Genomic DNA, 123990 nt, shown 5'->3' with positions numbered 1-123990 from the left:
CCCCAGCAACACACACACACACACACACACACACACACACACACTGTGGGAAGCCCTAAAGAGAACAGCGCCTCATCAATCTTTTTCTTTCTCTAACTCTAAGAAAAGTGTTTTAATAAATTCAGTAAATATATAGTTAATATTTTCTATGTGTCCAGCTTTGTATATATGTATGTGTATTGGGGGCTGAGGATGTTCTTTTTTAGATCTTTTTAAAAAAATAAAAGTATAGTTTACATGCCTTTCATGTATAAAATCATCATATTAACAAACTGAAGGTATTAAGTAGGAGAGAACTTTAAATAATTTTTAGATATACTTTCCATAGTTCCTGAGGAGATAAAATCTAGTTGGGGCAAGAAAGTTCCAAGTTAGATCTAGTAAAAAGAAAAGCTGAGTTTCTCAACACCAATCAACAAAGAACTACCTTTAAAGCTTAATAAAAGATTTCAAGGAGCCTGAGAGGTCCAGGATTCAGGTTACCAGGCTTCCCAAGCATGGACTTTAAGGTAATTCTGTTGAGTTTTAAATGTACTGGAAACAAATATGAAAAATTTAGAAGAATCTCTTTAATGCATAGGTGAGAAAACAGTATGTAGTGGGTGACAAAAGGAGCCCAAAGACAGTGACTCTCAAACTCCAGTTGCAACAATCTTCCCTGCAGCACTGGGTAAATTACAGATGTCAGGGCCCTACCCCAGAGTGTCTAGTTTGGTTGGTCTGAGGTGGGGTCTAAGAATCTGTATTTCTAACAGGTTCCAGGAGCTGCTAATGCTGTTGACCTGCCCACCACACTCTGAGATTCACTGCTTGAACAGGTGGAAATGAGTCTAGAGGCCAGGTGTTCTGATTCAGGCTTGGTTGACCACCTAATAAGCTGTGCCATTTTTGTGAGAAATCACTCAAGCTCTTCTCCATCTTGGTTTGCCAATCTGTCAAGTGGAAATAAGAAGTGACTACCTCTGCCACTCCCAGGGTTGGATAGGAATACAATGAAAGCATCCCTGGTTGGGATTTGCTGGTCTAGTTGGATCAGCCAGTGGGATTGTCTATTAAGTGAGGGAGATCCCAGGACCAGACAGATTCTAGCCCAAGTTTTACCCCCAAAGCAAGTTCACAATGCCTGTTAGAGTTTTGTACTCATAGTTATTTTGGTAATTCTATATCATCCATGCAAAGATTATTTATAGCACCCTTTTATACTAATAATGAACCTTCTGGTATGATGTGACAGAGCAAGATTTGAAGTTTTGCCACAGATGTTTCTGACTTTTGATTAGGATCCTTCAAATACTAACTAAGCGTTGGAGTGCATATTCCTCATCAGAGTCCTCCGAGTTCTGTTTAACCAGCTCCAGGGTGTGGATCACAGTTGCACTGTACACAGGGTAATGTCCACCTTGACTTATCGACAAGCAAATTACCATCCGCAACTTTGTTCTTGAGCCCCTCCCTTCTGGTGAATTATACCATCCATCTTATGGCTTGACAGAGTCTCAGGCACCCTATGTCCAGTTTTCATACTTGAGTAAACAGAAGAGATCCTAGAGAGAACAGCGCCTCATACAGGTCACAGAACCACTGTGACCATAGCAGAATCTATTATTTTTGCTTGGCTGCAGAAAAGCCTAATAAAATCAGTGGTTTGGAGGAGTGCTATGAAATATAGGATAATTTACATCAAGCAGTATGTAAAGATTTTTTTTACTTGTTTTTCTTTATTCCAGATACCATTTAATTTCCAGGTAGTCACCTAACCATGGGTTTATGAACATTGCAAAACAACTTTCCTGTGTTAGTTTTAATACATTCATAATATGTGTTCCCCAAATCTCTAAGCAACATGAATCTTCAAAAGATGTATCATATTTATCCTATGGCTATGAGTACTATTTAGCAAGTTACACACAACCCTAGTAGGTGTGGGATGGGAGACAGCAGGGCCAGATGCTGGTGACCTCTGATGAGCACTTACGGGAAAGAAAATGACACAAAAGATTTGACATGGGTAGAGCAGCCCACGAAGGTGAGAGAGAGAGGGAGGGAGAGACATGGCCTCATCTGGGTTGTGGCTTCCCTTAGGGTCTAGACAAATCTAGGACAATTTGACCCATTTGTGGCTCTCCAGCCCCATGGAAATCAGCAGTAACATTTTAAGATTTTTATCTAGTCAAGAGAATAAAAGGAGAGTGTAAAAGAAGGATCACAAGAAGGGTCTGTGGACACAGTGGAAGGCAGGGGAGAGAGATAGCCCCAGGCAAAAATGGCGGACAGCAGACATATCCCTTTATTTTTTAGGAGTAGAATCCCCAAGTTGAGTTGGTCAAATGTCTCCCCAGAGTATAGCATGCATTCTCCTACTTCCTTTGCAAATAGGTGGGGCCATGTGACCAAGTTTGGCCAATGGAATGGAAACAGAAATGCTGCCTATCAACTTCCAGAAACATTTCTTACAAGAGTCTCAGCATATACCACCTCAGTCCCTTCCTCTGTCCTAATGACTGATAGGGGTATGTGATGGCCAGAGTGGGAGCTGTCATCAGGGGCCATGAGGTGACTCTGGGAAAAGCAGATTTTATATATATATATATATATATTTTTTTTTTCTTTGAACTCCTAAGAACTACATGGAGATATGATGTCTTAAAAGATTTAGGCTGCTTAGCTGCAGATATTTGCACTACAGAAGTAAACCTCTATTTTAAGTCACTGTTATTTTAAATCTTTATTACTCACAGAGAATATAATCCTAACTGAGATGATGGTTTCTGCAGTTTACACATGACTCAGACTAAGCCAGTCACAGAGCCCTACATGGCCATATGTACATATACATACAGGGAAGCAAAGAGTCATTCTTCCTTATTCATCTCTGTCTATGGATCCATAGGCCTCTGGGATGTCTTTCCTCATAGATCTGTCTTGGAATGAAATAAAGAGACAAAGGGAGACAAACCCACAAAAGAAAGAGCAGGAACACTAAGCACCCTACTTGAGCCCCTGAATCCAGCTGTACCTGAAGGTACACCCATCTAGCCCAATTTAGCATCTTCCCCAGTTATAGGAGCTAGTAAGTATCCATTTTTGCTTAAACTCATTTTAGATATGGTTTTGTTGCCTGCAACCAAGGAAACCTTAACTAACACCACAGCTACCCACACAATTCGTCATCTGTGAAGACAGGAAAGAATGAAATTAGTGTGAGGATTAAAAGAAATTGTGTAATATGTAAACTCTCCAAAGCTGACAGATGCAGATAGGGGAAGCTAACCAGGCTCACTCTGTTGTTCTGTGACTTATTCTCTCATTCTGTCTTCGTAATGAGCATACTTTAAACTCAAACCTCAGTCAAGTCATTCTTTAGGATGTCAGGCAACTTTGGGATTATTTTCAAGGACTCTTAACCAGGAATTAGGTGCACAAATGTGAACAGTATATGTATTTTGATTCTGAGGAGATAATTTGTCTAAACATAGGGTTTTTTTTGTGTATATATTTTATTTATATATGCACAATTTTTAAATATATACACAGACTGATACAAAGCAATCATAACCAACTTTATTTAGCAAAAAAATATGTGCCAGATATTATTCTATAAGCTTTATAAGAATTTCCTAGCAATCTGTAAAGCTTGTACTGTAATTATCCCCTTTTACATTGTGGAAATTGAGTCACAAGAGAATCACTTTACCAAGGTCTCAAACTAAGAAGAGATGGACCCACTATCGGGAAGCACACAACCTCCAGAGCCCATGTTCTTAACCACCCTAATATATTCACTAAACAGCCTGTCAATCAATGCTGAAGAGCTACATTTCCCCATGCAAGGTGAAGCAAAGAATTCAGATGATTCAAGTTTCAAATCAGCTGCTGATTTAGTTTGCATATCACAAGGAAAATCATGACTTAGTCAAAATAATCAAGAAGGATGTCTTAATTCTCCACTTGATGTGTTTAAATGCAGCTTCAACATCACACTTCATTTCTGGGAAATGATATTTTTCTCCTCTGTGACATCCAATACTCTAGAATACTTGATAGATCTGTGATAAGAATAAAAATAATGTAACTGGTGGTTGGAACCTCAGGGGGAAATCATCTAAATGAAGACTAAAAATTAAAATGACAAATAGAGTCAAAGTGATCATTTGGGGAGTTGACTAGGTGGCTAATTTGAGATCTACTTTTAATAAAGGAACACAGCAGGAATCCTTGGTTGTTTGTCATAGACTAATAAAGAAAGCAGGCAGATTGTAAAGTTTGCCCAAAACACAGCTCACCTGCCTCTCTGAGAAATGACAAGTGAGATTAACCTTAGAAAAGCCTGAACTCCTCCTCCTGTTCTGCCTTCATAGTTCTCCCTGTCTCATTTTGTGGTCTGGAGACTCTTCCCTCTGTGGAAGCTACTTTTCACAGAGTAACAGCATCAGGTTGCATGGAGAAGCCATAGAGTGAGGTGGTAAGACACGCATACTCCATTATAACTTCTAGATTCTGAACATTTCTGTGCTTACCTTTTTTTTTCCACTTGTAATGGGTGGCTGTAGGACTTAAAGGAGATTTCACACATAAAAATATTTAAAAAGCACTGGGTACATAGTAAAAGCTCAATAAATGTTAGTTAACATTTGTTGTTAACCACTGTTATCAATCATTTTTTTTAGAGAAAATTTAAGTTGCCGTGTACCACTTATACCCAGAGGTATTTGCATATTAAGGTTTGATTCTTTTTGAAATTTTGTGTTCTGTTAAAGGAATCCCAAGGCACATGACATTCTCCCACTCTGGGAAGATATCTGCCTCATTACATAAGGTCAGCTAGTGGCCTCTGCTCCAAGGACCAGCCCTCTCAGCAGCTGGCCATATTTATTTCTCTTGGACCTTCTCAGATGGCACTTTGCAAATTAATGCCCAGAGGCTGCACTAGAAACTTACCATCTGGCCTCAGCTGCAGGCTGGGCTGTCATACAACCCTGGACAGCTGCAGATTCAACATGGATTGCCTGTGAAAATCCTTTCCAACCATGGAATTCAATGGACAAATTAGAAAAGGGAATAGAATCATTCAAGTCAATGTTTTTGTGGCTGCATGTCTTTAGGTCCTATGAACCATGGAAGGTACCCACTTTCCTTCCTCAGACTCTTCTGGCAGCCCATTTAGTATGATGGGACCAGGATTAGGTTATTTCTGGGGATGCTTTTAGCTTTGCTGTTGGTTCCATAAATCAGAGAGTGGAGAAGGAGGAAAGAGCACGAGGGAGGTATTCCACCTAGCATTCCTCAGAAATGTATTCCAGCCTGAAAATTCAGTGTGGACAATGAAAGTACATGACTGGAATGTCCCCTATTTGTTTCTGATTTCCTTTTCCTCTGCAAGAATCATAACATAAAAGTGTTAGGAGATGGAGAGTGAGAATTACTCTTTGGATTTCATTACCCAATAAGTCCTGACCATTTATCTTGTTCAGATGATCCAGGTAACTTAATTGTATGTTGCCCACAGCATATAGCATTCCCAGACCGGACTTCTGCCTCTTCAATGTTCTTTCTACCTGAGCACGGACCACAGAGGAGGTGCCTCCACTATTTGTCCACCAGGTGGCGATAAAGCCTCAAGAGAAGCAGGCTGGTTGTTGGGCTGCCCAGTGATAGAGCCAGCTGTCACTCATTAGCCCAGCTGGAGATTCCTGTCAAGACTATTTCAACCAAGATAGCTAGGAGAGAGCTCCTGGGGGCATGGGAAAATGTTCCCAGTTCCAGGAAAACAAACAAACAAACAAACAAAAACAAAAACAAAACAAAACACAGCAAATGGATGCACAGTTTTCCTCAATTAATCAAAATCAAACATCTCTTTCCACAGCCAAGGTCAGGTTGGCAGGATGTAGAACAGAGGATGGTACTAATCAAAATCGGTTTCTAAGAGGGCAGGGCCAAAAGTCATTCTTGGATTTTGTTGCTTAATGCCATCAGTGGGGTGTAACAGCTATCTTCCCAAGACTTGGCCAATCAGTTCCTGTTGCCTTTCAGGCTGAGAATAAGCCCCACCCTTCTTTTTCTGGGTTGTGTTTAGTCTTTAATGGTTACCAGCATACTTTGCTTGGCTCTGCATTAAAAATAAAACCCCTGGGGTGTGAACAGGCTCACATATCACCTACTCATGTTCCATTTGTGCAGAGGGACCTGTCATGGACACTCTTTTCGAAGTTTATAGGTAAAAGGGAAAGAAGGGTGGTCTATAATCTCACTTGAAAGTAGACAGGATGACGGTATCTCAATCATAGGACACAACAACCAAAATCCCCCTGCCCACTCCCAACATCTAGAAACGGTATTTGGAAATTGAGAACAGGTGTCTGGCCCAGGGTGGGCTTCCATCATTGGAACTTCATATTCACTGCAAGTGGGAAGCTTTGGTAACTTGGTTCCTGCCTCGAATGTGCTAGAGGATGCTCATCTATTGAAGACATGAAGGCTGTATTTTCAGCTGCCAAGAAAAACTCCCACCAAGCCATGCATAAATGTTGAAAGAGACATCTGTTTGTTTCCCAGATGATTAGGTTCTGCAAGCTTTACTGCAAAGACCCTGTTTAAATCCTCAATGAGGTGATGGATCATCACATGCTGGCTCTGAGGGTGGATGGTGTGAGAAAAGACATCAGCCCTGCTGTCCAGTTGAGCTCATCCCAAGCCTGGAAAATGGACAAGATCATTTACTATTTGGGGAATGGGATCAAATTCTGGTTGATGTGGGGAAGCCTGAAACAGCAGCAGCAGCAGCTGTACAAAAAAAAAAAAAAAAAAAAAAAAGCAGCCTATTTGTACAAAGAAAGCTTGAGATCTCATTTGATATTTTATTGTTAAAAACACAGAAAGGAAGCAGCCATTTGCTGGCATACCACTAAGACATGATTTTAAAATCCCAATTCATAATTTTAGAAACCTATGACATCTGACTTTAAAGTCAACAACTTTGAAAAGGTAAGATGCTCTTTCTGTTGTGTTTCAGAGAATACATAAGATAGGTATGTCCACCCTAAACTCCTTCTTTATTCTGGACATTCGGAGAATCAGACTTTTAATGGCCTGAACCACTGGCTTTATCTTCAGGATGCAGAGACGCCATTTGACATCATCCTTATATGCCACAAATGAAATGCGTTCCACCTGCGTGGCATCTCTAGAACCACACTTCCCTTTGTCTTCCTATATGATGTGACTTCTGCTCCACTCACCTGAGAGGTACTCCCCACACCTCCCACCTGCCCTTGCTGGCTGCTCTAATTTTTCTCATCTCTTTGTAACTTTTCTTCTGAAAACTGCCAACGGGGCCTCTCTGAAGTTCTCCACACAAAAGGATTAGACTTCCCACAGTGTTTCTTCATTTCTGGCCTTAGCAACCTACATGCCGAAAACTCCATGGAACATCTATTTACCTCTTTCTTGAAATCAACAATAGGAAATGGGAAGGAAGATGGCAGACATGTGACTCACTGGAGAAATTATTTATGCTGGACTGAGAACATTCCCAGGAAGCATGGCTGTAGTTTATATTAATTGTTCATTGGTGAATGCTTGGACTTTACAATCTCTAAAATGTTAGCCCAGATCTCTTTGCAAGAAACTGCCTTAATGGAAGTTCACTTCAGTTATGGTTTAGATGTTAGGTGTCCCCCGAAAGCTCATGTGGGAGACAGTGCAAGAAAGTTTGGAAGTGAGATGATTAGGTTATAAGAATCTGAACCTAAGCAGTGCATGAATCCCCTAATAGGGATTAACTGGGTGGTAACTGTAGGCAGGTGGGGAGTGGCTGGAGGAGGCGGCTCCTGGGGGTTGTGCCTTTGGGGTACATATTTTATTCCTGTTGAGTGGAGTCTCTGTCGCTGCTTTTTGGTGGCCACGTCCCAACCTGCTTTCTTCTGCCACACCATTCTACCATGACATTCTGCTTCTCCTCAAGCCTCAAGGAATAAAGCCTGCTATCTATGAACTAAGACCTCTGAATCTATGAACCCCCAAATAAACTTTTCCTCCTTAAAATTATTTTCAGGTTTTTTGGTTAAAGCAACAACAACAAAAATGATTAAAACAACTTCATTCAAGAAAGTTTTGGCCCTTGAATTTGACTTACACACTGAGAGATATCAGGAATAGGAAATCACAGGGCACTCTATAAGGTGACCACAGGGCTCGGCTCACCTGACACCAATATCAATATTGACAATATCAGCATTTATGTACCTCCTTCTCTGTTGCTACTAGCCTCTTGTCCTTTCTGCTTGGAAACCAAGCAACCTCAAGGCCAAGAAGGCTCTGGCTTTCATCAGATTCACTGATCCATGGGCCGTTTTCTTCTGTGATTTTGAATTCTATGTTTATTTTAGGGTATTCTTGGGAAAGGCTAGGGTTGATCTATGTATATTGTAGTGGTCAGAAAACCAGAAAAAGTTTCTTCAGTACCTCATTCTCACTGCTCTTCTGGAACTTGGATCCAGTGCTGTGGTCAAATGGTGGAGGTGCATGCCAGCCTGTGTGTGAGTGCAAGTGAGTGTGTGTGTGTGTGTGTATACCAGTGCATGTGTGGGCACATGTGTGCAGGGATGGGTGTGTTGGAAACAAAAGAACGTGCCTCTGCTAACGACTGTAGGCAGAGGGCCAGATCTACACCTGAGGGAATTCCATGGAAAGTTCCTGCCATTATGGAGGTTCCCTTCACAAGGTCAAGCACAGTGATTCCTAAGGGATCTCTACCAAAGCCCATGGAAGTTCAGTGTTTCTTGTTCCCTTGTTGTTTTGAACATGACAGCCACAGCCTCCTCCCAGGGCTGTGGTTCCCCTGATGCCACACTTGCCCAGCTAGCATTGTACTCTAGATGGTCTCAACTTTCCTTGACATTAACTTCAGGAACCAAATCAATAGAGGCTGTTCTTTCTTGATACATCTAATTCTAATTCAGTGGGCCCTGCACCTGAAACTTTGCTTCTGTCTTCTCAGTGCTGAGCTCTACACCAAGGCTGATCATTGCCTGGAGAATGTGGCCTGCATTCTAATAACCATTTTAACCTAATAACCATTTCCTTTAGGGAATTTAAATACTATACCATTCAGTTAAGGCAGGGATGTGACAATTCTGGGGCAAACATGGGAAAAGATGTCTATGGCATTTGTAAATATGTAGAAATTGAGTTCATTGACTTTAACCATTATTTAGGACCCTATTCTTCTGTTCTGTGAATAAGAGAGAGGCAGAGGTAGAATTCAAAAATTAAAAGTAATAGGAAGAGATTTTAAAGGGTGAAACTATTAATGTAAAACTCTTTCAAGCCTTATTAAAAATAAAAAGGTGGTGGTGGGGGTTGTTCACTCTCAGGCTCTCTTGGTCCATCTTCCTGACAATAGTGCCCCATTTCTGTTCCCAGTCCTTATGAAGACTTCACTACCCACTGTCCTGAGTAGCCCCATGTTCCTCTTCCACTCCCTTTGGGATCAGAGTTGGATCTGGAATATTTGGGCTAATATATCTACAGTCCACGGTGAACTCTAATATGGATACAGTTTAATAAATATTTGTATTTTGATGAAATTCACACATACAGACAACATACACACAAATAATTCATGAACAATCAAATCCTTGGAAAAAGTTTTGCCATTTGCTCATCAAGGTAAAGTGTCATTAAGAACACAAAATAGCCCTCTGTAAATTTTTTCACTGGAAGCTTTCCAAGTGGTTGTAATAAGTACAAGCTGAACCATAAAAAAACTCTTAATGTATATTGGTCTGGGAACTGAAAGAAATACTACACAAAAAATTATACAGCACACCAAGGGCCATCAAATGCTTAGTAAGAACAATAATAGTAATGTACAATGCCAGAAGAATATTAAAATCTATTCTACAATGCACAGAGAAGAAGTACCTGGTTAAAGCTGTTACAAATAAGACAGTTGGACTCCATTTTCAGTGCAATATGTCACATTTGTCAATGGTTGGTTATAAAAATATAGGGTTTTTTTTTGTTTTTAAAATGTATGCTAAAATGAAACAAAAGACTTTTTTCAATAAACTTAAAACTTTAGTCAGCAGTGGGATCTACTTGGATCTGACGAGGACCTGCAGTCATACTTTCTCTGCATGTTCATTCCTTAGGTTTGACCTTGACACACAAAGGAATCCACCCATGTCTATTTTAGGAGAATCATGTCCCCCTAGGTGCATTGCTTGTAAATATCATTATCCACTTGAAAGCATCCCAATGATGTGATTTCTTATTTTTCCACTGTCTTTTTCCCCACTTCGTAACTAGGAAAATATCAGGAAGATATCAAGCTCATTCCCCTCGTCTTACTTTCAGTGTCCATTTTGAGTCTTTTTTTTTAACCTCTCAGTGTTGAAATATCTGAGTGATTACATTAGATCATTACTATGAAAATCTTAAAATATGGTCCTTAATGTTGTTTTTTTCCCTCCTCCTTCTTTTTTCTTTTTCTTTCTCCTTCCTTCCTCTCTCCCTCCCTCCTTCCTTCCCTTCCTCCCCCCCTCCCTCCCTCCCTCCCTTCCTTCCTTCCTTCCTAGAATTTGATGAAGTATTTCCTTGGTACTAGCTTCCTTCCTATTATTTCAGTCAAAGCTTATCTTTGTAGCCAATAGCAAAAAGTGAAAATGTCTCTACAAAATTCTATTTTACAATATAGACAGAGAAGTTGGGCCTGAGGGATTTGAGTTTCACTTAAATACTATACACACCTGACATCACACAAGGGATGGGGGTGGGGAGCAAAAATAAACATAACCATTACTTTTATCTGTCTTTACAAAAGAAAGGTTCTTTTCTAGTGGAAAAGACTCTTCAGCATCTGCTCCCAGAAGCCTGCAGAGAGAACACTTCACCCATAGCTTTAAAAGGGTCTCTTGCTCAGATCACGTCCACCAGTTCCAAGAGGTCGTGTGGGTTGGATTTTTCTGTTCTTAGTTGAGCAATGAATAAGCACTGGATGAGTTTTCCAGGGAGGAGCTGGTTGTTTCTGGGGTGGAGACATTGTACGTTCCTGGAAAACAGAGTTGTTGCTCAGCCTCACAGATAAGCCTTCATCAACTCTGGGGTGTGACCATCTCCTAACGGACCGAGGGGAGCTCTAATCCAGGAGCTGGTAAGCTCAGCCATGCCTGGAAACCAACCCATGCCTGCCCTCCTCCCCAGCCCAGGAGTGCCAATCAACACACGCAGAAGAGCTGCCGTTCTCAAGCATGCATGGCAGCCGACAAGCACTAACTACTTCACAACACACCAGCAGCCAGATTTCTACAAAGGAGAGGACAGGGAGATCTCAACGTGGGCAGCCTCTCCACATGCCACCACATGCATGGGCCTGGGGACATTTGCATGAGGGAGCCTCCCTGGTCCCCTTGATTATGGTGACTTGGGGAAGCTCTTGGAAGGAACCAGGAGGCTGAGCTAAAGGTGAAGGTTTGTAAAGGGAGGGAAAAGGAAAGAAAGGGGATATTATAAGGGAAGAAAAAGCAAGACCCAGAAGAAACAGAAACCAGGGCCAACAAAAGTGTCGAGAACCAGCATCAGGGAGGGCAGCACTGGAGCAGCGGCACAGCCTCGAGTGGGCAGATGGAGGGCACCGTGCTGAGGAAGAGTGGGGAGTGTGTGTTGGGCAAAGGAAGGGTCAGAGTGTCCACCCTACCATCAGTTTCGTGAACTGCCACTGCTAACAAGGTTTCCGTCTTTGCCTGGGGGGACCTTTGGGGCTGCTGACAACATAAACCAAAGTTACAGTGATTATGCACCCTCCAAATGGGACAAAGTGGAGCTGATGACCCTTGAGAGACTATCCAGTGGCAATGACCAGAATATCAAGGCCTCATTCTCCAAGAACAGAGCCCACACCCAGTGTTTATCTGACTGATTCAGAAACAAAAAATCCATTTCACTGGCCTTACATAGTGCATCACATTCTGACCGGATGGAATAATTTAATAGAGTTTTCATTATTTTCACTTTAATGCCAATGGTTAACACACTCCCTGAAAGCTCCATCATTTCCCAACAGGTCAAATTAGTGCCTTTCAAAATGAAAAGGTCTGTCAGTTTCATGAGTAATTCATCAAATCGAAGCTGAAAACACTAAGTCCTCTGGAGATTCGGCAATGATAGGCATAGTCAAAATATACTTTTACACGAAAAGCTTGGTTTGGGAATCTTGAGACACTTGTGAACTCTGCATTGGTAAGATCTATTCAGTTCAAAAAAGATGGCAGGAATTTTGGTGCTTATTTTCCTGTTGGGGACATTGGCATGGTATTTAATTGACCAGAATAGCTGAGACCATTGCTCCAAGTCTTTAATACTATTTATTTCATACCTGCAAGATGGAAATTTTAACTGTATTTCTAATAGAATAGCTAACTTAGATAGTCCCTCACAGATATGCACAGTTTCATAAGTGTCGATGTATAAGACAAGCATATTCTATAAGGGGAAAAACAAACCCTAGAATGGAATCCTATAGTCAGATTTTGCAAGTATAATCTTTGCTGCACCACAGCACAAGACCAGGACTATCTACTTTGACAAGAGCATCCAATTACAGGTCCCACTTTGTGCCAATGATTTGCTGGACAGCCCTCTGAGCCTAGTCAAGATTTTCTTAATATTATTCTTCATGAGTTATTATTTGTTATTATTATTAAAGAGAGTCGCTCTTTGTACCAACCTCCTCATGACTGGTGAAAACGTAAGCAAGTTGCTACATTTAACTTCTATCTTAGATGAGGTTATTTCAGATAATGTCATGAAGTGTAGGGTGGAATAATAGGGGGTTCCCCATCAGAGCAAATTTTTTTATGGTCAACCAGGGAACACCCAGAAGTCACTACGTACCTGTTTTACCAAAAAGGTTGTTAAATCTTCTTGATATTGGAGAACTCATAGAAAACACAGGTGTAGATGAACCTATGGATGTTGACTACGAGAGAAGAAAAAGACAATCACAAAGCAAATTTATTAGACCAGGACTACTTGACCTCTTGAGGGACTGCTTTGCTGCCCCATAGCCGTTCAATTTCCTGCATTTTTAGTTCCACCTCCTTGGACCACATGGAGACAATGGAATTTTATCATCAGTATTAAAAAAATACAGATGATTTGAATCATATTCTTCCTCCATCCTTCTTTTCCTTCCTTCCTTCACTCCATTCCTTCCTCCCTCTTTTCTTTCTCTCTCTCTCTCTCTCTTTCTTTTTCTGCTGGTGATCAAATCTAGGCCCTCCTGCCTACTAAATATGCACTTTACCACCAGACTATACCCCACCTAAAAAATGTTTTGTTGTTTGGTAGGATTTTCTATCTTCTGATAAGTGCATGTAGTCAAATGTATTCAAGGACAACACTAATATTTCAAAATGAACTATAGAAAATTCTGTCCATTATTATTCCTCAAATTGTTTTCTCTAATGCTTTGAATTCCCCCTAGAAAATTGCTTTGCATTGAAAGTTTGATTTTGATCTTAAGTTTATCTCATCTGTCATTAAACGCTGACTTAAAGATGCGAAGAAGCATCTTTGTGGTAGTGGCATGGCTGTGTTCGATAGGCAGAATGTGGTGAAATGCAAAAGCAACTAGTTATGGAGGCAAAGGGGTTTGCATTTAGCTCCATTGACCAAAATCCCAAGGTAGAGATTCTGAACACTCCACTTCATCCTTACCAGTTGGAGTACGTGAGGATACAGAGTGGAAAGTCTAAAGGGTGAGGGCTTACCTTTGAGTGCTGAGAAGACCACCTTGACAATGAAAACTTGTTCAGCAAAGATTCCTGTACCTGCATTGTTGAAAAGAAGCCCAGTCAGCTCAACATGCCACCAGTACTTTAGACTTCTCTATGAGGTGAAAACTGTCATTGATCCTACCTTCTGATCCCAGAGGCATCCAAAGAGTAAAATGAATAATCCCTGGGGAAAGAATTAAGAGAAGTAAATTTTAATCATATTCTATTGTCCAGTGAAACAAGAAGTCGTATTAACCTAGTGCTAACTGCGGTACTTCTTTCCCCATCTGTGTTTGTAGAATTAATCTAGGACATGACAATGTTAAAAGGGATTTTATTGGTGCACACTAAGGTACCCTTCATGTTGTGATACTGGGAGAATGTTTTCTATTTTCTGTAATTGTGAACTAAATATCCTACTAGTTATGCTATTAAATAAAGCCCTGTGTCTATATTACTCACCTAACCTTCCGGGCTGTGATGATAATCTGGGGCATGAGGAAAGATCATTAGCTTCTTCTAACAGAGGGATACCTTGAAGGTCACTGGATAAGAACCTATGACTCAGAGCCACAGGCGCAGGAGCAGAAGTTAGGTTCCTATGGTCATGTCACAGGCATCTGGGAGCAACCTCTCAACTTCACCTCTTCCCCTCACCAGCTCTTAGGGACCTGCATCCTTTGGGCAGGTATTTCCTTATCTTTAACCCCCCGCACCCCACTTATTGGGAGAAGCAGAATTAATCCCTCCCTTCCCCATGCACCAAAGGGGCTTGTTTATACTTCTGTCGGAGCTCTTCTAACACTGTTACCATTAGGTGCTACAGGAGAGTGGAGATGTCTTTCCATTTTAATATAATCAAGCAGATTGTGTAGCACGCCTAGGGCATTCGTTGCCTCATTCTTCAACAAAATATTTTCAGAGAAATTATGTGATACATAGCACTGATTTCATTCAAATGGCTTTTGAGAGCCTACTGTGGGCCAAGTTCTTTATTAGGAACAAGGAATTTGGTGATGAAAAAGGAAGATGTGCACAGAGCTCACTGATGTTTCCTGAGACTAACTGGAGACATGACTTGGCTTAATTATTTTCACTTAAGAGATAATAGACTGCACCAAAGTAATCTTGGACAAATAGCAACATCCAGTTTATGGAAGTGACTTCCCTCCTGCTTGCATTATCAGGGCATTTGGAAGAGACTGGCACATGCAACCAAGTTATGATGCAGGTGATAAGAGGTACAAGGTTCCATGGGAGCAAAGGAAGGTGTCCTTTTCTATCTCATTGAGTTTTTATATTACTGCTACTTAGGGCTAAGCATTTCTCTGCATTAAAATCCTTCCCCATTCCTACTCCTGTTTATGTTTCTATCATTAGTTTGTCCCACAGGAACAGAAATTTCCTGAGAGCCCTGCACAGCAGAACTTACCTGGAAGGCATTGAGGAGGGTAAATATGATATGGAAGACGGCATTGCTCCCCTGGAACACAGTGGCAAGACCAAAACCCCAAGTGAGCCCTAAGAGTGGCGTGAGGACACCAATGCTCTTGCTGATCTGGAACAGGCTGCTCCTCTCCTGTTTGCTTGGCTTGTCTCCAATGGAAGGCCTCAGGATCTTGGTGATGACCACAACTGTGATGGTCACGTTCACCACCACAATGATCAGTGCTGGGATTACAAAGGCCAGCAGGGCCTTGGTGTCGTCCCAGTTGAGCCAACAGGCATTCTTCCTCGTATAGACTTCCTGAGGCTGGGTAGCCCCCACGGTGATGACTGAGATGACCAGGGGGCAGCCATAGCCTAGAGAAAAGGCAATAGCCTTCTGAACGGACTTGCTGGCATCATGCAGAATGAAAACCAGGCGATAGAAGAGCATGAGGCCTAGTGTCAGCATCCAGAAGAAGACACTGAGGTAGAAGAAGTGGATAAAGAAGGTGGCAGCCACACAGGCCGTCTCGCTCAGTGGGTATTGATGGTCGTGGATGGCAGCGGCCACAATAAACCAGGTGTCAGCAATGAGTAGGGAGGTGGCGATGTTCACTATGCAGGTGTGGCGCATGTAGGAAGTCCGGTTCTTGGTCACCGATTTCCACACCATAGCTTCCACAACCAGACAGGCCGCTAAGCTCAAGATGGAAAAGCCCAGCCCAATGTAAGAGATGATATCTAATAGTATTTTCAGGAGAGAACCAGGGTCTGGGGAGTCAGGGGACATGAGGATGGAGAACGATGTCAGGTGGTCACAGGTACAGGACACACTGTCCCCTTTGACTTCTTTCACCCGGCACCCACTGCTATCCCACCCGCCAGTGGAGTTGGCGAGACTGAAGTTCCAGAAGACACACTGGGGACTCCCTCCTGAGCGATGGTTGCTTTTAAAAGTCATGGAAATCCTGAATGGCTTGGTTAGATTGTGGCTGAGGGTGGTTGTCATCACCAAGCTGTTTGCAAAATTTTTTTTCTGAATATCCTGAGCAAGGATAGCATGGAGTGTTGGGAAAGCCACCGTGACAATAGATGAATCCGGCTGCAAGTGTCCCAGCTGGCACTCATCAATGGCCACGTTGCCCCAGAGGTCAGAGTCTGCAAAAATAAAATTCTGTTGGTAGATATTCGTCTGGCCAGATTTTATCACCATGCTCTTCATCTGTACATTGGGGTGGGAGAGGAACGATGGGGTGTTATCTCCAGATTGTAAGGCTTGGGAAAACCTTTCCACTGAGTACAGTAGCTGGGAGCTCTGGTTGGTCTTCTGCTGCTGTAAAACCTTCCAGGTGCTCAAGACAGACTTACTGAGGATGATGTTCACAGTAGACAGCACATCCTGTAAGGGACACATGTGGAGTCAAACCAAGGAAATTCTTATAAACATGAAAGTTACAAACATGACATCTCCCTGGAAATTGGTTGAGTGGGTACAAATAAGAGAGAAAGAGAAGAGAAAAATGAGACATTGCAGGCAGAGAGGATCAGCGACCTGCCTTCTGATGACAGAGGTGAGGTGGTTAGGAGACTGTGGGACTTTGCCAACCATTTAGATATAGTGACTGTGAAAGCCACCTTCCCACCACTTACAAAGGCCCATTCAGCAGACTGACAGAGGTATTTATTGTTTGGTTTGGTTTTATATTATCTGAAGCCTGTAAAGATATTTTGGTGGGTGGCATGTCCCCAGCAAAAGAAAGTATCTGAGGAACCCCTCAAACCCTAAGCATCAAATGAGCTCTGAGGGTGCCGTCAAAAGCATCTATGTTTTCTGTAAACAATTTGGTTTTTCTCTCATAAACTTGGGCTTGTCATTTTTCATCCATTCTCCCCTAAAAAAAAAAAAAAAAGTAATTTCTCTTCCTCTCTTGCCTCATCTGTCCTCTGGAAGTCTGAGCCCCATAGTGGGGTGAAGAGTGGCCTCCAAAAATACTATAATACCTAAACACTGTGAAGGGCTAAGGATTATTTCCTCTTATTTGGGCAAATAGTCTTTGTAGATGTAATTAAGTGAATATCCATCCCACATTTCCTGAGTGGGCCTGACTCCAATGCCAAGAGACAGAAAGGAAGTAGACTAATGGAGAAGGGGGGAAGGCACATGAAGCAGACTGAGACACATGTGAGCCAAAAAAAAAAAACCAAACAACAGAAGCTGGAGGAGGCAAGGGAGGTTCTATTCCAGACCCATGGAGGGAGCCTGGCCTTGGGGACATTTTGATCTCAGACTTCTAGCTTCCAGAACTGTGACAGAATACATTTTTGTCATTGTAAGCTACTCAGTTTGTGGTAATTTATTACAGTAGCCCCAGAAAATTTATATAACTTGGACCTTGTTACCTAGTTTCTTGGAAGTTGGCCTTTTGTTGGTTTGGCCATTAAGAGGCATTGGCAGGTGATGGGCAGATGGGGGAAGAGAGAAGGAGAAATTTTTTATTCCCCCATTTACCCTCCAACACCGCTGCTACTCAGCACATCTTTGGTAATAGCTATGGCCTTCCAGGATTGTAGGTCCTGCTAAGAGGTCTCTCCTCTCTACTTTCTCTTCTTTCCCTGGGAGTATAAATGTTTTATAAATGTTGCTGGTCTCTGAATGCCTCACCACCTATTGACTGATTGGTTGATTGACGGATAAGTTGATTGAATTTACTTTGGCTTATTGCTGTGTTTCTTCATTAAAGTCTCTTCATTTGAACTCTTGTGAGTGAACTCTCTTTTCTCCCCATATTTGGATTGTTTCAAAGTTCATGGTTAATGCTAGACCTCTGAATCCTTCCTTGTACATATTCTGAAAACCTTTAACTCCTAATTTTCCTGGAAAGCAGATAAGAATTCATACTATATGAGTAAAGAAACCAGAAGAGAGATTCATAAGTAAATCTTCTTAAGGCCTCCAAATGAATACCAGAAACACTCTGTGATTCTTAAAAGCCATGGCTGGCAGAGCATGTCATGCAACTCTAATATTCAAGTCATTTCTCTGGAAGAGACAGAGAAGAAGCTGCACTGGGGAGAAATTTCATTTCCTAAACAGAGTCCTGAGGGGTAAGAAGGTTAAAATTCCAAAGATCTGCAAGATAGACAATCTTACCTTCATCATCTCTGGATTCACTTGGGTTGGAACTGTTGAAAGCAAATCAAGGATGTTAATAATGGCTCCCAGGCTCCCTGGTGATGAGCTGATTTCCTGTTCCTCCTTGCCTGTGCTAGTAGAAAGATCCTTTAGGTAGGCAGGGAGCTTTTCATCCTGAGAGGGGCTCTTGATCAAAGCCTAGTAAAACAAAAGCCAAAACCAATAATAAACCTGTTAATGAGATCCCACTGATCATTCATGGCAAAATCTCCCAAAGCTGTAGTTTTTTATTTTTGTTTTTCTCCACACCCAGAAGTGTAAGTATGTCCCATAAGATATCCTTATTTTAGTACTTCTTATTTATTTCATCTCTGACAACAATAATTTAATCTTCTTTATCTTACTTATTTAACTTAAATACTTATTTTAGGGATGCTTTACTTCTTAAACTCTCTGTGTGTACTCTTTAGAATGGACTAAGACTTTATACCTCACACACAGAAAGGGAAAAATTAAAACATGTGTCAAGCTAAAAACTAGTGAGGAACAAAAGAGAGACTTGATTGCTAGAAAACTAATAGGGAATAAAATTATCACTTGGATATCTTCATAGACGAGCATTTGCCAGCTTTTATTTTTCTCTGCATCACCTGCTCTGCTGACCATTAAGGTGACTGCCCATTCCTGTTTTCTTGGAGCAGTTCTGTTTCTATCTGTTCTCCCAGTGGAAGGATTCTCAGATTATGTCACATATCTGTAATGATCACAATTCAGATTTTTAACTCAAGCTCCTACTTATGTTTTCTAAGAAGACTTTGATGAGTGTGCCTTCCTATGAATACATATTTTTTATTTCACCTGCCTTACACCTGTGACATCTCTTCTCCTATCTTGTGTTTCAATTCTAATACCTCTTCAATTAAATTATAATATCTTTAACAGCATGGGCCATATGTTATATTTCTATTCTATTCTTCTATTATTCCATAATTCCTAACGTAGCACAAGTTGTATATCTTGACATATAATTTATATGCTTAATGAATAAATTAGGTGGAGCATGATAGATCAGTATGGCCCTTTTCCGTTGAAAATATACAGAGAATTTGAACTAGGATAATTGAGTTCAAATTATAAGTTCTATCTTTCTTGATTACAATAAATTATATCTCTCAGGCTTTATCCATCAAGGCCCAACACAAATGCTACATTTTTCAAGCAGAACTCCCTGATTTATTTTGCTGAAAATTACCTTGTATATAATTACTCAAATGCATTATACTCTTTATCAAATGGGAGGCCAAGTTCTAACTTGACCTCTCTATCTTGATAGCACCTATAATAACACTTTGAACATAGTAGGTATTTTAATCATTTTGGTATAAGAGGTAAGAAGGATGATAATTTAATAAGACACAAATCAGTATTCTCCCTCTTTCTCCATTCTTCTTTCTCCAGAAGATTTGAACTTGTTGTTCAAAAGATGTCACCATTCACTATAATCCACTAGTTATAGCTCAGGTATTTATTTGCTGTACTTCGTGGAGTTTTTAGGAGTCTCTAACTTACAACAGACTAGAGATGGGAGCAACATTTATTTATTTATTTTTTTTTTTTGAGAAGATGAAGAGAATTTCCTCTAGTTACATAGCAGTAGTCTTTGTTCATGTTAAGAGAGGTGGATTGGTCCTTTCAGCAGTATAAGAACCTCTAAGGATTGAGGAAAGCTCAGACCAGCAAAAGCATAAATCCCGACTACATTTTATTAAATCTTATTTTTTACATTACTCCTTTTTTCTGAAAAGACTATAGCTATTAGATTTCCAAATTATTCAAATGAAATAAAATAGAGTATAATACCAGCACCTCTTGCAGATATTGGGCACAAGGTCCTGAGAAGTCACCGTTAAGTTTATCTGGCTGGTTCTAGTGCAGCACACACAATTTTTGCCTTCGTATTTGAATTTAAACATTTCAAAGCATCTCTAGGGTTACATCTTCTTTGAGAGTAGACAAATGAAAGTAGCTTTTGGAGCAACACAAAAACATCCCAAGGCCATTTTCCTGAGAGCTGAGAAATCTGATGAGCCAGACAGATGTCCCTAGCAAGAGCTCAGAGTCAAGGGTTTGAAGCTCACCTTGGCCAACTGGAGCAGGCTATTTATTGGGGCAGAGATGCAGTCTTTTCTCTTCACCTTCCACCTCGAGCCTGCACAGATGTAAGTGATGGTCCCTCCAATGGTACGGTCAGGGCTGCTGGGAACGTTGGAGAACTGGCATAGCTTCTGGATGACCTTTCCTGGATGCCCGACACCTATTGTGGGATCCCGGCATGTGATATTCTTCTCTGCATTGGAAACACAGGAATAAAAGGAACAATTGAAAGAAGAAGAGAAAAACAGTGGAAATAGGGTCCAGCTGATAGAATTGTGATGTTTGAAGTCACATCTCTCTTTACTTACAGTGACTTTTTCAGAGTTTACTCAGTTTCTTAATTTTGTTCTTGATTGTCCAAAGCCCCTCTCTGCTTCCCATACAAATCTGTCTTTTGTAACCTAAGATTGCATTTCCTAACAGAATTGATTATCTCTATGCCTCACCCACACCTCCCATTCCCAGCCAGCTTCTCTTTGCTGTTGGGAAAATCTAAACCATGGAAAATGGGCTCTTCTCCCAATGAGAGGTGCCCCCTTTACCAGGAATCTTAAGGATGTAATGCCTTAATATAGGGATTATCAATGTTGGCATGTTAGAATCACTTGGAAGCTTTGGATATTGCTGGTGTTCAGGCTCAAGTCCACCAGAATTTCTAGGCAGAAAGTCCAGTTTCAGCAGTGCTTTATGCTTCCCTGGTCAGTGGCAGCCAAGGTTGAGAAGCACCACTGTAGTTCAAAAATGTAATTAACAGCTGGGTGCAATGGTGCATGCCTATAATCCCAGTGGTTTGGGAGGCTGAGGCAGGAGGATTGAGAGTTCAAAGAAAGCCTCAGCAAAAGCAAGGTACTAAGCAACTCAGTGAGATCTTGTCTCTAAAGAAAATACAAAATAGGGCTGAGGATGTGGCTCAGTGGTTGAGTGCCCTTGAGTTCAATCCTCAGCAGTGCGGCACCCCCCCCCCCCCCCCCCGCCCCCGCTAAAATGTAATTAACAGTAGGAATTCCAGGCATCCATGACCTGAATATTCTAAGCAATGGGTTTAATAAGCATTTGTTCCTTCTGGTTTCCCTTAAAGGTGACTCTATTTCAACTCCGCTCATGAGGAGAAAATAATGAGAAAATTACATTTGTTGCAGAATTTCTTAATTTCTAAGGGATCTTGACTCTGATGAGTAGAATCCTCCCTTGTCCACAGTTTTTGTTTAGTTAATGAATATTGAAATCTCACCCATTGTATAAAATCTTGAAATAAATAAGTAATTATCTATTCCAGGAAAAAAAAAAAAAGAAGTGGAAATCAATTTGGTATGAAGAAAGAGAACAAAGATAAGTAGATAAAACACGTTGGTTGTGATGGGGAGACAATGAAAAGGACTGTGCTTTGAGGGTCAGTTGACAGTGACTCAGAGGAACATGAAATGCTAATTTGCTTCCCTATATGGTTGTCCAGGGCCCAGTGACCAATAATACAACTGAGAACGATCACAAATCATTCTGTCAACTCAAACAAACTTAGTGATAGAACCTTGTGTCCTTTGTACATCAGGGGTCCTGCTACTGGGAAGAATTATGAGGCAGGGGGATAGATAGAGGAGCTGCCCAGGATTATCACAGATCTCCTTGCCTCTCTGTTGACTGAGGGTGAACTTTCAGCATGGGCTATTATAGAAATGCCTCCACAGATCATCACTTTGTATCTCAAAGATATTTTGCAGAGGCATATTGACAGTGCTGACAATGGATGGGAAAGGCAGTTGCCTGTTCTTTACATTAATTCTTCCCATGTGGCTGTGTCACACTCCCTTTGATGAAAGCTCAAAGGAATCTCAAGCGCACACAGATTCTGCCCACTCTTATCTGACCGGTGAACTACCTGGTGGCCTCCCATGCTCAGCTGAAGAGTGATTTCATCTGAGAGGCTTTCCTGATCACTTTCTCCCCACCTGCCAGCAGCAGAGTTAAACCAGGTGACCCTTCTGACCACTCACAATAGGCTTAGATTTGCACATACCCAATGTATGTGACATTTTTTTAACTGTATCTGTCTAGCTTTCCCCTAGGCCTGAGGCCAGAAAACATGACTTATTTCTCTTCAAATATACCATGGTTAGCCCACAGCTTGCCACAAGAAAAGTGTTTGACATATATTTACTGAATGTATGAATGAGGAAGCGAATGAATAAATGAGTCCCTGCTCTTGACTCTAACATTTTAAAGTAATGTGAAAGGCACTTACCAGGAACCAGAGAGAGCTTCATGGATGGGCTCTGGACTGAATTATTAGCAGCATTGGTAAAGTGACAAAACACATCAACATTTCTTGAACACGAGGAAACTGAGCTTGTGTTGAAACTGTATTTGTAGCACACTTGTTTCCCATTAACTTCTTTTGCTAGAGAGAGGAATGATTGAGAGCATGAAGTCACAACATGAGCATCCAAAACATACATATTATCAAGGTGATTCAATGTGAAGAAACCTGTCAAATATTTCTCCAGAGTGTGTAACATTCATTTTTAATGCATTTTTACATATTTCCATAAAGATGATCTCTGTTTCCCAGAAGTAAGCCTGCATTTGCATATGTGCCAACCAGAAGTTTGCTTCTGCCATTCATAAATCCAAATCTGTGCCCATATGTTTTTGATGGTCACAATCATGCTTTTTCAGCATCCCTCTAATCTTTCTACTACCTACCATCATGCTCTGTGCATTTTTCCTATTCTGTATTTACGATGTAGTGTTTTAATCAGCTCTTTGTGGATCTTTCTTTTCCATAACTCATATATTTTATAGAGAAGACCCTTGGTCTTATTTATCTTTGGATCTCCCAGTACTTAGCTCTCTCTCTCTCACACACACACACACACATACACATATATACACACACATATGCATATTGATCACAGAGTGCTGAAAACATTTGAAGGTTTCAATATGCAGGTTTGTGCTAAATGTTTCTACATACAGTATTTTTATGATAATCCAATCTTTTTGGAGGCTGGCATTTCAAAATTCTTATTTTTTTCTCCAATCTATGTAACTTATTTTATATATTTAATGTTATATGCATTCCCTTTTATGGCACAGGCCTTTCTAGATATCAAAATATGTGCCTAAATTATTTAGTCTCCTTTTGTTTGTTTGTTATGGTACCTTACAAAGTGCAAATTCCCAAGAATAGTTATGAAAGAATGAGTTTATAAAACCTTCAGGAAGGTATCTGTATTTTGAGATTTGAGGTTGTAAGCTCATGTTTAGTTGAACTTAATCTCTGGAAATCCTGAGGAATTTGAACTGAGGATATATTCTACCAGGGAGGAATTACATTATTGTTGTTTTTAATTGCCTTATGGTTTAGGGTGCAAATCAATGGACCACGTTAAGTTAATTATGCTTCATCTTAGTGATCCTGAACCACAAACATTAGAAATTCAAAGTCCAACGTTGGGTGAGGACAAAACTCTTATAATTCTCAGGGGAAACTTGTTGCCCACCCAGAAATTAGGCCCAACTCTTAACTCAGGCAGATGAATTTTGGTTTTCTGGCCTATTCTATTACTAAGCATATTCCCATTTGACATTGTGCTGGTGGGTTGGGGAGCCTCAGTTACTGCTTAGGGAGCATGGTATGTTTTTTATGCCCTTGGAAGCCTTTAATCCAAGGGTCTAGGTTTCTAATTCTGGCAAATGCCAGCAGTTAAGCTCTAGCATGAAATAAAAACATCATTTCTATTTTCTTTTCTTCCATGTTTTAAGTTCTTGGTTATTTCTTTTACTTTCTGGCATGCTCAATTGTGTATTTAAAAGGATTGCTGTGTCACTTTTATAGCAAGTTATTTGACAGCATATCAGGAAGCATTATCAGAATATTTAGTCTGCCACCTAGGAGGAGTTTAAATCCAATGAAGGTTATCTTAACACTGTCTTCAACAGTTCCCACCAAAAAGAATGTACTCCACCCTCGCAACTCCAAAGATTTTGCTGCAAACTGGTAAGTCACCAGGCACATTGTCAAACAGAAAGTAATGTCTTTGGAATTCTACTCTGTTACACTGTATTTCTGAAGGTTTCTTGATCCCTGCTTAAGAGTAGAATTTTGACTCCACATATATGATATAATATGTCCTATCAGTTCAGCACTCTGCATCTTACCTGCTGGAAAGGACAAGGAATCAATCTGGAATGTGACTTTGTAGTCAATATCCTCCTCAATGCAGCACTTGAAGGAATGGGAGTCTCCACATAAGAAACTAGCTTCCAAAGGATCAATCATGATGTTGGCCTCTAGAGGCAGCGGGTGAACAGTGACATCTTTGGTTGCAACACTGTATGAGTTCTTGTATCTAAATATGCAGTGATAGGTTCCTGAGTGGAAAGAAGCAAAAATGAGATGGAGTGAAATAATCACTCCTAAAGGCATTTGCTAGAAAGGTGAAGGAGAGTTTAAGCTTTTCCTCTCGAACCTAGGTAAGGCCACACCATACCTTCCTGGATACTGAAGGACAAAATTCTTGACCAACCCTTCTCCTATATTCCCCATATATTTGAAAGATTAACCAATGACCCCCTAAATATGCATTTAGTTTCAAATAAAATTAAGCAGCTTATTCAAGGTTAGGGATGATGAAGTTTCAAACCAAATTCCCAATTTCTGTTCCAAGGTTCTTACATCAACCCAGAAAATAAATAGGGATTTTGGTGTGTTCAAGTATGAAGTTTGTTTGTTTGTTTGTTTGTTTAAATGTTGTTGATCCAATGGAGCATGATGTTATTTGATGACCCCTTCCCCATCTCTAAGTGGGCAGGACCCTCAGGTTCCAGAGCACCACAGCATCAGAAGAAAAATCACTTGAGCAAGCTGCCCTGGAGAAAATATAGCAAGATTTTAAGGTACCTACAGGTAAATTATACTCTTCCATTTTTCTTATATTCTTTCTCTTAGCCCCAGCTCTGGAGAAGCCAGGAGTTAGCAGGCACCAGAGAAAAAAGAAGAAGCAAGAGAGAAAAGAAACACTTTCAATTCCTGTTGGGAGGAAGGGGGGACTTAAGACTGAAATAAAAGTAAAGTATTGTAGATTCAGACCAAAACAGATTCTTCAGTACCCAGGGATGGAACTGCTTAATAGTTTAATGTGATGGGAAAAGCTACAGTTATCGCCCAGCAGTAGGAAAGAGCAACTGGACACAGCAGATTTGAAGTCAGCATGGGAGAAAGATACTACCATTTCCTGACCATGTGTTAGCAAGTCCAGAGCCCCAAATAAATAGCTATTTTGGCAGCATCATCTAGGCCTTACATAAAAAAAAATATAAAGGTATGGGACTCACAGAATCTGGACTGATTAATCCTATAGTTAACAAAAGGCTTCAGAATGAGTGGTTGAGAGTTGCTCACTGGAGCCAGATTAGCATCCTGGCTCTGCCTACCAGATGAATATACTTGGATAATTTATTTAATCTCTCTGGGCCTTGGTTACCTTATCTGTCAAATGGGGATAATAATAATACTGTCTCTAAGGTTCATTGTTTTAAATAAATTAATACATTAATTCATCACATAAAGCCTATCACACAGTAAGGGCTCAATAAATGTTTCCTCTTTCTGTGATAGTTCTGTCTACCAAATTCATTTTGCTCTCCAAGATTTGTGTTTCCTCCTAACATGAACAATGTGTAGAGGTAAATAAAAGTGCTTCTTTCTTCAGAACCAGATACATAAAACTTTTACCTAGTTTTTTTTTTTGTTTTTTTTTTTTTTTTTTTTTTTGGTACTAGGGATTGAACTCAGGGACCCTTATCCACTGATAAACATTCCCAGCCCTTTTTATTTTTTATTTTGAGACAGGGTCTCACTAAGTTGCTTAGACCTTGATAAGTTGCTGAGGCTGGCCTCAAACTTTCAATCCTCCTACCTTAGCCTACCAAGCCACTGGGATTACAGGTGTGCACACCCAGACCTGGCTACCTCTATTTTTTTATAATACAGTTGGGGAAAATACTCCCAAAAGTCTTGAAAAGCATTTTTAAAAACAATCCTCTAACAGAATAGCAGACTCTAGAATCAGACACTACTTTCAACCATGGAACCTTCTTCAACTGAAGTTGTGTTGGCTGAAGCATGTTTATTCTCTTCTCTGGGCCTCACTTTCTACAGTGTGGATGATGGAGTGATGACATCATCCCCCAGGGGACTGTCCCTATTTTAATGTGATGTGGGCATGTCCTAGGGCAGAGCCTGGGTGGACACTATCATGGAGTGTTCCCTGGGGACCAGATGGCACCACCCATCCACTGGCCTTTCACTCACCGTTCCACTCCCTGGTCGAGGTCTTCACCGTCAGCACTGACTCTGCTCCATTAAGATACCTCCTCGTGGTATAAAACCTTTCATATATTTTGATTCCAGCGGAAGTGTTCCAATATACCTCATCGTAGTTACTCACATCGCTGGTGCATTTTATGGAAAAGCTTTGTCCCTCAGAAACAGAAATTAGGTCCGGGGTTATGGTCAGGTTGGCTGAAAGAATACAAATAGAAAAGACAAAAAAAAAAAAAAACCAAACGACAAGTCCAGTGTTTAGTCTTTCTGGTGACATCAAGACACAAGCAAAATTCAAGACAGAGACAGCAATCAGGGACCCTCCTGACTCTATTGGGGTCAGCGCGAATCTGTACCTTGCTGTTCCTGGGCTTTACTTGTTTCTAGGCTGTTCCCGGTGGTGCTCTGAACTGTACTCACTTCCATCACATGCCTTAGGAACTCGTGCACTTCCCTTTTGTGGCTGGAATTATCTCCTGATGATCAGCAGGGCAAAAGGTTGCAAACTTAGGGGTGTTGAAGTAACCCAAGCTCCCCTCCAACCTCCTCTGAGACACCTTGAGGGACAAGAAATGGCTGGGTTCTTGTAATGACTTCATTTTCTACTTTTTAAATATACTTTAAAAAGTAAGATCATGTTGAATCTTAACTTCTGTCTTTCTAGAGCTCTCCTTTGTAGACGTGCGAACCCTCAAGGGTGGGCCTTTTGCTTCTAGCATCCAGTTCTGGATCAATACAAAGCCACGGCTTGATAGGCAAAAGTGAATTCTGGAACTACATTTCCAGTGTGGGAATCATAGCACTTATTGCCCAAATAATCACAATTGGACTGTCTCAGGCAAACTGGGATATACGGGCACCTTAACATTAGCTATACATAATTATCTAACTAAAATTAAATACTTATATTAACTTAACTATATATTTACTACTCTATATGAAAAGCTTCAGACTGATTCATGAGAAATTATTCACAGGAAATGTTCATGAGACCACTGCAAACACAAAAGTTATGTGAAAGTCCTACTCTCTCTGCCTCTGCTTCTCTTTCCATTCTCTTAGAGCATCTTATTTATATGATTGCCACTTCAAAATGTTATTGGCTTCAGTCTTCCATAGGGGAACAGCATCATGCCGATGATGCTGACCTCCTTTTCCAAGCAATGTAAAATCTTATTTTTAATCATAATAAAAAGAAATCTGGGCTTTCCATGGCGTTCAAATGCTCAGATACAGCACCAGAGTTGCTTAGGGAAGGCATACTGGGTCCCTGGCATTGTGTTCTCTGGCTTCAGGGACCCAGAGGTGACTTTCTAAGGCTTAGCTGCATCTAAGAGTGGAAAGAAAAGGCATGGAGCCATGAATCTAATTCTTTTGATTCTCAAATGAGATCCAACTGCCACAATACTGATTTTCAGCAAAGGTTAAATACATCCTCATGACTTGCCCCAATTTTACAAATAAGAGTGAAATCACAATGAACAATTTGGAGAAGGATTAGGTTTATCTGCACATATTATTGCCCAGAGCATTTCGTGGGTATTTTGGACAGTTTGCAGTTTTCTGAAGTGTAGGTGGTTATGTACTCCCAGTTTTAACTCAAGAGTTGTGTTGATCACGTGGGCCCACATAAGCTTCATCGCGATCTTTGTACCAGTAGCAGAAAGCATAAATATAGTAACACAGGTATAACGTTCAGCAGTCCTTTCTCTGAGTTTTTCAAAAAGGGTCTGAGGATGTATCTAAATGGTCCATCTTCATAAGACGGATGGAAAAACATTTTTGCAGTTATGGATAAAATTATACTGCTTTATGATATGAGGAGAAATGACACTTGAAAGTGTCATTTTAACAAAACAGAATTGAGATATTAAAAATCACTCATTCCCACTTTAAAATATCGACAGACTAATGGATTATTAAAGCTTTCTGTAGCTTGATTTCTAGAATGGGTGAGAGAGGAGAGGAGATGGGGGAGGGAGCAGAGGAGATGGGGGAGGGAGCTGAGGGAAGAGGGAGAGCCAGGCTGGTGGCTCCAAGGAAGGAAGAATGGGGGTTGGGAGGAAGAGGGGAAAACTCTCAGGGACAGAGTACACTTATTATGAATTCAATAACAATAGGACCAATCTGATGGCGAAACTACTTCCCAGTCCATTTTCTGCCTTCTCAGTACAATGCAGCTACTTCCTTCCCTACAGCCATTTTCCCATCCCTACCCTTCCCAATTTTAAAAAGATGCCACCTCAATTTCAATGGCAGAGAGGGAAACCTCTTCTACCTCCCATTGTTTGATTTACTCCCATCACAATCCCACTGTAGGGAAAACCCTACTTTCTTTTGCCCATGGATATTCCTAGGTGATTGGCAAGTGTAATGGAGTTATGGCTAAAAAAATCTGAGAGAGTTCTTACCCACAGAGGTGAATGTCACGTCTATATTCTTACTGCCTCTGGCTCCATGTACGCCGATGAACTCACAAGTGTAGATGACTGTTGTTCCAGATGACCCACTTGGGCACTGGGTTCCATTAGCCTTGAGGGTGAATCTGCTGCATTTAGAATCTAGGTTTGTTTCTGTGTTTCCTGCAATGACATACACAATTCTTTTGCTGTCATGACTGGTTGACTTTTTAATTTAGTATCAAAGAGTCAAATCAAAGAAAAGGTTACTATTTAAATTAGATGTTCTTTTAGAATGAAGAGGGGAGACAGTTTAATGGTTGGGTCTGCAGACTCTGGATCCAGGTTACCTGGCATCCAACTCCATCACTTACTTGCAGGTGTTGTTGAGAAAGTCACATAATTTGCACTACATCCCAATTTTTTCAGATGCTAAATGGAGGTAAGTAATAGCAGCAGCTACTTCCTGAGACTGTAAGAATGTTCAATGAGACTATTCATACACACACACACACACACACTCACACACTCACACATACACACACACAAACACACTTAGTAAGTGCCTGGCTGGAACCTTTCCCCAACAAAGACCATTAATGGTGGTCACTGGAATGTGAAAAATAAAAAAGAGAAGCAATGTATCTGGGTATGACTTTAACTGAAAGGAAAAAACATATCAGATTAATCAGACTACCATTATTTCTGAAGGAACAAATGATTCTGGGACATCTATTCATCTTCTTTGAAAGCACTTTTATAGCTTGTTCCCTTTTAGCGAAAGCTTTGACATCATGTTTTCTCAGTTACCAGTAGTTTTGTTTTTCACAGTAGCTCCCTTTCCATACCTCCCTTTCCAGTCCCAGAAACATCTTCATACCATCTTCACCCTTCGCCTGGGGATCTAGGACACTCTAAGTCTAGTTTTTCCCACCACAGTCCCTTCCCTCTTTCTCCTCCCACCTTTCATGCTTAAAACATTCTTCCACTACCATCTATCTTTAAAAGATGAAAGAAAAAGAATAAGCTCCTTGATTAGGAGCTTATTTTAGCATGTTTTTTTTTTGTTGTTGTTGTTGTTGTTGTTGTTGTTTTAGCACTGGATACAGCATCAATGATATTTGAAAAACTTTACTTGTTATGCAACCAGAATTTCTCCCTAGTCCCCAAAATGGCTGTTGAAGCCACCCAAGTGATTTCCACCTTCATCCACCTTGTATGAATTACTTTCTAGCTTATAGACACGTCTCCCTACTCTCTCTAAGGCTCACCTCTTCACTTATCCTTTGAACAATCACTTCCCCCAGTTCCTCCTGGACCTTACTGCATCCTTTACTGTTCTTTTCCCTGCATTTTTAACCTTTTCTCTGGTTCCCTCACTTTACCCTTCAGATATACTCAAGGCTTCGTTTCCTAAAATGGTCTTCCTCAATCCAAAAGCTCCTCTACCCACCAGGGCATTTGCTTCCTCACTGTGTTCCATGATACTTCTAACTTTGCCACATATTTTTCTACCTGTGCCACTTCCATTTTTTCAGCAAATCTTTACAACTGGCCTTTTTCACTCTCTTCTTTACCGAGAGTGTTTCTTTAAGGCCAATGTCAACCTCCTCTTTTCAACCTGGACTTTAGCATGTCATGCTGCTGACCACTGTCTCTCCCATAGGTCTCTCCTGCTTCTCCTCTGTCTTCATCCCTCCTTCTGTGCCTCATTTCCAGGTTCTTTGCCTTTCTATTCCCTTCTTCAGTGCAGATATTCCCAAGGATACTGACCTTTCTGCAAGGGTCCTGATAATCATCTTTCCTCATCTTTTCATGATTCTCTCACTGGGCAATCTTATCTACAGCTATGGCTCCTATTTATTTATTTATTTATTTTGGTGGGGGGGGTACCGGAATTGGACTTGGGGGCACTTGACCAAGGAGCCACATCCCTATCTCTATTTTGTATTTTCTTAGAGACAGGGTCTCACTGAGTTGCTAAGTGCCTTGATGTTGCTGAGGCTGGTTTTCAACTCATGATCCTCCTGCCTCAGCCTCCCGAGCCACTGGGATTACAGGCATGTGCTGCTGTGCCCAGCTGTGGCTCCTATTAAATACTATACTCAGATGACTTCTCACTCTCTTCTGAGAGAAATACCCTTGTTGGAAATTCTAGAAGCAACTGCCCAAGTGTTGATTTGACATCTCAGGTACCTCCAATTCAGCATATGCAATTTATTTATTTTTCCCTAGACAAAGCCTGCACGTCTTCCAGTATTTCCTCTTTTTGCCATTGGCAGCTCACCAAATTAAAAATCTTAAAGTCATCTTTAATCACTTGCATTTCCTCACATTGTACTTCTACTCAAATATAAAAAAAAAAATTTAGATTATGCTTTTGAAACATTTTATAGTCAATCCACAGCCACTTGCCCAGGTTCTAGTATTTGTTGTTTGCACTTGACATATTATTGTAGCTGGGCCTCTGTATTTAGTAATTTGTCCCCTGAACCTATAGGTTACATTACATGAATATTTATTTTTATAAAGTTCTCTTCAGATTATCTGACTATCTTCTTTTTACCTTTAAAATCTTACCATTGTGTATAGAAAAAGTAAAATCTGCTTAGTGTGATATATGGCATTTATTCTCAATATAATTTTAATATGCCTCTCCCCTTTTGATCTTGTTCTACATCCCTCTTGTAGAATCTAGGTCACATCCTGGACCTTTGACATTCCCTGCAGGTTCACACCTCTATGCCTGTGTTCATCCTGAAATCATCTTCCCTCCTCCTCTCTACTGATTCTTTTGGGTTTCATATTTTTTTATTGGTGCATTATATTGACCCTCACTCATTCTTAAAGATCCACTCTTTTCATCAAACTAGCACACATGGGAATAAGCTATGCAGGATGGAGTGTATAAAGAAACATACTGAAATAATGGTAATGTTCAGTGGATAGGCTCCATAGGAAACAACTCAGTATATTACATAGATTAAAGGGAGGTATTCTTTAGTTGAGAGATTAAGAATGAAGTCAGAAAGGAGCAAGATTTATTTTAGGCCTTGAAAGACAATTACAGTTTAACAGACAGAAATGGGGCTCATGATCCTGATGTGGATTGGATGTATGTTGTGTGTTTGAATCAGCACTGATTCTAGATTTCCATTAAGCTGCTTCCAGGGCTGGAGCTGGGTTTAGTATAATCAGCTATGTGAGATCCAAGTCTCCACTCCTTTTTAACTAGAGTAGTTCCATTCTGGTCTGCTGTACACACCAGTTATGCTTTCACCTTGGGGGAAATTCTAGTTTTCTGAAGGACATTTGGCAATGTTTAAAGACAGGTATTGTTCTTGTGTCTGTGTGCTACTGACAGTAGTGAGTAGACACCAAGGATGCTATTGAACATCCTACAGGACAGTCCTCACCAAGAATTATCTAGTCCAGAATGTCAATAGTGCCAAGGTTAATAAGTCTTCTGTTGGGCACTAATATAAGATCTTGCTTTAAGAGAGGATTATTTAGTCAAATAAGAAAATGGAGATAAGTAAACACAAAGCAGCAGCACACAGGTCTTAACCAGGGAACAATAGGCAGCTCTCGTAGGGAGAGAGTGAACATAAGGCTCCAAAGAGATGGTAAACTCACAAACAAAGTGGAACCCCTGTATTGTCACCATGCACACAGTGTTCCTTATGATACCCTTGGCTGTGCAAGTCCAGGTCCGCGTGGAAGGTACAGAATGCAGCTAATAGGTTGGTGCTTTGCTTTCTGCAGAAGGGGTGATTTGTAATTCCAAGATTTCTGCTCAGGATTATATAATACCCCAGACCCTCACCTATAAAATGGTGATAATGGTAGCTACCTTGGGATGGGGAGGAGGGGGGAGAAAGAGAAACACACAGAGTTGAATGCATTGAATCTGCCACAGTAACTTTTATGATAATGACAGTGCCCTTAAAGAACATCCCTTCCCTTTTCCTGAGTTCAGTGGGAGAACATCATTGAATTCATTGAATGTTATTCCTCTCAAAGTTAGAAATTCCCCCATTGATCTGAGTGCAATGGCACACATCTGTAATTCCAGAGGCTCAAGAAGCTGAGGCAGAAGATTAACAAGTTTGAAGCCTGCCTCAGCAACTTAATGAGGTCCTAAGCAACTTAGTGAGACCTTGTCTCAAAGTAAAAAGAAAATAAAATTAAAACTAAAAAGGGCTGGGGATGTGGACCAGTGGTTAAGCACCCCTGGCTTCCATCCCTGGTACCAAAAAAAAAGAAAGAAAAGAAAGGAAGGAAGGAAGGGGGAAAAAGAGAAGAAATTCCCCCATGGCTGAGGACTCACTTTCTGCCTTGCCTGTTTCAGAGGGCTTTGAAAATACAACTGATTCTGAGAGGAGGTTAAACCTTCACTTCCAAATACTTTGGGGTGAAATCTTTTGCTACAGTGCTTCCTACTGACATGGGGGAAATGGGTGCTGAAAGAAGCTGTGGCATTTGGAGAAAGAGACCTGCAGAGAGGGGGCAGCAAGAGGCAAGGAAGAAGGACAAGGTGCCAGAGCAGAGGCTAAATCCATCAGAGCACTCACTGTGTAGGTCCCCTGGCGGCCAGCCCTGGGGCAGGAAATTCATTGTTCTGCAGTCTGCTCAGTCCACACTGGGGCATTAGGAATGGACGCAGAGGTGGCCGCCAGAGAGAGGTCCCTGAGTATCTGCAGCGCAGACTTCCTGGTTCCTCTGCTAAGGGCGAGGTTTGTCACCTCTCAGAGTTGAAAGCTTTTCAGTCAGTACCACAGGAATTGTGCAAGGTCTTTCTCCCACCCAGCAGTTCCTTCAGGATGCCTACACCTCCTTTTCCTTAAAAAGCAGGGAAGTGACTAATGGTCCCATGTGTCAGTATTTTCAACAGTTAAGAAAGGCCTTTTCCATTCTCCTGTGGTCTTTAAAGTCAAATACAAATGCTGCAGGTGAAATCAGCTTTGCAAAGTAAATGTGCTCTGGAAAATGTGCCTGTAAATGGATCTTTTTGTTCCATTGTCCAATAGCAAAAGCTTTAGAAAATCCAGGCTCACCACACTAATGATTTTCATGGGTAAAGTCACATTTTAGTTGAAAGTTTCTGGAGAGAAGAGCTAGATGGTGGTTCTATTGGGATTCCAGGTGGGAAAATCTTCCTTCCAAACTAGCAGACCAGCTCACACAGGTGCTGGATGATTTAGTTGGCCAAGACAAACACTGTTTTTTTTTTTTGAAACAAAATCTGTGGTGAGTCCTAATCCTTTTCTTTTCATATTATGACAACCTTGGATAAGTCATTTAATCTGAACCTCAATTTCCTTATTTTTATATTGGTAGTAAAAATGCCAGCTTCAAATTTGTGGTCAAGCTTAAATGTGATTAAAAGCGATCACATATATTTTTTAAATGGGTTAATCATAAGCTGTTATACAAAATGAAGTCACCATTGCTGCTTTTATTTATTATTACCATATTCATCAGTATAAACTGGAGGGTAGGGGCTTCAAGTCCGATCTGAATAAAACAAAAGCAACCATGATTGGAAACTGTCATGAAGTAATTGAAGGACAAACATGTCTACAGAAAAAGATAAAAAGCTGGAAACACCGAGAAAAGATTGAAGTTAAGGATATAACTTAATACCAAGAGGAGAGACAGAAACAGGAAGTCCCAAGTTGTACCTCAAATGAAAAGCCAATGACCTCCTCCTTAGCTCTTTGCTGAAGGTGAAAAAGAAAGCAAGGAGGGACAAGCTTTTTTATGGGCTGGAAATGCCGTGGACCTCAGCCATCAGGATCACTCTCTCTTGGGTCTTCTGTTTCTGAAAATTCATCTGTAACCAAGCATGACACTCGTGTGTCTGCATTTTTGGAGTTTTGTTCTAAATGGCTCAGCTGAAGCTGATACCAAACCTAGTTTCATAGTTTGAAGATCAAAAATGAAAAAGAAGACAGGCATCTGATATTCCCCCCACTTCCTATCCCATCTCTCATCTTTTACATGACCAAGAAGCAAGCAAAGGCCTATTTGCCAAAGAACATCTTATCTAACATTCTTACCTAGAATGCTTATTTTTCCTTCCTGCTTCCATTCTACTGTGCTCCAATTTACGTTACTCTCACTGCAACAGTTCAGAGATACAGGATTGTTGTCGCACATCACCTTCATTTCTTTTTTTGCCAAAATTCGGATGGGTAGCACATCTATTTTTTTTTTAGCCTCATACTCGAAAATATCCAATATCAGTTTGCAAAGATATTCACCTGCACAGAATATACAAAATCATTTATTATTACCCCACATATGTCTTGCCTTAGATGAATGATAGTCTTGTCTCATGCAGCATGGCATTACATCAGGAGGCCTCATTTTCAAAGCACCTGAGACTTGGTTTAAATGCTCCTTAAGAAACATTTGGGAAATGCTGAGGATCAACACAGAGATTTCTGATGCCACAGGTACAGAGTAGAGAGTTGTTCTGATTGTAGCAGTCTCATGGATTTTGCTAGTAAGGAATAAGACTGAAAACAGGAGGGAAAAAATTTGGGAAAGCTTTGGAGACTTAGAAGATAAAAAATTTTGACATCTTATTTAACCCTCTGGTAAAATCAGAATTGGCCAAGATGTGATATACCCCATGTGTCAACAGCCTACCTTTTAATGCAGAGAAATAGAGGTGACTTGTTGATATCTGGATTAAAATGAAGAATTAAGACTTACGCTCCTATGGCTGCTGGGGGCTGGGGAGACAGGATGTTGGGGACAGGCCAAAGGGACAGATTACTGCAGAGGACAGGAAAATCTGGGGCTGGGGGTGATAGATGATGGGGGTTCACTATCTTGATTCTGATGATGGTTTCACAGGTGTACATAGGTCAAAACTTAAAGAACTTTAAATATGTGCAGTTTATTCCACATCAATTCTACCTTAATTAAGCTACTTTAATTTTTTTAGAATTTAATTGAAAACTCAAAGAATAAGAACATACAGCATAGTAAAAAAATAATAACAATACATTAATTAATTTAGAAAATAATTTAAGATCACAGGATAAATTTTCAATTTTGAAGTATTGAGCCTGAATACTTCCTTTTGAAGAGAGCAGAACTTAGCTAACACATTATAGGGTTTGTTCCTTTAAGAGCATTCTGTTCCTTTCCTCAAACAAAACACTGAGGAAGACTCACCCGCGTCACCCTGAGTGATGTTGTGGATGGTGAGGCGTGATACTGAGGTTATGTTGTTGGGCATCGAGGTGTAAATGGAGAATCTGCTGTTGTTCTGGATGTGTCTTTCTCCCCGGTACCAAGACACATTGGAGGACAAAACTTCATTTTCACATTCCAGGGTTACTGTGTCCCCTTCAAAGATGATTTCTGGTATGACAGTGAACTTAGTTTCATCTGGAAATTCAAAGAAAAGGTGTTAGGATCCCAGAGCAGATAAATTTAATGGAATCCAGGTGCCACCCCTGCTGGGGAATCTTAAGAGGTCTCCTGAGCACCAGGGATGCTGCTCAGGGTGGGCCACATGGCTCCTCACTCCACTCCCCAAACTGCCTCCAAGACCCACAGAGCTATAGCCTGCTAGGTACTAGGGGCAGACCTTCTAGTTTGGGGCCTATGTAACATGTGTCATAAGGTCACTCAGGAGTTCCTAATGGTAGTAATGGGAGCCCAAAGCTGTTTTCAATATTTCAAAAATCTGGTAGAAAATAATGCATTTATTTATGAAAAAGTCATCCAAGCTGATAAGCATGGGGTTTCTTTGCTACTGACTGGAATAATATCAACTGCTTCTCACCAATTACTCATATCTTGTGCCCACTGAAAGCTCTAAGTGTATAATGAGCTACAAATGGGAAGATAAATTTGTTATTGATAATAAGTAAAACCTTCCTGGGGACAAAGAAGTTTTTCAAGGTCTGATCCCTATGGACCCTTAAGTATGAGAATTTAGTAGGTAGACAGGTGTGGATTTGGATTCGGGTTTTGTTCCACGTGCAGCTGTGTGGACCTGGGGAACCTGCTTGGCCTCACTCAACCTCAGCTCCGTTTTCTGGAAAATGAGAACAGTGAAAATCACTTTGAGAGGGGACTTGGGAAATCAGCAGCTATTATTACTGTGATGGTAGTAAGTTCCAGGGAATCACTGCATTGTCATTACACAGATAAAAACATCATGTTGGTTATCTTTGTATCCATTTTTGTGTGGATGCCCTTTCCTTATATGACATGACTTACATGTGTTGAGAAAACCAGAGGAGTGGGGCCTGAAGCCCAGGAAAGATCCTCTATAGATAATAAATATGGGAATAAGTCACCATAAAATTAATTTTGGGTAGTATGATGTTCTAGTCAAAATATTAGTATCTTACCACTTCTTTAAGACCACTAGTTACAATAAGATTTCTTTTTTAAAATCTCATTTAACTATTGGGAAGCAAAACCATCTGTGAGTATTTAATGTAGTGCACTAGCTTTGAAGTCATACAAACTTGAGGTATTGGCTATGTGTCCTTGGGTGAGTCATTCACCCTCCATCAACCTCCAGTTCCTCATCTGTAAATGGGAATAATGACATCTATCTCACAGGACATGTGAATATGAAATAGAAGTAACACTCTAGAATTAATAAAAAAAGATGTGGTAAATGTCCCTGTTTTCATTACGATTATGGTTAATAAGTAAAATTCATGGAACTTCCAATATTATATGGTTAAATGGAATTTAATATAAATTTAGCAGGAATAATTAAGAACAAGTGTGCTGTTGTTTAATAAAGTATCACCAGAGGATTAATGTAGGACAAAGTAAATGGATCTATTCTAAAGACGCCATGTACCTTTTGCATCTTGTGAAGATGGATTTAAAACTAAGTTCCTGATACCAACTCATTCATTCAACATTCTTCTTTCTTGCCCTCTTTCTCTCCTACTCATGCCCACATCATCATCATCATCATCAGAAGAAGAAGAAGAAGAAGAATAGGAGGAGGAGGAGGAGGAGGAGGAGGAGGAGGGAGAGGAAAGAGGGAGGTCGAAGAGGGAGGGGGAGGGGAAAGGGGGAGGAGGAGGAGAAAATTTTCATGCAGTAACATGAGTTTTGGGATGTCTGTGTTCTGGATTAACACTACCTACACTGTGGAGAGGAGGAGGGCATCTGAGTTCCCTGTGGAATTGAGTGTGCTACCAGTTCATGTTTATTGCTCTAGGCTCTGCATATCACAGAATCCCACTCTGGTCTTTGAGGGAGGACAGAGATGGATATAGACTCTGTGTAGGGGTGAGAGGATGTTTAGTGCCATTTTCAATGACTCCATTGCTCTTTGGAAGTTCAAGTCATGGATGCAAATACACCACATGAACTGGACTATCAGCAGCATGTGCCCAGATGGACAGTGAGTCCAACAACTAAAACCTGGGCACTTATTCATTTATATGGCTGCCTATCCTCCACATGACTGCAATTTTGGGGAAAGAGAAATCACACCTGCAATTTAACTATGCAAAAATCTGCTACTCTCCTGAGCCCTTGGTATGATGAACGAAAGGAACTCTTCAGGGCAGAGAAAGCACATCTGTTTGTTGGCCAGTTGGTGTTACGGTCAGGGGAGGGTGGTATTGCTGAGACTGCATCTATGTGAGCCAGATTTTCAGGCCACTTATTCTCTTTTCTTTAATTTTCTGATTTTTATTTATGTTTTACTGTCTTATTTAGTCTGAATTTTCATTTTCGCTATTTATATTATATTACATTCTAACATTATACATATTTCTCATACTTTCCTTAGCTAGTTTTATCACTTAGAATATTTTATGTTAAAAAATGACGTAATGTTTGAAAGTATGTGCAGAGAACATAAACATAGGATATAAACTTTCTGTGAAGCTGACCTGACTCCTGACCAAGGGGCCTTTTCCTTTGTTTGTGCCTACACCATCCTGTCAGTATCTGCCCCCATACTAGATTCCGAAGAGCTATTGCCTTTGCTCCAGACTGCAGACCTGAGTTATGCAGAACATCTGCTGGCCGACTCCTATGTTTATCTTGCTCTCCTGGGTTCACTTACTAGCTGCCAACTAACAATAGGTTTTGTGTCCTTCAGACACACCAAAGCCCAACTTTGAACCCCATTTGTAAAGTGGGGAGAACATCTAAAGCAAAACAAAACAAACAAACAAACAAAAAACAATTTACCACCACATGATGTAAAGCAGTGGCTCTCAAACTTCTTGCTACATTAGAAGGCTTCTTTCAGAAGGCTTCTTCTTGAAATAGATGGCCCTGTTGGAAGTTCCCTGCTCCCCTCTCCCCTATATCCCAATGCAGTGACACAAGCCAAGTTGAGAAGTATTGATTAGAGAGGGGGAGATGGCACATAATCCTATGTGCCAGGAACCAGAAAGTCTTTCTCCACAGAATATATCATAATGATTTTCAAGGTTTAAGCATAACCATCAACACCATTACCATCTAGATGGAATCTACAGATGGGAAAATGTAGCAAGGTTTCACTTACTACTAGGCACCCCTTGAAAGGAACTGTAGTCCATTTTGTAGGTCTGATTAAGAGTCTGCATGACTTGCTCGTTGGCTTTCTGAATTAATCCAGGTGGTGGTGTTTTACTCTGGACTTCATATGACACACTCACACTGCCCTTGCTGAATAGAGACACTTAGTTTAGTAAAGCAGCAATTCACCTGGAAGAATCTAGATGTTTGTGATTTATTTGCATGGGAAAACAAATAGCAGGAACCACCTGGGGGCTATTATGCTCAGGAAATCACCAAAAGAAACCTATCTTCAAACTCTGGATGAAAACCCTAGGCAGAGCTTGCATACCCAAAAGTCTGCAAACAGGTAAGACAGGTGAAAAAACTTGCAGGTGGGAATTAATGAACAGAGTCCCACCCCCTGGTCATGGGAGCCAGCCACCAAGCAAAACCTGCTGATGGCTGTCACACAGGGAGTTTGGCCTTACCAGATACATGGAATGTTAATGAAGCCCAAACCCTGGATGTTCCCATACAGATTCCTGATTTTTTAAGATTTGCAACTAAGTCCTCAAAATAGTGTGAAAATCCACTCAAGGCTACAGGGTACCCAACTCCAAGGGGAACAAGCATGCAACTCTGGGGTCCTGACTGGCTGGCAAGAATTTTCTTGCATAAAGGCATTGGTATATAACATTATTTTATTTTTAAATTTCTAAACTCTCTAGACTGAAAATTTATCTCTTTGCAAAATGCTTGCACACATAAAGTGGCCACATCTTTTTCTGTCCTTACTTTTATATAGGTGTATCTGTAAGGGGTGAGTACTCTTCTCAGTGTCTCATTTCCCTTTTAACCCCTATAATCTGGCTTTTGTCTTCATGTCTAACAAACTGTTCTTGCTAAGCATTCCACATGATGCCCACTAATGGTTTTCTTTCCTCCTTCACTGACATGCTGATCTCTGCCATCAAATAGAAATGAACAAATTATAGCACTCTTACGTGAACTCTGTCACAGTCACCGATTTGAAGCCTGGTAAAATTCTGTAACCCTCCTGGAACTGGAAAATAAGGCAAGATGAGTATCATGTTTTAGAGGCTGATGTGAGACACAAAAGATTTCAAATCCAGTAGAAAGCCCATGTTGCTTATCACCCTGGGTAAAATTTTCTTCTTTATATTTTGGCATTAGGGGATCCTTAAGAAAGCATTTCCTGACCACCTATGTCAGTCTGGGTTCTTGGAGAAGTACACACAAGATTAAATGTGAAAAAAAAAAATTGCTCAGACAGATGCCCAGGAAAGAAAATGATGGGGAGTGGGGAAGGCAGGGAGAGCCATTGGGTCCTATGTGGAAGAGATAAGGAAGGTTAAATAAAACCATCCTAGGCTGAGCCAGGGAAGTCCAAATAAGTCCTTCTAAGGAGTCTCCGTATCTGACACAGGTCACTGAGCTCATTCATCATTAAGAAGAAGCAAATGCCATCAAGGGTACCAGAGAGAGCACTTGGGACTCAACCACATCCCCATGCAGCTGAAGGGCCAGGAGGGACATATGGGAGACCACCTCAGTACCTGCTCCTCATTTGATGATATTGCTACACTAGTTGAGCTCATATAGCTTTTGATGATGTTTTTATCCCATGTTGTTCCTCTAAACACCAACCCCACAGGAGATTCTATTTGACCCAAATTAAATTTACAGGCAGCTACCATATACAAAGAAGTTACATGGTAGAAATGTAGGGTACCTGTGTGGATGAGATCCAAAGGTTAACATGTAACCCTCTCTTTGGTACATGAGAAAAGGGCTTCCTTCTATGTAGAATTATGACATGCCAGATATGCAAATCAGAGGTCCAAGAGTTCTTCTGGGTAAGCACTCCATCATGGCACCCAAGGAAAATGACAATATTTATATGGCCCACTGGGTTAAGCAAGAGGCTGCTTCCGGCCCCAAGCAGGGATTTAGCTGCCCTGAGAGTGATAGAAAGTCATTACCTCAGGCCACCTGAATAATCTGCACTACACCAGTTGGGAAGCTGTTTCAAGTGAGTTTAACTCAGAAATAGCATTAAGGTTTTACAGTTGATCTAGTGCAGAGCACTTTAGAAGAGCATCTGGCAGAGCACTTTAGAAGAGCATCTGGCAGTGGATTAGCATTCACGGGATATATCCTTTTTTACATGATTAAATTTAAATTGTCTTTCGTATGAGTGTCTAATGACCTGTAGCATAAAGAAGCTTGAAGCAGTTTGAGCTTGCTCTGAGGTTGGTCTGCTCACCAGATGTTAGGATTCTTATACATGTGGTGTGTGAAGAATAGAAATGAAACAATTGATGTTTCTAGACCAGGGCCTCTGAATAGATTTTAGTGAATCAATGCCACCAAATCTTATCTGAATCAGATCCACCTTGAGAAGAAGTTCTACTTATAGGTTAAGCTGATTTCTTGACCACAATGTCTCCTGAACACTGATTCAAATACTTTTTAATTCGCCATCCAAGATGGATATGAAATACTTCTAATTCATACCATAGATTACTGTCTACTATGAATAAAATGAACTCAGTTCTGCACACACACTTTGTTGGTTTGAGAGTTTCCTGGGGCCAAAACGTACCGCTCTTTCCAGGTCAGTCTTGTAGGACCTATAGAGGGCAGAGGATGTGTTCTTAAGGTCTGCTGGAAATTCCACATTTAGTCTGACCTTCATTCTCAGGGTAACATCTGCTGAACAACACAGAGCAATACTTGAAAATCTCATGTTGATGTTTGAATACAGAGAAACATCTGCCTCAGCTGAAGTTGAATCACTCCAACAATATTCATGAGAAGGTACTTACCTCCCTGGAGCTGGCAGAAAGGTCCCTTTGAAGGAAGTCCCCTAAGGCAACTGCAGCGGTGCCCTGGGAGAGAGCTGCCTTGCTCTTGACAAGTGGGACTGTGGAGGCACCTTTCCTGAGGCCACCCATAGCCTGTCTCGCAGGAGCACCAGATCTCATTTCCAGTAGGCCTGCATACTATCATCAACAGGAAGAGGAGGACAGAGAAGGTAGTCACCACATTTGCATTTATAGACTGCAAGTATCTGTACTGGTAGGAAATCCTAACTTGACTTATTATATTGCTCTTCTGGGAAATTTCATAGGATTGCACAAGTTCCTGAATGCACATATGCCCCACAATGCCATCAGGCATGGCCATCAGAAAGATGGTGATGAAATTATTGAGTGACTGATGACTGTAGAGTCATCTTCTGGTGGATCTTGCCTAATAGCAAATGACCACCATAAATCTATGATGATAAACAGATTCTAGGACATAGTCGGTGGGAGCCAGCCTCCAAGAAGGCCCCTGCCCACCCCTGCCTTTGGGTATTCACACTCTTTTCGAGTGCTCTCTTCTACTGTACAAGGGTGGCCCCATGTGACCAATGGAATATGGTAGAAATGATGGTATGGAGCTTCTGAAATTAGGATATTAAAGACTCCAGCTTTCCTCTGGCTTGTTCCTCTCTGTTTCTCTCTCTCCATTTTCCTGGGGGAAGTTGGCTACCATGGCATGAAGACATGTCATGAAGAGGTCCACGTCGTAAGGAACTGAGATCTTTAGCTGACAGGTAGCAAGGAACTACAGGCTGCCAGCAACCACATAAGTGAACTTGGAAGTGGATTTTCTAGTTCCAGATGACTTCAACTCGAGCTGACAGCTCAATTACAACCTCATGAGAGACTTTGAATCAGAAGCATCCAACTAAGCTGCTCCCAGATTTCTGTCAGAAACTTCAAGATAAATAGTTCTGTTGGTTTACAACGCTAAGGTTTAGGGTAACTTGTTATGCAGCAGCAGATAACAGATACAGAAGACAAATAAATTTGAGCCTTTTACATTCAAGTGTGAACAGGCCAAATGGACTCTGATCTCAGCGGGAACATCAAAAATGCTGTGAAAACAGAGTGCTTTTAAGTCGGTTTGTAAAGCTGGTCCAAAGTCCTCTCATTCGAAGCTGTCCATTCTGCAAAGGATAACCTGGCCAAATCCTATGCAAATGAAAGCTATCAAATAGTCATTTCTGAAATAGGAAGGACAGGCAAGTTCCAATTATTCCTTGAACACGACACAATCCTGTCTCCCAGCAGTAGGTTGGAGTTGGCAGAAGTGTGAGGTACAGAAGAAATTATATGTGGGTGGCAGGCAATGGATGGGGGTAATTTGAAGAGAATCAAAAAGAATCTCTTTGTCAAAATCTCTTGTTGTCCTGAAATTTCACTGCTAAAGTGTTGTTTTTTTTTTTTTTTTTTATTTTGGGGAAGAAAAGAGATGAGGAGAAATATTTGAAAGACTTTAGACACCTGTGTACAATGCAATCATGGCTTGGGGGAATGACAAAGCTGTCATTTCCAAACCAACTACTACTATTCTAGGTGTTGTTTAGTTGCTTTACACACACTGTATAACCTTAAACATCCTCAGTTATTCACTATTAATAAAACTGAATTTTTGGAAAGGATCATAAGGAAAGCCGTTGTATGGGAAGAGGACAATGGTTCTCAGAAATCAGTAGCAAAGCCCACAAGCCTGACCCGAATCACACACTCTCCCCATTCCCTTTGAGGCGAACTCTCCTTGGCTGTTCTCTGCTGGTCCTGAGGTTCATGAGTCTCAGGCTCTTTCTGCTCTGTTGAACCATAGTTGTTTTTTTTTTTTTTGTACTGGGGATTGAACTCAGCAGCATACGACCACTGAGCCACATCCTCAGCCCTATTTTGTATTTTATTTAGAGACAAGATCCCACTGAGTTTCTTAGCACCTCGCTTTTGCTGAAGCTGGCTTTGAACTTGGCAATCCTCCTGTCTCAGCCTCCCAAGTCAGTGGGATTATAGGCATGTGCCACTGTGCCTAGCTGAAGCATGTTTTTGTTTGTTTGTTTTGTTTTGTTTTGGCAGATCTCCTTCACAGTTAGATATCAGAAAGAATTCACTCTTTAATGTGTGCATGACCAGTCTTTCTGGAAGGACAGATTACACCTTCCAAGGGCAATTGCATTTTAAAAGGGAAACTTGTTAATTCAAGTTTCCAAAATTGTTTAAATTATAAAGTCCTTTGAAGTCACATCAGCTCTAATAGAATAAAAGAAATGTGAGACAGTTTGCTCATATGTTTATATTGAGCACATGTGATATGAACTAACCTACTGACCAAGTGTCCATGATCACAAGGTATTCGATTAAAAATCACTTATTTATTGGATATCTACTGGTCTATTTTATTTACAAAATTTGCTTTATAGCACTACAGACACCAAAGGTTTTCATAAAAAGTTGGGAAGAAAAACAAAAGTGTTTAAAAATCTATCCAGTATTTAATTTTTTTCCTATAAATAGAAAAAAATAATTTCAGAGGCAGAGAATCTGTGTTGAGCAAGAACAGAGAGGGGTGTTTCCTATATATGTCCCAAAGAGTTTTATGAGCTATTCTATAGAGAAAGAACTCTATGCATAAATTCATTTGGGAAACAGAATAAACTCACCATTGCTGGAGGACCCACATATTGACATCCAATCCAGAAAACCACTAACTCAAGGAAATTAATTCCATGGTAGAATTTGTTGAAACATGGTATTCAAAGGGGCTTTAAGGGAGCTATGTCAGATTCCATTAGCATATACTTAGAATCAAAAATGAAAAAAGAAAGACCTTTATGGGGATTGACATAAAAATGAGAATTGAAAAATAAGAATTTTATTCTTGTCTTCATTTTAGAATAATAAAACTCAACATCTGTTAGTGCTTTCCAGTTTACAGAGCAGTAACATTTTTAGGACAATGGGCAGCCTCATCTCATGGCCCCTTTGGGACACTAAGTCTCTGGTGATGGTTCCCTGAGACACAAAGGAGATGGCATGACTTTGGAAGTGAGTCAGTAACCAATCCAAGGCCTGAGAGGTTCTGCTTAATTCCTTGCTTCTGATCCAGATATGTGTCTGGCTTCTATTTCCTGACCTATGATTCCAAAAAGAAAGGAATTTGATACTTATTAATATCCTGAAACTGTCCTTGCTATACCCATTGATTGCCCTGGGGCAGAGGGTCCAATAGTTTATCACGAAGGATCTAGTCATATCTTGGAACTTCACGGCAACCATCAGAGAGACTACCAAGCAAACCACTTCAAAGAAGGAAACTCTGGCTGCAGAGTTTACTGATAGGAGTTTATCCTGGGAGGCTGTGAAGTCATAAAATCACACCAGTAGACCTGTTGAGTCATTTCCCTTGCGTACTAAGTATAACATGCCCTAACAATAAGGATCTCAGTTAGCTTTTCTCCTGATACACCCAACCATCCATTCTAAAGCTTTGGGTGTCTTACTCACCAGTTGTCAGCTCTATGCTTAAAATATCAGTAGCTGGGTCAGTGTTGTTTCCTTGAATTGGAAAACTGAGGCTGTTCAAGCGAGCTCTGATAGACTCCACGAAGGATGTGTTTTCAAAACTGATCTCAATATCAACAGTGTACTCTTCCATGGCAGGACCACTTGTGGCAACTGAAATGCAAGCACACAAAGGTTGTGAGGACTTCCCATGGACATGGAGAGAAATCATGACAGATCAGTTAAAGGTATGTATGGATGCTGGGTACATCAGCCCATGAGAATTTCTAATGAACCCACTAAGAGAAAAAGATGAGTTTGTCTACTTTCTACTAACTCTGGATCTTGGTGTCCAAGGTCAAGGAGCATTGTGTGGAGAATGAACCATGACGGGCAAGAATGGAAGCAGGAAGAACCACCAGGGAGACTCTGGCAACAGTTTAGACAATGAAAGTCACCATCCTGACCTGCGGGAATGAGCCAGTGTGTTTCCCGCACCTTTCAGTTGACATACACACATTCTAAGAGCTGAACCATACATGAAGACCTCTGGGAAAGGTCACCTTGCTAACTTCTTTTGCCCTTAGCCTATGCACCCAGAACATCTGCTCTTTGTTCTTCCTTTGTATATCTCCAATGTCCAGAACACAATTGACAAAAATCTGGCAAATTGGAAAATCAAAAGAAAAGAGATTTCTAGTTCTTCATTGCTTCCCAGAATTGTCTCCAGGTAGTTGCCTGCTGGCATTCTAAAGGGATCTGCTCCCCAACACACACCCACTCCAGGCTGGACAGACTATGTATACAATGTATAATCTTAGAATAGTTCTTTGTTGGTTTCCTATATTACATCATGTCTCAGTCATTATTGGTAAGCTTCCCAAGGGCAAGAACTGTTTCCTCCACTTCTCATGACCTTACTCGCCAAAAGGGTCTGGGGCTCACCAGCTAATGGATACATGCCCAATCCTTATGAAGTCTGCTTCTCTGAATCTACTCATAGACTCACCTCTCTGTCACCAAGAAAATCTTTGACCCTGTCTTGGCTATAATATATAACTAAACAGAAGCTATGGGCTCAGCTTGTAGTTTATAAAGAAAGGCCAAAAATTAAGACTGTTTCACACACATGCATTGAGAATATTTTAAAACGAGATGGGGGCAGCAGTAACTACTTGCAAAATTATTACTTTCAAATTTACATCAAATCTGAAAGCATGGTATGTATTTTGCCATAAAATTAAAATTTGATATCTCCTTTCTAAAAGACAACATTTTTTCCCCATAATATTGTAAGATTTATTTTGAATAGTCTCAGGACTATTGATGTGAAACACTATGAGAAAGTTTATTATGGGAAACTCCAGTTGTTAAATGTTTATTGCAGAAAGCTGCATTATTTGTTCTGCCTCATTTATTCCCTTGGAGTTGTAAACTATGTTTATCCTAGGAGGTTGGTTTTACCCATTGACTTTGTTGAGTATTATTTCCTTGGGCATCATTGAAATCTCTGTAATTAACTCAAACTATAGAAAAGGTCTGTGCAGATAGATGTTGTAGGAATGCATTTTATGATATATTTGTATACTTATAAAGATGGATTATACGTTTTAAAACAATACAGGATCTCAGTCTGTTGGGATACTACAGCATTGCCTCCAATTTCCTGTTTTCTTCTGGATGTTCAAATGGTTCTGTAATGAAAGTAAGCTTCCTGGAAGAACCGCTAATCATAATTTGTGAGTTTAACCCTGGTCACATTATGTTGCCCATTGGGGACATCTGCAAAGAGGGCAGCTGCCTGATATTTACAAAGCTTGCCTTGGAGCACATTCTTTTTCCTAAAAAGTAATGCAGTGATGTTTATCCCTCACTAGCTTCAGGATCCTCTTTGCTGAAGCCTGTCCTTCTGTAAGTATAAACAGGATTTCCTGGACAGTGGCTGTTTGGGATGGGTGGGGTCAATAACAATTCCTTATCACACTCTTCATCATCTGTCTACATGGCTGCATCACAGAGTCGGATCTCAGCACATTATCAATTCCTGGGTCCTGTGCAGCCCCCTTGTGCCTGAAGGGAGCTGATACCTACTTATCCTTCACATCACCCAATGATACTGGGCAAATCAAAGGCAATGACAATAACAGTAACAATGACAATAGCAGGTGCCATCTGTTCATCACCCAGAAGTCTCTGGGGCCACAAGGACAGTATGCATACACTTCCATGTTGCAGATTCACAGAGTTGAAGGCACAGGATAATGAGTGGGAGAGCTGGGATTCACAAGCACAATTTTCTGAATCCTAAGTGCGTTTTCTTTCAATCATAACCTACCACAATGAAGAAGATAACAAACCTAATCATTGTGTAAAGTCCAAAGTAGCATAAAAATATAAGGTATCATTGTTAAATATAGCCTTAAAGGAAATTAAGAATTCCTAAAATAAGTTATTAAATAAAATCAAGCTCAAAAACTAAAATTATTCATAATAAATGGATGAACCATGAAAAATTTTATTCATGTTTTTTGACCATAATAAATCTAGAAATCCACAGTCAGGAGAAAAGTATCATGACCCGCTGTTATCAGTGCACATGGATTTGTCAGTAAGTCTTGCCAGGTTAGTTTGTTTGTTCCTTGATTTATTGATTTATATGTAGTTATTCTACTTCTTAGGTGTCCATTTCCTGGCACTGTGCTAGGTGCTGGGAGCACTGTATTAGTCAAAGACACAAAATCCTGACTTCATGAATCTCTCATTCTTATGCTGGGGCCAATGATTAAGTTTGCATTCTTACATCAGGCAGCTCTGTAGGAGAAAAATAAGGAAGAACAAACAGACAGAATGACAGGGATCATGGGGTGGGGAGTTAATTTTTGTAGCATGATCAGAAAAGACCTTCCTAAAGTAGTAAACTTTGAATAGAGACTCGAAGTGAGCAGTGAACCTGAAAGCCATTGGGAGAACATCACTCTCAGAAGGGCAAAGGAGCAGGAAAGTCCTGAGTGGCAACCCTCTAGGCTCATTTGAGGGCTAAAGCAGACATGCTTCCTCTTTGGGTCATTCCTTCTCATCACCTTTAGACCTTAGAACAGCATCAAGGATCCAGAAGGACCACCTGTATTTGTAGGAGGTAGCCCCAATGCTCAGGGGTCAGCATGCCCCATGTGGGAGGGGGTCAGCAGCACACTGTCTCAGTCCCCTCAAACAGGCCCAGAAACTCAGTTGGAAATGCCAGCCCCTGCTTTCCTATGCTCTTTCAACCCAGGAACTTCCAAGCCTGGAAAAGTGATGCTCCTTGTCCTGTTCCAGGCTGCAAAGGACCCAGGAAGAACAAAGAACAGCTCTCCCACTTCTGCCTGTGTATGTTAGATGCCCTTCACCCTCCTCTGCAACTGCTGACAGTTTAGTGTGTGTGTGTGTGTGTGTGTGTGTGTGTGTGTGTTTTCCCTCAGTCTCCTTTGCCCCCTGTGTTGTTTGTCTGACTTTTTCTGGCTCACCAATGCCCTTCAGTGGAAGGCAGCCAATCCCAGGGGTCAGCATCCATAGACATAGGCGTATCACAAGCCCAGGAGGCATAAACCTACCAGGATTTCCCCTCTCCTTTCCCATAAGTCACTGCCAACCTCATACCACTTATCTTAAAGAGACATTTCTGGAAAATTGGCCACAAAGGGCAACAAGCAGTTCTGTGTCTTAATCACAGCTGTTTAAGCAAACAATACTACTTTTGCCTAGCAACGCTGGTGGGAACAGTGGCTTCTCAGAATCAGAGCCTCAGCAGATGCATAAATTAATTTCCTACCTGCCGATGAAGGAAGCTTGCTGACTTCACCCTAGAGAAAGGAGCTTGGTGACCAAAGGGACAATGCTTCTTTATCCTGATAGAAGGTGGTGATTTACTGCAGTTGTCTATATCACACCTTGCCACCGGCAGATACAAAGGATCTATTCTCTTTTGGGTTTTAGAAAGGTTTGTTCACACAAGAAGGAAATGCCAGAATTCCAGTCTATGGTTTACCCAGCAGGTGTGGATGGAGGAGGAGGTTGGCACCGTGTATCATAGAACCCTGGATTGTGAAGTCTGGAGCAGATGATCAAGTCTACCAGCTAACCATGAACCCCAAACATCCAAGTTAGCCCCACATAAAGAGAGACGAGACAGACCTAGTGAGTTGAAACAGGTCTGTGAGGCCTTTTCACTCTACGAAGCTGCCCTAAGGGTCATGAAATGGGACCACACAGGCAAGAACCAGAACCACATGTTGAAAACTGTACTTTGACTTGTACTTTGGAGCTTCAGAGAGCAGAATGGAAGGTCTTCTTTCCTGGGCCACTTGTTTAAATGCTGTGAGCTACACTTTGTTCATCTGTAAATTCAGAGTAACATTTTTCTGAACAGATGTTGTTAAGGAATTGGATTCCTACTAACACACAATAAGGGAGGGGGAAGAATTGAAATTCATTGGATTAGACAGAGGAATGAAGGGGAATGGGATGGGAATTGGAAAGAGTAGAATGAATCAGACAGAACTTTCCTATGTTCATATGTGAATACACGACCAGTGTAACTCCACTTCATGTACAACCACAAGAATGGGAAGTTATAAAACAGTCTTAATATTCAATGTCAAGCTCCAAACCAACACACACACTAGTCAGAGAGCCCAGAGCCTTCCAACTCATTCTACCACCAGAGCACAGAGCACCATGTGTTATCACAGGAAAGATGATAGCCACGGAAACCCAAACCCTGTTCCTCAAACTGGGAAATGCTCAGCATTTCCTGGCCCCACATCAAAAAAGGCCAGCAGACCCACACTGCCAGGTCTACTGAAAAGTCAGGATTTCCGTATGGGCAGCTGGTGACCTGATCTTGTAGGGACCTGGTTCTGACTGAAAGGTGAAGAAGTGTCACCCAGCCAGTACAGGCTCTGGGCATCCTGCCCCCCTCAGGCTGGACTCCACTCACCCTTGTCCTCTGTTTCCCACCAGTCAGTCCTTGGGAAGCCAAAGAAAAACCAATGGGGTCTCTTCAGGGCCAGTCTCTGAGACATGCTTCCCAATGAAGCTCTGAGACCCAGGGTGAAGAACTTTTGCAACTGACATTTGTGCTAGTGCTAAGCAGTAAGAAATGTCCATTTTCAGTCCACTGTGAAGATTCCCCTTTAGACTTAATTTTGAGCTTTTCTGCAGACCTCTACAGTAAGCCTTTCCTTCCAACACAGGCCTCTTCCTGTGGCCTCCTCAGCACACAGGGTCCCAGATTTGTGCTCTCCTGGACAGTCATCTGGACCATTGCTCACCTTTACCCCCAGCCAGTCACGTTGACTCCAGCCCTTTGGTGCCATTTCTCAATTGGTCTTAGGCAGGTGTATCCTCTGTTTCTTTTTTATCTTTCTCCATAGCCAGGGACCCATGTCCAGGCTGCTGAATCTCCTAGTTGGTCTCTCAGGCAATAATTTCTTCATCTAATCCATCCATAATCACTGGAATCGTGTGGCTTTTATCAGTCACTCTCTGTGCCAGCCTCTCAGCCAGCAAGGATGCACTTGCTGATGTAGCTCTTCAGGCTTCCACACATGCTTGTCCCTCTGCCCCCACCAGCCACACTGCTCTCACAGGCTGTTCCACACTTATTCTTATCTCTGGTCTCTGGGTTTGTATGCAGGTTTCTATTCCCAGTAGCACTGGGAAAGAGTTTTCCCGAAATGCTAAGTCCTATGTCATGGCACCCATTTTTCCATATTCAAGTAGTGATCTGGAACTGATCAGGATACCCCTCTGTGCTAGGCCCGGCCTATTGACTTTGTTTTTAATTTAAAAAAATTATTAAAAAGAAGAAAATAAACCCCAGATAATTCTATTAACATTTCCAAAGTAGTATGTACAAAATAACATCATTTAATCCTCTCAACAACTGTATAAAGAGCTGGGCACAGTGGCACATCTGTAATCCCAGCAGCCTGAGAGGCTGGGACAGGAGGATAGAAAGTTCAAAGCCAGCCTCAGCAACTTAGTGAGGCTCTTAGCAACTTAGGGAGACCCTGTTAAAAAAAAAGGCAGGGGGTGAGAGGAGGCTGAGGATGTGGCTCAATGGTTAAGTGCCCTGAGTTTAATCCCTAGTACCAAAATGAAACAAAATGAACAAACAAAAGCAAAAAACCCTGTAAGGTTATGACTGTAATAAATTGTGTGGGTAGGTGTGAGATGCCAATATATAACATATATGTGACATATATATGTGATGTATATATGATATGTATGTGTGTGTGTGTGTGCACGCACGCATGTGTTTCTTAGGAGGTCAGTGAGACTGTGCAACTGACTTAGGTTGAAGTCCATACTATATTGAAAATAAATACAAATTTATTCTACCTTTAAATATGATTTAATCCCAAACTCTAAATATTTGGTCCAGAAGCTCAAAAGAAAATTCTTGACCTATTTTCTTTTTCTTGGAAACTTAATATGCTTGTGACTATCATGAAGCCTTCAGAAGGGGATATATATATATATATATATATATATATATATATATACATACATACATACATACAGGAAAGGGAATGCCACTCAGGATTAGAGCCCAGACCCAGCACCTCACTTTTTTGGCACCCCCAAAAAACAGAGACACCTTCACATGGCATCCTGCTAGAGGAAGCGCTCCTGTTCTTTCCTTTTGTCACTGTCCTGGAAAGCCAGGCTCTTTATTGCTACTTACATTCCTGATTTCAGGGGCCTTGCAATGAGCCTTTCTATGGTCATTTCTTACTTCAGTGATTTTGTAAAAGTACCAAGTCCAATCCATCTTCTGCAGATGATGGGCTGACTCATTAACACTTCCCAAATGACTTGAGAGGCCCAAGAGCTCAGAGGACCATGTATAATAAATGGAAAACATATTTTCAGGGTGATTTATCATTGTCATAATTGTTTTGTAATGAAAGCATGCCTGGAAAAGTTTTGGAATGTCAAATTCTTAGATATGGAGGTAGTTTCTTCCCCACTGGCTACCCCTCCCACTGCCACAGTGGGTCCCATAAACATCAGGCTCAGGAGAACAGGGAAAATTACCTTTTGCAGCTGTGGGGTAAAACTGCTTCTGAGGATGCCAGCAGCCTGAGCCCTGGAAGAACTTGGTAAAAAGACAGAGCTGAAGCTCACCCACAAAAGAGTTTGATTAAGGGGCTGGGGTTGTGGCTCAGTGGTAGAGTGCCCGCCTCACAGGTGCAAGACCCTGGGTTTGATCCTCACTCAGCACAACATAAAAATAAATAAGTGAAATAAAGGTATTGTGTCCAACTATAACTAAAAAATAAATATTTTTAAAAAGAATTTGATTAGTAATAATAATAAAAGTCTTTCAAGCTAGGTGTGGTGGGTCACAGCTGTAATCCTAATAACTCAGGAGATTAAGGCAAGAAGATTTCAAGTTCAAGGCCTGCCTCAGCAATTTAATGAGACTCTGAGCAACTTAGTGAGATCCTGTCTCAAAATAACAAATAAAAATGGACTGGGGATGTGGCTCAGTGAAAGTGCCCCTGGGTTCAGTCCTTTGTATCATTGAAAAAAAAAGTCTTTCAAAACCCCAAATTGCACATCTCTGGCTCTGTACCCATCACAGGGTACAAAAATGCTCAAGGGGGTTGTCAGAGGGGAAGCGGCAATGATATCTGTGTCAAAGCACAGTAAGTTCTAGCTATGACAGGCCACTTCAGGGAAGGAGAGGACCCTCTGGATTATGCTAGTATAACAGAATGAAGACTAAGTGAAGGAAAAGAAAAGTAAAGGATCAGAGAGGAGACAAAGAAAGGGAAGGGGAGGATGGGAGAGGAGAGAAGGGTCAGGGCAGGGAGAAGAGGGAGGGTATCCCAGCAGTGTTAGGACTTTCCAGTGAGCATTTTGAGGGTTTAATAAATTGTGGTCCATTTCTCATTTCCATCCCTGAGCAACAGTTGGGTCTGGCTACTGACACGTGAAGAGCTCTCACAGACACCTGTGTTTTGACCTCAGGGCAAGGCTGCTGCTCTCTTTAGCATTCTTGTGTCTCTTTTGGAACACGAAGCTAAATAAAACATGAAGCTAAATAAATCAAGTTGCAATATGCCTAAAAATGATTCAGTCATAATGGGATAGGTTAAGAAGTTTCATCTCCCAGAGAGGAGGCACCGCCCTTTGGCCTGCAGACATTTACCAATAGAAATTCAGAAAGAGATAGCTAGGGCATACACATGTGAGGTTTTCATTTGTTTGCTCCGAGGGAGGAACTGGGCTCGATGCCAGGCTACAGAGACTGAAGAGGACTCAAGGGAGCACCCAACTACTAGGGATGGCACACAGGAAGTACAATCTTTACAATGGGCTGGGGCAGATGCAGAGATAGGAAATGTTTCAAGGGTGATAAGAATCCAGGGAAAGCATCCCTGACAGTCTGGGGAATGGGTGGATGGAAGGTCTCGCCCAGCAGGAGCTCAGGAAATTTGGGATGTAAGCAGGAGTCCTCCAGCCAAGCAAATGGAGATGACAGGCAGCAACCGTCCATGTGAAAGGGAACAGAAGGTGATCAAATGGAGAAAGCATTTCAGAAGACCCCAGGAGCTATGAACAGATGATTGGCTTTTAGCTCTAAGTCACTCCCAAGCTCATGAAGGCCTTTATGGAGAGAAATGACAGGTTCATTTCTCTGAAAAGTTTATTTGATGGAGATGGGAAGACCGGGGCCCCAGGAATCCAGCCTGTAGATGTGCATTGACACCTCTGCAGGGTCATGTACTTGGGACCAGATGCCAAATGCTATGATTCAAATGTGTCCCCAGAAGTTCATGTGTTGGAAGTATAATCTGTCTATTTAGATGTTAATGTTATTTAAAGGTGGGACCTCTGAGAGACAATTAGGATTAGATGAGGTCATGAGTATGGGGTCCTCTGATAGCATTAGTAGCTTTTTAAGAAGAGCAACAGAGACTCAAGTTAGCACCTTCCTCTGTCTCACCATGTGATGCCCTCTACCGTGTCATGACACACAGGAAGCTACCCACCAGATGCTATGCTCTCAGACTTGCCAGCCTTCAGAATTGTGAGACAAATAAACTCCTATTCTTTATGAATTACCTGGTCTCAGATATTTCTTTATAGCTACAAAAAACAGGCTAAGACACAAAGATCAGTGTTTCTGTCCATGGTTACAGCTCTCCATAATCCAAACTCTCCAAAGGACAGAGTCTTATATTTTCCAGAGTACTTCTTTGCAGTTTAGTGGAAAATTAGAGTGGGAAATAGGAGAAAGACTGGAATCTAGTGGTTAGTTAGGTTGGTTCACAAAGGATTGAACGAGAGAAATTTTTAAAAGATGAGAAGAAGAAGTTGCTGGGTTGGGAGGACAGAAACAGACTTTTGAGTGGTGCTGGGGGACAGTTGAAGAGAGAGCCACAGGGAGGCCCTGGGGATAGGAAGATGAGAGAGGAAAGAGGATCGAAATATGTTGCAATGATCCATTTATTCATTTGATCAAGTAGAAAACGGAGTTCCTTTGTACTTTTGGCAATCAAACTGCACTGTTTGACTCTGATGTTCTTAGAGACTGAATTATGGAGACCATAGTGTTTTTAAAAAGTTATAACACATTTCATTTGATTGGACTTACAAAAGAGACCACCATGCGAGCCAAATGTACATACCTGCTCGTTTTTGCCTTAGTGGTTCTACAGCAGTTAGTTCATGTTCCTGGAGAATCTGAAAGAACATTTTAGAAAGTTGTCAGTTAACAGTAAGAAGTCTTTTCACTTGGTTTCCTGCTCATGTGCCCCTAGGTATTTGAGCTGAGCTTAAAGCTGTGGAGTTTGGGTCAACATCATGCACCCAGGGATGACAGGCAGACAGGCAGCAATGGAATGGTCAAGAAAATCACGAATTCACCTCTGTAGTGTGACCTAGGAATGCACTTCCTATAGACCATTCTCAAGATCCAAAAGCAAAAGAAATCAATCATTATAGGTGAGTTTCTTAGTGTTTCTGCAGTTTGAGTTTTGTCAAGAAAAGTAAGTGATGATGTTCTAAACTTGTATTCTTCCATCTAAGACTTAAAGCATGAATCATTCCACTGACTTATTAGACAGATCTATTTACTCTTTTCAGCATCCCGTCTGGCTGCACCTTGACATTTCTGCTCTATTAGAGCTTAGGAACTATGATTTCCTCCTCTAGTCCTTTTTCTCTTAGATGATTCTATTGGTATTTGTGGTAAAAACTAGGAGAGCCCGCTCTAGACTCAGACTGCCTGCACACAAGGCTGGGCCACTTTACTAGCCATGCGAACTTGGGGAAGTTACTTATCTTCAAAGAACCTCAGCTTTCTTTTCTCTAAAATGGAAATAATAGTGCCAACTTTCACAGGATTGTTATAAGAATGAAGCAAAATATAATTGGCATATTTGTAAGCTCTTAGTACATTTTAGTTATTATCACCTGGTACAGTGGTTACAAGCAAGAACTCTGCAGATGTTCAGTTCAAAGCCTAGCTTTATTATAAAATGGATCTGTGACTTTGGGCATATTCCTTAACATCTCTGTGCCACAGTCCTAACCAAGAGTATGATCTACTTTATAAGGCTGTTGTAAAGATCAAATGATTACTAAATGGAAAGAACTGAGAGTAGCTTTGGTTACATAGTAGGAGACTGGATTTGTCTCAATGAGCCAGTCTTTCTTGGCTCAGTGGGAAATTTCTCTCCTTCTTCTGCAACCTCCTCCTCTCTCCTCTTCCTTTTCCATGAATAGTTCCCCTGGCTTTTCTCCCTGCCCTTATTAAGTTACACTTATTAGATAAGGCCCATTTACAGCTCTGTGGGAGGTTTTGTCTTTCCTCTCCCTTATGCCCTTGGGAGACTCAGGTTGAAGGAAGTATTAAAGTCAGTAGGAAGTGGGGTGGGACCCTGTACCTGGACATTCATAATTGCCCTTGGAGAAATAAATACAGGCTTGATGGATGATGATTGGAATTTGGAAAACCTAGTCTCTGCTCTTTTGCACTGAAGTTATTTTAGAAGTACTTAAGTATGCAGGAACTGAAGGCGCAAAGTCAATGTATAGGCTGGTTCCTGCTGGCTTCCTCTGGAGCCTGCTTTGGCCCTGTGCCCAGGCAGAGGGAAGGTTCTTCCGGGCATTCCTGACTTCATCCTCCCAGGGACCTGGGGGCAGGGAGCAGGTGGCTACCAGGAAGCTTCTCTGTCTGCTACTTGTGGGCTGTGGTTGGGGGACTCACAAGCCCAGGAGAACGTGACTTTCAGAGCTTACATTTGGAAGCTTTCCCAGATCAAATTTTATTGTCCCTGTTTTCCAAGGGGGACTTGCTGCTGTCTGCTGAATGTTACAATCAAGGTCCATTTCAGTTCTCTAATGCAGGGCATTTAAAATCCTGGTGAGAATGAGAATCACTTGCCTCCTCTTCCCCCAGTCTGATTCAATAGGTCCAGGGAAGGTGGAGAAAACTGGCCTTTTAACCAGCATATTCCTAGATGTGAGGCCACTTTTTTGGGAAACACTGCCTTTTGAAGCTTTCTTGAGTCTTTATGGTGATCATCTGCAATTCCAGCACATAGAATGTTTGAAACTTCCTTTGCAAAGTGCTGCTTCTACATCCCTGTCACCTCCCACTTTTGTAGTCAAGTGAGAATTCACAGGTTCTCATGAGAGGAAACTACTCTTTCAGTTAAGCCTGCAGTCATCAGAGCTAATGCAGAAAAGACCCCTGACAGCAGTAAAGCCTCAGGGAGTTGGAGGAGGAGGTGGTGGTGGTGGTGAGTAACCCCACTGTCCCAGATTTGAGAAGGTGCAAAGAGCTGGGCTGCCAGTCATGGGACCTGGATTTGAATACAGAAGGTACTGGAGTCACACCATGAACTGATTCTCACTACTTCAGCTCCCTACTAGCTGGAAAAGTCATTTACTTCTTCTAAGCCTCAGTTTCTCACATTATGAAAAACAATCTGCACAGACGCATGTCATTCATGAGGGAGAACAGGTCCCCCTAGGCTCAGAAGGCTCAGCTGCATATTTACTTCAGACAAGAAAACAGGGCTCCCTGCCACCTCCCCCTGCATGTTCTGTGCAGAGGGACCCAGATGAGGATCTGAGCCACAGAGGCCAGCTCTGTCCATCCGGAGGGGATTTCCTGATGGCTGAGCTGGAAGAGACAAGGTCACCAATTCCAGGAAGCGCCCCACCTTTCAGACATGATGACTTTCCAAATAACTGTGGTGGAGGTGGAGCAGGGTGGCCTGAAGCAGGGTGGGCAGTTAGTCAGGAATGAGAGGTGGCTTTGAACTCATGAAAAAGAAAATCCCCAGGGAACAGGATGGCAAACAAGGAGGTCACCAAGCCCCTGCCCCTGCATTTCAAATCACAGTCCTCCTCCCTGGAGTCCACCACCCGCTCCTCTTCTTTTTGACCTGGAATCCCAAGTTCACATCTTTGCTGCCATGTTGTACAATTATCTCAGTAACAGTCCTATTAGAATGTCCCCTTATAGAAGGATATTAACATAGGGATTTATTTGTAGCAGAATATTAAAAATAACTACCAATTCAGAAGCCCTGGTGCTCTGAGCTAGTCACAGTGCTAAGGCATAAATATCTCAATGTTTAATCCTCACAACAAACCATTTAGGGAGATACTGTTGAGTCTTATTTATGGCAGAGGATTAGCTTCAGAGAGATGAAAAAACTGAATGAAGTCTCAGAAATTAGTGGGAGTCAGAGTTGGGCTTCAACCCAGACCTGCTGCCAATGAAGAACACATACAGGCTTGCTACTTCAAGGGTGGTCACTGGAGCAGGCAACTCTCCAACCCCACTCTGGGCTTACCCTGTTGAAATCTATATCTTAAGAGGTCCCCTGGAAGAATTTGAGTTGGAGAAGCAGCAGGCTAGACTGTTGCACTTGACAAACGCATCCCTCAATTCGAACCCAGCAGCCTTATTCCCAATAAGCAAGAGATGGAACCAGCCCAAGTGCCATGGGTGGATGATGAATGAATAAAACATGGCACAGACTTACAAGGGAATTTTATCCAGTCTTAAAAGAGGAGGGAAATTTTGTCATAGGCTGCAACAGGAACGAATCTTGAGGACATTATGCCAAGTGAAATAAGCCAGGCACAAAAAGAGAAAATATTGCATGATTCTGTTTATATGGTACCTAATGTAGAGAGTAGTCAAATTTCATAAAGACAGAATGTAGAATGGTGGTTGCCAGGGACTGAGGGAGGAAAGGGGGAGGGTTGTTGTTCATTGGGTGGAGTTGCAATTTTGAAAGGTGAAACAATTTATGGAGATTGACTATGCAATGATGTGAATGCATGTAAAACTACCAAGATGTTCATTTAAAACTGGTTAAGATAATAAATGTATTTTATGTGGGCTTTTTTGTTGTTGTTGTTGTTGTTTAAAAAGCTCAGGTGTTGCACTTAAGAAAGTGAAAAGTCAGCTATGGGAACTGGGCAGCAGTTTATTGTAGTATAAATTGATCAGGCTAAAGTGAATCTCTCCAATGGGGCTCCTCAGCCTTTGGGTTATATGAAGACAGTGTATCTTTAGGGCAGATCTAGATGGAAAAGTGGGAGACTTTGGGGGTAGGCAAGCAGTGGAAGTTTCCAGAGAGACAAAGTTCAAATTCCACCAACTACCCTAAGAAGTTAGTTGTATGCCTTGAGCGCCTATGTCACCTGGCAATGAAGGGAGTTTTTTCAGACTGTCACTATAAACGTAGATTTGAAGTAAAGGGAGGAAAAAAGAATCCTGAAACAGAAGAAATCTAACCATGTTGCACAGATCAACATAAGCTCCTACTTTCTCTCCACATACCTTGAATAACCACACTGACCCTGTGAATTCAAAAGTATAAAGTTTCCCTCCTCTATTTCTATGAGCAAGCTGCCACATGACATTGCACAGATTATACATGAGTACTGGAGGCTAAGAGAAGACACCCCATGTATACCCTCAAAGTCATAAGTTTACAAAAAAAGCCAAAAAAAGACCAAGAAAACTAGATTGAACAATAAAAGACCTAAAACAGAAAGAACAATGAGAAAAAGCTCAAACATATTTTGTTTATAAGAGAACCATTAAAGCAGAATAATACACTAAAGGCTAAACAGAAATTAAAGGACAAAAACCAGGCAAACAGAAATAGAGAAGAAGGATTGACAATTGGAATAGAAGACAAAGGATTGCATCAAAAATAGCCACGTAGAACAAAGAGACAGATTTTGCAAAGCTAAAATGTACCACTGAAACTCTAACAATAGTGATAGAATAAAATAGAACTGCAATATCTGAAACAAAAAGAATCAATAGGAAAATATAGTATTCCAAAGTGAGACACAAAAATAGCTAATACTGCTGTGCTGTTTATTATGTAATGGGCTTGAATTTAAGGCCTCTTCAAACTAGTTCAAATCTCATAACTATCATAAGAAGTCAGTACTACTGCCAGCATGATTTTACAGATGAAGAAACTGAATTACAAATCTTCCAAGATTTCTCAACCAGTTTCATACCCTGTCTCTAGAGCAGGGAAAAACCTAAGCAAGGAATAATCAAGAATTCTCATAAGGAGTAAGGGGCACTTGTCACTCCCTTGACTTAAGCTAAACTCTGTGGACCTTCCAAAAGCAAACAACCTGGACAACTGTCGCAAAGTTCTTAGATGATATCCATGGACTCTCGAGCTACAGCAACCTGTGACCATGACATGCATGCAAATCAATGTCTTTTGAAATATGTTCTAGTCGGATGCTCAAGAAGAATCCTTTGAGGACATAAAATCTGTGCTTGGTCCTCCAAATTTGCTTTATTGTCATTTTCATTGTCACTGTGTGGAAGCCTAGAGGTTATGACTGAGTTAAGGTGGCCATCCTGGGAGATCTGTCTTACGTTGCACTTGTGTTCCCTTGATACCACCACCGATTTCAGAATATGGCAAGATGTGGCCCGTAAATACACTAACATCCATTAACATCCAGTTGTCACCTCATTTACAACATTTTCTCAAAATCCCTTCCCAATTTCTTTGAAGAACCATTATCCTGTCTGTGACATTCCCAGGAAATCAGAGAAATGTGACAGGAAAATTATAGCAGACATGGGTTTACTCACCAAAGGATGGACAGCAGACTCTAAGTTCAGTGTCGCTTGGGAAGAATAAATCACAGCAAACATGAAGCACAAAGTGGTTCTCCTCTGGGATTTCATTTCTTCACGTTCAAGTTGTTTTGCCTAAAATGGAAACAGGATGTCTTAGAGAGACCAACTTATTTATTACACAAGGAAAGAAGTAGCAAATCCTGACTTGAAGGTACAAGTGAATGTGAGAGAGTAGTCCCTGCCTTAGAACCTTGGGTGAGGAAAGATGGAGTGGGGCAAGGGAAGGCAGGTGGCCCCTGTTCATGAGCACAGGATGGTAGTGGGTATCCGGGTATGTTTCCTACATACATGGAGAGAAGAAAAGAGATGGGAGGACGATGGGAGAAAAAGAAAGCAAGAAAGAGGGAGGGACTACAGTAAGAAACGCCTTTCCTGTTGTGATCCAGTACACAGAGCACATGCACAAAAGGATTCAGAGAACACTACTCACTTTGCTACAAGTGGTGTACATGGATATTTTCAACTCTATTCCATCCTATTTTGCCCTGTTTTTCTTTTAATTCTGGTAGGAGTCCATTACATTGACTTAATAATTTATATTAATAGGCTATGACTCATTATTATGAAAACTCCTGGACTTAGTCATAAAAATATAAGTTTATAACATGGTAGCATATTAAATATAGAATACATAATATTAATATCACAATATATCTCAGCTGATGTACTTATTTTTGTAAATTGTCTCTTTATAATGCTGGTGGTGAAAAATGCACCATTTTTGGTAACCAGATTAATTATTATTACATTTAAAAATCAGGGTATTGCATGGAATAATACCAACCCTATTACCTCTGGAGACAAAGACAGTCTACTTTTGGCAGAATACTTTTCTCACTGGCCTTTTATACCCACGTGTTTGTTCAAAGAACAGTAGACTCTGAGACAGAGGATGTGGGTTAGGATACAGCATTGCTATAATTCACTGTGTCCTTAAGTAGTAGGTTACTTGTATTAGCAGAGTCCAAGTTTCCTCACCTGTAAAATGGAGGTAATTATACATAGGGATAATATATCCCTAATTCTTTCACAGAATTTTCTGAGGCTCTAATGAAATTAAAAATCATGAAGAGCTCCAGAAATGCAGGCTGCTGTGATCACCACTCTGATGATCAGAGGAATTCAGAGGGTGGACATCAGAAGGGAGTCAATGAAGGGCAACCTTAGGGCAGTCACCAGGAAGGGCAGACCTTGGCGAGGAGTCAGGGAGCACCAGGAAACCTTGGCCAGGATAATACACTAGTGTTGGCCAAGATTTACATGCCAGAGAATTGTATTTCAATCACCAGCTGCTGACTGCCTCCTTTTCCTCTTCCCCCATGAAAAGCAGGGGAGCAAAGGGCTTTGGAAAACTGACCCAATTAGTAGATCTGGCTATCAAATACATTTTTTAAATTCTGCAACTCAGTGGTTTTGGGAAGATGCTCTGCAATTTTGGTTATGGGAAGAGATGTTTAACACCAGGTGTGTCTGCTGTAGGGAAATCAGAGCAATGAGTTACTAAGTTCTCCAATTAGAAATTTTCTCTTCCTTATAAAAGATTAAAAGAGAGTAGGCTCTTGTGGGTATAGGATAGTCTTTAGGAGGCAACTTCATCTTTTCAGGCCCCAACTTAGTACAGGTTACTAGCTGGTTCCATACTAGACACCTAATCAAAGGGATGAGACTGCATAGTCAATGAACCTCCTGAGTACCTGACCCACAGAGAGGCACTCGGGTATCAAAGGGACTAGAGCAGGCTCTGTATCTTTTCTTTCTTTCTTTTCTTCTTCTTCTTCTTTTTTTTTTTTTTTTTTTTTTTGTGTGTGTGTGTGTGTGGTGCTGGGGATTGAACCTAGGGCCTTGAGCATGCAAGGTAAGCACTCTACCAACTGAGCTATATCCCCAGCCCTGGCAATGTATCTTTCTGTCATTTCTTTATTTTGGTGGTACATTCCACTCCCCCTGCTTCTTTTTTTTTTTTTTTTCCGGTTAGAATTAGCAAGATTTATACTGTCCCCAAATGGTCATGTCTGGTCCCTGTGTACAGGCCAATGGCCAATAGTGTTCCATTTTCCCCTTCCTTTGGTATCCCCTGAGACAGTTCTTGATAAAATCAGCATTCTTTTTTCTGTTGACTCATTTGTTGACTTCCCCCCACCCCAAAATCACAATTCCAAAGAAACAGAGATAAAGAAAGGACCCCACCATGGGCAGGGGCTTGTTGTCTGGATCAGTTTCACAGTAGGGTGAGGGGTTCTCCACTTGAATGAAAAGAGAATGACGCCACCACTTTTGTTGGGGGGGCAATAGTCACAATATTTGACACCAGTGTGGCACATGATACAGTTGGAGATTACTTCAGCTTTCAGAGTTGCTGCTACATTTGGAGAGAAACCTGAAGACAAAGCCATAATCTTACACAAACCCTCCAGCTCACAGGTGTTCTCAACTGAGGAAGCCAACAGAGATGTCAATTCAACTAATGGGAAGAAAATCCGTAATCTTCTAGTTAAAAACATGAAGCATCCCTGCCCACATTCAAGGCAATTTGTCCTCAGTAGGGCGCCTTTGATAGTAAGTCCCCTACAAGTTCCTAAAGTATTTGAAGTTCCTAAAGATTTCTGAAGTATAGGGTGACAAAGACTGAGAGAGACAAAGAACGGCAGGGAGAGAAAGAAAATTATCTGGTGTCATTTCCAATCTCTTTCTCTTTTTAAATTAAAATACTAGACACTATTCAAACTCCCTGACTTCTATAAGCTGGCTATATCTAGGAAAGGCTGGGAAATATGATCTAATCCTCAGGTTGGCCCTATGGTGCTGAGCAACTTCCTGGTCTACTCTGACTCTGTTTTCCTGTCTGTAAAGTTTAGAAAGAGGGAGAGCAAAGAAAGCACATGCTGACGTCACATGCCAGGAATAAGTCATGGGGACTCTCAGCCGAGCTGCACTTGGAGGATGAGGGTTGACATTCCTCTTCGCGGTCAGGAATGACATTCTGCATGGTTACGTTTTAGGAAGCGTCACTGTGAACTTGGTCTGTTCTCCCAAACAACACCAGTGTTTGAGAACTCCTCACTAGAACCTTTTGGCATCCCTGACCCATGCCCATGTTATTTGGGGTGAAGAACTGACCGTGAGAGGAAGTGAAAATAAGAGGGCTTGTATGCCTGCAGGATCTGAAGCAAGGAGCACGTTCGCAATGTGGCCTCATCAATGGGGTCTGATGACTCAGAGCCCTCATGAAGTCACCAGGCCTAGAGGTTGCCAGCATGTTAATGGTGGGAATCTTTCTGGAAATGAGTGGCTTGCTAAGCTCCACATGGCTCCTCCTCCCTGATTCCTCTCAGTCATTCCCACCTCCTCGCGCCCACATCCACACCCCTCTATTTCTCAGATGGGAAAACTAAGCCCCCTCTAGGGCTGAGTGTCTCAAAGGCAGACAGGAACGAAGTGGTCTGAACTCCAGAGATCAGCAGTGATTCTGAAATTTCTAATTCATAATATTGTCTGATAATCAGGCAGACTATCTCTGATGGAATTATGAATAGTGTTGGTGGAAATGATGATCACAGACCCCAGTCATTGTTGGGTGTGTACTGTGTTCCAGCATGGTGTGAGGTGCTAAGCTCTTTGCAAGGACTGTCACTCAACCCTCTCCATGATCTTACAGCTCTTCTAAATTATCCCCACTTTTCAGATATGAAAATGGGAGCTTTGTGAGTAGCTCACTAAGGCCACTCTGCAGATATGTGGTAGTGGCAAAATTATAAATTAAACAGCCTAATCTCCTGGAGAAAGGTGCCATTTGAACTAAGAGATCTTCTTGTTTAGTTATCAACAAGAGTAAAAGGAATATTTTTCTGTATATATAAACAACTGACTAGGAACTGGAAATACGAGTTCAAATCTCACTTTGCCTCTAAAAGCTGTGTGACGTGGCATGTCACTTCATCTCTTAGAGTCTGAGTTTTCTTACTGTCAAAGTCAGAAATTTGACTGAATTCAATGATTTCAAAAGTGGGGAACAAGAGCTGGCCTTTGAAGGTCCCATTACTGTTCTAAGAGTCTAAATTCCTTACAGTTATTTCACTCCAATGCAACCTCACCTGGGTTATCTTCAGGGCCTCACTGTAATTATCTCTTACATATATTCAACCCATCTGTGACAACATAGTCCTGGCCTTCCCTGCCACTCATATGTACCCTGGCAATAGATGTCATCTTTTGCCTCTTTGCCCCATCTCTGCATGGATGCAACACTGACTTTCAGGAAACCCTCTTTCCCCAGGTCACTCCCTGTCAATTCCTTGCTGCTTTCAGAATAAAGGCAATCACTCACTTTCTAGGCCTTCCATGACCTGGAGTTTATTTTTAAGAGTCAGCAAACCAATAAGCATCCATCACATTTTTCTTCCAAAGTCTGTTGCTTTTTTCAAAATCTAAAATACTGCAAGAGATTTTTCCTATGTGCATGCAAAAGTGAAAAAACAAAAACCGATCTTGAGAATTAACCATGAAGAAAGAGAAACAATTATCATCAAACTATTGTTTAGTGTGTGGCAAAAGCAAAAAAACAAAAAACACACACAAAAAAAACCAAAAAACAAAACCACACAAAAAACAAAAAAAAACAAAAACAAAGAAAAAAAAAAAAAACTCCTAACATTTATTTGGCACTAATCTCCTTTCTCCTTTCCTTCTTGTCCCCTCGGTTCAGCACAATCACTGTATACACAAACTCTACCCATCCTTCAATGCCCTGGTAAAAGCTACCCTCTAGACAAAAGCTTCCTATCTGTGTCCCCACTTCCCCTAACACCTACACAGACTTAATGTAGGCCTTCACCCTCCTGCTTCTATTATGTTTATTATTGTAAATTTTCCATGAAGAAAACCTGTTTATTCCCTCACTTATCTATTCATTTATAGGTTTGTTCACTGAACAAACATTAGTTAAGTCCTGCTAAGTGCCAGGTGTTCCACTAGGTGCAGGGGAAATAGTAGTAAACAGGGCAATGATCCCTGTGTCCATGGAGCTTGGAGTCTAATGAATAAATGGTCATTATTAAAGAATGAATTACTCAATTTTCTGCCAAGAGAAAGTGCTTCCAAGGAGAAAAATCAAAATACTAATATTTCTTGATAACATATTGTGCACCAGGAACTGATGTGAGCACCGACTGTTTTAACTCATTTAACCTTTACCACTCCAATGAAGTGGTTACATTATGGTGTCTAACTAATAGTATGAAAGAAAATTAACAGAGCCTCTGAGTGGTTAAATAATTTGCCTGAGCTAGAAGTTTAACCTAAAAAGTCGAATTCAAGGACAATGTCACTCAGTCCTCTCCATGATCCTTTTAATCACTGAGCTGAACTGTCTAAAAATGCTTATGAAGAACTGGGGCTGTAGCTCAATGGTTGAGCACTTGCATAGCATGTGCAAGACCCTAGGTTTGATTCTCAGCACTGCAAATCAATAAATAAGTAACCTAAAACAGAGGGATGTGAGCTGGTCTTAGAAGTGTGAAAGGTGTGTTAGAGGAAGCATTTAATTGAGATGAACATGAAGCATGAATTGGAGTTAGCTGAAAACAAAAGGGAGGTTGGCAGGAGGGGAGAAAGAGGCTTCCAGGTGGAAAACAGATCACGGGTAGAGGCCCTGAGGTGTGGGAAAAGCATGACACCTTCAAGGCACTGCAAGTAGTTCGGGGTGGCTGGAACACGGAAAGGAAATAGAAGACCAGTTTGGAGTGAGGGGAGTGGAGGCCAGAGCATGGGAATTGGAACCACAGGCTTGGTCAGATTGATTAGGAAGACAGTCGAGAGAGTAGAGAAGGTGGCCTAGGACCCAGTTCCACATAATTCCAACAACTTTTGTCCAGTTAAAGAAGATGATAACACCAAGATGTTTGGGAATGAAATTAGAGAGGCAGGAGGTAAAGGAGGTGAGTAGAGTCATGAAGCTGGGTGGGTTGAGTGTCAAGAAGGAAGGCGTGCTCAACTGTATCCAGTGATGCTAAGGGGTCCATGAAGGAGGGACTGAGATTGCTTATTGGGTTTGGAGATATGACATGTTCTTATCAAGGGGAAATCTCATTGGGGTTTGGGGTGGAAACCATATTGGGAAGAGTTGTAAAGTCTATGAAGTGGGGACTTGGAGATGGTGAGCCCATGAGAATCAAAAAACTTTGGTTTCAAGTGGCAGAGAGAGCAGAGGTTCTTCCCATGTGTAAGCTGCTTAGCTTTCATCTCACACACAGAGGTTATGTTATATCATAGCTTTTCCTTTAAGAAGGGAACTAAGGGCTGGAGTTGTGGTTCAGAGTTACAGCGCTCGCCTAGCATGCATGAGGCACTGGGTTCGATCCTCAGCACCACATAAAGTAAAAAATAAAGACATTGTGTTCACCTATAACTTATATATATATATATATATATATATATATATATATATATATATATATATATATATAACTAATTAACTAATTGTAATGCATGCTAGGATAATATCAAGGGAAGCGTGCTTTGTACCACCCCTTGGCCTACTGCTGGCTAACTGGACATGCTATTTACCCTTCAAAAGAAACCAAAGACCTAGCTCCTTACCTCCCTTTACCCCCATGTTCTAGTGTACAAACTGCACAGGCAGCTCTTTATTTAAACACGTACTTATCAAAATAGAGACTAGGTTAAGAAATTGAGAATAGATATGCACCTATACCATTCTACTGTTGGAGAATAATTCAAAACAGAGTTGCTGATGGTGGGTGATGGATTTTAGTACCAAATTTCTGGAGGATGGTGTGTTTATCAGATTTTTGTGACTGTGACAAAATATCTGACAAGAACAACTTGGGAAGGAAAGATTTATTTTGACTCCTGGTTTCAGAGGTTTCAGTCCATGGTTGGCTGGCTCCAAGGTAGAAATATCATGGTAGAAGGGCACAACACAAGAAAGCTGTTCAGCTCCTGACAGCCGAAAGCAGAGAAAGAGACAGAGTGAGAGGAAGGTCTAGGGGCAAGATATAGTCCCCAGAAACACACTCCTCAGGATCCACTTCCACCAACAATGCCCCACCTGCCTAATTTCCACCATCTCCAGTAGTCCATTCAGATTATTAATCCATCAAGTGTATTAATTCACTGATGAGGTTAGAGCCCTCACGATTCAATCATTTCCTAAAGGTCCCACCTCTAAACGTTGCTGCATTAGGGAACAAGTCCTCAACACATGAGATAGGAGGGACATTCCAGACCCAAACAGTCATTGCAAACTTGTTCGAGGTTATTACTTTTTGCTCATTTCCACAAGGCAGCTGCAACAAGGATAGGGTGCCATCAATAACCTCCCTCCTGAATTGTACAAATATGGATTAAAAATCCTCAAGTGCCTTCACCAGATCTGTATTTCCAACTGTAGAAATGATAAGGCTTATCTTTGCAGACCTTATTTAATTAGATGATTCATTCTTAGCACATGCAGAACTATAAGCTAAATATTTATTTAACACAAACGTGAAACACAATACCAATTAAAGAACTGTATTGAAGTGGGTTTTTTTTTTTCCTATTTAATTTTCCTTTGCCTTGAAATAAGGTTCTGTGGCAGCATTGTGTCAGAGTGGCTCAGCACTATCAGATTACAGAGGAACATTTGTTTGTACACAATGGGATCAAGTTTTCCAAAACACACTGCACATGTGGGCAGTGTTGATAACCTTTTATCCTTCTTTCCTTGTTGTAAGTCACTAGGGGATTTTAACCTTTAAGCAAAAGATTGCTATCATTAGGAAAACACTAAATTCAACTCTGCTCCTATCTAGTCTATCTTGTTGCCTTAATTTATCACGTGGAGGGGTTTCCCGATGCCAGGCAAAACAATACCAGGCGTGCATTCCAATTGCACATGGTGCACATGGAGGGCAGCCCTGTACTTGGCTGCAGGGATGGATTGACAATCAGAGGGCCTGGGAGTGGGTTCAAGCTTTACCATGCTGTGGTTCTACTGTTGTCTAGATGGGAATTTTAACAACCACAACAATAAAAAGCAATCAGAAGAGTTTCTGGCCACCATGCAGGAGTAGAGACCTGGGGTCTGCTTCTGGGCCAGATGTTAGCAATTCTATTGCTGACCAGTGGAGAGACCTAGGGAGGACCCAAGTGGGACGGGGCTGGGTGGCTGAGACAGAGATTGGGAGAGGGTTACACTTGAGGCACCCTGGGGTCTTAAGCCAGAATTTATTCACATAGTTTAAAATATTTCAACATTTTAATCACTGGAAGGGCCATCTTAGTTTTCTATGGCTCCTTATTATATATCCCTTGGCCACAGCATCTCCTTGAGACATAACATTGCTATCTTTGGCTCTGGCTTTACTTCTCTCAAACTTTCATTTCTCCCTTTAAGGATTTTGTTAGACTTTAATGATAAGGCATGAGCTACTCAACATGGAAAAAAAAAGTGTGACTTTTTTTTCCCTGAAAAATACAATACCCCTACCTTTCCAATTTAATTTGATCAGACTGACTTCAGTCTTCATTATGAAAATAACTTTACAAAGCAAGTTCAGTAAGCTACTTCCCTAGTTCCCTGTCTGCCACCCCTGTCCCCCTGGCTCCTGTTGGGTACTGCTGCCATCCTTGGCCTCCTCCTCTCTGCCACTCCCTCTTCCTTTCCTGTTTCTCCCATTGCTCCAGTTTCTGCTCATCTCCTCCTCTTTCCACAACTCCATCCACCTGATCTTACAACCACCGCACTGTGAACTCTGCTAAATATCTCTCCTTGGTCCTGGCTTTTTTGTCTTGATTGTATTTCTCTTAGGGAGCTTGTCTACTTTCATATTTTTAATTATCAATTTATGTGAGCATTCCCAAAACTTTATTTCCACCCTGGCCTCTTTGCTAAATATTAGGCACCAATCTTCCACTGTGCTACTTTCCTGTGGGTCTAAATTGGACTCATCTAAAGCTGAACTTGTCTTTTCTTTACCACTGTCTCCTGACCCATCTCTCCCGAGACTTGCCAACCACCAGCTTCATTCTCCAGGTTCCCAGCTCTCAGCTCCATGGGGCTTCTTGGACACAATAACCAAGGGCAGGAGTAGGAGCCCCATTCAACCAGTCACCACTGTTGCAGGCACTCTCAGAGCTCTCATTCTTCTCTAGGACCAGCCTATTTGGCTTGGATGTTATCCCCTCACACCTGCATGGATGGCAGCAGAGATTTCCTGAATGGACCCCTCTCTTCTTTTCCCCCTGACACATAGTCCAGCACAACAGCAGCTGGCCAATCTGCCTAGAACACTATTTTCCCCTCAGTGGCCAATATACTCTATTCAAATACTTTAAACATTCTCAAATGCCCTGAGGATGTTCAGACTATTTCCTGAAAAGCCTGAGCCCCACAATCTAATGTAAAGCCAGCTCTGCTTCATTTCTCTATCATTAACCCCAGGATAGAGAACAGACTAACCCACTAGCAAGTTTTTTTTATTGCACCCTCTTTTGCAATATAAATTATAAATACTAACAATAACTATTGTTGGAGGATTGCTACCTCTCAGCTTCTTCCCACGCTGTCCTCAGCAAGTGAAATGCTTTATTCTTTCTTTCTTAGCTTCACCCATCATTTCAAATCTTGCTTTTCCACTTTGTAACAACAGCAAAAATAATTTTATGCCAGATATTAGACAAAACACTCTGCAGGTCCTAGACTCAATCCTTATGATCTTATATTGTGAGAACTATTATTACCCCCATTTTTTCAGATAAGGAAATTGAGGCTTAGGTAAAGTAAGTAATACAGCCCAGGTCACACAGCAAGTAGCTGAGTTTGCTGCCAACATGTGAATGTTTAACTTTTATAGCATGCCGTCTGTTGTCTTCTCCAGAGATAGATAATTCTCTGAACTACACTGTATTTCTCTTCTTAGCTACTTATTGGGCAGCACTGTTGTGGTCTTTGTAGCATGGCACACAAGTTAAGCATATAGACTCTGAGGTCAGACTGCCTGAGATGGAATTCGGACTGCACTGCTTCCCACAGCATTTACCTCAGGCAATTGACTTAACCTTAGTGTGTTCCCTTATTTCTAAAATAGGAATGATAATATTATCTGAGGCACAGGATTACTAGAACCACTAAATTAATAAACAATCATTGCAAAGTGCTTAGCATGGTATCTACCACGTAGTAAGCACTCATCTATATCACCTATCATTAGAATTCTCAGTGCTAGCACCTTGCCTCCCACGAGGCATTTAAGCTAATTATAGGAAAAGATTTTCTGCCTTTGAAATCCCACAGCATTTGCAAGTCTCTCTACTGGACATAGTTTCACTAGGCTGTGATTTTAAAGGTTTCGCTTCTGTGATTCTCTTTTAGGAAATAGGCAAGATTCCAGTTTTTTTTAACCATCATGATCAGAGTCATACGATGTGATTTGAAGTGCTGAGCTGGTAAATAACTCATCAATTCATGGTGTACCGGTAGCCAATACATATACTTAACAATCCTTCTAGGAGCACCCACTCTGTGCAGAAACTCACAGGCACTAGGAAAAACGAGATCCATACATAAGAGCCCCACCCCTGGTGCTGTCTATAACAGAAACAAACATTATGCTGACCAGCATTACTAATTTGAACTATATCAAGAAATGTCAAGAGAAGAAAAGGAAAATATTTTATGATTTTAAAAAAACAGCCCTGATTTATTGGTTATTCACATTTAATTCAATCCAGAAAATGGCAGATCCTGCAAAGAATGATTAGTATTTCTTATTTCCTTCTTCTAGGTATTGGGACACAACACAAAGCGACCTTGAGTAAAATGTATGAGCCCCATAGTCATCTGGCATGAGAAGAGCACATTCTGTTTGCCTGGGACATTTCACTGGATTCTGTAAAGCCCACAAGTAACAGGGAGCCACTGTATCTGTAATGAAGTCAATTCAAACTGTGTGGAGCCAGGAATCTCTTCTTCATTCTCACACACAGCTGTGTCTGTTCCTCAGATAAACAACAGTGGCCAGAATTCTAATACACTTTCCAGAATTGTGAACAGGTAACGCTTCTGCTTCTCAATTTAAGCACTTCATCTCTTATAGCCAGGACTCAACCCCAGCTGCATAATGGAATCAATTTGGGGATTAAAAAACAAAACCAAAAAACAACATGCCAAGACCTATTCCCCCAGAGATTATGGCTCAGTTTCTCTGGGAAAAATGTCTGGACATTGTTTTCTTTTTATGAAGTTCCTGGGATGATACTAACGGACAGCAGGTATTCAAGTCTACAAATATCTAAAGCAGGAAATAGTTTGATGTACCTTCAAGATTCCCAGCAAAACATCTACCCTGTTGCTACAAAACATACAGAATCCAGCCAATCACCTTGATTCTCTATTCCATGTAACTTTTATGCTCATATTACCAACCAAGAGTAGGGGTGAAAAGCCAGTGATCTGAGTATATTTTCATCTCAGTGCCCACAAAGATTTGTTGTGTGAACCTAGGTAAATTAAATTAAGCTCTGCACCTCTAATTTTTGTATCCCATAAAGTAGGAATAAAAATGCATGCTTTACTTGTGGCATAGTGAAAGGAGAGGTATAAAACTATTTTAAGAACTAAAAAGTTGCAAATAGATAAAAGAGATTGAATTTATTTTTACAGGAAATTGATCAGCCTTACCAAGCAGAGTAGGTGTGACCCCATGATAACTTTTGACTGCTGTGAAATGCTCCAAGTACCATGTGATCCAGTGTGTGATATTACTATATTATTGCCATTACTCAGTAAGTGTCATACTCGGTGTGTACAGAATTAGACCACAAGGCCTCAGTGGGGCTAACACTCTTCATTGAAATTATTATTATCAGATTAGCCACTGGTCTAGAGAAAAGACAGGCAGACAGCTTTAACAAGATAGTGTATGATAGGATCTCTAAAACCAGCAGGGCCAAGTGGAGAAATCTTAGGGCAAACAAACTAGCAGCTGATATATTTTGTAGTTTCTCTTGGGTTTCATGTTGGTGCTTGGTACCAACTCTAAAATCTCTGTTCATGACCCATATCATTATTATTTTTTTCTCATTCACTTGTCTCTTAACAATATACAGGGGACTGGGGGATCTAAAAGGCTACCTTCAGTGGGATGTGTAAGTGCTTGCCTGTAATCCCAGCTATTCAGGAGGCTGAGACAGGAGGATTGCAAGTTCAAGGCCAGCCTGGGCAACTTTGTGAGACCTTGTGTCAAAATAAAAATAAAAAGGGCTAGGGATGTAGCTCAGTGGTAAAGCACCCCTGAGTTCAATTCCCAGTGCCACAAAAAATAAAAATAAACAAAATAAAATGCCACCTTTTAAAAGACGGAAAATAATGAAAAATGAACATCTCTTTTCAATACATTTATTATCCATTGGATAAAAAGGGAATCTCTCCTATCTTTGTCCCAGTTTCCCTATGGCTGCCACTTTATCCATCTATCCATGTATCCATCAATCTATATAAATCATTTCCTTTTATTTTATTTTCTCCCCTTTCATTTCCAGAATAAGATTGTCTCTGATGTCTTTTAAGGAAAAGCCCAAACCACTAGTTAGCAAATCTAGAGCTTTGTCATTGAGAAGTTGTTATTAATATCAATAATCACCAAAATAAAAAAAAAAAAAGCAGAAGCAGCAATGGCAAAAATGAGTGAAACTCTCAGTCTTTTCTAAGTGTTTAAAGAGCTACTTGTGTTCCCCCTGGGTCATTTAACCTTACACAGTGTTGTCATGGGTCAGCACAGGAATCTAAGAGAAAATATTGTGTTCCTGTACCCAGCTTGTCGTAAGAGCTGGGAAGAACAGGAAAAAAAAAAAAAAAGCCCTTTAAATTGGTAAAGCAGCAAAGAATTGATGGGATAATCTTGGGGGTATATGCATATTGGGGAACATAGATCTTGAAAAACTACGCAATCTTTTAAAGTAAGAATATATTTATGTATTACTCATGTGATTTGAAAATGAAAAACAAATCAACTGCATTGACCCCTTAAGAAAGGAAAAATGGCTGTTGTGAAGGTACATGGCCTGGCTTTGTGGAACATATAAGAAAGCATAGTTTAAAAAGCAAGGCACACTTTATAGAGTTTTTCCTTCTTTCCAGGATGTTCAAAATAAGTCTGCCCAGATCTTAAGCTCCATCACTCTCACTAACCTTCTTCCCTGCTCTGACCATAAGCTCTCGTCCCATCAGACATGGCTAGGAGTTCTCCCTCACCCTGACCCTGGACTGGGAGCTGAGAGAAGATGCCAGGCTCCTCCTGCTATCTAGATGCAGTCTTCCCCTTCTCAGAACAACCACAATGGCTACCTGGCCATGGAAACGCTCAGGGCAGGACAACAGTACGCTAGTTCATAGACGCTCTGGTTGTGATCGTATTTTCTGGCTCAGGGATGGGAGAATTCATTTTTAAAACAGCAAACAGTCTGTACTAAACAGAAAATTCAACAGGATCCTGGCTGGCTGTCTGACACTCAATCTTCCTAAATATAGTCTTATCGCCTGGACCAATGATGTGCACAGTGCTCTTGACAACACACCTTCCCTTCCCAGCACATGCCACAGCTAAGAAAAAAATAAAAAATCAAGCAAAGAGAATTAAACTTGGAAGATAAGCCTTAAGAGGAATGCAGAAGTGACTCACATCCCTCAGAGGACTTGATACAGTGGGAGACAGACCGCAGTAGGAGAAACACTTGTTACCTGTGCAGGACCGAAGTCCCCAGACTGGCTCCTTCTCTGATCCGACGTTGAAAAGCTTTTCCTATGAAGCCATTTGCCCTGTAGCCTCCTCAGGGACTACTTCACGCCCAGTGGAGAAAGAGCCGAGCAGGACTCATGGCAAACTTTCAGCAGGACCGGCAGCTCCTGTGCCTCAGCTTAAACCTCACTGGGGTCTCCCCCAGCTGGGATCCTCCAAGCCTCACAGAACCATCCCCAAGAGCCTTGCTGCTGTTAAAAACAAAAAGTAATTTCCTGATCCTCTTCCCCCGATGGCGTGTGCAGTTTCCCTCCCGCCCAAGGGAAGTCCTTCAGATTTTCTTATCTGGAAACCTCTCCACCAAGTGGACAGACTTGTTTGGCCAATGCCCCTTATTCTTGCTTTTCTTTCTCCGAACAAGAAAAAAAAAATCAGAAAAACGAAACCAGTGCAAACCAAAACTGGGTTGGAGCTAGTGAATGGTGCTGGATGCTGGGTTTAAAACTTCGAAAGATGACCACCAGCTTAGATTGCGTGGGGAAGATTTATGTTCATCGTGAGCTCCTCGCCTCCAGCAGTGTCAAGAAGTCAGAGAATAAAAGAATCCCCGCAGGTTGGGAGACCCGACCCTGGGTTTGAGGAGGGCTGCACTTCACATATGCCACATCAGGGGAATGTCTAGTTCTCCTAGATGTCCTGGAAAACTGAACATTTATGCATCGGACTACACATGCAGTGACACTTTAATATCATTTCGATAACACTGATATTTAAAGATAAGGAGACATGGAAAAGGTCCATTTGGCAAGGTGCAGTCAGGTTGTTGTTTTTTTCTGAGCTGGAATTAATCCTATCCATCCTCACTTTACAAGTCAGGTCACTGAGGTCCAAGGAGAAATAGTGGTCTACTCAAAGTCAGACTATTGATGGGAAGTGATAGATTATCATCTAATTGTTCTTAAACTTTTTTTGCGGGGGAATGCTATTCAAATGCTGTTGGATATCTAGAGCTCAGCCCACAAAAAGGTTGATGAACGAGGTGTGGCATGGAGTGCAGGAATCTGCATGGGAAATAAGTCCCCCAGGGGAGCCTGATGCAGGCAGTCCCAAGATGGTATTTAGAGAAGCCCTCATAACATAGGACTGGGAGTCAGACTGTAGGGATTCTAACCATACTCCCACCCAGATCTATTTATGTGGCCTTATGCACTTCAGTTGACCTCCTTAGGGTTCAGTTTTACCATGTATGAAAGTGGGATAATAATCATGCCAACTTCATCATAGGCTCTGTGAAGCTCAAGAAAAACTTAAGCGAGGTTAGCTGTTAACTGGAGACGTGGCTCTACTGCCTCCGAGGGCATGTCTGTCACTGCTTCCACCCCTACCCTGCCTCTCTCTGACCTTGTTCTCTTTCAGTTTCCATCTGAAACTAGGGTACGGCATCCATAGACTAGAGACAAAAGTCAAGTATAGGCATCCCTCGGGGATTGGCTTCAGGAGCCCCAGTACACACCAAAGTCCACAGATGCTCAAGTCTCTTATATAAATTGGCGTAGTATTTGCCTTTAACAACTTACACACATCCTCCCGTGTAATTTGAATCATCTAGGTTACTTATAATACCTAATAAACCAAATATGGTGTAAATGCTATGTAAATAGTTGTTCTATTGTGTTGTTTAGAAAATAACGACAAATAGTCTATGCATGCTCTGTACAGATGTAATTTTTTTCTCCTAGATATTTTCAATTCAAGATGGGTGGGTGGAATTCATGGATACTGAACCAACAGCATGTGGAAGGCTGACAATATTTGAATAAAGAACCTTTTGAACCTTCAAAATTTATTTTCCACTTCTAGGTATTGATTCTCAATTGCATTCTACAGATCAAATTGTATATATTTTGCCAGAAAAAACAAGCGGCTGTCAGAGTGAGCCCCTGGCAATGCTTCTTCTAAAATGCTCTGCTTGCACTTCGGTGGCTGGGTGCAGTTGGCTTCCTGACATGGAATGAGGCATTGTCAGAGTGGTTGTCCCTTCCCTGAGGAGCAATTCCTCTCACCCGCAGGTCCCTGCTTGTTGCTAGGAACACTCTGTGCTCCCTGCACACACTTTACAATGAAAACAAACGCAAATTAAAAAAAAAAAAAATAGAAGCACCATATGGTCTCGGCTGCAGCCCAGAATAAACTGCTGATGGAGAGATCTTGTCCTGTCACAACGACAGCTGGAATTGATTGACACAGATGTCCTTCTTTTGGCATAGTCTCCACTAATGGGATTGGTCATATTTGTGCTCAGCTGCAGGTTCCCAGGTTTAGGTGCACTGTCCTCTGTTGGACTGTGTCCTCACGCCTTCTCCACGTACTCATCTTTCAGATATAGATGGTATTTGGCTGTGGAGGGTCAGAGTCTTCTGCCACTTGAGCCAACTGGACACACCTGACAACTTCTTTCTATCACTGATTATGCCTCCAGTGAGGGTCCCAGCCTCGGGCAGAAATCTCACACACATTCCAAGTGGAATCTTGTTTTGGACTCTCCTACTTTCCTCGTCCTTTCCTGGTACAGAAAAACTTAAGATATGGCTCCATAGAGGTGTCAACAGAGGTCAACAGAGACATCAAAAGACCTTCTCTTTATTGACCTTTTTCCTGGGCAATTCTGATTCTGTTCTTCAAGTGCCACCTTCAGTTCTTAGAGATGAGAAGCCAACCATGAAGGAGAAGGTACTTGCTAATGCCGAGGCATGACATGTGCCACCCTCATGATGTCATAGTTATTGATCGACTGAATGTGTCATTCAATGCTCTTTCTCTACTCCCCCCTCTCCTCCAGGATCATGCAAGAGAGCAGAGTGTTTGAGGGTGTGGGCCCTCCTTGTTTTGGCCTGGAAGGGAATCTGCAAAGAAGAAAGCTGCCCTTTTCCTCTTAAAGGGTACACGTTCTTTGGACCATGCACACTAGGTGATCAATCCCCTGCTAACCTCTGCTTCTTTGTTGGGTATCCTGATGTGGATGCTCTGCACTGGCAGATATCAAGAACTACAAGTGGCAGCAAGGGTGATCTGCAAACATCTGGTAGGTCCTGGACTTGAACCTGCAAGGCCTTGTCTTTGTGAGAGCATTTCCGATTCACATTCCATTGTTCTATGCTGTTTTCAAGACCTCAACATTCCCTATGACCCTAAAATACCGCCCCCTTATTATAAGACAATTTCCTCAGAATTTACCAAGGTGATTAGTGAACAACCATATTGACAAAACAATTAGAAAATATTAGCTGGAGAGTCATCCATGCCAGGAGAAAAATCACAATCAAGGAATATTTGAGTAAAGAGGGGCCAGGTGATCATCTGTTCTAAATCCCTAGTGCTGGGTGAACTTGAAAGGTTTAACTAAAGTGACAACTCCCACTAATGTGAGGGCCAGAATAAGAATTTAGATCATCCACTTAGCCATGCAGTCCTCTTAACATTACATCTTAGTTAGTGCCTCCTTCCCTCACACACATTTTCCCATCTCTGATTTCCTGGGAGGAGAAATGGTTCTAAGTAGAATATTGGCACCCAGAAGTCAAGTCCTGTAACACCTCTGCACTGTGAGAATAATCAAACATCTGCCAATGTTTATTCATTAAATAGAGATGACACTTGTTATGCAAGCCAACAACAGAATGCCCTGTTAACATCATCATTGCCACAGTTAAGCAATCTCTCCTCCAACAACTCCCAAGTCCCGCACACTTTCTGAGCCCAGCTTTAATTGTAAGGGGTGATAAAGGCTGACAGCTTCTGACAATGCCAATAAACAAACCTTCCCAATTAACAAGGCAACAAGCAAGCTTTATTCCAGAGGTTTCTTTTCACCACACTCCAAGCCAGGCTAAGATCAAGCCCACATCATGCTATCTGTCTGTTTTATTCAACATAGACAGAATCTCTGGCTAAAATGTTTCCTTTACATTCTCATCTGATTCCAACTAAAAAGATGCTGTAAAACGGGGTGACCACCACAGTAACACATGAGGGATGGAGCCGATCCAGGTTAGATTTGTTTGCAGAACCAAGCCTAACCCAAATGTTGACCATAGATCCCTGTCACTCAAGGATCTAGGTAAAATTGCTCCATCCCAGGTTACGGAAGTTCAGAGTGCTTCACAGAGCACCTGTGAACTCTCAGAAGTGTTTCTATCCTCTTGATATACTCAAACCATAGGACTCCCACTTTGCACATATGGGCATCTGGGATGCCCCAGGTTGGTGCAAATGAGAGGCAGCCTCTTCTTAGAATTCCATGAATTACACACACACACACAGAAAATGTGAACATGAAGATTTAGGGGTAAGGAAGTCAAAGACCTGCTTGAAAGCTGTGACTGGAACAGTGGACATCACTACTGTCTGGTGCTTTTCCACCCCTCCACTGTGCTGTTCAACAGGCCCTGCCTTCTTTGGTGCCAGCTTCTCTAGCCTTACAGATGGATCCCCTTCTTCCCTGCAGTCTATTCTCCCATCTATGGGAACAAACATCATCCATTTCTTACCTTAGGCATGAAAACCTCTACTCTCTTCTAAAGGGTCTCAAGGTCTCAATTGTTTCCTAGGTGCTTGTCAAAAGATAGCTCCCTCGCAAGGAAGACCACTAAGACAAATAAGACAATCACTCCTCCAAATTGGGACAATTCCACAGCTGGAGGCAGGGAGGTTATTCATATCATATAATGTCTAAGAGGGATCAGGGATTTCTGAGTGGAGACAGAAACAATACTAAACTTACACTTGTAGTTTTGTCTTGTTTTTTTTTTTTTTCTTTTTTCTTTTTTCCCCCTTTGCAGTACTGGGGATTAAACACAGAAGTGCTCAACCACTGAGCTACACCCCTAGTTATTTTTTAAATTTTATCTTGAGACAGGGTCTTTATAAGTTAGCCAGACTGGCCTCTGAGTTGTGACGTTCCTGCCTCAGCCTCTTGACTTGCTGGGCAGGCGTGCACCACTATGCCTAGCTGGTAGTCTTTTTTTTATGATTCTTGATTCATGATTTAATTAGAGCAAACAAGGACATTAATATAAATCAACCAAAATTTTCCAGGGCCCATGTTCTTCCATGGAAGAATATTAAGTGATTTTTTTTCCATATTAGAATGCAATTGAAAGCATAGTGAATGATACCATGGTGGTCTGAAAAATATGCCAGGTGACATAAGAAGTATAAGCTGTCAACATTATGGCAAATACCAAACAAACAAACAAAAACCTCCTATATCCAATTGCCCCTAATTCCTGAAATTACACTTTTAAGGAAACAATGGTTTAAATGAAGGAACAGCCTCTCCTCTGACTCATGATTTTGAAAAGTTGATATTGTGCATTTCCATTTCCAGTGAGTTGCATATTAGTGTGAATTAGTTTAAGTTAGAAGTTAAAGATGTTTTAACATGAAAGAGCAGAGGAAGAGGAAAATAATGAGGTTGAGAGGAGAGGGGAGCAATGGAGGATGGATTTCAGAGCATCCTTTTTTTTCTCAAATAAAAAGCACATATTGTTATATCTACAGGGAGAGGCAGATTCCAATACAATAATAATTATGGACTTCAATAATGATTTTCATCAATGGATAGATCATCCAGACAGAAATCAGCAAAGGAACTTTGGAGTTAGATAATACTATAGGCCAATATGCTAAGGGATCAGTTCTATAGTTCATTACTAGGGAAGTTTCTCTGTAGAAACCATGAGGAGGAAGTGAAATGCTCTCTCCTGAGAATGAAGCTGGCTCTTGGTATCACTTGGTTAAAACTGCCATTTGACACTGGTGATCATTCTTTTCCCTTTGCAAGGGTGAGAGGGAGGTAATGCTTTCTGAGTGGTTAAGATGATCACAGCAAGTGTTGGTGAGGATGTAGAGAAATTGGGACTTTCATACATCACTAGATTAGTTCCACAGAGCAGTGGATCAGTGATTTTCAGAAATGTTGGCCACATTTCAGGCTGTCATAGTAGAGTACCACAGACCATGTGACTTAAATGAGACAAATTTATTTTCTTACAATTCCAGAGCCTCAAAGTTCAGGATCCAGGTGATCTCAGGGCTGTTTTCCGGTGAGGCCCATTTCCTGACCTGTAGAGGGCTGTCTTCCTCCTCTGTCCTCCTGCGGCATCTTTTTTGTCATATTTCTCTGGGTCTAGAACTCTCTTTCCCCTCTGTTCTTCATCAGTGTTGATGGTTACCAAAATAAAAAATCTGGGTGGTCTTCTCTACAGTCCTTAGGGGTCCTGGTCACATCCACCCATCAGTAGAGATCTCCTCTCCCCTGTTCCCCACTCAGGGGTTTCTGCTGTCCCATGTGGATGAAACTGAAATGGCAAAAGACAAGAGTGGCCTTTTTCAAATGCTCAGAGCAGTCCTTAAGGGCATCTGAGGCCGGGCACACAGCTCACATATAACCATCATATTGCTGATTTGATGGACTTGCAGTTCTATGATTTAATCAGTTTCATCACTATGAACAAACAGGTGAGCTTCAGGGGGCATTAATGTGCACAGAAAGCTTTGTGTGGATATTAAATCATAGAACTGGGGGTTCTATGATTTAATCAGTTTCATCACTCCTCACAATGACTATCACACACCCCCTTGTCCAGCAGTAGGCTTGCCTCATGCTTCCCTGAGAACAGGGAGTCAGTTACGTGGGGAAAGCTCGTCTTCTTACACAACACATCTTCAGCCTTCCTGCATCTGTGCTGTTCTTTTTGATCTTCACTCCAGATCGGGAGGATGACATGTTCCTTTCCCCCCCCGCCCGATGGCCGGCCATTTCCTCCACTAGTTCAGGTCTCCTTTGCTCTTACTTTCTCAGCACTGAGTGGGTCCCCCTGGCCCTCCCCAGTAACTGAAACATTCCTCTGTTTCCCTTCACAGCAAAACATAACCAAAGAGCTGAATGAGTAGATTCTGCCCCCAGCTGCTCAGCCCTTCTTCTGAGCCCTCAGTGTGAGACTAATCACTCTTCTTTCCCTAGTCCTGGACATTCAAAAGCAAAATCACAGCATGGTTTTGGTTGCTAACATATCCACACAAGGCTTTCTGTGCACATTAATGCCCCTTGAAGCTCATCTGTTTGTTCCTAAGAATTCAGCAAACCCCTACATGTATAGTGAAGTAGTCTACTATCTTGGCCAGAGTAAAAGTAATTTCTGAGGAAGAGCCAGAAATCTCTAGCACATAACATATGCTTAATAAATTTTCCAAGACCTACAATATAAAAGTAACATGAATAGTTCAATACTACCTTCTGGTCAACCAGAGAAGAGCCATCCCTGTGGTCAAAATTGCCATCCCCCAAGTAGCATCCCATCTCCCTACCGAGTCCCTGCTGTTGGGCCCCTGTTTTATGTCCTAGAGTTATGTCCCTGTACTAACACTCTCAGTTCCTTGAGGGATGGAATATTCTTTTTAAAAAGCTCCTTCAAGAATACATAATATATTCAGACACAATGACAACATATGGTTGAGAAAGGAATCGGGACAAAATACTGGCCAATGCCTGTGTCTATGAAGAAGGACCTTGGCTCTGACATTCAGCCCCGAGGACAGACTGAAAAGAGGCTCAGTGGGGAGAAGTACAAGGCAGGGTCAGCAGTGGTGGGGACAGAAAATGAAGCACAAGTGAGAAGGAATCAAAATTTCTGAAGTTCCGCTCCTTGGGAAGAATGAAGAATGTTTCTTTTAAAAACACAGAGATGCAGAATGTTGAAAAATGACAGAAGGTCACAACTGAGCTTTGGGAAACTGAACAGCTAGCAAGGTCTCAAGAGGCCAAGAACAACACTTTTTTATGTTGCCCATAGGGAATTATTTTAAAGAAAATAATTCTTCTATGTGAGGGCACATAATCTCTGACACATTACTAACCTACCTTGCTTTCTTGGGGTATTAGCTATTTCTACCAAGTAGCTAGCTATAAATCCATTGACTCCTCAGTGCCCCAAACCCAAGCAGTGGCTGTTCATTGGTCTGTTCTGCTTCATACCTAAGGGCAAACTCTGGGAGATGAACTGACTTTCTCCTTGGCCTGGTGATAAGATTAGTAAACATGGAGGTGAGTGGTCCTGGGCTCCAGCCCATACATCCTAAGGTTTTCAGATGGGAAATGTATGGTAAAGGTGTTCACAGTGGCTGCTACTGCTCTGCTCTGCACAAACAGAAGCCTTACTTTATGGAAATCACCAGCCTCCCACAGCTCAGTTAACGAGGGGTCTAGGTTCCCAAATTCCAGACCTTTCCTAATTACACTGCCTTCTATGTATCAAAGTCTGCTTCTCATGACTGCTAAGTTATTTTTAGTCCTGAAACACAGCACACAAAACACAGCTACACATCAACAATTACATGTTTATTCCAGGCCCACACCCCTCTGGTTGCCTCATCTGACCTGGAGCATTAAGAGAGGGAAAGCCAGATATATTTTTATTCGCTTCATACACACGCACTTACACATGCACCTACGCCACACGCATTCACACTTCTCCATGTTGCCAACTGGATGGAGTAAAGAAGGCAGGAGCATCACCTCCTCACCTGCATTTGGGGCCCCTCCCAACATCCCAACCTGGCGTCACCAGTTCCAGAGTGTGTCCTGAACCCTTCATGCCAGCATAGGAGGCCTTTGTTCTGCAGGTCGCCTGATCTCTCTTCACTAGCCTTGTCTGTCTTCACTTGGAACAGTCCTTTTAGGATACAGGTGTAAAGATGGTTGTGGAAGGACCTGGCACTGCCAAATTAAGTAGAGAGAGAGCCCAGGGAGAAGGAGCCTCAAGACTCACTAGGCATTTCCCATCTTCTCCAGGGGAAGCTAATCTTGCCTTGCTCCCTTCCCAAGCCCCCCACCTGCTCCTGATTAGCTCCATCTGGAAACATCTCTCCGACCAAGAGGAAGGAAGGCATGCACGATTCTCTTTCAGTACACTGCCAAGCCCCCCGGCCACCTGAAAAAAATAAGTGTGGTGTGTGATGCTGACCTGGGGTCAGAAGGGAAACAAGCTTTGGCTCCACTCGACCCTGAAGGAAGGAAGCAGGAAGCCTTGCTGGGGGACAGGGGTGAAGCAGCCCTCTGGGACAGGCTGTCCTGTTACCTTCTGACCTTCTCCCTAATCAAGAATGTGGGATGAATGGCTCCGGTGCGGGAAGCAGAGCCTCTGACATCAATGTCCACCCCTCTATCAGATTTAAAGAATTTATCTTGTATGAGAAATAATCCTAAGGCTGCTACTAACTGTTTACACCATGCTGAGCACAGCATGCCAGGTCCATATAGATCCCGGGAAGTCTCCCAGGAAGGAGCCACCAATATCGCATTTCAGAAACCAGAGCTGCCGCCTCCTGCCTGTGGTGGGGGTTCACTCCAAGTTCAATGCCCCTGCGAGTCTCATACCTGCAGAATACCCTCCTGGCCTGCTGACCTTCACAATTGCACTGTTGGGCATGTGGCACTCGTGTTCTTGCTCAAATCTATTGTTAGCAAAATCCAGCAGGTCCTACAGTATGACACAAAAATCCAGCAGGTCCTACAGTATGACGCAGAAATCCAGCAGGTCCTACAGGTCCTATAGTATGATATAGAAAACTGTAAAGCCAACTTCCCAGTAACGTGTAATCTAGATGCCAAGTATCTTCTCATTTTTTCCTTCCAGATCTGCCTGCAGTGCTTGTCCCCTCAAAACATCCTTCACATGACAATATGTTGAGCAAGACGACATTTAACTGAGTACGAATATAGGGACAGTAGGGGTTTACATCACACCCTAGGAAACAGCTTAACTCTTTGTTCAGCAGGCCTCTTCTTCCAAGACATGCATGCATTGATTTCATCACCAAATATGTATTGAACATTTATACACCAGATGCTGTTCTAAGATCTGGGGATGAGTAGTAACTCAGTAGCTGTCCCCCAGGAGGGTGCTGGCTGGCCTCAGTTTACCCTCCAGATGCATTTCTGCCCTTCTCAGCCCTGCTCAGTGCCCCAAGAGGCCAACCCTGCATCCTGAAGCACCTTGTTCTCTGGGAGGGCAATGGGAGAGTGGAGAGTGGGAGATCCCAGCAGGAGATTGCAGGGTGAAAGAAAAGGGGAGCCAGGTATCCACACCTCTGCTCTTCAGCCAGACTGCAGTTTGGGCAGTGGCTGTGTTCCTCCTCCCACAGTCTCAGATTTGGGGGGAATCCCCCATCACCCACAGCCACAGACCTGGCCAGATTCCTCTGATACTATCTTCCTCCCCAGGATTTTTGCCTCTTTATGCCTGAGGAGAGGAGATCTCTGGTGGCAGCTCCCCATGCTACTGGCCCTCTGTTGACTAACTACCCACTCTCTTCTGTTAATCTTGAAGAGTGTCTCTTCTTTTCTTCCAGGACCTTGACTGATAGAGTAATATAGACAATAAACAAATTTGTTGCATATCAGATGAACAAAAATGCTATAAAGAAACAAAGCAAGGCCAGGGCAATAGGGTGAGTGTGTTGGTACAGGTGGCATTGAGCTCCCTTTCTTCCATGTTATTGCAAGTCCCCCTTCTGACCCTTAAACACCGCTACCCATCATTGGGTTTTCTACCTGCTATTGGGTTTTCTGCTGGATCCTCAGTTTTTCTTATCTTTGAACAGAGCAGTTCAGGCCACCTAAATGCCTCCCATCTAATGTGCTCCTCAGTGCCCCAAGCAATGTGCCCTCCAGTAGTTACCACTCTAGTTCCAAGACAATATTAAGAGTATCAATAATGAGAAATGTTTTCTATCATGAGTTGTTTATGAATAAACACGATTTGCAGTTTCATTTTGTGTGTTTGGGAAACGTGCATTCTTTAATCCTGGAAACGAGTTCCCAGGCTGGCCCTGCACAGGCTTTGTTGGCAGAATGAGGATGTTCCAGTGCCCTCTAAAGCATTCCTCACTCTTTCCCTTCCCATTTGCTGGCCTCACAACCATCATCTCCAGTCTCCTAAGCATAGAATCACAGCCAAGTGAGAAGTCTCCCTCCCACCTTGCTCTCACTCTTGACAAATGCTGCTGACTTGGCAGGTAGCACATCTATTTCTGTTTTTTCTTGCTCTATCGTCTAGGAAGGCAATGACAATAACAAGCTTAGGGTTGCTTTCTAAAAGGAAACTGAGGTTCTGGTAGTTGAGGCCCCTGCAGGTGAGAAGTCCTCTAAGCAACTGATGACATCTCCAAGCCCCTCTCCTCTTCCCACCCTATGAAGGACCATTGTGGTGGGCAGGGATCAGCATCTTGGACTGGATCTCAGTAAATCTCCTGGGAAGGCTACTTAATAAGCCTTCAGGGAATCTGTTGACAAGAATCTCCAGGCCCCTTCTGTGTCCTTCTCCCCAGATCTCAAGGTGGAGTCCCAGAATCTTCACCATTAACCAGCTCTCCAGTTGACTCCAGTGCAAACAACTGGAGTCTGAAACGCACTTCTCTGGAGATCTGCTCCAATATGTCACAGGGAGCCCTCCCCTCTCTCCAAATTTGCTTTATTTTCCCATTCTTTAAATTTTTACTGATTATATCAGAGCAACAGTCCTGGGGACTTATCCTTCCTTTAATTAGTGACCCTCTTCTACCTGCTGGAGTGAGAATTTGCTTTCACGGGTTGTTGAATGGCCAGCCTCAGGTATCTGGAAACAGAGCAGATCTGGCTGGAGCTAGGTGGAAACCAGGTGGGCTGACAGGTGTGGAGGGGAGCGAGGGTGCTGGCTTGGGAGGATTGTGGGGAGTCATGCAGAAACAGCAAATAAATAGACCACCAAATTGGTGCATCTGAGTTACTTCAACTAAAATTCCAGAGTGAAAATTAAACCAATGAGGGGAAAGAGCAAGGTAATGAAAGCGTATTGTTTCTCGGGCTCAACGAAAGTAGTTTTCCATTTATTTCCTTTTTATACAATCATGGTTAATTCGAATTATTTTTAGCAACTTCCCTTTGAACTCATTGTTTGAAAACTCAAAAGTGACTTTCAGTAAGGGTTGAATTTTGTTTGTGAGGAGTTGGAATAGGGAACACCATCTAATTCCACTGGTAAACATAAAGGTAACAAATTGTGTAGGAAACCTTCAAACTTACATTTAGCCCCTTCCTTCTATATGAAATAGAGGTGGTGAATGGAATTATATCCACCATGGATGAATGAGGATTTCTAGGTGCTTCCGGACACTTGGAATAGTGTTTGCAGGTTAATACTCTTTAGTTCAGGCTGCAGAGCTGATTATGAAATTTCACCGAAACTTTTCTCTTGTAACTTGCTGTTTCTATCAGATCCTGTGGGCTTCACCCTGATTCTTCACTTACTTATGTTAATGATGATTAATTCTGCCACTTATTTTTCACATAACTCTTTTCCTCTGAATGTTGAATGTGAGTGATTTCATTTGTGACCGTGATATTAGAGAAGGTGGTTGTTTTTTTGTTTTTTTGTTTTGGTAAACAAAGAGAAAATAATCACACAGGATCCCTCCTTCCCTACCCATCTGTCCAGTTGAGTTTGGATTTCCCAGCCTCTTCCTGCCTTATCTTTCAAGGAGGAAATAACAGCCCTTAGGATATATTTAGGTCTTCCCCAGCTGACCACACTCAGAGACACAGATCTCCCATTTCCACGTTTGTGGCCCATTCCATAGAGACTCAGATTCAGACTGTTCTAGAATGTAGAGAAACGTGCTCCAAAGCCACAGATCTGAGGCCTCCAAAAGAGCAAATGCTTGGCTCAAGTGTTTGTTCTGGGCAACAAGTGGCTTCCTGCTTAGCAAACTCCAGTTTCAGAGGACTAATTTTTTAAATTCCAAAGAACCCTACAAGTTACCATATTCTGACCTGGGACAAGACCAAATTGAACCAGAATTGTCAGAAATATTTGGGTTGGATTTTCTTAAACCTCAAAAATGTTAGTAAGAGAAGCATTGACAGCAAAGAAGATAAGAGATTTAGTAATTTTTTTTCTGGATATTTCAAATTTTAGTGTGACTGAAGAATTGCCCACATAATTTTGATTCAGTCCCTAGATTTGCCCTCCAAGGTTCTGCTAAGTGTGGACTTTCAACAAGTACCCTTATCACCACCTGGAAATTTGTTAGAAATGAAAATCCCACCCAAGACCTTTCCAAATCCAAAATGTAGGCAGTGTGCTCCAGGAACCAGCATTTTTACCCTCTCTGGGTGGTTCTGATGTTTATGAAAGTTCAATAACCTCTGAGATGCAGCATGATTCTTTTTATCATAGTGGTTCTCACTTTGAAAACAAAATACTGATCGCTAGTCCCCAGGCCTAGCTCTGCTGGATCAAAAGCTCTGTAATCACTTAGAGAAATACTGGCAGGTAGACAAGCTCTTGGCTTAGAGCCGGGGGCCTCATTCCTCTCCCCCAACACACACACACAGACACACACACACACACACACAATTGTCTTCAGCTAAAACCTTTAATAATTACAGTTTCTGTATCCACAACCAGCTTTGCCTCTTCCCACTCCTTTTCTCACCCAGCTTTTTTGAGATAAAACTGACAAATAAAAGTTGTTTACGTTTATGTTGCCCAACGTGATGTTTTGGTATATATGTAGGCCTCCTGAAATGGCCACCACAATCAGGCTAAGTGCTGCTCTTGCCTCATCACACCCTCCCCTCTCCAGACCTCCCAAGGGTCCCACAGTCACTGTGTTCTCTGGGTCCCTGCCTAGAACTGTCTACTCTCTCCATTCATATGTCTTAACTCCCACTGTCCTTCACAGCCCAATTCAAGCTCATTCCCTGAAAGAAGTCTCTTCTGACTCTAGTCCTGTGTACACACCTACGCAGTCCCTCTTCCTGAACTGCCTTCTAAGGATCTATTTATGGGCTCTTCTGCTGTCCTCTGACACCACTATCCTTCCAGGACTTTGTTTGTCTTCTGACATTGGCCCAGTCCCTAGTATAGTGGGAGCACAGAGTAGGCCAATGCTTATTGCAAATGTATCACATGACTAGAGGTGCTAGAAGAGATAAGAGCATGGGGGCATGGTACCACATTTCTGGGGTTAAAGTCCTAGTTGTACCATATATTAGCTGTGAAAGTTTGGGTAAATTACTTATTCTCTCTGTTTCTCAGTTTTCTTGTCTGTAAAATGGACATTAGAGGTGCAGTTATATTAAATGAGGTAATCTGAATCAAGTGCTGAGAGCAGATCCTGGTGAGTATTAGGGCTTCATTGCTACTGACAAAAGAACCAGAAAGTCCTAAGAACCTTTTTAAAAAGCCTCCACATAGGGAATTTTTAAATTCTCTTCTCTCTAAATATGTGTGAGTATGACTGTGTGTGAATGTGTGTGTGTGTGTGTTTCTTTATCTCTCCAAATCAGCTTATTTTCTCTCTAAACTTCCAGAGTTTCTTTCTCCTTCTCCTGATTCAGTTCCCTACAAGTCCCCCACTAAGATTGCACGTTTGTGACCACTATGTGTCACCAGTGTGAATCTGTGTCTGTGTGTATGTGTGTACCTGCATGTGTACATGTTGTGGTGTGGCAGTTCAGTTTTGAGATAAAAACATAACTAGGATATATTAGCAAAATATGGAAATAATTATTAATCAATTCCTTAATTGGAGGTCTGCTTTTTTGAAGGCTAATCCAGTACAATAAATGAAGCTCATACAATACTGAAATTTGTAGTTTATGAAATGATTTACTTGATATGGGTTACGAGTAAAAATAAAAGCATTCAGATTGTAATTTACATTAGACACAAAATTTAAGCATATAAGCAATGGGCAGAATTACCTGATAAAATAAGTAAGGAGAAATTACAGACAACAAATGGGAAAATAGATTAATTTTGTAGAAAATTACTAATTTCTGTTACAAGCAGCCCAGGTTCAATCGCTAGTCACATGTCAGGTTATGTTAGCAATTTGGTTTTACATTTTTATTTTAAAAACTCTCATTCTTTTTACCCATAAATTCATTCATATTCCTGAATGTCCTATTTGCTACCTGGACAAATGTTTTTGAGAACTACTTTGTGTAGAACTCTGTCTTATTACTTTAAGAAATAAATCATCCACAGGTTGGTGCTGGCTGGAAAGTGTGGATTCTGCAGGACTTCTATCCCTCTTGGTGCCAACCCACCTCCCCTCAACATATAGTTTCTAATTTAGTAGGTCCAGGGAGCCTGGGAATTTGCATCTCGGGCAAAACTTGGATAAGTTCATCTACTTCCAGTCTCTAGACCACCCCTGGACAAACCATGCTCTGCATCACCAATATTGCCTTTGTTATTTGCATTCTCTTATATTAATATTCTACAGACATTATTATAAAAACGCCAAATAGAGATATCAAAGAAATTAGGCTTTTCTAAAATTAGCAGGGCACATGCTTGTTTTTTTTTTTCCTCATAGCCAAAAGGAGAGGTAGCATCCCACCCATCACCCAGAGTTGGATGAGTCTCTGCCCTGCCCTCTAACACCCCTCCCTGCCCCTCAGGCTTCTGGGAAGGAGGAAGTTGGATGGACTCTCGACTGCCTCAGTGCTCACACTCATTCTCTGTGGTCACCACAGTTCTCCTTTAGAAAATGCGGCAAATCTGTGCTTTGGAAGAAGATAGGACAAATGTACAAGGTGCAGCTCTTGAAAATCTATGCAACGCCACCATCCATGATGAAGCAGAAGCCTTGACATCATGTTATTTCTGTTACTTCAGGGCACCACACTTAAAGTACATGAATAAATGTACAGTACCATTTACAACACATTCATAGATTCTCCCTGAGCAGATATTGAAATACAGCATGAGTGGGGTGCAGCGGCATATGCCTGTAATCCCAGTGGCTCAGGAGGCTGAGGCAGGAGGATCCTGAGTTCAAAGCCAACCTCAGCAAAGGCGAGGCGCTAAGCAACTGACTGAGACCCTGTCTCTAAATAAAATACAAAACAGGGCTGGGGATGTAGCTCAGCCACATCTGAGTTCAATCCCTGGTACCATCGCCCCCCACCCCCTCCCCCAAAAAAGAAAGAAATACAGCATGAAATCCAAGCTGTTATTCATTTCTTGCTTTTAAACAAGGATTAAAAACTCAGATAAGAAGTGTTCAGAATTGTGATTCTGATGTTCATAAAAGGTAAGACTTCGTTAGTAGTCTAAACAGGAATAATTTAAATATTACATTAAAATTAATTGCTAATGCAACCATCCAGAAACAGTACAAGATGTTATTTTGTTAGGATTAAGTCATTTGTGAAATGACACGTTTGCATTCCTAATGATCAAACATTTAATGAAAACCTAATGTGCCAGGTATAATGCCAGGGACTAGGAATAAAGACATGAATTTGATGGCATTCTGTCCTTGGAAAGAAGCACCTGAGAACTTGCCCTGAGGTTTGAACCAAAAGCACTGGAAGTGATGTGGGGGAAAAGTGCCACAAGACACCTAGAACAGAGGCCAGTTCTGCACAGAGATGGGGAGATGTGTCAAAAAGAAGCCGGTGACATTTAAAGTAGGCTTTGGAGAATAGTTAACCTGACAGAAGGTAAAAAAGAAAATTTTAGGCAGAGGAATGTACTTCAGCAGGGCCACAGTGAGATGGAGAAGAGAAGTTGGCCAGGTCAAGGTCATCAGGAAGTTGAAGGGAAAGCAGAGGGAAAGGAACCTGCATAGAAAACCAAGAAGTCACAGCCAAAGGAGAAGAAGGAAGGCGAGAAAGAAGTCTGTGACATCCCAGGAGACAGTGACAAGACCAGGGGACTCAGTAGTCAATGGTGACAGATGCTGTTGATGATGAACTGGATGGATTTGAGGGCATAATGGTCAGAGAGAATCTTGACATGGGTGGTCACTAAGGTACACCCAGGATCAGGGGCACAGAATGGAGTGAATGGTTGGTGATGAGATGAAGACACAAACATGCATGATTCAAGAATTCTGTGAGGGGAAAGGCAGGTGGAAGAGCAGCTAAAGAGGAACATGGGATGGGAAGAGCAGCTTCTATTATCTTAAGATGTGAAGCACCTGAGCATAATTCTATGTCAACGAAAGGGAATATACTGAAGCCACTGGGAGGGAAGGAGTGGCTGAGGGTGAAGTTCTGGATGTTTAATTTGGGGCAGGAGAGGACGGCCAAGAGATGAGTGTTCAGGCTGAAACTAGCATGGAATTGGTGTGACAAGGCCAAGGGAGTTCCTTCAAGACAGTAAATCCCTCTCCTGAGAGCAAGGTGTGGATGTTTGGGCGTGCATGTGGGCACTATCCTGTGCTGGTACTTGGAGGGTTGGGGACAGTGAAGACACCATGAAAATGTCCCTGGAGATAATCAAAGAGTCCAGGGATGGATAAGGGATCATTTCTCTTTTCTAATCCTTCCTGTCCTTAACCCACACTATTTCCTCACTTCTTTGCACCCTCATAATGCACAAAAGTTTGTATCTGGATATATGTATAATTATATCACAGGCTCTGGAATTTTTCTGAGGTAGGGCTTCTGCATTCCCTCAGTGCTTAGTAACATTTAGTCTCAATAAAAAATTCTTGGTTGATTGATAGATATTCCAACTCCTCGTGTCCCTGTTTTAGCCAATAAGCAAATGCTAAAGGGGAAAAGCAACTATAATACTACAAGGGTCCTGCCTTGGAGAAAGGGAACTGAAATTGAGTCAGCATTTGTAGTAGGAATGCAGATTGTGGCAAAGAAGGTAGGTGTTTTATCTGGTCTGATCAATGAGTAAGTGCATGTTATCACACTGAGTGAAAAACTTTTTAAATGAAATGTTTATTCCTTATTGCCTATTTCCTCTGCGCATGCGCGCACACACACACAGACATACACAGGTACCTGCACATCTGCAGGTACACACACACGACTGAATTCCAAAAATCTTTTTGCTTCTTAGCCAGCTGGCAGTGTAATTTTTCTGTGATGGAGTTGTAAGAGCCCAGAGCAAGAGAAAGGGTTAAGTAAGGATCTCTAGTAATGCCTCAACATGTTCTTTGAGGAATAACAAAGAGAGGAAGCACAGCCTTTGTGGAAGGAAATTCCCAGGCCTCACTGTGGACATTCTCAAACTGCCCCGTGAACCCCTGAGGGGTGTCTGATAATAAACACTTGCAAACAAAACAATCCATAGAGGCATTTTTACTAAGATGCTTGCATTCTCACCAAAGGGTTAGAAAACGCTTTCCTGCATCTGGAATCCTGGAGGTGGCCTGGACTTCCACCTGCTGGCAAAGCCCAACAATCCTTCCCTGATGGCATCTGTACGTGCAGGTCCCCCTTGCTCCTTGAACCTTTGATTGTGCAGGAGCTGGAGCTGGAGCTGCTGGAATGCAGATTGCAGACTCAACATGGGTCAGGGCAGACCTGAGACCCTCTGCATCTCCCTGAGACCCCAAAACACAACCTGGCACATTGCAACTTTGAGTAACAAAGCAGTGACTTTCCTTGGGAGTGGAGAGAGCTTGACAAAGACATGAAGGCTCTGCCAGTTCTTTTATGGCAGTAGCAAAAAAAGAAATAAACAAAAACTGGAAGAGTAATGCTAAATATTTTAACAGAGATTTCTTGCCAGGAACTTACAGCATATTAGTACCAAATTACAAAACCTTAAGTCAAGTCCAGTTTGGATTTGATTACTTGTAGCATTGTACCTTATACCTTCCAAAACTATTACGATGGGAAATCTGTTTTACCCATTTTGTAGACGACTAAATAAAAAATCAGTAAATGACTACAATAATAGCAAAATTCTGGGTAATTCAGGGATCTGATAATTGCTCTTACAAAGAACAAGTATGTATGTGTGTGTGTGTGTGTGTGCATTTATTGGAGCTGTGTTTGCTTTTATGACTTTTGTTTTTACTGTGTGTGCTTTTATGACTTTTATTTAAAACTGCTTTGTTAATTGCAATCCAACTCAGCATCCTCAAATGGTGTTCCTGTTTCAGGAGTATACAAGAATCCACTTCATAGCACCAGGGTTAGATACTTGACTACAAATAGAAAGCAGAGCCTTTGTTTTTAAATTGCCATCACTAGTTTCTGAGATATTTTTAGATGAAATAATCATCCATGTATACTCATTTGCATCTGCCCAGAATCGAGACTTCTATCTTGACTACCCCACATCCCCATAGCTGCATTCAGAATCACAGGGACTAAGGGGATGACAGGTCCCAGATTTCACTCTAGGCGGGGTTGACATGAGCCTCCACTCCGGCCTCCTTCTGCCCTTTGTACTGCAACAATGGGCGGAAACACAGCCTTGTTAGAGGAAATTCCCAGGGCCATGCTTTGGACATGAGACAGTTGCTTTGCTATGCTGGGTAGGCTGATGTGCATCTAAAAATAAACACACTGGTCTGCAAGGGTTTCTGTGATTTTTGCCCTGCACAGTTGATTATATTTCAAAGAGATTGTTTTAATATTGTTGTTTTTAAGAAAGCAAGCCTAGGTAAACCGAGAGAATATAATAAATCAAGGCTTTATTTCGATTTGACAAACAGTGGCATTTGCTGATACCCATTTCTGCTTGGTACTTCTGAAAATGTACCAAAACACAGCAATTTTCCATCAAATAGAAATGTCTTTGCAGCACAAGGAGTAACCCACAATCAAGTTGGAGAGTAACCCAAGAAGAGTGGTTTGGAATGAACTTTTCCCTCCTCATTATTCTCATTTCATTTTCTCTCTTTCCTGGAAGTCCAACCTACTCCATTGTTGTTACAAGGATCTTATTTTAAAATTACTGCAGCAGAAAAGTAGGACTAACTAGCAGAAAGTCACCCCCCCCCCTCACTCTACTCTAGTATGGTGAGGTTCCCCCCCCCTTTATTTGATGGCTTGGGCTAATTCACTGACATCAGGAGACTATGGGTAGCGGGAAAAGACCTTTGAGGTCATCCTCCAGACCACACCCAGCACAGGCATTGCTTGGGAACACCCCGGTCTCTGGTCTTCCAGGGTGATGGAACTTTGCCCGGGACAGGACGTTCACCATGCCACAAGGCAGCTCTCCTGGTTCTAGAGCATTCTGATGGTGGGTAAATCCTTCTGCACATGCCGCTGAAATCTGTTACACTATCATTTCCATTCATTGATCTGGTGGCCTTGTCTTTTCCCACTCAAAGCCACCTTTGAATATTTGAAAGCAGCCTTCATGTGCTGCAAGACTTACTTCTTTCTTCAAATGTCCCCTGAATGTTCTTGCAAGTATTCTTTCTGCAGGTGATATTTCTTCTCATTTTCATCATCTTGGTAAGCCTCCTCTCTTAAGATCTATTTCTTGAAGTAATGTATTATGCAGTTTCACTAACCAATCTTATCTGCACTTTGAGGGCTATGTATTAGCAAATATTTCCAGAAATAAAAACTAAGAGGTAGTGAGTACAATTGCTTACTTAAGGAAGTAGCCAATGGGGAATTTAAAACTAAGTCTGTCTCTTTCTAATCCACCATGTACCTCTGGTTAAAAGAAAAATTTTGAGCTGATGATAGTCAAGTTTGGTCTCAGATACAGTCTGAGATCTGTTGCATTCCACTAAATGCCCCCTCCATGCCAGTTAATGTCTCTTTTGTTGCTACAACTTGTGCTCATTAATAGAGATTAGTGGGAATTTGAACAATTAGGAAATGACTAGCAAGCAAGTGCTGCTGAATGACCACATTGCCACCCAATGTGGTCATGCAGGAGGTATGGAGATAACAAGATGGATACACAGCAGGAAGCAAGAAAGAAAAATTCTAGATGTCCAGGAGGTATTTCATCTGGAAGCTTCAGAAGATGGAGGAGTGAGGAAAGAGTTGAAGAGAACCAAAGTGGTCACTTGAGACTACCTAAGCTGTTAATTTCTGCCTAGGCCTGCAGGTTGGACCTGGAGAATAAAAAAGCAAGTATTGGTCTCCCAGTAATCTACGCACCCTACAGGAGCACAAGGCTTGGGGAAAATGATACTATGCTCTGCCCCAACCTTTGATCCCTGGCAAAATCTGGCTAATACACAAATCCTTAGGGAAAAAAAAGAGGAAAATCCCACATGTAGTCAGAAAGGGAGCCCTGTGCTACGGTGAGGATCAACATAATAGGACTGGTTCTGTGTCTACAGGCTTCCACATTTTCCTGCACCACTAGGTAAAGCCAATTCCTTTCTTTCTGTCTGCTTTCCAAAAGCAGAGGCTGCTTAAGGATGGTACTGCCTCCCCATTCAGCTTCCCCACTTCAAGCCCCCAAATTAATAGCTAGGAGATTCCTCTATGTCACAGGACATGCTCCCGAGGAATCATTGTCACACTGTGCTCTGGGGAAATGTACCAAAGGACAACATTAATATCTATAGCTGAGTACATGAGCATAGTAATGAAATAACTTCCCTGAGACTCTTTGCTGCTCTGACACAGAGAACTTCAGAGAATTGTCTTTATATTATCATGCTGCATGAAAGCAGAGGTTCCCTAGAAAAGCAGAGTTTCTGCTCTGTGCACTCCATGAAGTCAAGGGCTTCTTTCCCCTGTAGCTCTGTCTTGTTTACTACTTGAAAAAAAAAAATCGAGGTTTGGGAAAGTTTGTGGATTCACCTACAGTCACCTGGCAAGAGAATTGTAGGTACCAGAGCAAACTCAGAGTCCCAGAGCACAGCTCAACTTTTCCTACTTTGCTTCTGATGTCTTTACTTGGATGCATCAACACTTATTAGAGGGCAGGCTTCTTTGGGTTTTCATTAAGGAAAAGCAGGGTAGAGGATGATAAAATGTCTTCCACATGGGGAGTTGCATGGAGCAGGAACCACATCTGTGTCATTTGCTGTCACAATCCTAGCACACAGGAATCTGCCTAGCATGGGCAAAGTGCACAATATTTATTTGCTGAAAAGCTAATCCCTGACTTGGAGTGGTGAAGAAAGGGAACACTGATGGGAAATCACCCAAAGAGAGAGAGAGAGGCTACCCACAAAAACACGGAGAAATAGATTCTAAAAGGTATGGCACATCACAGGTACTCAAAATATTTGGTGGGTAAATAATCTGACAAAGCCTCAGAGAAAAAAAGTGAGAGCAAATGTTATAGGGATCAGGAAGCTCCTAGAAACACATAGATCTCGTTCTGATAATCAATTCAGGTTCTTCAGGCAAGGTACACATTCGTTCATTCATTCATGAATTCAAGTAACATTGACTGAGCACAAGCTATGTGCCAGGCATTGTGACAAGTGCCACAGATTCAGAAATAAGAGACCAATAACTCCTCGAGGAAGAGAATAAATACAGCAACTATCATTTAATGTACTAAGGGCTATGACAGAAGTATTTTACCAAGTGCCATAAAATCACAGACCTGGAGGGTGCTCAGCAGGCAGTGGATAAAGGGTAATGAGGGTACAAATCAGGCTGTAATGGGTAATTGGGTGGAGAAGATAAATGAATGGAGGTATCCAGGCAGGGAGAACAGCATGCCCAGACATGGGAAGGCAGTAGAGCGCTCCCTTGCTGGGAAAATGGAAGCATTCAGTACAGTTGGAAGATTCAGGTGGTGAGAGCTGATGCTGGCAGAACAGAAGAAACAGGCCTTGAAAGTCTCATCTACCCTCCCTCAAGTCAGTGCTTGATCACCCAGGAATCTGGGTAAAATGCACATCCTGTAAGTCTGGGGACAACAAGCTCCCAAGCAACACATGAAGCAGTGGGTCCCCTGACTACAGGTTAGGTACGTGTCTGTAAACAATGGAATACAATGACGTATTTCACTGAGAAAAGTGACAAGATCTAAACTGCATTTTCCCAAGAACTCTGTAGGACATGGAAAATGGACTGCAGGATAGGTATAATTGGCTGATATTCTATGAGGTCGGTATAAAATATTTCTCCCAGAGGAAAAGCTGGTTATGAGGATAAAATGAAATAAAAATAAAATCATAAGGCCATTCCTCCCAAAATCCAAAACAATACCTAGTGTTATTGGAATACGTGTTGACTTTTCTCTAGGTCTCAGCTAACAAATCACCTCAAACAAACAGTTGCCAAAAAAGAGCAGCCAGATAAAGGATGGGTACTATCTTTACAATCAATTAACACAACAGAATAAATAAAATCAGATTTCTCAGCCATTACTTATAACAAATTTCAGGAAACCTTGAGGAGAACAACTATTTCACAGAAAATTGTGGAAAATAATGTGAAAGTCCACCATATCCCTGAACAAAGTGCTTTTATTTTACTTATAACTCATAGGTACCCCCAATGGGAAACACCTTTTTAAAATTTCTATTACCAAATCCTCTTTCAATTTTAATACATTTTTAACTAAAAAGCTCAGAAATTAATTTTAAAAATCATAGTAGGATTCTATATTATTAAAAAAGGAGTTGGCAAACTTTTACCCCTTTTGTAGAAACCAAAAATACAATTCCTAATGAGATTTTGCCCTCCAAAGAAAGTAAAAATTGGCTTCTCTTTGTACTATGTTGGTTGGTATTCTTTACCCAAAGATGTACAGATTCAAAAAACCCAAATTTCATCTCCTTTTCACTATTTTCCTTCACATTCACATAAATCAGCAAATCTCCACAGGATACATAGCTTGAAAACGCAAAGCCAACTGAAAGGGCTACATTGGATATTCACAACTAGCTCAGAGCAGCTTGATTCACATTCAACACGACAAAGCAAAATTGTGCAGGTGCCTACCTTTCTCTTCTGGGCTTTTTAGGCTTTTGAAATGCAGTCCTGTGCTGGAGATCTTCCCCAAACCCTTTAGTTGAGATGAAACTTAAGAGCGCCCCATTCAATCACACAACCAGAGAAGGATGTAAGTTTCACAAGACCAGCCTTCAGATACTCAGGGCTTGCAGGATTCCAGACCTCGGAGAGCAGAGGTGAACTGCCTTCTGCTCTCTGCTGCAGGAAAGAGCAAGGAGACACAGTGTGGCTGGAGGTGGGGGCGGAGGCTGGGAGAAGGGAAGTAATATGGGGACTGTAATAAATAAGAGATCCTCTCCACATGACTTCCTGTATTTGGTGCCTCATGCCTCTCTCTAGGCTCCCTAGAGGAAATAAGAAATTTAAACTTGTTCTTTGACCACTGCAAAGAAGAGAATAAACATGCTGAGAACCATGAAAATGAGAATAAGCAGGGGGAACAGGCAGGGAGCTGACGGCCAGCTAGCTTTACCTTTCCCCAAGTGCTTTCTTCCTGAAGTTTCTCCAAGTGTTTAACTCTGCAAAAGTCAAGAATGCCCTCATCCTCTTCCACAGAACTTAAGCATATTCTGGCTATGGTCCAGATGTGGTTTTACAGAGCAGCTGGTAAGAGGCAGGTGAGAATAGGCTGAAGAAATCAGCTCCCCCATGCCTCAGGAGAGACCCTCTCTGCTCTGTCTTTGGGAAGTCTAGATATGCTGCTCCTAATCTTGGAAAAAAACAACAACATATTCCTGGGGCCATTTTACTTAGGGTTTAAAGAATTATTGGATGGCTACTATTCACAGATTGCTGGAAGTAGAACCCTCTACATAATTTTTAGGTCTTGGTATAAAATGAATATGCAAGATCACTCATTCAGAAATTTAAAATTGCAAGATGGAACAACAGGGCATTAAACAAAGGGTGGGGCCCTGCTGAGCACAGGTCTTTGTGCAACTGTGCAGCATGTGTACCCATGAAGCCAGTTATGGGCACAGGAAAAAGAAGGGATCCTGGGGTGCATTGACTTTAACAGACTGAGTTGTCAAGTGACCTGGACTATCTCCGTTTTGGTCTATTGGGTAATGATCAATGTATTTGGGGACTGATGCAAAGTGGTGGGGGTGGGGTGGGGGTGCTGAACTATGGCATAGCCTGCAAATGCATCACTGACTTAAAATCACTCCAGTTGGTCCTTGTCAATGACTCACCTCCAGTCTATGGTCCTCCCAGCAGCCAGGGTAATCTCTGTCAAGAGCTGTCTTCATGATTAAGAGTTCCATGCTTAGAATCTTCTATTAGCTTAAGGATAAAAGCCAAATACTTTAACAAGACACGAGATAGCCTTTCTTTCTTCACCTCAAGGTACCCCTCCACATGTCCTTTCTTCAATCCCCTTCACAGTTCCTCCTTCCCCATTTATGAATGAAGAATGTTCCCTAACCCCAGCACTCAGTCGTTTGACTCTTACATCTTCCAGAATGCATTTTCTGATTTCTGGGCCCCTTTAGCATTCTTCCCTAGCAAATCATAGTTATCTCTCTCATCACACTCAAAGCCAGGAAGCCTGTTTGTCCCTCTGCCTCACCGGCTGTCACTCCATGAGGTCTTGGACTGAATCTGTTTCAGTGTTATAGCCGCAGACCCAAGGCCCAGAAGTGTTTGATTTGTGTAAATTCAGGCTTAGTAGGAGGAACATTGTTAATTACAGTCACCTATGAACTTTAGAGGAAAGAAAAAAAATACGAAAACACACATTTGTTGTTAGGGTTTTATAGCTTAAGCTCTGGCTGACAAAGCACAGCAACTTCACAGGGGACATTGTTTTAATATTTGCTAAGATGCCACCATTTGTCACTTACTGTGCATTACTTGTCTCATGTAAACTGTTAAGAGTAGGTGATGGGCTCCGTTCAGAAAATGAAGCCTCAGCCATGCCCACAAGAAAGAGGACTGACAGTAGTAAGGGTGAAGGAAATGTCAAGTTGTTGGAGGTGAGAAGAGAAGGAGAAAGAAGGAAATATCAAATGGAAGAGTGAAAAGGGAAAAGGAAAAAATAGGGGTAGAAGAAGGGGAAGGGGAATAAAGGCAGGAGAGGCAGGAAGAAACACGGGGTGGGCAAAGGTTAGAAAACAATGAGGTAATGGGGAGGGGGAAAAGCAGCATGGACCGCCAGCATTTCACCTAGAAGCCCTGCACCAAGGCAGGCTCAGCACTTCCTGATGGACTCTCTGCACCGGTCCCAGCTCCCAATGAATCAAAGTGCAGAAGGGGGTCTCAGGACACATCACAGTGCTGCTGTTACAACACAGAAATTTGCATCTGCATTTTGCTTGAACTTTAAAACATCATTAAAGCCACAGCATCATTTGTCATTTCTCAGTTTTTGAACACTTCCATAACAGGGTGCCATTAGAAGTTCCCAGCAGATGTTCTGATTCCTTCTCTTGGTTCCTGTGAATCAAGGGTTCATTTTGTGTGTTCATAAAGGCTGTACATGGCTGAGAAGCTCCACTTAAGTCTGCCCGATTGAAGTACCAGTACCATGATGGAGACCCATGTGCACCTCTATAATCAAATATGTGTAACTCTGAATATTTTGTTTTGTGAACAGAACTGAGGTTTGATACATACATCATCTATAATAAAACAGACATATTTATTAAATCAGTTATTTGAATTTTCTTCATGATGTCTATGGGTATTACTTCTATTGGAAATGGAAATGTTAGGCTTTGAAATGGAAATAAACAACGGATTATCCTGTCCACAGGGTCTAGCAGACCCTTTGATGGAAGCTGAATGTATAGGAGTGTATGCTTTTAATTATCTTTGTCTATTTTATAATCCTGAAAGATGCAGAAAGTAACAATGATACAAAAGATTATTTTCCATAGAAATGCAAATCAATTTTGTTTGGTAGAGATATAAATGACTTTCAGTCCGTATAAATTATTATTTCAAACATTATATTTTAGTGCATTAAAATAAGTTATCTAGTTTTGCATCTACTAGCAGGTTCCTAGTTGTCTGTGTATAAAGTATAAATATGTTTTCTCTTTTGACATTTGCTTTTGGAGGAGTTTTAACATCATACTCTCCCTTTATTAATTCATGAGTTAGATAAACTCTCTGTTGCATGTTTATTTCATATTTGTACCAGTTATTATTTCATCTTCTAAAAAATTATCTTTTTACACAAGGCAGGTGATATACAACACTGATAGCCAGTTGTTTCAGGAATTTGAAATGGCAGAATCATTTTATTAAATAGTTTGATTAATTGTCTATGTTCCCTGAGTAATTAAAATAAAAACCAAATAAAATAAACATGTTGATGATCAAAGTAAATGATGGGAGGACAAGACTGCAAGATAGAGGTGCCCAGCACTCACCTTGTCCTCTCTAAAGAGGAACCAAAGCAACAGGTGTATAGCTGCATTTCAAGGTAGGGGACTGTGGCAGAACACTGATGATCAGCAAGAGGATAATCAAAACTTGTGAAACTCAGACACCTAGAATAATAGCACAGAAAGAGAAACCCTGTCTACACAGCTGGGAGAAAGGAGTCTCTCTTTGGCAGGAGTAAGGATCAGAGAGAGAGAGAGTCCCCAGAAAATTGTCAGTACAGATGTTGGCAATAGTAGTTAATGTAAAGTCCAAGTTCACGCAGACTTGCAGCCCAATTAGATAAGTAACCTGAAATCTACACGGTAGCCCTGCTTTGGAAAAGGCTCTCTCAGGGAATCTGCAGGTTGCTGTGGCCAGGAGTCATTTTGATCAGGAAGACTGGACGGCTTCACTGCTAAGTTTCTCCAAATATTTAAAGGACAACAAATGCCAGTTCTTCTGAAATTATTTCATAGAATTTAAAGGAAGGAAACCCTCCTAAACTCATTCTATGAGGTCAGCATTACCCTGTTGCCAAAATCAGACAAAGACACAATTTAAAAGAAAGAAAGAAAGAAAGAAAACTATAGACCAATATCTCTAATGAATATACATGCAAAAATTTTAAACAAATCAGTAGCAAGGACAGATTCAGTGGTGCACACCTGTAATCCTAGTGACTTGGGAGGCTGAGGCAGAAGTATGTGAAGTTCAAAGCCAGCCTCAGCAATTTAGCAAAGCTCTAAGCAACTTAGCAAGACCTTGAAACAAAATATAACCTAAAACGGGCTGGGGATGAAGCTCAGTAGTTGAGTGCCCCTGGACTCAATCAATCCCTGGTACAAAAAATAATCATTCACCATTGATTTCATCCCAGGTACACAAGCCTGGTGCAACATATGCAAATCCATTAATGTCAACATCATATCAACAGAGTGAAGGATAAAAATCATGCAATCATCTTAATGAATGCAAAAAAGCACTTAATAAAGTTCAGCATCTCTTCATGATAAAATCCCTGAACAAATTATGCATAGAAGGATCATACCTCAACACAATAAAGGTTATATTTGACAAACCTACAGCCAACGTCACAATGAATGGAGAAAAACTCAAAGCATTTTCTCTGATATCAAGAATAATATAAAGGTGTCCAATCTCATTACTTATTCAATACAGTATTAGAAATTTTAGCCAGAGCAATCAGACAAGAAACATGAATAATAGGTATACAAATAGGAAGTCACATTATTCCTTTTTGCAAATGATAAAGCTTTATATATATTACATATAAAATATATATTTTGTGTATATATATATTCCTAAAGACTACTCTCAAAGGCTATGAATTCAGTAAAGTAACAGGATACAAATTCAATATATAAAAATTAATACCTTTTCTATATACCAATAATAAATTTGCTGAAAAAGAAATCTCATTTATAATAGCTAAAATAAAATAAAATACCTAGAAATAAAATTATCTTTAGAAGTGAAAGACTTCTAGAATTAAAACTACAAAAAGTTTTAAAAGAAATTAAAGAAGGAGCTGAGGGCATAGCTCAATGATGGAGAATGTGCTTAATAATCACAAGGCCCTGGTTCTAAAAAAAAAAAAAAAAAAAGCAGAAAGAAAGAAAAAATTAAAGAAGTCACAAAATTATTGAAAGACTTCTCATGTTCATAGATTGGAATAATTAATATTGTTAAAATTTCCATCATACCCAAGGAAATCTCTATCAAAATACCAGTGGCATTATTCAAAGAACTAGAAAAAAAAATTCTAAAATTTATATGGAATTCCAAAGACAATACAATGAATAAAAGCAGAAGCAAGAGAATCATAGCCTTTGGGACAGGAGTCCCCCGTGTTTTTCCTTTACTAGCAAAGCAATAACACTTCTTTTTCCTTTTTCTCAAAACCATGTCCTTGTTATTAAATTGGCATCAGGAACAAAGACACAGCTCTTGGCAGGCAACAATTTGGCACCACAGATGGGACCTGAGAGAAGCCCCCACTCCAGCTTTCTTGGGCAGGCCTGACTCCCCAAGGAACCCCACTTCCATGCTGAGGATTCATGGTGCCATCAAACTTGTTGAGAGCCAGCTTCAGGATAATTAGGACACACATGAGTTTGCCTTGTGTCAAACCAGAGGAGCTATTCCTATGAGTAAAGGGAGGGACTGAGGGACCATCCCAGTAGCTGCCTGCTTCAGGGAACTCCATGCCTTCTCTCTCTGAATGATACAGAGTGCTCCATCGTGGTCCACTTTGATAAAAAGGAAACTGAACTCAGTAAAGTTGTGACACCCTTGGCCATTTGGTAAGTCCCCCAATATTCACGCCACAACCCTTGATTCCACACATCTGGTTCCTCTTCATGGGAACACCTGATCTCTCTTTATGGGGACATCTGTGCAGTCATTGGTGTAGGAGTCTTGGTTAACTGGTACTCGAGAACCTAGGGATCCTTCTGATCTGTTCTAGGTACTCATCTGTGTGTTGGCCTTGGGTTTGGGAATTCCTTCTGGTTGTCTATCTGTGTTTTGTTTTGTTTGTATCTGTTACTGCCCCTTGGCCAATACTGCATTGATCCTATAGGTAGTCTCTTGGGAAAGATCTTGACTGGTCAATTTAAAAGTTCTCATCTGTTAGCCACGGTTTTGAGGATCCTCTCAGGTTGTCTTTCTCTGTATTTTTTTTTGTTGTTGTTGTTGTTGTTGTACAATTTTGCAATTCGAGTTGTTCTGTCAGAGGAAAAGTTAGTTGAAAAGCCATCTATAGGGATAAGCCTGTGTGAGATAATGTTTCACAGTAATTATCTGGCTTCTGAATAGCTTTCTGGATTATTATCTTGCAGTTGGAGTTGGTCTGTCAAAGTTAAAGAAAGTGGAACGTGCAGGTCTGTCTGTTTTAAAGGCTCCCATCTGTTGGCCCTGGTTTTGGTGATCCTCTCTCATCTGTGTGTTTTGTATCTGTTACTGGCCCTTTAAGACATGGACCATGCTGTGTTGATCTGACAGGTAGTCTCTTGAGCAGGGAGATTTGACTGAATGAGTGGCCCTTAGTTATAAGCCCATCAGACAGAAGGTTGGTTTACTTTAACACAATCTGGCCTTTGGATGATTTTTCTGGATGATTATATAATTTTGACATTGAAATTGGTCTGTCATGGGTAAAGTATATGAAAGAGATTCTGTTTGTACAGACATTTATGCAACTGCATGAGAAGGGGTCTAAACTGTCAGGAAGTCAAAGGTGCCAAAAGGCAGTGCCTCTGGTGTTCAAGGATAGCAGGACACCAGAAGAAAGGATTTAAAAGATTTAAATTACTTAACCCAGTGCTGGCACTCCCAGCACTGTTTCTCAGCCTAGCCCCAGGCAGCAGCAGATCATCTCACTGTAGTCAACAACACTAGCCGTAAAAAGAAAAGAAAAGAAAATCTCAGAAAAGCTGCTTGGGCTGTAGAAAAATGGCCAAAGAGAACCTGGCCTCTGCCCTGCCTTCTAGGCTGCTGGCCACAAGCATGTGGCAGTAGGTTCCAAAATTGTCAGTTTATGATCTGGGAACAGAAATAGTCTACCCTTTTAAGATCTTACAGGAGACCCCATTTGGCCAGGGGGTATTCATCACTGAGGCAAAGCAATTTTTGCTATCACAGTATCCCACCATTGTGTCTGACATAGAAAGAGCCACACTGTCATTTGAAGACCTGTCTTATATTTGTTTATTATGACTAAGTCAATTTCTGATCATTAACACTGTTTCCTAAATGTATAAGATATTTAAAGCTATTCTTTGAGTTTTGTTAATCCATGCAGACCTGTGATTATTATTGTAACTGTACACTCTGGATTCTAAATTTGAAATACTTTAAAAGTAAAACTTAGTTAAATGTAAAGCTTAGGAAAGCACTTTGTCAAGGTGATGTTCTCCAAACTAAAATTACCTGTAGTAAAAGTCTTGGATCTATGTCAAAATAACAAATTTTGTTGGTATTTATTCATGTCACTTGATGTTTTAAGGATGGATAAAGTAACCTGTTGTCAACCAGTTATATATAAATTTTGTGTTATTGTTTCCACTGGGATTGGTATTTAAATGCCTTTTTGGCCAATAATAAGGAAATCTTATTATATAGGTGACATCGTAAAACATGGAAGAATTCTGCCACTTTTTTCCACAAAAAAAAGTTAAAATCTCTCTTAGCTTTTCTTTGGTTCTTGTTTCAGACGTAACGTTGTATTGTATTACTTGTGAAAAGCCCCACATTATCTGATATAAGGCTCTGCTTCCCATTTTACTCCATGCTAGAATGGCTCCAGTGGTCATTGAGGAGACCTTGGCCTTTCACTTTCTCTATCTCCTCTTCCTACCCTTGGATTACCATTCTGTCTTTTCCCTTTCATTTGCCTCCAAAACTTCTCAAAATCCCAATTCATAATCACTTGTTCTCCTCCTCTCCGAATGTCTCCCTATGCGGTCCTCTTTTGAGTCACCAAGGACTTTGCGCAAACAGGAGCTTTTTTTCATATTTCATCTTGAAGCTTTTAACATGTAAAGCTATTCTTTTTTGAAACTCTTTTCTGGTCTTAGCATTATATCACTTGGAGTCTCTACCTTTTATCCATTTTCTTCCTCCCCACTGGGCACTTCTTCATTCCTCTTTAAATGAGAGCATATCCTAAAGTACATCCCTTGTTGTGGTTTTGGTAACACCATTCAGTTAGTCAGCCAGGTTCAAACCTGTGGTGCATTAGTTTTAATTCCTTCGTTTTCCTAGCCCCACATCCTTTCCCCTGGTCCAGGTTGGATTCCAGGTCCTGCTGATCCTCACTTTGACAGCTCTTTCCCATGTGCCTCAGTACTTACATATCCACTGCTGTCACTCCATGCCTTAATTTTCCTCTTCCTGCCTGAACTACTGGAAATTCTTTTCAGTCTTTTCTGCTCTTAGACTCCCATCCTTCCTGCCATCTAACAACACTCTGCTGCCAGTTTAATTTCCATAAAGCACTGCTATGTTTGTGACACTCTCCTTGCAAATCCTACCATGATGCCTAAGCTGCACATGTCCACTGCCTACCAAGAGGCTTCACTCCATGGGTTGTCATTGATAACCATCCCAGCCTATGCCCAGTCCACCTTTCCAAAGTTACTGCTCTTTGGTGCTTATCCTTGACTCTGAATTGCCTTTGCTCCCTCCAACAAGCCTTTTCCTTTCCTCTTTTGCAAGGAGCTGACCTTCCAGTTGAAGTTGGCCATTAGAGTCTCAAATAGGTCCATGTGCCCAGCACAAAGTTCAATTCCTCCACAAACCTTTTTCCAGTAAATGATGCTGGAAGAACTCTCTCCCCTCACTAAATATCTACAGCACATATTGTCTATATCACTTTGGTAGCCTTTCCCTGTCTTATATACTATCTTTCTATGACTTAATTATAAAATATAATATCAGAAATTCATGGGGCGGGCAGGGTGGTGCACACTTGTAATTCCAGCTGGTAGGGAGGCAGAAGCAGGAGGATCGTGAGTTCAAAGCCAGTTTCAGCAAAAGCAAAGTGCTATGCAACTCAGACCCTGTCTCTGAATAAAATACAAAATAGAGTTGGGGATGTGGCTCAGTGGTTGAGTGCCCCTGATTCAATCCCTGGTACCCTCTACCCCTGCAAAATTCATGGAACACTTACTACATGCCAAGTGCTTGACATAGATTAACTTATTGAATTCACCCAACAGGCAACTTTATGAATGTTCACAGACTTCCCATTAGTATAGAAAAATAAATGGCTGGAGTTCTTATCCCTTGTATTGGGCAAAACATGGGATCCTAGCCTTCCCACCCTCCATTCCTCTGGGATTTTCCAACAGGGGGCAATGAGAGTGTCACGTTCTCCTGAGCCAGTGGGCCCACAGAACTAGCACAGAATGATTCATCAGCACTGATCTTGACTCCTGCAGCTGAATCTACATTCTCCATCTCCCCAAAGCTCCATTAGCAAAGGTCATTGCATAGAACAGATTTAATGAAGTCTGAGAAAAGAAAAAAAATGGTCATTTTATCAACAGTCCAAAAAACCACTTAAGTGAGTCATTGGATGTCCTTGTCCTAAAGTCCCTACACCCCAACTCCATAGGAAAATTTTCAGGCCAGTGTTCTCAAGCCTCCATCAACATGGTGCTTCCTGGGCTCTTCTTCCTGTCCAGAGCCTCCTGACATCTTCCTCCTTCTCCCTCTTTTCTGGCTCCCATTCTCTCACTACTGTGTAAATTGTGATGTTTTCTCACTTCACGATGCACAGCAGTTCAGCCCTTGTCTTGTTTTGCTTCCACCCATGCAAATACCCAGGGAATTTCAGCCTTCACATCAGAATGACCCAATTGGGTATCTTATAAAATAAGTATCCATCTTTGTGCTATTTCCTTAGAAGACCATAATGCTTTTATCAATTTAAATAGCAAAATCTTATTTTCTTCCTGAGCTTGTGCACATCTTAACTTCCTCGTATATGTATGTCTTATTATTCACATTATTTTTTAATCATCGGTACTACATCTTAACCATTGTTGTAGGCTTCTTTATTTCAAACACTTGTTGAATAAATTTATTAATTAGAGAGAGGATGATAAAAGGCATGAGTACAATAGGCATTTGGGATGGATAAGGACAAAGGAAGACTGATTTCTATCAATGCTTGGGAAAACACAAGAAGCCTCATATTTCATAGTTGCAGAGGACCCAAATCTCAGAGATGGGAGGTAGGGAAATGCATAGATGTGATACGTCTTTAAAGATCTGTCCTGTTTCCAGAATGTACTGCTTCTTTGAGTCTAGGTTACTGTTACTACTAAATGTGTCCTGTAAATATGGAATATTTTAGGAAACAACATGTTGTATTTTCCCCCAACCCCTTTTTCTATGGAATGAGAAGCGTAGGCCAAGTTAACTGCCTTCATGGTCTCTGCCCTTGGGTTGAACCCACTTCCTCTGGTTTATCATTGTTGAAATGATCCAAAGGCTGATGTTTCAGTCCATTCCCAGGGGATGACTTCCATCTCTCTCTGCCTCAATGAATCATCCTTTCTTCTCACAGAAACAGTACTTTCCCTAGCTACTAATTCTTCAGATAGGCAGTACTTTATAAAAATGTGATCTTTATTTCTCTCTGAGAATCAACGAAGACTCTACATCATTTAAGATGGCTTGTTCCTAATCATCCTTAGAAAACTTAGAAAGAAAATCTGCCAACATCTTCAAAGACTCAACAATTCTATTCCATACTCTGTGCTGGGTTTCATGCCAGCATTAGGAAAAAATGGGGCACATCCTGGGCTCAAGCTGGTCACAGCCTATATGACTAAATAATTTCAGAACTATTTAAATTTAGAAACACTCTAACCCTAGGGTATTAACCTCATTGAGATTTTGCATACAACTTTCATGTCATTTGGAAAAAAATTACTATCTACTATTATTATCTCAATTGTTCTCCCTGTATTTCCACAACTGATAGAAATCAGGACAAGGCAGTTTGGAAATCACAAAAAGTTTCTAATCCCAAATACAGTCATTTATTTTGGAATTCTGAACATATTTTTAACAAAAACAAAGTTTCTAAAATAGCATCAAGAATAATGGCTATCATGTATTGAGTAGCAGATACTATGATAGGTCATATATCAGATAAAAGCTAAATTTAATGATATTATCTCACTTGATTGTGATTTATTTATTTATTTATTTATTTTTTTTAATTTTTTTTTTATTGGTTGTTCAAAACATTACACAGCTCATGACATATCATCTTCCATACATTTGATTCAAGTGGGTTATGAACTCCCATTTTTTACCCCAAATACAAGTTGCAGAATCACATCGGTTACACATCCACATTTTTACATAATACCATATTAGTGACTGTTGTATTCTGCTACCTTTCCTATCCCCTACTATCCCCCCTCCCCTTCCCTCTCATCTTCCCTCTCTACCCCATCTGCTGTTGTTTAATTCTCTCCCTTGTTTTTTTTTTCCCCTTTCCCCTCACAAACTCTTATATGTAATTTTGTGTAACAATGAGGGTCTCCTTCCATTTCCATAGTTTCCCTTCTCTCTCCCTTTCTCTCCCCCCACTCGTCTCTGTTTAATGTTAATCTTTTCCTCATGCTCTTCTTCCCTGTTCTGATCTTAGTTGCTCTCTTTATATCAAGGAAGACATTTGGCATTTGTTTTTTAAGGATTGGCTAGCTTCACTTAGCATAATCTGCTCTAATGCCATCCATTTCCCTGCAAAATCCATGATTTTGTCATTTTTTAGTGCTGCGTAATACTCCATTGTGTATAAATGCCACAGTTTTTTAATCCATTCATCTATTGAAGGGCATCTGGGTTGATTCCAAAGTCTAGTTATTGTGAATTGTGCTGCCATGATCATTGATGTGGCAGTATCCCTATAGTATGCTCTTTTAAGGTCCTCAGGGAATAGACCGAGAAGGGTGATAGCTGGGTCAAATGGTGGTTCCATTCCCAGCTTTCCTAGGAATCTCCATACTGCTTTCCATATTGGCCGCACCAGTTTGCAGTTCCACCAGCAATGTACAAGTGTACCCTTTTCCCCACATCCTCGCCAGCACTTATTGTTGCTTGACTTCATAATGGCTGCCAATCTTACTGGAGTGAGATGGTATCTTAGGGTGGTTTTGATTTGCATTTCTCTGACTGCTAGAGATGGTGAGCATTTTTTCATGTACTTATTGATAGATTGTATGTCCTCCTCTGAGAAGTGTCTGTTCAGGTCCTTCGCCCATTTGTTGATAGGGTTGTTTGTTATCTTGTTGTTTAATTTTTTGAGTTCTTTGTATATTCTGGATATTAGGGCTCTATCTGAAGTGTGAGGAGTAAAGATTTGTTCCCAGGATGTAGGTTCCCTATTTACCTCTCTTATTGTTTCTCTTGCTGAGAAAAAACTTTTTAGTTTGAGTAAGTCCCATTTGTTGATTCTAGTTATTAACTTTTGTGCTATGGGCGTCCTATTAAGGAATTTGGAGCCCGACCCCACAATGTGTAGATTGAAGCCCACTTTTTCTTCTATCAGGTGCAGAGTCTCTGATTTGATATCTAGGTCCTTGATCCATTTTGAATTTACTTTTGTGCATGGCGAGAGAAAGGGGTTCAGCTTCATTTTGTTGCATATGGATTTCCAGTTTTCCCAGCACCATTTGTTGAAGATGCTATCCTTTCTCCATTGCATGCTTTTAGCGCCTTTATCAAATATAAGAAAGTTGTAATTTTGTGGATTGGTCTCTGTGTCCTCTATTCTGTACCATTGATCCACCTTCCTGTTTTGGTACCAGTACCATGCTGTTTTTGTTACTATTGCTCTGTAGTACAGTTTGAAATCTGGTATCGCTATACCTCCCGATTCACACTTCCTGCTTAGAATTGCTTTTGCTATTCTGGGTCTTTTGTTTTTCCATATGAATTTCATGATAGCTTTATCTATTTCTACCAGAAATGCCGTTGGGATTTTGATTGGCATTGCATTGAACCTGTAGAGAACTTTGGGTAATATCGCCATTTTGATGATGTTGGTTCTGCCTATCCATGAACAGGGTACATTTTTCCATCTTCTAAGATCTTCTTCTATCTCTCTCTTTAGGGTTCTGTAGTTTTCATTGTATAAATCTTTCACCTCTTTTGTTAGGTTGATTCCCAAGTATTTTATTTTTTTTGAGGATATTGTGAATGGGGTGGTTTTCCTCATTTCCATTTCAGAAGTTTTGTTACTGATATACAGGAATGCCTTTGATTTATGCGTGTTGATTTTATATCCTGCCACTTGGCTGAATTCATTTATCAGTTCTAGTAGTTTCTTTGTAGACCCTTTTGGGTCTTCTAAGTATAGGATCATATCGTCCGCAAATAGTGATATTTTAAGTTCTTCTTTTCCTATTTTTATGCCTTTAATTTCTCTTGTTTGTCTAATTGCTCTGGCTAGTATTTCAAGGACTAAATTAAATAGAAGTGGTGAGAGAGGGCATCCCTGTCTTGTTCCAGATTTTAGCGGGAATGCCTTCAGTTTTTCTCCATTTAGAATGATGCTAGCCTGAGGCTTAGCATATATAGCTTTTACAATGTTGAGGTAAGTTCCTGTTATCCCCAGTTTTTCTAGTGTTTTGAACATAAAAGGATGCTGTACTTTGTCGAATGCTTTTTCTGCATCTATCGAGACGATCATATGGTTCTTATCTTTAAGTCTATTGATGTGGTGAATAATATTTATTGATTTCCGTATATTGAACCAACCTTGCATCCCAGGGATGAATCCTACTTGATCATGGTGCACAATTTTTTTGATATGCTTTTGTATTCGATTCGCCAGGATTTTATTGAGAATTTTTGCATCTATGTTCATTAGAGATATTGGTCTGTAGTTTTCTTTCTTTGAAGTGTCTTTGTCTGGTTTCGGGATCAGGGTGATGTTGGCCTCATAGAATGAATTTGGAAGAGCTCCTTCTTTTTCTATTTCTTGAAATAGCTTGAAAAGTATTGGTATTAATTCTTCTTTGAAGGTTTTGTAAAACTCCGCTGTATACCCATCTGGTCCAGGGCTTTTTTTGGTTGGTAGTCTTTTGATGGCTTCTTCTATTTCTTCCTTTGTTATTGGTCTGTTTAAATTGTGTGTGTCTTCCTGACTCAATCTGGGCAGCTCATATGACTTAAGAAATTTATCGATGTCTTCACTGTCTTCTATTTTATTAGAATATAGGGTTTCAAAATACTTTCTAATTATCTTCTGTATTTCTGTAGTGTCTGTTGTGATATTGCCTTTTTCATCCCGTATGTTAGTGATTTGAGTTTTCTCTCTTCTTCTCTTCGTTAGCATGGCTAAGGGTCTGTCGATCTTATTTATTTTTTCAAAGAACCAACTTTTAGTTTTATCAATTTTTTCAATGGTTTTTTTTTGTTTCAATTTCGTTGATTTCCGCTCTGATTTTAATTATTTCTTGTCTTCTGCTATATTTGCTGTTGTTTTGCTCTTCCTTTTCTAGGGTTTTGAGATGTAGTGTGAGTTCGTTTATTTGTTGGTTTTTTCTTTTTTTGAGGAATGAACTCCAGGAAATGAATTTCCCTCTTAAAACTGCTTTCATTGTGTCCCATAGATTCCGGTATGTTGTGTCTGAATTGTCGTTTATCTCTAAGAATTTTTTGATTTCCTCCTTTATGTCTTCTGTAACCCATTGATCATTCAGTAACATATTGTTTATTTTCCATGTGATGCAGGATTTTTCCTTCCTTCTTTTTTCATTGATTTCCAGTTTCATTCCATTATGATCAGATATGGTGCATGGTATTATCTCCACTCCTTTATATTTACTAAGAGTTGCCCTATGGCATAATATATGATCTATCTTTGAGTACGATCCATGTGCTGCTGAGAAGAACGTGTATCCACTTGATGATGGTTGATATATTCTATATATGTCGGTTAAGTCTAGGTTATTGATTGTGTCATTGAGTTCTATAGTTTCTTTATTCAGCTTTTGTCTGGAGGATCTGTCTAATGGCGAGAGCGGTGTGTTGAAGTCACCCATAATTATTGTGTTGTGGTCAATTTGACTTTTGAACTTGAGGAGAGTTTGTTTTATGAATGTTGCTGCACCATTATTTGGTGCATATAAATTGATAATTGTTATGTCTTGTTGGTGAATAGTTCCTTTTAACAGGATATAGTGTCCTTCTTTATCCCTTTTGATTAACTTAGGTTTGAAGTTGAGTTTATTCGATATGAGTATGGCCACTCCTGCTTGCTTCCGAGGGCCATGTGAGTGGTATGATTTTTCCCAACCTTTCACCTTCAGCCTGTGTATGTCTTTTCCTATCATATGAGTCTCCTGAAGGCAGCATATTGTTGGATTTGTTTTTTTGATCCAGGTTACCAGCCTGTGTCTCTTGATTGGTGAGTTTAGTCCATTAACATTTAAGGTTACAATTGAAATATGATTTGTACTTCCAGTCATGTTTATTTATTTATTTATTTTAGTTTGGCTAGTTTTTACTTTTTGGTTGTTTTCCTCCGCCTTTACTGAGATACCTCCCGCTGTTGGTTTTGGGCACTGTTTTTCCATTCCTCTTCTTGTAGAATTTTGCCCAAAATGCTTTGCAGTGCTGGTTTTCTGGCTGCGAAATCTTTTAGCTTTTGTTTATCGTGAAAGATTTTAATTTCATTGTCAAATCTGAAGCTTAATTTTGCTGGATACAGTATTCTTGGTTGGAATCCATTATTTTTCAGCGTTTGAAATACATTGTTCCAGGATCTTCTCGCTTTCAAAGTCTGTGATGAAAAATCAGCCGTTAACCTAATTGGTTTACCCCTGAATGTAATCTGCCTCCTTTCCCTCGTAGCTTTTAATATTCTCTCCTTGTTCTGTATGTTGGCTATCTTCATAATTATATGTCTTGGAGTTGGCCTATTACAGTTTTGGATGTTTGGGGTCCTGTAGGCTTCCAGGATTTGGCAATCCATTCCATCTTTCATCTCTGGGAAGTTTTCTAGGATTATTTCATTCAATAGGTTGTCCATTCCTTTGGCTTGAATCTCTGTGCCTTCTTCTATCCCAATGACTCTCAAATTTGGTTTTTTGATGAAATCCCAAATCTCTTGGATAGATTGCTCGTGAGATTTAAGCATCTTTTCAGTATTGACTATATTCTTTTCAAGTTGATAAACTTTGTCTTCATTATCTGATGTTCTGACTTCTACTTGATCTAGTCTATTTGTAATATTCTCGTTAGCATTTTTAATCTGGTTTATGGTTTCTTGCATTTCTAAAATCACTGTTTGGTTTTTTTTTAAGATCTCTATCTCCTGGTAAAGCTCGTTCTTTGCAGTTTGTATTTGTTTGTTTAGTTGGTTTTCAAAATATACTTTCAATTCTTGGATTTGCTGTCTCATGTCTTCTCTAAAATTCCGTTCCATCTGAGTTAGGTATGCCTTGATTTCTTTCCCTGTCCATGTTTCTGATGCTTCTAGGTCCTCCTGTAGATTTAAGTTGTCCTGCATTATCTGTACTCCTTTTTTCCCTGGTTTTTTCATGTTGTTCACGTTACTTTCCAGCTCTATTTGACTGCTTTGTAACTGCCTTCTCCTATACATTTGTTTTGGCTTTGTTTATATCTGTTGTTTCTCCTTTGTGGTGGGAGATTATGCCTATAGATGTTGGGCTTTATTGTACTTTAGAGCTGATTCATTCAATTTATAAAGGGCTTCCGGATTTTGTATGCATATAGTGATTTGTTTTTTGTTCTTAGGACTTTATGTTGGGTGCTATGAAGGTATACGGGTTAGTATGTCTTGGCTACTTTAGAAGATTGCTCTACTGAAGGGGGATGCTAACCGTCAATTGGATCAGGGTGTTGGTAGTAGCTAGGTATTTAGGAGCACTATAGACAGCCTCGAAACATTCACCTGTTTGCATTTAGACAGTTACACGAAATGGAGGACGTAATGCTTGGGATGAAAGTTGGGGGGAAGGGAAAGGAAGGTGCTCTTGAAAAGTAAGAAGGAGGGGGAGTTAGATAGCATAGAGGAGAATGGAAAGAACAATAAAACTTGGAAGGGGAGAGAAAGAGGGAAAAAGGGAGAGAAAAGATAAAATAAAATAAGAAATAAAATTAGGTCTTAGAGATCCATTTTCTTCTCTTCCCGTAGGCAAAGCTGTGCCCTCCAGGCTGAGATTTGCCCTCAATGTGTCAACAGCAATCCCTGTAAGGCGGCTCCTGGGAGTCTCTCAATCCTGTTGGTCCAGAGCCGTTTCACTTCTACGGCCCCTCCTCCCCTTCCTCCTGCCAGCCAGCCAGGTCCTGTGCACCGGAGGAGGTTCTCCAAGGATTTGGTTACACTTTCAGCACCTCTGGGTGCTCTATTTCCCTAATGACTGAGCACTCTCTCTGTCATTCATCTAAGCCCCAGTGCTGTGGAGCTGTGTTCTGGGAGTCAATAGTTTAATTTTTCCTGACCCCTTTGGTGGGCACACCTTCGGAGTCTGGCGGCTAAGACCATTGGTGTCGCCACTGGTGGTAATGGGAGTTGGGGGTCGAGGATCCCATCTGCTTCCCTCAGCCCCTACAATCACGACCACTCCGCTAGCAGTAGGAGGAGTTGGGGGTCTGGAGTGTCCTCTGTTTCCCTCCGCCCCTACTGTCACGCCCTCTCAGTTGGCAGTTGGGGGAGTTGGGGGTGGGGAGTCTTCTCTGCTTCCCTCCGCCCCTACAGTCACGCCCACGTCACTGGCAGTATTGGGAGTTGGGGGTCGGGAGTCCCTTGGCCCTTACAGTCACGCCCACGGAGAGATTTTGAAGTTTCCCGGTTGTTTGTATCTGATGCGGGTGGGAGTCACACACCTGCCAAAGTAGATTCCGCTGGGAAGGAATCTCTTTGGCCGAACTTTGGTGACTTCCCCTCTCTGCAATGGCGGGCCCCTGCCTCCTTGCTGGAGTGTCCGAAGGGAGGGGTGGAACTGGCTTGTCTCTGGTCTGACCCAATCTCTGGTTTTAGTTCCCAGTTCGCTATTTCATAAAGGCTTGGTTAGATTTCCTTCACGCCGTCTCAGGGGGGGAGCCGTTTGCCGGGTGGGCGGGGCCGTTCGCAGTGGGGGCGGGGCCGTTAGCAGAGCTGGGAGGGCACAGGCTGTCTGCCGGGCGGGGACCCTTCTGGAAGCGCAGGGCCGCTGGGGGCCGACTGCAGAGCCTGGGGTGGTGGCCGCGGGCGGGGTGCCAGCAGAGCCCGGAGGGCGGGGGCCCCGTTTGCCGGGTGGGCGGGGCGTTAGCAGCGCCGGGAGGGCACAGGCCGTTTGCCAGGCCAGGCAGGGATCCTTCTCGCTGCGCGGGCCGCCGGGGCCGCCTGCAGAGCCGAGCCTGCGCTGGCCGGGGGCGGGGCCGCCAACGGAGCCGGGAGGGCGGGTGGGGGGGGCGTTTGCCGGGTGGGCGGGGCCGTTTGCCCGGCCAGGCGGGGACCCTTCTCGGCGCGCCGGCCGGCCGCCGGGGGCCGCTTGTAGAACCCGGTAGGCAGTGGCCTCGTGGCTAAGAGCTGGGCGGGCGGGGTGGCCGATCACCGAGCGAGCGGGGCTGCCAGGAGAGCCAGGATGGCGGGAGCCGTCTCCTGGGCCAGGCGTGGACCCTTCTCACTGCCCCGGGCCGCCGGTGGCCGCTTGCAGAGCCGGTTGGGCGGTGGCTGCAGGATTGGACCTCTGCGCCCGCGGCCGGCCAAGATTCACTTGTCTGGGGCCAACTGTCACCTCTAATATAACTTACTACTTCCTGGCAGGTCTCCTTTCAGCGGAATTTTGCTAGAAGTTCCTCAGTAGGTAGAATGTAGCTGTTTTAATGGGTGTTTCTGATCCGGTTAATGTGGAGATACTGAAAGTGCTGCTTCCTTGCCGGCCGCCATGTTGGATCCTTGATTGTGATTTAAAAACAAATCTCTGAGGATTTCTGCCCTAGAAGGACACTAAAACTCAGATATTGTGGAACTTGTTCATGGTCACTTAGCTATGTTTTTAAAATATATGGATTGACCTTTTGGCTGTCATGCAGATATTGAATACATGAATAAAAGAAAGAATGGCTGAATTTACAAACCAGGGAGTTTCGGAAGCAGTTCATATTGCATACTTGTCCATATGCATGAGAAAAGTAAGCACAGAAAATAATTATGATCTTAGTAATAAAACTATGCAAAAAATAAATAATCTTGAATAAATGGTTATATTGAAATCTGATGTTTAAGAGAGCCCAGTCTGCCTGGAAGAGGGACATAAACAATTCTGGGAGGTAATTCTAGTCATTTTGAATTTGATCCTAATTTCCCTCAAAAGCTTTTGCCTTTACTTCTCCTTGACACTAGTGTGTCTCCTCACTGCTTTTTCTTTTTATCACCATGACAAGTTGCCTTTTGGCGGTTGTACAGAACAAAATGAAACATATCTAATTACAGGTGGCAAAATGCAAGGCAGTGATGCTCCACATTATATATCCTTTGATCCCTTCAATCATCACTCAAGACTCTGGATCAAATTCTGATAGAAACAAAAATCCCAGCTGCCACATTCATTCCCCAACCCCCATCCCCACTAAGGAGATTGATGTGTTCAGACACTCCATAATATTGCTCTTTAGTGGTATTATCATTTAAAGGTATAAAAATCAATAATATTAATCAGTAAACATCATTCCTGTGACTTTAAAAAAATCCATGTACAAACCCAGAAAAATAAATCCATTAAAAGTTAAAAAAAGTTGTATTATTATTATTTTTTAAAGTCTCATGATGCTATTTAAAATGAAATATATTATTTTGACTGAACACAAGTAAAATTTCCTTTAAGCTAAAAAATATCAAACTAATGGTGGTTAAGGTATGGATGGAGGTTTCAGGAAATATTAGTTTATTAATGTAACACACTATGCTTTTCTAGCCTGGATGCTTTCTGGAATCTCTTCACCACTGCTTTCTCAGGGAGCCTATAGAGAGCCAAGACTCAGAAGATGGAGACACAGATCTGTCTGGAAATGGGTACAGATTTGTGGCCTGATTAAAAACAAAACCAAACTAAACTAAAACTACTTTAAAATCACAAAACAATAGAAATCTTGAAGGCATGAATGTGGGAAAGCAGACCGAAGGCCATGAAGCATTCAGAAACCAAATGACTGAGGACTATACGGACAGGTGAATGGTCAATGGCTCTGGCAAAGACCCCACCAGAGGAGCAACTAGGCCCTTTTACCCTATAGTCCCTTCCATCTCTCCTGCCGTGAGGATACAATATGCCATCTTGGAAGCAGAAATAAGGCCTTTGCCAGGTATCAAACCTGCCAGTATTTTTTTTTTGTTTTGTTTTGTTTTGGTCTTGGACTTGTTCAGCCTCCAGAACTCTGAGAAACAAATTTCTACCATGTATAAATTAGTTGGTATCAGGTTTTTTGTTATAGCAGCATGAGTGGACTGAGACAGAAGGCAAGTACAAAATCCACAGGGCAGAGCATCAGGAAGAGTAGGCTGGACTCCTGGCAAAACCTGAAGCTACAGTTCACAGGCAAAACTTCCTCCTCAGGAAACCTTAGGCCACTCTTAAAGGTCTTTCAAATGATAGAATCAGGCCCTCTCGGATTATCTAGGATTATCTCCTTTACTTAAAATCAACTGTTTTTATAGATGTAAATACCATCTGTGAGATACCTTCATGCAAACACAAAATTAGTATTTTATTAACTAACTACAAACTGTAGACAAGCTAACATATAAAACTGACCATAACACTATCAAATTGTTAAATAAAATATGTTACAATTATGCACCTTGGCAAAAAAACCAACACGATGACAATATGATGCGCTAACACCAAGTAGGTGCTAGGCAATGGTTAACTAAATAACTAATAAATTAGCAAAATATTAAAGGTGATTTATAGTGATTATTAATAGATCATTTCTGGGTGTTTGTTCTTTTGATGAACTTGTGAAGTTTGGATGATTTGGGATGATTACTAAAGACTAGTAATATGAAAGTATGTATTTAAGTTTTCTTGACTGAATTTAGCAAAATTGTGTTATTATTACAAAGATTTTTGTTCTGTTGATATAATGTCACTTTAGAACACCTTTCTTATAATTCTTAGATAGTTCTATAAAATTGATTTAAATTTGGAGAAACTGCTCCATAGTGAAGAATCAGCTAGAATTGTCAATGAATATTTTTAAATAATAAATTTAAATGTATTAATTTAATTAATTATTTAATAAATTTAAATAAATTTTAAATTCACAAATAGCAGTTATGGGCTAGGTTTATGGAGATAGTTACCTTTGGAACGTATATAGTAATATATATGTATATAAAACTGAATGTTGAAGTAAAATTATGTATGTAAATTTAAAAAAAAAGAAAAAAGAATAAAAATTTAAAAACACATTTTCTGCACAGTGTAGACAAAAGGCTTTATGAGCATACAGTGAGAAATGGATTGTCTATGAGTCAGAAAGAGAACTCTCACAAGAGATTAAGTTTACCATCTCCATGATTGTGGATTTCCCAGCCTCCATAACTCCAAGAAATAAATTTCTGTCATTTAAGCCACCTTGCCTATGATGTTTTTCTCATGGCAGCCTGAACTGACTAACATAGATATGTTTTAAAATCCCATATGTGAGGAGGAGACAATTTTTACTTGGAAGTTTCTAAATTTATGTGTAGTGAAGCTGGATAACTGAGCAACTTGTAAGTTGCTATAGTTTATGAAACATCTTCACTATATGTTTATCATTCATATATATGTAGTACACACGCTTCCATGGGATTCTTTTTTTAAAAAATATTTATTTTTCAGTTTTTGGCGGACACAACATCTTTGTTTGTATGTGGTGCTGAGGATTGAACCCGGGCCGCACGCATGCCAGGTGAGCACGCTACCGCTTGAGCCACATCCCCAGCCCCATGGGATTCTTAAGATGAAATTTTTTCTGGACATAACCAATTCACAATTAATGTATTACTACCCGGAATTGTGCATGCCTGTCATCTGACCTAGAGGACATGGCCATGCAGAAAGAGAGGGAAGCCCATAAACAACAAGCTATGACAACAGGATGATCACTATGACCAGAAGTATAGATGACTTGCTATGGAAAAAGAGTCTTTAACTGGAAATAAAGGGAAAATGTATACTTAACGAGTTTTTGTTTATTTGTTTGGACACAGCCAAACCTCTCTCACAAGAAAAATAAACTTGAAACACTTGAAAAAAAATAAATTCACAAATGGCCATGAATTTTATATACCTTTTCTAATAGTGTAATAGAATCACATGTGAAAAATGAGCACTATCATAGAAAAAGCCATATCTGAATATTACCGTAACAATTGGTATATTGTGTTTTTTACCATCTCTTAAAGAAAAATTTAGTTCCATATATTTTAAAAATTACTTTTAAGTTTTCAAAACCAAAATTTTAAAGAAAGCCAAATATAGTGCTATGTACTGCATTTGTTCAAATTTTGTTCATCAATAGAGACCAGAAAATAATCCTTATAGGAATTTCTTCCAGGATTATTTGCATGTAAGTTTTCTTTATATTCATGTGAGCCTTTTTTCTTGTTCTTATTAATTTATATGTTATTGGAATGTCATTTTGCTTCACATGTCACATGTAATTCCATTAGATGTAGAAAACACATTTTCTTGGAAAATAAATAAAAATTTGCAACCTTTTACAAGTGAAAGGGCAAATGTAGGTTTCTTTTTTTGTAGGATTTTGCTTAACAGTCCATACCAAATAAACAACAGTGCATCCCAAATAAAATAATGTGGGCAGCTCTTGTTCAAAATTTGATTTTCTGCTAAAGACCACAATTTGCTGTTTATTTGAAACTGTTCTCTTGTTTCAGGTAACCCTTCTCTACCTCTGATATCTTGTCTAAATCAAATCATATTGCTCTAACAGTATTAGTGTCATGATGTAACTGGGGATGGTTGTATGGCCCAATTTGATATTAGTTTCTTTAATTTTCCATCTTTTGGCAGATACAGACAGCACCTTACATAGTCTTCAACTCGTTCCATGGAATGCCATTATGGTACATAAGTTAAAGATTTGTCTCCTGTGACAAATTCAAACTATGTTGAATATTTTGGCTTACTTGCTTTTTCTTTATCAACCACCAGAGCACAATTTTTAGCAAACTTTTAAATCAGTACCTAAAATTGAAAGTTATGATTTTCATAGAAGTCAAAACTTTTACTTTTTTAACAATAGATGTAAAACCCAGGAAACGTTTTTTAACCTTTCACTTCCTTGTGTGTTCATCTAGTAGTTTTTAATACTTTGTAAGTATATAATGTGACTTTTATCACTGACATCTTCTAGTTGACCACTGAAAATTTTATGTATTAAATATTCTTATTTAATTACCCATGATTAACAATCTTTTATCAAAATCTCCATTCTATGTAATGATCATTTTTTTTAAAAAATAGGTTTTAATATGTTTGGCCATTTTAACATCAAGTTTCAAAAGCATTTCTACTTAACCTACAATTTTCCATTATTTTCTGTAAATATTGTTCTTTTATTGCCACAAAAACATCATGATGCTTGGGTAAATATTGCACACAATATTATTCTTTAAAAAATATCACCCAATGCCCAATGGTCTGTTTCAGTGTTTAAATAACTATTGTTTGTTTTCCATTTATTCAGCCTTTATTTTTCAGTTCTAATAATTACTATTTGCCTTCTCATGCATCTTTTATGTTCTTTGTATTGAGAGGCTGAGTGCTTCCAGCAGCAGATATCATCACTAGCCAAAGCTGATCTTAAAAACAGGTTTTAAAACATGCACTGGTAGTTAACACATTGTCTTTGAGCTAGAAAATAAACATATTTTACAGGGCAAAGGATTTTATTCATTTTATTCAATCACCCAGAAACTTTCATACAGAGATGATTGCAAATTAAAATTTTAATGGACATCTTTAACTGGGTGGCTTAGGATAAACTCCAATATTTGTATTTGTAAATAAATATGTCTGAAAGACAAAAGCCATTTCACCATACCATTCAAATCATCAAGGAAGACTAAGGCAAAAGTTATAAGCATTTCCAGTGGGGGTTCTATTTATTTACAAAAATCAAAATTCTCTTTGTGAAATATTTTGCCTGAGATGCCTATTCCCTACAGGTTAGTGAAGCCACTTTCTCCGGATTCAGCCATTTTGCAAACACAACACAGCCACTCCTCAGTTGCTTGGACTGAACACTTAGTGGAGGCTTTGACTACTTTCTCTCCCCCTTGTGATGGCCATCAGTGGCCAAGTGCTGACAGTCTTTCCTCCCACAGTGCCCTCTGCTTTTCAGTTTCTACAAACACTTCTCTAGTTTGGGCCATCAGTAATTCACACTTAGACTTCTGAATGGTCATCCCGGGCATCTCAGTTGGGCTCCATTCTCTCCTTCTTTCAAGTCAAGACACTCAGTATCACATTCATTCTCCAAAACCTCAGACCCTTTTTCCTTCATGGATAGCTTATGCATTTTTCGAAGTCAAGGTGGATTGCTTCCTCTTCTGTGAAGCTTTACCTAATCCTCCTATCCAGAGGAGAGCTCCTTCTCTGAGTCTCCTGGTCGACTTCCTCAGGGAAAAATAATCTTCCTGCTTATTGTCTGATTACTTTTCTCATTCCCCTTTCAAAGACTGAGCGTGTTGAGGTTCAAGTCTTGGTCTCTATTCTTTGTCCTTTACATGATGCCATGTACACTGACAATATCACTAAATGTTTACTAAGTTAAATAGGAATTTATGGAAGCATTCTCTTCTAAATCAGCCAGTTTAAGAATCTATTTAAACTGAGTTTTTCTTTTGTCTCAAGTATCACAAGATGAGATTTGTTCCATTAAAGCCAACCTCACTTAATAGATCCTCTTTGTATGAGCAATGATTTAAATTCCAGGTCTGTGGATAAACTTTCTGTCCTGATATATCAGGACAGTTGTAAGGCTTAGGAAGCATCAGACAGCAGAATTATCTTTCCTTCAGCATTACAAAAGGAGGGGGGAAAAAAGCTGAAATAAAATATCACTGATTCATTCCGAAAAGAGTCCCTCAGTCCTCCAAATCTGAGGGCATTGGCAGTAAAACAGTAATTCCTTATACTTCCATCTCATTTGAGAATGTTTTTACATATATGATGCTTAGAGTATCTGTGTTTCTCAAGTCAGGTATTATTGATCTAATTTTCAGAGTGTAAAAAAGATAGTGGGGAATTGATAATTCTATGTATCCATCATTGCAGTAGCATGTTTTGATTTCCTGCA

General features: G+C 41.1%; 1 protein-coding gene and 1 pseudogene across 6 annotated transcripts; one reads left to right on the top strand and one right to left on the bottom strand.

Annotated features, from left to right (window-relative positions):
• Positions 1 to 10566: 10566 nt before the first annotated feature.
• Positions 10567 to 98976, bottom strand: Adgrf5 (adhesion G protein-coupled receptor F5). 6 transcript variants are annotated; one of them, XM_071613333.1, is made up of 23 exons: positions 98737 to 98976; positions 81091 to 81397; positions 61255 to 61374; positions 55778 to 55832; positions 46098 to 46268; positions 42567 to 42743; positions 42344 to 42453; positions 40722 to 40780; positions 39743 to 39885; positions 36409 to 36624; positions 35280 to 35483; positions 29230 to 29400; positions 27175 to 27294; positions 26807 to 27016; positions 24652 to 24864; positions 22733 to 22888; positions 20478 to 20686; positions 18358 to 18537; positions 15211 to 16605; positions 13921 to 13962; positions 13773 to 13832; positions 12895 to 12979; positions 10567 to 11053 (listed from the first exon to the last, which is right to left on the bottom strand). In XM_071613333.1, the coding sequence occupies exons 3-23, from the start codon at positions 61348 to 61350 to the stop codon at positions 10974 to 10976; spliced, it is 4152 nt and encodes a 1383-aa protein (XP_071469434.1). In that variant the 5' UTR covers positions 61351 to 61374; positions 81091 to 81397; positions 98737 to 98976; the 3' UTR covers positions 10567 to 10973. The 6 variants fall into 6 exon arrangements, with proteins under 6 accessions (XP_071469434.1, XP_071469432.1, XP_071469435.1 ...); XM_071613331.1 differs by lacking the exon at positions 81091 to 81397; XM_071613334.1 differs by lacking the exon at positions 81091 to 81397 and having other exon boundaries at positions 42344 to 42450.
• LOC114095124 (small nucleolar RNA U3) lies at positions 80711 to 80911 on the top strand (annotated as a pseudogene).
• Positions 98977 to 123990: the final 25014 nt, after the last annotated feature.

Source organism: Marmota flaviventris, chromosome 6 (genome assembly GCF_047511675.1).
Source record: "Marmota flaviventris isolate mMarFla1 chromosome 6, mMarFla1.hap1, whole genome shotgun sequence".
NCBI lineage: Eukaryota > Metazoa > Chordata > Mammalia > Rodentia > Sciuridae > Marmota > Marmota flaviventris.
The sequence above is the reverse complement of the archived record's forward strand: the minus strand, read 5'-3'. Positions and strand labels throughout refer to the sequence as shown.

What these genes read in the sequence shown, in the direction of transcription:
- Adgrf5 (XM_071613333.1), bottom strand. Translation starts at nt 61,350, where the DNA reads ATGAAATCCCAGAGGAGAACCACTTTGTGCTTCATGTTTGCTGTGATT. An exon ending in CTCGACCAGGGAGTGGAACG is followed by an intron (nt 24,865 to 26,806) that starts GTGAGTGAAAGG and finishes CTTTCCACTCAG; the next exon opens with GAACCTATCACTGCATATTT. An exon ending in GCCTGCTCCAGTTGGCCAAG is followed by an intron (nt 18,538 to 20,477) that starts GTGAGCTTCAAA and finishes TTGTTTTACTAG; the next exon opens with GCTTTGATCAAGAGCCCCTC.